Source organism: Struthio camelus, chromosome 3 (genome assembly GCF_040807025.1).
Source record: "Struthio camelus isolate bStrCam1 chromosome 3, bStrCam1.hap1, whole genome shotgun sequence".
NCBI classification, from domain to species: Eukaryota; Metazoa; Chordata; class Aves; order Struthioniformes; family Struthionidae; genus Struthio; species Struthio camelus.
Genome location: NC_090944.1, coordinates 39355920 through 39500098, shown reverse-complemented (window position 1 = coordinate 39500098; position 144179 = coordinate 39355920).

Sequence of the window (144179 nt, the reverse complement as noted above, 5' to 3'; positions counted from 1 at the left end):
TCCAGCCTCAGCTCCACCTCCAGCCCCAGCCCCAGCCCTAGGCCCAGCCCCAGCCCCAGCTCCAACTCCAGCCCCAGCCCTAGGCCCAGCCCCAGCCCCAGCTCCAACTCCAGCTCCAGCTCCAGCCCCAGCCCCAGCTCCAGCCCCAGCCCCAGCTCCAGCTCCAGCCCCAGCCCCAGCTCCAGCTCCAGCTCCAGCTCCAGCCCCAGCCCCAAGCCCCAACCCCAGCTCCAGCTCCAGCCCCAGCCCCAAGCCCCAGCCCCAGCTCCAGCTCCAGACCCAGCCCCAAGCCCCAGCCCCAGCTCCAGCTCCAGACCCAAGCCCCAGCCCCAGCTCCAGCTCCAGCTCTGGGCTGGGTCCCTCTGGGGAGGGAGTGACACCCCCAGCAGTCCCTGCCTGGTAAACAGTACCCCTTTGTCTGCACAGGGCAGTAGCGGGGTGGTTGCCGCACTGTCCGAGGGGGAGGCAGGCTTGGGTGGGGGAGATGTATAAAGAGAAACCCCAGTGCACCCCAAGACTGAGGAGGAAGAAATAGTCACCCCTGTGCTCCTCCTAGCAAGAAGCAGCCCCTGCCTGGCACATCCGCACATCGTGCTGTCCCTAGCAGGGACGTCAGGATGCTGACAGCTCACTGCAGCAGCCGTCCCTCCTTCATCCTGGGGGTCTGGGACACTGTCAGCCTCAGGGCCCAGGGGAGCACTGCGGGGTGTGAGCAGAACCCCAGAGAAAAGTGATAGATACCAGGATGGATTTCTTTTTTCTTTCTTTTTTTTCTTTCTGTATAACAGTTTTAACTGAATTATTGGAGCTTCTTTGAACTAATATGCATTATTAGTGAATATGACTGTAGCTGGACTAACACTTTGGGTTATTAGACCGTTGTAATAGAAATTGGACTAACAGTAAATTCTTAGCTCCGTATATACGGTTTGTGCCCTGTAACAGGACTATGAGTGTAACCCCATTCAGTTCTGAGAAATTGAGCCTGGCCATGTATCCAGCTGCTAAAGCAGCATAAATTTAATCTGTGTAAGTGTGGGTGAACGTAGGGATAGAGCGGTAGGGTATGACTGTCTTTACTCAATTTTGTGTCCTTTTGTTTGAAGTGACGTGCAATATCATTTTCAGACAGGATCAGAAGCTTAGCCGACCAAATAACTTGCTCAGGATTTCTGCCCTGTTTTTTTTGGTGTTATCCAGGTGCTTTTTTCCCTTGCTGCATGTGCATTCACATATTATATTATGCATGTAAGTCACAAACTGTATAACAGCAGCTATTTTTATCTATTATTTAACTTTCCTTTCTTTGTTGTATTACTCCATCCCAGGCCTTTAATGTTAAAAGTGCATGTTTTTTGCAGCAAACATAAAAGCATATTTTTCACACTTCAGTGCACTGAACAATAGTTAATGGCATTCTGATTTAGTCTTACATTTGAATAAGCTTAATTCTGTTCTTATTTTATTTAAGCTAGTTGCAGCATTAAGGAAACTCATTAAGGCTATACTTGCTTCTTCCTAAGGGAAGGCTCAGCCATATTTCTCCAATTACACTAATCAGCATGACAGCAATACTAAAGATCTACTTCACGTGGTGCCATTGTCTTCCCATAAAATGGGTCACAGAAACTACAATATGTAGGGAAGTTATTTTTTGGATACCTTTTACTTGCAGCAGTACTGGCTTTTTATTTTAATTAGAGAATGTAATGCTTGAGAGCTGTCAGTATGGCACCTCCTAAAGACTGAAGTCCTTTCTTTATGGATATTAAATATACAATGCTAGAAGTAGGTACTCACAATTTGATAGCTTGTGATGCTCAGCCATAGAGAAACTATCTCTAGCTCTCAGAGCTATATGTCAGATCTATATGTCTGTTCCAAGGGGAAAGCTTGAAAATGGTGAAAAACTAATTTCAGTTTGGAATAAAATAGCTCACTTTAAAACAGAATATATGTTTTTGGCATGTCCAAAGAGTCTAATATTTAGGCCCTTCAGCTCTCAACCTGACAAGGTCTCAGACCCTTGCTGAATCTGAAGTCTTTTCCCCATCTAAATGGGGAGCTGTAGTGCTCTTCAAGGATGAGCATTTAGGTTTTGTGTGAATTTTAATATTTCTCAACATAATAGAATTTAGTAACTTAAAGCCAGTCCTAAATTCCTCCCCTCCAGTAACCAGATAACTGTGTTGCATGACAAAATACACAGGAAATGTAAAAGCTGACAGCAACAGCATTGCTTATACAGATTGCTTATCCTACTGCACAAAGAGAAGTTTTTTTTCCCTCCGTTTTATGCTTTTACAGCAAACATTGGCTGTCAAAATGGACAAAGGAAAAGACTAAATTCATTTCTGTTCATGAACTGTTTTGAGATTCTTAGCTGAAAAAGTTTAGCACAAGTGAAAGTTCTTTCAAGGGAGCAGTATGACCCGCTCTGTTTTTGTGTGAATTACATACTTTATTACAAGAGTACTGCATCAGGTGAGAGTCTTATTCCTCTTCACAAAATGGGGGAGGCACCTGTAGGCATGTATTCTCCGTGCAAGTATATGAAACGTGCTTAATTTTGCTAGCCTTTTTTTTAATATATATTTGCCTAATAATAACAGGAGAAACAGGAAAGCCTTGTGAAAAGAATTGTTTTGTTTTAAGCTCAAATTGTTGTCAATTAGAGTTTTCGGCTCCTGAACATCTCTACTCACAGGACAACGCAAAAATTTTTAATTACTTTTTAACTCCAAAAACAATATTTCCTTGATATTTGATTATATGAGGACAATTAAATCCATAAAGAAGAAACCAAACAGATTGTTAGTTATGTCACAGGACTCCTTATTCATTCTATTGGTGGGATTATTTTCACTGAACATCTCTGAACAAGATAAAAATGTGTGGGGAAAGGTGTGTGGGAAAATAGGGGTAAGGCATAAAAGCTAGCCTAGCAGGGATGTTCTAAAATACATCTGAATGAAAAAGCTGGCAATATACAGCATCATTTAGTTAGTTCAACAGCTATAAGATTTAAAGGATCTTAATCTCAAAGATGATAAAATAAAACAGAAGCATAATTTATTTAAACTAGATAATAATTACAGTATTAGCAGAAGAATTGTTAAATTTGTGAGAGAAGGCTGCAATGTACTTCAAAATAGTCTGAAGGCTTTAGATAAATATAGACAAATGTGCATTAATAAGCTGTTATTATTTTCCTATTATTGGTTTGCTTCATTTTAGAAGCAGAGGTAAACTGGTTTTGCATTGCTCTGCTTCTAAAAAAAAAGATTAGTTTATTTTCTTCATGTTGGGTAGAAATTGCTGAAAGACAATAAACTATTCAGCAATATAGGGCTGCTTATTTGTCCTGATTTTGTATGCAAGAATTCAGTATTATAGTCACCTGAACTATAATGATCAATTTGAGTTCAACATATATACTTCTGTGCATGTTAGCTTCTTAAGGAAGCGTGCTGAGAAGAAGGCTGTAGAGCAGATTATGAAAAGCAAGCATTTTTTCAATATTTATCCCTTTGATTTTTCAATGAAGTTTTCAAGGTTATTTTTGAAATAATAGTGAAGCTAATAGCATTAACTGGTGATCCTGTGGTGGAGTTTAAGATGTCCGCATTAATTCATTTTAATCTTTTAAAGGCACTTATTACTTTCTCAGTGACACCGGCTTTTTCTATTAAAGACCTCCTCAAAACTTCAGGTCATAATGAAGGTAGCTACATACCTATCTATGCATGTTTTAGTTCTAGTCCAGAAATGCTATAACATTCAGTTGACTTCCTAATGAAATTTTAGGTGTTAGATTTGACTTAAATATCTTTCTTTTTCCCAGTCAGAACACCACCGAGTTTCTTTTTTTTCTCAGTGGCCTACAGTATTGGCATAGGCTTTATTCAAGCAATGAGATTGATTCCTCACTAAACCACCTGACTTTGTTCACATCTGTTTTCCCCATCTTCTTGATCTTCACTGAGGCGCTGGTCAGTCACACTACCTGACTGCATGACAGCTATGCCACAGGATTCACTCCTGTCTCTGTAAGCAAAGAAAATGGCATACCTGAGCAATGGCCTAGTTTATGACATACATGAACTCATTCTACAGCAAATGTTGGTTATGGAACAGGAGGGAGCAGAAGTAGTATGTAGTGTTTTTCTCTAGTGGGGAATGGTGGATCCAAACTACAACAAATAATTTTCTGTGTGTGCTGCTTCAACAGAGTTTAATTAGAATCCTCTTTTTAGAAGTAATCTACTGGTTATGTTTAATGTTAGCAAAATCACGATCCAGTTTTCCACGAGTGCTACAGTGGGCTCAATAACTCTAGTGAGTAAATAAATGCATACACCATAAAGGAGGCTCTGGATCACCAGCTAGGGCTGATTGCAGAATAACTCATCTATGATGATTTTTCTGTGATATACAATGTAAGGCATGTTTTGTGACCTTTTTACCATTATCTTCCTTAAATTCCTTTTTAACTTTCTTTATTATAAGAATATCAATGAACAGCATCTTAATTCATCTTATTTCATTTTTTAGCTTTGTGCTCTCCTTACAGAAATTGTAATGACTATGGAAGTATATTCTGATGAATATGCTTTTGTATTTTCTTTTGCAATCCTGCCTCCTGATCTTCTTTCCCTGTTGGCAGTTGAATCCTATTTGATTAGAATGGTAAATATTTAATACTTTTTTTCTGATAATAACTGAAACAGATTATACTAATATCCGACTCATTAGTAAAAGGTCTTGACTGTAGTTCATGGTTTTTCCTTCATTCTAGGACTCCTAGACTACAGCCACTGAAGCCATTTATGTCAAGTCAAGGAGAAACTAACTGTGCTTGTTAGGCATCTTATACATTATATATCTAAAATGTATACTTCGTTTCTACACATGGAGGTAAGTTAAGAAGGTAGGAAGGCCAATTTTTCCTTACTCAATACCTCTAAGACACTTCTGCACCATCAGGAATATCTTACTTAGCGGTTTGTTACCTTAAATTGCAGCTATCCTCAAGATAACATAGGACCTTTCATTTACGTGACTTAGAGAAAATGCTTTTAATTTCAACTGCCTTTGTCAGCATAACCATCTCTTCTTTCCTTATTTGTGAGAAAGGACTTGCATGGATTTCGTGTGTAGTATCTATCTCTGTCAGAAACAAAGGATGTAAGTTTAACCCTTCTGTTTATTTCCAGTGGTTTAGATTAGGCAGTTTAGGACTTTTGGAAGATCCTATTCTCTGACCTGATTTGTTTCCCATTTCATTAAGTACAGATTCTAAGTGCTTAAAACAGGAAAGAGTAAGAAAAGGTTGCAATGTCAAAATACTGTTGTAGTTCTGTGACTTCAAGACTGATTAGCAACTACAAAGAGTGGAAAGAAGGGAAGAGTTAGAGTATACCACACCCTTGGGCAAAAATTAGTGAAACTGTATACTTTTCCCCAACATTTGTTCTACATTGTAGATGACTCAGAATCCCTTTCTGCATCCTCTTCCTCTCTTTCTTTCCTTGGTCCTGCAAATGAGCAGACATCTTGCAAAAACTCTCCGTATAATAATGCATCAAATAGTCTCTAAACACTCCGCTTATTGAATCAAATAATTTGGCTCATTGAGTCTTTCAGCATCACAGAGATTTTCCAGCCATTAAATGCTCTTGTATTCTTCTCTGAGCTTTCTCTTCTTAACATGTTCTTGAACTTTGAACGCCAGAATAGAATATAGCATTCCAAAAATAGTTATTCCAGTGCCAAAAACAAAGACACTAACATATCTTACCAATATTTTACCTCTTTGGGTCTGTCATAGTTCATATTCATGTTATTGTTTGCAAATAGTGCCAAATATATTTCTCCTAAATAATTAACTCTTTATTTTTTTGTATTCCAGGTCATTAGCAGAATTAGGTAAAAGTACAGAGCCACAGCTTTAGCAGAATTAGGTAAAAGTACAGAGACACAGCTTCAGAAATATATAACAAGTAATACCTCCATTATGGATATTTCTTGTTTGTAGTGAACTTTGAAGCCAATGACTTCATGGGCTTTTTAGTCCATCTCTGTGTGTTTTGGTTTTTTTTTTGTTAATTTAAAAAATCATATGTTCCCTATTCAAAGATCTTGCAAAAATAATGGTATTCTGTCTATGTTATCAATCATACTTATTCAATCCACACCATACTTTATTACAGTTGTTGATGATGAATGAATAAGCCGTGTTAGTCAATATGTAGTTAATGGCACTGGTTCTCACCTTATACGGTTCAAAATACTTAAAAGGAAAGAAAAAACAAGGATGCGGAGAAGCTATCACCTGATTCAGTGTGCCTTTTGCACAAAGGCAAAAAAAATGTAAGTTTTAAAGTGTCCTAGAAATGGCATGTCTATTGCAAGGTGTGAAAGATGAAAGAGAACAATGTTATACTTCTGCAGTTCTCTCAAAAAATAGTTTTCTTTTCCAAATATAAGCCTGTAACCTAAAACCTGTGTAAAAAAAAAATTAAGAATAAAGGTTTTTTTTTCTCTTTTTCAAGAAGAATTGTTGATGCAGTTCTTATGAAGAGTTACAGAAAAATGACAGTGGAAAAAGGAACTTACAGAATCAGTTTCAGGGGATATATTTTAACTTTTCTAAAGAAAGTAGCTAGGTAACTTAGAGTACTCATGCTACAATGCAATATATGATATATACTGTTCAAACACTCTCCCTTTTAAATATTATAGTTCCATATAATTGAGCTAGGGTTTATTTTTGGCTTCAAATCAGCCTCGATTAGAAAATGAGAATCTGATCACATTCTATATTTTATGTTCCCATGATGGTTAGGGAAGGGTGGATCTTAATGATCTGTATACTTCCCTGTCAATCACTAGAATGAATTCGTTGACATTTATATCTTAAACAATATGCATGTATTTGCTGTCAAGTGTTATTTGTCTGCACAAATATTTATCTGCTGTAGCACTGACCGCATTAACATAATCTGACAAATAATCAATATTTGTCTCAAGCTCTAGAGCCCTGACAACTAATCCTAAATAGCATAATTGGAGGAGGAACCATGAAAAAGATTTACATGATATTTGACCTACTTCCAAAGTTCTGCATGTATTCTACAGAGTTTCCAAGACTAAGAATTTCAGGCTAACTGTTAGGATCCCAGAATTTCAATTGAACAGTAGTAGTTCAAGTGCAAATCAGTAAGTAAAGAGGAAGGGGTACTTAGTACTGAAGTAAATTTATAAAATCAAGGTTCTACATATCAAATTTAGTAAAAGAAACTCTTATTTTAAGAACTCCTTCAGGGTTTAGAAGGAAAATGCTAATTTTATGAAATGAAAATGTTTGAAAACATTTATCATTTTTAACAAGAACATGCTTAGGTCTGGAGAGAAATTGAGGAAAAGGCATAATGATGGGAGAAGAAGAACTGGGAGGGGGAAGTGAGAGATGGGAGAGGAAGGGAGGAGAGTTGATTAAAAATAAAGATGATATAAAATAACATTTAGCTAAATGATTAAGACAGTCACTTAAAATAAAGGAGAAAAAGATCTTTCTTTCTCCTTTTGATGAGAAATCCCTGATAAGGTTGTCTATAGATTAGTCAGATTTCTCATATTTTTGTATTTGTTTCATGAAAGAGCTTTATCATATTTTATTGAAATATACTGACCAATTTTATTTGGGATAATCAATTTCCCTTGGAATCAATCTATGAACATTTCTGAAATATTGTGGAGTGCAGTAGTTCACAATTCCATCACTATAGGAGCCAGAACCAAACCTTCACACCTGGATACCTCTTAACTGAAGCATTTTGAAATACTATTTGGGGACAAAGTTTTGAAATTCATATCTCAGGACCTTCCTTGCTGGGAATATATAATTTATTTTTATGGATTAAATATGACTCAGTGGCAATTTCCCTCTCTTTTGCACCTCCTAAAAATTTTTAATAATACCTCCCCACCAACTCTCACCCCAGAAAACAGTTGAAGTTAAGCCAGAATGAGTCTTTCTTATTGTGTATATATATGATATTGCTAGGTCCAAAGGCTGTTCCGTGAATTATTTTCAAAATATCTTGTAAAAATAAACATCACAGATTATAAACTGAATAACAAGCAGGTATGCACATGTGTATACTTCTAACTTTTTATCAGGTTTGATAGAGACACAGCTAGACCAAAATTTGTATAACCGTAATCTTAAATTCATTACCTCAGTATTGAACTAAATCCAGTTCTCATTAAGTAGAATTCTTAAATCAAGTATCTCATTATTTTAATCAAGAGGAAACAAAACAGTATCAAGATACTGTCAGATATATATATATATATATATATATATATATATATATATATATATTTAAATCCTTGCTTTATGAACCCAGCTGTTTTTATATAGTAGCAGCTTCAAACAGAGAAGCAAAACAAACTCTGTCAAACTATTGATTAAAAATATAGTATACTTCATCATCTCAGAAAAACTCTTGGTCAAACAAAAAAATTACGAAAATGTACTCTGAAAGGTGAGATTCCTGTTAGTTTTATTCCTGCTAGAGTGATGTTAATACAGTGTTTTAGCAGAGGTCGATTCAACCCAAATCTTTAGGTCGTGACACCTTCTATTCTGAAAACTATTGAGCACAGGTCAGTTTAGCTTTTTACGTCTGAGGTCTATCTCTAGTTTTCATAAGCTTTGAGGAAGAAAAAAATGACCTAAACAAAACTCACTGGAACCCATAGCAGACACTCAGAAGTACAAAGTGCAAACTTTATTTCCATCTTCTGTTTATCATCACTCTAATTACCCTGACTGACACAGTGCAGCTTCAAGGGCAGTAACTTAAGACGTAAATTTACCAAAACTGATCATTCTGGACAATATTATACTATGCCACACATCATATAGAACCCCAATAAATATAGTAAATAATAAATAATCCTAAACCAGGGAAGGATTTGGTGTTCCCTATGTATTCAGACATGTTTAACAGGTACTATATTTTACAAAGGATTTATTATTTTGGATAGAGTTATACATGTCATTAAACAGGATAAACATATCCTAAGTGTTACTTTTCAGCGTGGAAATCTTTCTTTTTCAAGATCTCTCAATAGCACAAGAGCAGGGCTCTATTATTATTTCTCCACTTAAGTAATATTTCTATATACTTGCTACCTCAGGAAAGTCCCTTCTTGTACCTTTTGAATTAGATGATCTAATAGTGGTTAACTTGCTGCTTTATGCTGTGCTGGTCTTGAGGAATTTAACATTGTATTTTGAGGCATATACTATGGTAGAGGAAATTAGCTAGGGGACTTTTTTTCAAAGACATGCCAAAAGAGCATCTAATGGAACTTTGTCAGAACTTTGTCTGATCTAGCTTCTACCTGCTACTCTTTCTCTTTGAGCAAAGTAAATACGAAGTTTATTTAAAAAATAAATAAATAAATTAGTATTTTGACAAATAGTAACCCTTTTTTTTTTTTACAAATGTTATAAATAATATATTATTTAGGTATTCTAGGTATATTTTTTCTTATTAAATATATGCATAAGGTATGAGTCATCTGCACAACAAAACTGTGTGTCTGTCAGTGTTTTTCTTACAAAATGGTAAAGGCATAGATCTGATGGAAGAATTTTTAGATTAAATAATCCTCCAAATAGTCTGTGGGGTTCTATAGCTAGACTATTCTGTAAAGCCAAGTACTTATGTACATAGCCAAGATTAGATATAAGAGCAGTTATTTTAACTTCCAATGGCCAGAAAATTATTCCACAGGATGCTGAAAAATTCTAGAAGCCACATATGCTTTCACCTAAGAAACAGCCTAATGGAGAAGAAAATTACCACAGTTTATAGTAGTTATGTTGCAGTTATTTTTTACTTTTTTTAAAGTTCTGTTTGAGATAACCTAAATTTTATGTTTCCCTATTATAAAAAGTAGAAAGATGATTAGTAATGTTCCATTTTGGTACAATGTGTTAGTAACACATTTCTAGTGAAAATGTGAGAAAATTAAGGTTTATATATGGTCATAGAAAAGCAAATAAGGCACTGCAGAGATCTGGCCCAATGAAAATGAAAATCTAAATGAGTTGCTCACATCCTATATGAGATAAGGATGACTGAAGTCCAGGAATAATCTACAAATGATAATGTGAAATATTGACAAGGTATCAAATATAATGTTCAAAATTTAATTCAGAATCCCCAAACAAATCAAGTTCCTTACTGTGATCGAAGGTATAATTCGTCAACATCAGGCAGTTGCTTGATAGAAACTCTGCATTTGCAGACTTCTAAAAATTCATCCAAAGTAGCATTAAATATGTCTTTCAGTTTTCAGTTATAAATTGTTACACATTTTCATTGAATAACCTTTCCTGCTTTTGCCTAACATGATTAAAGACTATTTGGGATATGGATTGTTACTCTAACCAATCATCTTTCTAAATCCTAAAAAAATACATTAAAAGAACTCTAGTCTTTCTTTGATGCAAAACAGATTCATTCATCAGACTGTGAGTATGTACCATTCTTATCATCATAGGATGTTAGCTATATAAGCTTATCCCTGAATATAAGCAGTAATTTATCTTCCTGAAGCCTTTGAAAGAGGCTGAAAACTGAAATTCAGTGTTATTTTTCAGCATGTCCTCTGCTAATTCATACAGTGGGTGGCAGGTCTTAAAACCAGAGAAAGCTATTATGCTAATCTTGCTTGACCACCTGAATAATACAGACCATAGAACTTTATGCAGTAATTTCAGTATCAGAATCTATCATTATCAGAATTTAGGTCTGAATTGTAGCATATCTTTTCAGAAGTATATAATGTTTGTCTAAAGTCTTTGAATGATTGTCTGTCTGTTCCCCTGTCCCGTCCCCACCTCCGACAAGATAATCCAGGGATTTATTCTACTGGCTGTTAAAAGTAGTAAATGTTCAATCTAGGATCACTTTTTGGTAAGCTGTAGCGTTCAGTCATTCAGTTGTATTATGGCCTTTTATTCTAAATCAAAAATCTGTCCAGTAGCAAAAAAATTATAGGCGTTTACAAGATCATAGCTGCTACTGTCCCTTGGAAAAACTAAAAGTAAACATCTCAATTTTTTTTTTAATTCATCTCAGATAGATTTCCAATCTGTTAGTTTCCATTATAACACAAAGGCACTAGAACAAAGCACAATATTCCAGTAATAGTCTCACTATGCCATAAAAAGAGATAATACCACTGTCTTATTCTCCCTAATATTTCTTATTTATCCATCCAAGTATCCTATTCAAATGGAAAATAGGTATAGTTGTCCCTTTCACAATTTTGTACCAACATACAATGATATTGTTGACAAAAAAGTTGTTTCATATTAAACTGAAAATTCACAAATCCTTTGACCCATTAAGTTTATTTTTGTTGCTCATTTATGTTATACGTTATCTCAGATGCTCATTGACCTTTGGGTGAGATTGGATGAATATTTTATGCATTATACAGTTGCAGTTTTGCTACACACTTTAGTTCACTCGAAGTATTTAAAATATATGACCAATGTTGAAATAACAACATTATGTTAGAAACTGTAAGGCCATATCAAATATCAAACTTCAAAATCGGAAGTTGCAACTCTAAAAATAACTTCTAGTCTTCCAGCCTCTCAGAAAAATCATCTATTTTTAAATGGGAGAAATTTACATTGTACACTAAATTATGAAATTTTGCTGACTGTTTGTGAATCACATATTTTATTCTTCATTAAAAACATTGTATGAAAGAGGTGCAGTTGAAAAAAGTGAGTATATAACAAGTATGAAGATGTTTGTAGTGGACAACTAGTTATTTTAATAAAACTATGTACAGTAATTATCTAAGGATTTATTCTTACTAGTTTTTACTTTTAGCTAGATTGAGATCAATGATCACATTAATCACTGTAGTTAAAAAGCATATTTTGAAGTTCAGTTTATATTTTATTTGGGGACATAGTACCATATTTAATTTAGTTTTCATGCATTATAATAACATTGCATATCAGCAGAAGAGTTGAAAAATATTTTTAATGTAAATACACTCTATTCCCAATTTTAGTGAAACTTTATTTGCTAGTTTAAAACAGCTTTTATTACGATTTCCTCTGTTAATTGTAATATTGAAGTGAGATCGTTCTGCTGGAGCTTAAATACCTGTGCAGGAGGATCTCTTGTTTTCTCTAGGAAGTTCTTTTTGACAGTATCAGTTATCTATTGCCTAACAAATAACTCCTGTTAGCCAACAAAGATCTGATACTGGCAAAAGCAATTTGCACCAAGATATTGAGTTTGATGCAGACGGGTGGTAAGAGGAAGTGTTCTGCCTATTTTAGATCATGAATTTAAAAAAAAAAAAAACTCATTTCTGATTGCAATTTACTGAGTCCTATTTCCTAGTTAGGTGACAGAATTTTTCAACACCTTCTGGTCTGCGCCTCTCAAATCTCCTGGTTCACTTGATTAAATCTGCAGTGTTCTGGGCTGTTTCTGAGAAGAAAATAATCATGATGGAATGCATTGTTTCTTTGTTTCAATTCCTCACAAGGCACAATACCAAAAGACCCCAGATTTGCTTCTCTGAATATGGAAAGAATTACATAATGGGAGACAATGTCTTTATATACTATGTCAGTCAAAGTTCAGTCTACACACATCCCTAGTTTTTTCTTAGGTCCACACATCCAGTGCTTATTCACTGTTAAATCTGTGTTTGCTTCTCTCCCCACTTCTCTGGACTTCTTTTGTCATTTTTTGCAAACACCCAGTCACAATAGAACAAAACAACTGTGAAAGGTTTCTGGGCAGTTGTGCTTTGCATGTGTTTTTCTTGGCAGTGATGTATATTTATGTCTTACACCAATTCCTGGGGCTATTGCAAGTGGTATATTATTTCACATGGAATCGGTCACTAGTCTCTTTCACTGAATTCTGAGCATTTATTTGGATCTTTCAAGTCTAACTATAAATGCTAAAAAAAAACATGCCTCAAGACGCAACAGTGACAAAACAGTGCTTCTGAGAGTAGGGTATGTTTGCCTGTGGGAAGACTGCTTTTCAATGTCATTTAAAATATGAACATGCCAGAAATTTTAATATTTCTGTATTTTGAAAAAAGAATATTTTTCACCTGAGGTTTTACCTAACCATAATTAAAATTTAACAGCTTTTCCAAGCCACTAATTTATAGATAATTAGTACTTTGTAATGTGAAATGGATACTTTATGTGCAGGCACTGAAAGAACCCAGAGCATTGTACCCATCCAATTTTTTCAATTTCTTGGGCTGGATGCCCAAGTTGTCTGGTAGAAATCTGAATGGAACTGTGTTTATTTAAACTGAGAATTTAATCCTTTTGTGCACACGGTTTTTTTTTTTTTTTAGTATTATTTTGTGAACAGCAGTGCGATTTCTGTAACAAGATGTCTGCCCCTCTCCCACCAACCGAAGAAAGGTGAAGATGATTCAGAGGCTGGGAGACTAGCTGGCCTTTCAAAACCAGCTCTGAATGTAAGGCACAGAAAGAATGTAAAACCATGATCATTAATTGCCAATTAATGGCAGGGAGGAACAGTATTTTTTCCCCTCATTCTACCCCCAAAGCAGAAAAGTTTTAAATCTGGGGTTTTCAAAAGTACAAACTATTCCTGTATTTATGTTTCCTTCTCCTGGATATTCTAATAGGTGGACAGAGTCAAATTTTCCTTCTTCAAAAAGTAAAAGTTCAATGACAGCTACTATTGATACATTAGATATAGTTTGAGTGGGAAGAGAGTAGCTTTTATTTATGATTTTCAGGAGATTTTCACAAGATTGTTCTGACCTGCACATCTAATAAGGAATATTATCATATCCATTATGAGGATGTAGGGTTTTTAATTTTTTTTTTTAAATAAACTGAGTTCAATCTCTTTTTAAATACAAATTAGGACTAGTAAAGGCTGCTTCTAGTCAATTTAAAGTTATATTCCTCATTCTCCCTTACTAATAGTGATGCCTTCTGCTTGTGGCTGAATAGCATGCTGCTGCTGACAGCTTTTAGCCAAGTATTAGAGGTCTCTGCCTGGAGCTTTGAGATATGAAATCTTGCAGTCGCAAATTGTGGCCAGAATTGGTGCTATGGTTGCAATCCTGAGTGTTTGAGCTCAGCCTCACAACCAGAGCCACGAGTAAACACATAAACAGTTTTCCTTGTTATAAAAGCCTGCTTTGCACTGAAATTCCTGCACTGAGCATGATTACATGGGTTCTGGGCAAAGTGATGTGAAAACTTTCCTCTTCTGATCCTTTGGGAGGATAGAGAACTGCTGCATCAAACCCCTCCTGAGGAATTGTTTTTCTCAGTGTAACTCGAATGGTCTGATTTGTCTTAAAGTATACTTATAATTGTAGGATTCTGTGTACCTAGTGATATACACTCATGAACTGAAATAAATTTACCATGGAATGAAGTAAAGATATCCTGAAGCTAGTGAACTGATTGGTTACCGGATTTGGCCAAACAGCCATCATATTTACCGATTTTTCTACCCTTTCCTCTGCAAAATTCCACTTTCAGGGACAGGGAGGGCTGGGAGGGCCCTTGGGGCCATGGCAGTCATCCCACATTTTGGAGGGGTAGCTTGTAAGTAAATGCCTTTGTAACAGTAAACTTTTCAGGACAGGAAGTAGGTGCCCCAAAAATGGTAGCTCACTGTGATGTTCTAAATTAAACTCTGTATCTCTGACAATCTCACTTAAAATCATTAGTACTTTACATCTGACCTAGTGCTAAGACTTGATTGAATGGATAGAGGTTATACTGCCCAGTTTATGTAGTTCAGAAAACACAGAGCAGGTCCTAAAATGCAGTTGTAAATAGGAAAACATCAATTACGTAAACAAAAAAATCAAACTTTAAAAGCAATGGTACTCCAGGGAAAGGTCTTCCTTAGCACAGTGAAATAACGTTATAATTAAAAATATAGGTGATTGCAGGAAATATTTGTGTTAAAGTTGACTATGGCACGCTAAACATTGAAAAGAATAGATTATTGTTGCAGTACGGTGAGTCATCTCGTTATTTGGTCACAGTCTAAATGATTTTACTGCAGCCGGGTACAAAGCAATCTATGTAAGACCTTGTATAGGAAGTCTCTTGAAAAGCAGTGACTCAGGGGTTTTAGTATTCCTTGGAGATAACTTCCTCAAACTGAGTGCTGAGTGAAATGCTGTGGCACCAAACACTAATGAAATCCTTAGAAAAAGAGAAAACAGGTAGCGGAAGGAGAAAGCAATCTTGCGTCTCCTTCTGCAGCACTTGAAAGGCAGCCCCTACAATGCTGTGCCTACTGCTGGTGCCAGCTCATCACAGTAAATGCAAAACTCTTGAAAAGCATTTATCCTAGGGCCACACGTACAGTCCAGTGTGTACAGCGGGAAAAGCTGCATGATGTGAGGTTTTGGGAGTGCGGCCTATTTGCTTTGGAAATTTCCCCTGATCACTCTGTATGGGTGTACGGACCTCTGAAAGATATGAAAGAACTACAGGCTTGAATTTGAAGTCAAAGAAATTTAGCTTTGAAACTGAAGTAATTACCTAAAAAGAAGGACATCAGAATAGATTACGTGGGAAGAGAATAAATTCATATTGGCTGTGCTTGAAAGTTCACAACCATCTGAGAAGTTTTGCATAACATGAAGAGGAGAGACCCCAGTGTTTTTGGTGTCACAAGCAATTTCAAATTCAGGGAATGACTGGAGATTCAGAAACTGATAGGTCAGTGTGCTGAGGTACTTTGTTGAAGATATTTTGCTCTATCATAGGTACCTAAATTTTAGCATATACATTCTGAGACATACTTTACAAAGCTTGACTAGATACTATATATTGTGAAAGATAATTTTTAAAAAATATTAACAAAAATTTAAAAAATATCAGCTCCTAACTGAAAGCAGATTCTCAGCTTGCATACCTGAGTTTAGCCCCACTAGGCCGCACATATCTGTGTAGGAATTGATTTTTTGTCTTTTCATCACAATGTTTACAGTGTTCGAAACAGCATATGAGTGCAAACAAATACCTTCACAGCTGTATGTATTTATATATGGTAAAACTACATGTTCTACAATGATACATCAGTTGTAGGACTTTGAACATTTTGAAAGTTATTCTCTACATATAAATATGCTTTTGGATTATACATGACTGTTGAATGTCTCTACATATCCTAAAACATCTGTTAGCCTCTTATAATATATTTCTCTTCATGAAAATTTCCCTGGGATCTGTTTTATACTCTCTACCAAATTGTCAATATTACTCCAGAACAAATAAACTAGGTTACAAAGAAGTTTATGCTATGGCAAATATCTGAAGCATTGACAAGAAAAATGTTTCAATACTACTATTTATTTCACAGATAGTATTTCAACATGTGAGTTCTGCACCGTGTAAATCAAAGGAGACTTTGATACAGATTCCAGTAGTTACAAATTAGGTCTGAAAGTATCAGCACAGTTAGTGTATGTTGTTCAGTTCAATCAAAAATGAGTCAGGGATTGTGATTAGCAGGTTCAGAGAATTCTTTCATAGCAAAAAATGTGAGTAATTCTATGTGTGTAAAGGTTCTTCTTTTAATTTTTAAATATATAGAGGAAAGAAGGTGTATCTTTTTGCGTCTCAGACTTTTTTAAAAATGCTCTGATTACTTAAAAGTCTAGAGTGCAGTTTGTGAATAAAATTCAGAAATAAATTTATTTTAACCAAATGTAGTTTTACTTGAAAAAAGAAAAAGCTGTTGCTTATGAAATGAGACACTTTTTCTAGGAAACGATTGATCTGTTTGATGTACACACAGTTATTCACAACAGCATCTGTAAGATGATTAAACTTTCTTATTGACATTATTTTTAAAATTTCTTTCTGTCAAAACAGATTTGTTAATGTTCGAATTCTACTATTTAGAAGGCAGCAGAAGCAAGTGACTTAAGGGATACAGTACTGAGTGCCAACCCAAAGACTTGGAAAGTTTTCTGTAGTAGTCTTTGGACTGTGTAATGTTTCTTACATTTTAAGAGGTTATTAAACAGCATTCTGGGTAGCCTTTCATAGTTACTACACTTTTTTTTTTTTTTTAACCTTAGTGACACTTTTAGTAGACACTTTTTGAAATATTTAAGAAAGAGTGATAGTATTCTCAGTAATATTTGACAGAATCTCAGTTAACCACTTTGAAAAATTCTAGGAAAAGCTATCATAAAAAAAAAAAAAATCCTTTCTCCCTTTTTCCCTTCCTCTATTCCTCCTTTTCTCCCTCTCTCAAAAACATAAAATGACCATTAAATTATTATAGGAAATCAAGGTTCTAAATTACTAAATATGAGTAAATGTTGATGTATTGTAATTTTAACATTCTAAAAATAAACTTTATTTGAATATGGGTTTCCGTCTTGTGGTCAATATCTAGTGTTTTATCTACAACAGAGACAGAACAAGTAAGTAGAAAATCTGTCTTTTCCTTTTAAAGTATGAAAAGTATTATGTGAACAGAAAGCTAGTCTTGATGACCAGTGAGTACATCTTCTACCAAGAAGTAGAACCTTGAGCTCAGCAGTGCTTCAGTTTCGGGTCCTCTTTCTAAATCACTTCCAGTTGTGTCTTTTGGCACCTGACAAGCAGTTGGAATTTTGCCAGTCAAAAAATCCCCTGGCTGCAGGCAATAACCTCATATATTTGCTACAGTACTTAAAACATTTTATAACATATCTAGTGGTTCTAGTTCTACTTTAAAATAGAAAAAAATGATTCTGTTTACACAATTTGTAATAGACTAGAACATCCCTGCACACTACTAGTTTACTAAAGTTACCATTCAGAAAATATTTGTCTCCTTGGCTTCTTTGTGTGTGTTTTTTTTTTTTTTTTTATTTCTTGCTAGGCTCTTAGGAAATTACAGTTCATTAAACACGTTAGTACATTTGGACTGAGATCTATCATCATTCATGGAACATTTAAATCAAGTGAAGAAGAGATAGCATAGCAATCTTGCCTCCAGACATGGAGCCATCTCTGGTTGTGTGTAAAGCTCCTTCTTCAAGCAGGCTTCAGGTCCTTGAGTGTGCCACTGTAGGAGTTTAGCTCCTTGTCCTCAAGGCCAGTTATAATATGGTGAGTACCTCCCACCTTTGCCTGTGAGCTATACTTGAACTCAGGCCTTTGCATTAATTCTTTGCCTGACGTGTTGCAGCTATGTCTGTGCTTGGCCACATACCCTGCTGGTAGAAACCATCACTCTGATCTTGCCTTACTGACTTAATTTCCTGGTCTGATCTTGGACTTTCCCAATCACTGTAGATTTATCTGGTGATTACTAGGTTGTTGGCTGAACCTGGAGACTCACTGGACCTGCTCTGCTCTCCTTATTTGGGTCTGTGGGACTGCACCACTTGTGGCCCCTGTCTGCCTTGTTGTCATGCTTAGCTCCCAGCTCGCCTGCCCCTACACAACAGCCATCTCTTGCTACTCCCTGACATCAGAGACAATGCTGAATTCAAACTAGGTTCACAGAATCACAGAATATTTGGGGTTGGTAGGGACTTCTAGAGATCATCCGGTCCAACCACCCCTCCTCAAGCAGGGTCAGCAAGGTTGCTCAGGGCTTTTTACAGTTGGGTCTTGAAAATCTTCAGTGAAAGACATTCAGCCTCTCCTGGAGAGCTATTAAACATTCGACTGTTGTCAATAATTTTTTTATTTTTCTCATGTCAAGTTGAAACATTCCCTGTTTCGATTTAGGACCATTGTCTCACATCCTCCAGCCATATATGTCTATAAATGGCCCCGCTCTAGCCTTCTAGCAGTCTGCTATTAGATCCACCTGAAGCCACCTCTTCTTCGAGCTGAACAAGCCCAGGTCCTTCAGCTTCTCCTCACAGGGCAAATTCTCCACCCCCCAACCATATTAGTGGTCCTCCACTGAACTTGCTCATTTTTATCAATATCTTTCTTGTATTGAGGGTCCCAAAATGGGATGTGATATTCCAGATACAGTGTAATGAGTAGTTAGTAAAACAGGACAATCATTTCTTTTGAAGTTGATACAAAATAGGATATTGTTACCCTTCAGTAACAGCCAGGGCACACTGCTGGGTCGTCTTTAGGCTACTGTCCAGCAGATCCACCAACCCCCCAGCTACTTTTCAGCAAGGCTACTCACCAGCCAGTCAGTCCCCATCCTGCTCTGTCACAAGATGTTAGGGCGTCTCAAAGGCAGGGCTTTGCATTTGTGCTTGCTGAGTCCTCCAGTCTGTCTGGTCCCTCTGAATGGCAGCCCTGCTATCAAGTGTTGACGGCACTCCCAGCTTAGTGTCATACTAAGGCTTGGCAACAGTGCCTTCTGTCTCCTCATCCAGTTCACTGATAAAGTTATTAGGACAGGTCCTAGGAGGAAGACCTAAGAGGTCCCTGAGGAAGTCCACTTGTAACCAGCCCACAACTAGAATATGAGCCACTAATAACCATTAAGCTTGATGATACAACCAATGATAACATCTGAGCTGGGATACCGGTAAGGATGCTATGGGAAACAGCTAATTATGATAGGTCCCCTAGGGCCATCTCATTTTTATTATCTACCCAAATGGTCTGGAAAGAACAATTCATGAAGCGTATTGATCTGCTAATAATGTAACTTATTTTATCTTACTCATAATTTATCTCTTCTACTTTCCATATTCCACCTGTCACTGCAATCATGGGACATATCAATGATTTCTGGATACTTTTCCCTCTATGCTGATGTTTTAGCAAATTGCTGTAGAGATGGGAGTTCTAGCCTTTGAGGAATATGATTAATAAGATTAATTTCTTACTTTAGTTGTACTCTTGGTAGCTTTTAAAATCAGAAGAGTGCTACTGGCCATTATAAAGTGATAGAAATTTTCTATTAGCACCTCTATAGAAAGAAGTTAATTATTTGAACTGATCCTGCAATTTTTCAGTCTCTTTGCAAATTCTATAATCTTAAAGAACCAATAGCTTGATAATAAAACTTAAACAGCTTTGGCGTTCAAACTCATTGGTATCTCTGCTGAACTCATGAAGGTCCTGATGACTCGCTCAAAAGAGTATATTTTGTTTCATGATATAAGATTTGCACAAAGAATATGAAAAAGGAGATTTTCTGAACAGAAAATGGAATGAAATTAAGTTAGATCCTGTACAGGCCATGGAAAAACTGAAACAAGGCAAAGCCAACTCCCCTCCTTCCCCCAAAAATACTCTCATATCGGTGCACTGGGCCAGAGATTAAAAAGTTTTTAGCGGTGGTACAGTTTCCTAGTGTAAACATGGCTTTGGCTAGTTTTTTTCTGCCATAGCAGAGTTTTTAAACTTAACCTGAGCCAAGTAATTATTATCTACCAATCACTGTGGATTAATCTGATAATCTGTCAGGTTATTGAATAGATGCAGATAATCAAAAGACTTTCCTTCTTATCAGAAGATTCATTTTGAATCTGATCTTTTCACTGATATTTGAGCATGATCATTACTCAGACATTTCAATAAATCCGTATGAAATGTATGAACAAACCCCACCACACTGGGTTATGAAAATTAGCCTTGCCTAAGACAGTAGACACTTTTGAATCAAATATTTTAAGACATGCCCTTGCCTGAATTCAAATTCTCCATAAGATTTAGCTCATCTACCTTTAGACGCTCACTGTGCACACGTTCCCATCTGAGCTAGTCATCTTTTATAGTCAGCAGAGAGGAACTTGTACTTTTAGGCTACGATGTGTCTAACCAATTTTAGACACTGCTTTCAGTGGAAATTGCTCTTATTTCAGAAGTCTTTTTTCTCTCCACTGACTAAAAAGTATGATGACTAGCTCAATCATAGATGTCTATACTGCTCTGCAGTAGCCTATCTCATGTTCTAACTGTTTGGATAGCAGTTTGCAGTGAAGCATAATCTAGAGCATATCAAAAGGAAAAAGTCTGGGCCTGTTCTTCCCCTGAGGGTGAATCCAAGCACACCTAAGAAATGCAGATGGAGTAGGCCTATGTCCAGCACCATGTATCTTATCTCCCCTTATTCAGACACTACCTTACTTAAAAGGACTCTGATGATATGTGCCTCCAGCAAAGGTAGGACATCATAGGCTACTTTTAAATCAGCAGTTCTCTCCACCACAATAAAAGTTTCCAAGAGTTCATGTATATATGAAGGTCACAATTGAGTTGCCTAAAAATACATTTTTAGTGCTATTTGAGATGTCCTAGGCTACCTAAGTCATTGCATAGACAGCTAGCGGATATGGTGCAGGACCTAAGAGAAACCTGTGCCGTTCTGGAGTAGCAGACTATAAAGCAGTTGGAAGAGTATGGAACTCCAACTGCTATGATTCTAGTTTAGATTTTAGGTTTATCCATTGATGGTCTAAGTTCTATAGATTAAAAGCACCACCAAATTTAGATTGTCAAGTTTAGTGTGTCTAGAAAGGTGATATCTAAACTTGAGCTGAGACTGATTCTGCTGCTAGCATAGGCACTTCTGTACAACTTTAGACATAACTGAGCTTTCTAGAAAAGAAGAATTGTGGGGTAGAATTTTAGAACATAAGGAATTTCTCCCCGTTAGTGAGAGCAGAATAGTCTAGTAGGAAAGTTCATACATTCATGGGAAAAGCTGAGTGATTTTTACTATTAAAATGTATGCACTATTAATTTTAAATAGATCTCCCCAATGCTACGAATACCGTTAGAGTTATAATGTAAGTCATCCATTTCTTCAACCTATGTGCACCCAGGACAAAGCAAAATGCATATATGATCAACTATTTATACCAAATGATATTTTAAATCTAACTGTAAAAATTATGAGTCTGTTTGATACCATAATTTTTTTTGATGTTTTCTTATTTGCAGTGAGCAAACTGAACTCATGACATATCTGACACAATGAAAGCACACTTGAACAGCTCTTTGAAGTTGCAAGTCATTAAACCTGTGCCTGGGTGGCATGAAAATATAGTTCTAGTAGGGCTAATGTGAAGATAAAAAAATCAACCTCTTAGAAAAGGAATAAGTACATTTTAATTAGAATGAATGTAAGAATAACAGATCAAATATATTGTGTCATGTCTGCTACACAGAAACTATTGAGGCCTTTAAAAAAGTTTCAGTTAATTAAGTTAATCAAGTCAGTGCTTGAACAGACATAGGAGGTATTAGCATGGAAAGAAAAGAAAAATGAGAGAATGACCTGCTATATCTATCTGTACAAGAAGGTTTCTGATAAATGCACACAATTTACCACTGCCTTAATTGTTCTAATGGTACACCACTCAATTCTGTGGTGAAAAAAGGGAAAAAAAGGGGAAAAAAGTTTAATGAGCTGTTCCAGCAGTACAAGTAATTGCTTTCATTCTCATTAAAACTAATACATTTTAAGTTTCGATGGATACAGAAGACTCAGGACTGTACTATATCAGCTATAAATGCATAGCTAAAGTAGAACTGCAGCAGAAGCTTTTTTAACGCCATTGACTGTGTTTGGACTTTTTTGTGATTGGGGAAAAAGGAGACATTATTATGGAATTTGTAAGAAAAAAATGTTCATTCAGCAACTTTGTAGTTGGCTATGTATTCTTTTGTTCCTTTTTCTAAGTGAAAGTAGATTAGAATAATTTTATTTTTTAAAAGCAATGCAAACTCAGTGATTTTTTTAATGTATTATATTTACATACTTTTTGTGGACTCTTTATCCCCTGTTAAAAGCCATAAGCCATTTTCTCAGCTCTTTAACTCATATGGAATTACTAGAGAAGCATTATTAAAAACTTCATTTTATAATTCAGCAAGTGTATGATTGTGGTAAACTAACACTTTTTGATATTTTAAAATTTTAAAACTTTTTATTTTCCTTCCTTACTTGAAAGCAATAAACAGCGTTCCTAGGATGTGGAATCAACCAGAAATGCTATGACTCGTCACAACTGAACTGAAACTGTATGGAAGTAGACCATTAGAATTCAAAATAATCTTCAGGGACTGATGAAATCTTTGTAAAGATAGGGTCAATTCAAGAAAAAAAAAAGTACTATAGTAAATTTCAGAATATTTACTTGCATAAAGACAAGGATAAGTGAAAACTAACTTGATAGCTTTCTTTAAAAAGGGATCGGGGTTTACCCTAAGTAACTGTGATCGTGCATCAATAATGTGATCCTGTTATGAAGTAGTGAAACAGTCAATATATGACCACAAGATACTTATTATAATTTTTCTATTTTAGTACTGGTATGACTTCATCCATGGTATCAAGTTCAATTTTCTGCACTGGAAATGTGACCAGCTTGAGAAATTGAGGGATAAGAAAAATGAATGTTTGAGATCTAAATCGCATTACCCATAAGGTCATGACTGAACCGATTGTAGGATTTTAGTCTAAAGATCTTCAGACTGAGAACATATGGTAGTCTCCAGGAAATAAATGGCTGCTCCAAAGAAGAACGTGATCTGTTTATCATGTCTACAGTATAGAGGAGAAGTGATGGAAATGAATTTTGGCAAGAAAGTTTCCAGTGAGACATTAAGAAAGCATTTGTAACAGTAAAGATAATGAAGTACTGGAAGAGATTGCCTGGGGAAAGAGTGTGGAATCCATCAGTGGGGGGTCTTTAAAAACATATTAAACAAAAATCAATCAAGAGTTATTCTTCCTTGGGTCACAAGAATAAGACAGAAGACTTCTTGAGGTCCTTTCTAGACCCATTTTTCTACATCAATATGAACCCTGATTGATCTCAACAAAAGAATTTACCAGATTACATAAAGAAAGTGAGAAATAGATGGGAAATATGATTCCATTTTGAGATGGAAACAGAATACATAGTTTATCTAGGTTTGATTTAAGAGATAAACCTTTACTGTGGTTTAATGAATATGTAAGTGTGAATTCTTGTGCTTTTTATGGTCACTCTTCTAATTCTATATATTGGGATGAGACTTTTTTTTAATCACGGTACATTAAGACAGTTTGTTAATCTCATGCCTACTATATATTCATTGCCTTTTTTAACTTAAATGATCTGATTTTCAATTTCCAGTCTACTAACTGATTGGTACTGTGAAAATATTAAAAGGTGTTTTTAGCTTACAGTCTGTCCTTGTAGGGAAACACCTGGATATACCCAAATATAACATATCCTCAGACTAACAGTATTAAGTAATGCAGGTCTGGTGACAACAAGCAGCCAAGAAAAAAGCCTATAGAAGTGGTCATAGGAATTTTCTACATGTCTTAGTTGGGGGAGCGGGCCTCCCCGCTCCCCGATGGCCCACCCTCGGCTAATGACCTAGATGACAACATTCATTAAAAGAAGAATATGAGCGTAAATAGTGGGCCTGGGTCTGATATACAAAACTGTCTGAAGGGTGTTTGCCCGAAAGCAATCACATTAGAGAGGAAAAGGACCCTCAGCCCCACTGGTGGTCGTGTTTAAAAGGAAGCTGACCATCAGCCACATTAAGTAGTAACCAGAGAATTGAAAAGAGACACAGAGAAAGAGTCAGCCTGAAAACGGGGTGATGCAGGGGGACACTCCTGGAACTTGGGGCTGCGGGGCCCTGCCTGGCCAGAGCCGGAGTCAGAGCAGGGTGTCGGCATGACGGGAGCATGCATGCAGCGGGAGCACCCACAGCACCACCTGCAGCCCCTCACCCCACCTCCAGAAGAGGGGTGAGTGGTGGTAACCTTCAATGCCTGTGAGGGGTTACGTGTGCACGCTCTCTGTGTGTGTATTAGTTGCAGGCAGTTGTTTAGAAATTTGTAGGTGTTTATTAACATTTTGTAAGTGTTTAATATTGTGGTTTATCTGTTGCGTTGCTGATATTGATCCTGAATATATAGTTCATTTTTTGCCAGTTAATTACTTGTCATTAATAAATTGATCCTGATTTGATTTAAGCTACATGAACTGAGCAGTTTTTCTCTTTGACAGCTTGCTGGGTCTTTTGTTTAAGCTTAGGTTCATATCCATAAAATGCTGAAGGTGCTGAATTCTATTCAGAGAAACTGCACTTAATTGTTAAGTGTTTTCCTCAAAGTTTCCTTAAAATTTAGGTAGGTATTAGTGAATATATCTATTAGGGTGCGATTTGATTGCCTAAAAATAAGTGTCTACTGACAGGCTTAGATGTCATCCAATTATAGCCAGTGGAATCTAATCAATATAGTCAACGGTGACTATATTTCTAAAAAGGAATTAATCTGACTAAGCCACGGAGGACTTGATTATATAGGCATACTAATAGTATTTGAAATGTTCTAGGGTCTCTCAGCTGTCTTCCAGATGTCATTCCATAAAGTCATGGTCTTACATCAGTTCTGCATCGTTTCTACCAGGTCTGTGTTGATGTCGTGACTACCCTACTGAGTCTTATTTGGGAATAGACGTCTATCTTTCAGCAAATAAATGAAGTCGTAGACGTCTGTTTTAGAGGGAACGGAATCTTTATGTTAACTAAGCATCTACTGACTCCAAACAAAATCTTGATACCTGGAGCACGTGTAGCATATATGTAGAGTCCTAAAAATATATATTTTAATTTGGAATTAAATCCCATCCTATGTGTCAGGCACTCAGCTCAATATCTATCTCAGCCTAAGTGTGGGACTTGTAGTCAGAGCTTTTCATGTAGGAATATTTAAAATCCGCAATTTCCACTTTGTAGGAGGAGCTCCTAGCCAACCTACCTTGACATCTAAACACAAAATCATCCTCACTGCTGCACTGTAGTATGAGACTATCTGCTATTATCCACTTGAAACTTATAAGGATTTTACATTCCTGGCTGCAGAGTGCTGTCGTTGAACTGAAAGGAAGGAGATAGGCTTAATCTTAGCTTTGTCTTGAGTTGCCTGGATCAGACTACACTGCTGGCTGTTGGTCCAAGTCTCTTCAGACTAAGATTTGCTCAGGTTTCCAGTTCTTAGCCAAGGTCTGTGGTCAAGAGGCTATTTTGCACAGAGGGGGAGCTGCTCCGTGTAGGCATGGGGTTTGGGCTGTCTGTTCATGCTGCTCCCATTTTCTGTGTTTTCTGTTCCATTTACGTTTCCTCACTTTTCATTCTACATCCTGTGACCATCACTCCAACTACTCCCGCAGGTTTCTGTTTCCAGAACTAGATGCATAGCTTTTAGATATTGTAGTTTTGCATGCTATAGCACCTACGCCCCTTTGACAGTCTGGCTCTTCATCTTTTCTGGCCAAATTCAGCTCTGTGTAAATTGCTGCAGTTTCAGCAAATTAGGCTACTTGACTCCAAGTTGTCTTTTCTGTATATCTGAAATGGAGAAATCAATTTCTAATTCCCAAGATTATGGAGAAGATTAATTAGCTATTGTTGTTGCAGTGCTCTGAAGATTCAAATGCTACATGAAGGAAAATATTATCATATAAATGTTCTTACTGAAAATGAAAGCTATGTTTTGTTTGCTTTTTTTTTACTTGTTTCAGTTTGTTGGTTTTTTTTTTTTTTCCCTGAGAACAGAAAATGTTTCACACCATAATTGAATTTTCCATCAGCTGGAACATGAAGTCTTCGAGGTAAATATAAACAAATGTTCTGGGTTTTTTTTTTGTTTTGTTTTGTTTAATTTTTTTTAAGTCATTTTGAATGCAGCATTGGGATTTATCTTATTATAATGGTTTCTATTGCAGGTAAGGTAAATCACTGTCTCTTGTCCACTACAGGTCAAACTAGTTTGAGATACCTTTCCTGAGAGATTCATTTGTATGCAGAAATTATGTTCTTGTCGCTTTGTTGAGTGCGATTTCAAACAAGCATGGTTCTCACCAGATAAATGACATTTTATGAAATCACAAAATGTGCCTTAAACTGCATAATGGCTTTAAAGCATTTTAATTAGCTATTTGGCAAATCAACAGATGCAGAGTATTATTGAACATGCATAATTTATCTACTAACAATAGTATCTGTACTTTTTAAGAGCTCATAACACTACCTTGTACTAGTGCTTTAATACATCATTGACCGTAATCTTAACACAATTTGTAAGAGCTTTAAACACAAACTCTCAAATCAATGAAATTCTAAATAAAATAATGTACCCAGTTTTTCCTCAATTTACTACCAGCTATATAATGTGATTTGTTATTACTAGCTACACTTAAGAAGTTTCACAAGAGCTATAATATTAATATCATATTTGTTGATTCTGCAGTATTTACAAATTGGCATAAACTGTTTTAATATCCTGATCACAGCATAACATTTCCTACTATCTGAAAGCAGGAAACAGAGTAGGAACTTCACAGATCCTTCAAACAAGAGCACTTCCTGGACCTGTTAGGATCTCTAACACAGTGGTGATCAAACCCTTACCACTTTACATCATTTTACTTGTAATATGCATATTTATTTGTTACCAGAATTTGCTTTAGACCAACCTATAGGTGATTTCCTTGAATTTGCTTTTTCTTCTTTTGCCAGAACAGGTGAAAAATACAGGGGTGTACTGGAATCTGTTTCCTAAACATCTAGTATCCTTAAAGGTGTCTGAGAGAGCCATGAGACACTGATAGATGTGACAAAGGACTTGATCAGATGGATTCCCCTCTGAAGTGGCAGCTGGAAGTCAAACAGGATACTAAAATGGCACTAGATGTCTGTGTTTAGGCAGCTGAATCACCTCCAGTACAGATTCAGTTCAAAATTAAAATATCCAAATATAGATTTCCATCTGTATGAAAATTCTGTATACACTAGATATCTAAACCCCATTATGATCAACACACATCTCAGTGCAGTCCACGGAACCTGGGAAGCAATTCGCTTCGTCCTAAAATAGACCCCTATGGCTTGAATCAGTTGCTGAGACGCTGGAATTTGATGTCACTTGAAATGCTGCAGCGTATCCTTCCTGGTCTCCCACTGCCACTGCATAACACCTAAGCCCCTTGCACATCTTATATTCTTGAAGGTGTCTCAGCTGGTACTGGATCTCTGTGTTTTAGGCAACCAAATCCTTCTACTGCAGTATTTCTGGCTGATTAGTGGAATACACTAACTGGATTGACTACATTTGCACTATCTGTAAAGGAAGCTTTGACACCTAGTTCATTCACAGATAGACACATTGAGAGATGTTGTTTTGTGTCCTAATTTGGGGTTGGAGCCCTCTTGTAGAGACTCTAGCTGTGTTAAAAGAGAGCTCTGGCTTACGGTTTATAATTACAATAGCTTATAGTTATAAGCTATAAGTATTATTTCTACAGAGAAGTAGTCATATTAGAAAGAAAAAAACTTCCTCAGGTTTAGAGAGATCTGTTTGTATGGTCAGCATTGGCTGACAGGAACCACTGTTACTGGTGTGACTTAAGCTGTTCCTGTCTATTAAAGTGTTAGTAACCCAATAAAATGTGGAGAGAGGAAATCACTGAAGTACTCTTGTAACTCGTTAATTCTTGTATGTAGTTTCTGCCTGGTGGAGCAATTTGGAGATTAGAATTGCTGCCACCACTGCTTACTACCTTTCCCATCATAACCCTGAAGCTGAATCCTTGTGCAAAACAGAATTTCAATCCTCTGATTCCCATTCCCTGATCTGTACCCTGTACAGGTCACATAGATCTGCACGGATGATTTACATCCTGTCAGTGTGCAAAGAATACTACCTGCTGGTAGAGATGTGAAGAACCAATGTTTAAAACTCCCTTGGGATATAAACCTAAAACAACCTCTCTGCTTGACATCCTGGTTTTAAAACTGATTTTGGATTAGTCTACAATTTTGCTGTTGTTTTAAACAGCAAGAAAAATTTTACATCTCTGCATATTCCACAGGCAAAGTTTCCTTCAGAATCAAAGCTTCAATAATTTGCATGTTATCTTCGTAGGCAAACTATGCAAAGCACATAGGCAAACCAAGGGCTTGAGCATGGTTTTTCACTCACTGCTTCAGCTTCTGATTATATGCCCTTATTAGGTGTTTTGATTTTCACGCGATCTGTTCACCTACAGGCACTAATCCTCTTCTCCTGCCTGGGCTCCATAGGCTTCACTGTAAGGGAAAAGGCAGCAACAGCAGAAACTGCAGTACTTGTGCACTCCCACTTGGTCCCACCCTTTAAAAGGGTGGCCAAAGACTTTTATTCTGGCTGTGGTTCTGATATTCAGCAGTGAGTGTGAGAAACTTGCCTAAAGGACCTTTTAGAAATTTGCAGCTCATTGTTGAATAATATCTTTCAACAAGTTGCAAATGGATTATATGACAAGCAAATATTGGGATGAAACCTCATTTGTGAAATATTGAGTTATATTTTGAGCCATCATTATGTTGTTTAATTATTTATTGAACATAGTAGGTTGTATAGGTAGTTGGCTAGCTTCCTGCATAATTATGCTGTGTATACATATGTTATATTTTGAAAAGCTCAAATTTTATGAATTTCAATTGTTATATCTTGTTTGTGAAATATTTAAGCACATATTCATATAGTCACCACCTCACTATTGGGAATGATATTGCATGTCTCTAAGTTAATCTGGAGTAAAACATAAATTATAATATAAACTAAAAATACATCATTTGCTCATAAGTACCTTTAATTGTGTATAGCTGAGGACATAATTTTTTTTTGCGAATTTTCTAAATGTAGATTGTAAAGTTTAGTGTAAGAAAATGAAATGGACCTCTTATAAGATAAGTTCCTTGCTATTTCATTGTCTGTCTTCAGCTCTCACCATCTTCTGATCTTGTGACTATGGAACTTTGAAAGGGTTTCATTCTTTAATGATGATACCCAAGTGATCACCCTGAATTTATAGATGATCTGCACGACATTAAATTATGATACTGTAAGGAGAACTTCATGCCTGGATAAGACTTTTTTTTAACTTTTTAAAACTCCCATGATGATCATCTTTGAAAAGAATTTAACTTCAAATTACTATTACAAAATAAAAAAAAAAAGTAGAAATTTTATTAAGGGAAATTAGATTAGCCTGGGAAATATGTGTATTTTGCATGTATGATGTTTTATTTTAATGGAGCATGATGGCACGGGGGATAGGTAAAAGGAGAAAGGAATGTTTTAAATTAGTTAGCATAGATAGAATGCTGCATTGGATTACTTTAAACAGATACTACGTGATACCAGCCATAGTTTGCTGGATACCAAACAGATTGGTAAAAAGCATCTCTATTCACCAAACAGCAGATCGTGTATCACCCACAAGAACTGTGCTGCAATTAGTTTTGCAACCAACTCAAATACTTCTCCCAACTGTAACCTGGATCTGACCCAGATGTTATATTCTCACTGACTGCACAAGATTTGCCCATGGTCTAGAATTTGTCAGGCACTTATCCTTCATCTTTTCGTGAATATTGATTTTGTTTCTCTAAATGGAACAAAAGCACAAGCAGAACAGAGAAATTCAGACCTTTCCAAGTAGTTCGTTCCTTCTGCTTTTTTCCCATCACGGGTATTTTTGTGAGTTATCTGTGGGATCTGTGGAGCTGCCTAATGGAAAGTCTCATTCCTGCTACATCTTTGTATGTGAGGAGCTCAGCATCGTTTTCTGGCTCACTGTCTGGTGCAACTGTGCTGCACAACTGGAAGTGGCTACACTGTCTTTTTAGCTCTCTCTCATATCTCATTCTTCAGGAAGGATTCAATAATAAGCACAATATAAAAAAGATATTTTAATATTATATTAAATGATGACCTTTGTGCATGTCATCACTTTTAGCAATACTGGTCCTGCAGCTGCCTATGAAATAGATGATTATTATACCCTGACACGAACTGCTTCTTTTGGTGTCCTTTCTCAAAAGGTCTCCTGTTTCCCTTTATTCATCAGAGTATGTATATTTCCTTTAGATTTTGTCCTAATCTTTAGAACAGTTATTTTCACTAGAAGAAACTGAAAGATCATTAAGTCTTTCAGCTTCTCTTATCTTGCAATTTTGACTGTTGTCTTCTTCATTTTTCCCTCTGATGCACCCCAATTTACAACTGAAAGAAGAGTTTTACCCCTTGTTTGACTGTTACTTAGGATTTGTAGGTACATAACTCAGCTCTGCAGCGTGATAGCATCAAATCATATTCACATTAAAACTCACTAAATTATGTCTGCATTGAGATGGAAATCTATGTACATTGCTCCATTTGTACAGAAAATTATGTAATAAATTGCATGGTTTATTAAGAATTATGTCTGCTTATAATTCGGATTAAACAAATAAAATGAAAAGTCAGGAAATCAAGACTATTTTTAACTAACTTCCTCAATTCAGCACCCAAATTCTGTATACTATCTTTGTACCTTCTGGCTATATTGCATACATTTTTATTTCTAAATTCATTTAGATATTAATGTTAATTATAAGGTGTTTAGGGCCAACTGGCATAGTTAATTGACAGATCAGACTGCGTGTAGTGTTTTTAATTTCCCAGATTAGAAACGACAAATAATTTTGCTCTCTGTCTTTTCAATTTCTGATATACAATTTTATACCCTCTGCATCTTCCATTTTGTTATAATTTAAGGATTCACAAAATTTAGCTATCACATTCTCAGTTCAAGGAAGAGCTCAGAATTTTGTCTCTTTGAAAACATATATATGGAAATGCTATTCTGTTGCATCTGCCTGGGTCTGCTATACTCCTCGGTGGGTAGCTACTACTCATTTTATAAAATGATCTTCTTACTGAAGTCTATAGCTTCCATTGGTCAGGATTTGGTATTTAAGGATGAAAAGGTAGGCTGAGAGTTTGATTTTGCAGTAAAGAATTATTTCTTTAGCAGATTGTAAAAGCTTAAAGTTGATAGCACCATTTGCTTATGGGAAAAGCCATCAAGAATAATATGAAGCTGGTGCGGAGATGAATTTTGTTGGTATGAACACTGACTGGTAACAAAAAAACAGTGACACAAGAGGAAAGACCAAAGGATCTCCATGGTAATGAATAGTTACAGAAAAATGTTTTACACTAAGAATAAGGGTTAACTGGGAAACTGGAGCCCTAATTCTTGCTAGCTGAACATGTTCCCTTGAGGTGATGTGATAACCTGTTTGCTCAGAAGCTTTAGAAGTCTTAGAAATTCTGAATATGCTGCTGAGTATGGGTATTTCATGATTGTCTTCAGTGGAACCAGGATTTCGTCCATAATGCATGATACACAAAATGATAGGACATTCCTTTAATATCTTTCCCCCATTCTTTCTATTCTGAGGATATTCCAAGGAAAGACTTTAAGGAGTAGCACGCCAAAAGAAGAAATCAAATATCCACACTTAAAAAAGCCCTTCATTACAGCCCTAGGATCTGTAGCAAGATCTTCGTTCACTCAGCTGTCAAGGAGAGTTGAACGTCTAAGATATTCTGCTTTTCTCCAGGAACTGAGGGAAAGAAAAAAAAAAAAAAAAACTTTACAAGGGAAGGCGAACATAAACTATAAAAAATATACATCTGTATGTGTATTACAGTCAGGAGGGAAGAAGAGTATGTGTTGGATACAGTTATAAACACACTTACACAGTAATGTTAAAATAGCATCCTCTGATGTATTATCAGGTTGCATCAGTATAAAACAAACGTGAATTGGAACCAGCAGGTTTACCGACATGGTATAACTTGAAAAATATTATAAATCGTGGGAGGAAAAAGTTACACTGGGATTACACAATTTGTTTGTACAGCTTCAGTCAGCAATGAATTGGCCTTCCAGCTGTTCCATACAAAGTACTGCTGATATAAACTGTATGCAGATGAGTATGTGTATGTTGGAAAAAAACATGCACATACAATATATATATGTGATTGTATATTATATATATAAGTTTTTAACCTAAGCTAATTCAACATTTTATGCTTGAGTCTTCACATCTCTGAATTTGGATGGAACTTCAGGGAAGTATACATCCCATGGTGATTAAACAACACTAGCAAGCATAAGCAGTGCTGATGCCAATATTCGTTATGTTTATTTAGGAAAAATAATTTAATAACATCAACAATTTACTGAGTCGATTGCAGGTAAGTTTTTAATTTCCCAGGCTACTGAAACTAAATGGTTCTGCTGTCAATCGTCATATGCACAATAAACAAGAATAAACAAGTCTTATCTTCCTCTCTAATTCTAATCCTGTGACACCACAATCCTGGTTTCTCTATTCAATTGAATCACTCTCTTTTTTTCTTTTTTTTTAATTTGTGAATATGTTTTTTGTACATTATTAGGTTTATGCGGGTTTATTTATCTCAAGTTTGGGGTAGCCACAAAACTTAGTTAATGTATTATATGTTTTTGATCTCCTCTCTTCATAGATGGGAGTATGATTACTCTAATTAAGACTCTTTCTATTACTATTGATGGAAATTACTTGCTATTCATTTGCATTAAAAAAAAAAAACTCTCAGAGGTTTACATTCTCATAAGTATTAAATATTTTTTGAATTAAAAAATAATAATAATAAAAAATTCTTGATCATAATTTTTGTAAATACAATCCAGGCTATGATTCAGCTAATCACTAAATATATTACTTGTTCCATAAATGGAAGGTTTTTTTGAGGGTTTTGCAGCATCAAAGCTTCTACAGAGGATATAGCAGTTCATCTATGAAAGCGGAAAAAGGGTCTATTTATACTACTAATGCTTCTCTGCACGTATATTTGTATTTCTGTGTATATCCATTCTTAGGCAAATGTAATTGTACTTACTCTAAAATTTACATGTTGTGAAGGATAATCCACAGAAATCTGCTGATAAAGGATCAAAGCTCATTGACTTTATTCAGGTGAATTAATTTCCTTCGGCCAAAGAATGTGGCCAAAAATGAAAGTGCTGGCAAAAATGAGAGAGACTCATGTAAAACAAGCATACCATTTAGCAGTTTTGTTTTGTATTATGGTCTAATTGAGCTGTTGCTGATACAAATAATGAATTTATATTCATTGAATCAGAACTGTCTGTAAATGTTCAGGGAAATCAGGCTTAGATACTCTTTGTATTTATTTATTGCACTTCCAATGATTTCTTTATCTTAATACACTCCTAAATATAAAACAATATGGAAAGGATTATATATAGGTATAATTGAAACGTAATAGAAATTCTTCACATTGAAACGTTAGACATTCGCTTCACATAGCTTTCAGAAAAGCTTTCTTTGACATACAGGTAAGCTGTTTAGGGATTCATGTCCTTTTTAAAAATAGAACAATGGTTCTCAGAAGCCTAAATCCTGGACTCCTTCTGTATTTAGGCTTAGATTGATTTTATATCTTTATTAAGGGAGCCATACTGAACATTTTATTAAAGCATCTGAACTGGGGGCTTAAGTAACCACAGACTTCATATACTGAGGTGGGGATTTGGCTCTCAAAATTAGTGTGACCCATCTTTTTAAATTTTCATATATGGAATCTAGGCCAGCTGCACTTCTAATTTGGGTACCACAATAACTTAGCTCACAGGAGTCTTTTTAAGTTTTTCCTGTCTCCTCCTCCCTGGCATGAATAATTATTTTCTTTGAAATAAATTTACACAAAGCACACATATGCTGTAGGTCTTGTCAAAAGCACCCTGAAAACCAACTAGTGTCTGGCTGTTCAGTCAGAAGTAGTACACTTTAGATCTTGGCTTGGGTAATCACAGCTTCCTATTACCTAGAAAAGAACTTCAGGGAGTGAATTTTCAACTTTGAAAACTTCCTTTGCTATAAAATATTCAAAGAATGGGACAACCAGACTGTGGAACACGCTCACCAGAAACAGAGAACAGCCTCCTACATGATTAAAAAAAGTCCTTTAAAGAATTACTTATCCCCATTTATGAAAAGGCAAGAGTTTTATGCTTTGAATGTCAAAAATTCTGCTGAAAATAAAATCAAGTCCAAAGATCTTCACTGAATTCAGAAAATCTGTGCTGACTGGCTCAAAATTAAATAGCTGTTTTTCAGATGTCCCAGTTAGGCATCTGGAATTATTAAATTAGCATTTATTTTATTCACACTGAAGTGCTACAACCAACAATCCCATGGCCTTGAGTGTTCTGGAAAAATGAACAAGATAATCCTATTGAAGTCGGATAAGTACTTCAGTGCTTTTAAAAGTATCAGTTGCAGTTCTATTTTGTAGAGTTTATGCTTCCAGATTCTCACCTGAAACTCTTCTTCGAATCAAAAAATACTCCCTGAAGTTTTGAAAATTAGAAGAAAAGAGAAGCAGGTTAACATGAATGAATGCATCAAATAGTAATTTGTAATCTTGATCTGTATTATCATCTCCTATATTTTATTACATCATGACATCTGTGTTAACTTTCCAGACGACAGAAGTGTTAGAAGTGTAATTTCCTGTACAGACTTTGTTTTCAGAAAATGAAAGTAGCTTTCATATTTGCCACAGTCTTTTCCCAGCTAGTGAAGTAGCAAGTGTACAGTGTTTTAACTGGCTTATTACAATCTATATCAGGTTTGAAGGCCGTCTGTGCTGTTCTAAGTGTCTAAATTGCTAATAAAAAAGACAACATATCTAAGCTGGCTTGCAGAACTACTGGTTAGCTCAAGGACAGCAAGCACAGAAAATAATAAAATGTGATAATCTTTCAAACTAAGGAATGGAAAATGTCCTGCATTCTTAAAAACAATTGGAAGACCCTTTTCCTTGTCAAGAACACAAAGACAGACTCCTGCAGACAACAGAAACGTATCTGTTTTGCAAAGAGATGAACTTTGGTAGGAATGATTTCTGCTATACTGTTGACATAAAAAGGAAGAGGTGTTTCCAGACTAAACATCAAGCTGTGAAACAAATATACTATAAGTGCAGACAGATGTTCTAGTTTACTGACTACTTTCTAAGTGCTGCTTCCAGAATCATTATGGAAAAACAACAACAAAACAAAGAAATAGGTATTCCAAAGAAAGCTAGGGGAAAGGCTGGCCCAGAAAATGTTGGTGAAAATGAATTCCTAACAGGTACAGTGCATTGTTATATCTGCCAAACAGCAGTAGACTCATGCTTTTATTTCAAGGAAAGTATGGACAATACAGCACAATTTCATTTTGGTAATTCCTATATACACTTACTGTCATTTGATGTAGATATATGCAGTAAAATATCAATAGCTAGTTTCCTTCCAGTTCTTTTTTTCTATCTTAGGACACTTTCCTGCTCTTATCTCTGTAGTACTGATTTGGATGAACTAAAAAGCTTTTCAAATTAGAAGCTAAAATTAGCTTAAGCTATAGGTGCCATCCACGTCTGCATGCTGCTGCAAGAGTTGAAGAATCTTATTATGACTATGTTATCAAATATTTGGCACAACAGGAGTGAATTGCAACAAAAGTTGATGAAGTCACCATACATTAAACTAGATTTAATATGGTTTCTTGAACGAAATATCTTAACTGTAACATATCGTTCAATTCTGATGGAAGGATCGGTGATTGTTATGGAGCTTTACGTCCTGTTATGTTTTCTGGAACATCCTTTTACTTCTGATGTGGCACTTCAAGTTTCATCTCCTCCTAAAGTGTGCCTTCATGAAAATTGGTTTGCAAACTGAACCAGCACACTGTAAGTGGGGATAGTTGGAGCACACACTTAAAAAAAATATACTATTTTAATAAAATACTAATATAAGCAAAATTATTTTTGTGTCTCACCGGACATGAGGTTTTGAATATGTAAAAACAGCTTATAAATTGAAACAAGAAGGATAAGAATTTTACTCTTCTTTGTCAACAGTCTGGTCCACTGCATTCATACAATATAGATGGATTTGTGTAGGCAAATTGATATATTTTAGCAGAAAAGTAAGCACCTTCACCAGAACAATGAGAAAATACGGAAAGAATTTGCTTCAGAAGGGTGAATGAGAAAAGTTTTCTAATATTACTCTTAGACTTCAGCTGCCAGTACACTCTTTGCTCAGTTCCATACCTAAAAGAACAATCCAGCCTGGGGCTAATACTCTCCCAATGATGTGGGATTGCACATAGTACCAATTTCAGTATAAATGCTAAAGTTCTTGTGTTTGGAGTGTCATGCAGAGGTTTTTCAAATGTTGAAATGAAGATAAAATCATATTGCATTTCCCAGTTTTTCATTATTTTGATGCTTAAATATTTGATAAAATTAATGTTCTTATTTCTCTAGTAACTTCCCAAAGAAATATAGTAGAAATATAGTTCCTAAAATATATTTTCAAAAAAAAAAAAAAGCATATTTCTGAAAGTTGAAAATACTTTATTCTTTTTTTCCTATCAAAGGCCTTATTTCTGATGGTGGAAAGTAGTTTTATCCTTAGACTGCCAAGCTGACAGCTTCTCAGTTGATTGCTAATACTTCTTTTTATTAATTGTAGACTACTTTTATTAATTTACCACTCTTCATAATTAAATGTAGAGATTAGAATATATTTTATATCACATTGCAGAGTTCTTTTAATATTCTTGAATTAGAAAGTAATAAAAAATCACAAAAGGAACCCTGTACACATTTTTTTCCCACAAAATACTCTGAAACTTCACCTTAATTGAAACCTGAAAGTTTTGTTACAGTTCGTTTGGGGCTGATCTTTTAAAATTGTACATATAAGTATAGCCCTTAGCCAAACAAGTTTTCCTATTTAATGTTATGAAAAAGAACTCAGGGAATAAGGACTGAGACCTTTTTTTCCTGTCTATTTTGGGTTGAGAGGATTTTATTTCCTCTGTGAAACTCCCAGGTCCCCTTTATCTTCTTTATCTTCACCTTTTTAAAGAGAATTAAGCTCCATTTTGCCAGAATACTGCTATAATATTGTGCCCTATAAAAACTCATTCCAGAAGAATATAGAGGCTTTTCCTTAATTTTGATAATCTGAGTAATGTGATTCACCTACTTGAAATACATATGGAATGTCTCAGATATTCTTTGAACTCATGAGAAGAGATGGCACTGACTTTAACAGAGGCATGATTACAATGTATATATACCTGAAATTATATAAACAGTTAAGAAGTTAGGCTAAGGTCATTGGTTATAGTATAACAGAGTGAAGACTTTACTGTCATTATTTTTAATAACTAACTCTGCACCATCGGGGTGATGGTAATGTCAACAGTGACCTATTGTCAATAAAGTAGATACAGTTCCACAAAGGAATCATATATACATGTTGGATTTTCAATTAAAAAAAAAAATCACTGCATTCTAAATTGAAACACTGCTATTTATAAGTGTGTCATAAATATGACACATAAAAGTTCTCCTCATGTGAGAAATTTTGGAACTAGGAGATAATTTAATAAAATTTTTTAATATTGTCATATTATTGGTGCCACTGATAAATCTCAGATTAGTCTGGTGTCCAATGTAAACAGTTTAAAATATAGAAATAAAGAAAAGGCACATGAAAAATATCATCCATATATATATATATATATATATATATATATATATATGTTTTTTTTTTTCCTTATCAGTGATATTTTGCTATAAAGTGTCACTTAAGATTGAAAATCTATGACTTTCGATTCAATAACCGTGGCAATTTTAAGGGTCATAATCCATCAAAGGAGAAACAAAGAAATTATTTTATCTTAAAAAATTGAGACTATAATTGAAATTTTCAATTATATATGCAAAGTATGCACATGCAACAGCAGCAACAACCAGCCAGCCAAATTCTTACTTTCAGTCACAAAACTTCACTTGATGTCTTTCCCAGAAAACAATAGATTACAATTTCTACTAAAATAGAATTGTACCAAGCAGATCCTAAATGGTTCATAGATTCAAACTGTGCATAAATAATTCAGATGATTCACTTCCACCTGCCAAATATTTGGATCCTATGTTGACTATCTATAGTCACAGAATGTACCCCAAATAAATTTCATGCAAAATGACTGACATTATGTTATTATAATATGTTATACTGAATTAGCTTGGCTATAACATGGGATGTCCTAGAATAATGGTTTTCAGATCAGACACCATCTATCAACTAGGTAATTAATATTCATTCTTAAATTCAAAGAGTGGACAGAAGTGAAAGGTAAACACCAGAGTCTGCCACACTTATGAGTTTTAATTGTGTGTTTGGCCAACAGTCTAAATTTGATATGGCTGGTTCAGTATGTCTTCTCTCTCTCTCTCTCTCTCTCTCTCTCTCTCTCTCTCTGTTAATGAATACAAATATATATTTTTAATTCTAGATGTAGTGAATTGGACTATGATGGCCGATGCTGTCGCTGACGTGCTGGGTATAGGCTCTGATGACTAGGGAATGACATTTAACAGAATAGCATATCTGGAACTGGATCGGCTTTGCTGAAAATTGAACATGATGGTCAGCTGAAGGCTCTTGTCATCTTTAAAAAGAAAGATGGCAGAAAGAGTGGTCAGAGGAGACCTGCTGATAGCTCTGCATAAGCTGGGGAAGTAGGCATGCCCTGCAGGTTTAATAAACCGCAAGCGGTTGTTGCATACAAGTCTCACTTACCTTGAATACAGTATCACTTTTGGCACTATAGCATCAACGATGGCAAACATTACTCTATTTGCTTTGTTTATTTTATAGTACAATACATAATTTAGGAGTTCAAACTCTGTAATACTTTTTATTGATATTATGATTGTTAGAAACCACAAAAGGTGTATGTAAATCACATCACCTTTGCTCACAGAAGAATTAAAGTTAATCTTCAATTCCAATCTCATTGCAATATCCTATTTTCCTAATACATCAGAGTGGAATCTGCAAAATCACATTTATAACTGTGGTCAAAGCTTTCAGCTATGATTCAAAAATCTTGAGTACCAAACAGTTATTACGGATTGATGTCATCTGACTTTTAACTTATGGGATAAACATATTTACTACTTTTTGCTTTTCTATTTACTGTCTATTTAACATCAACTCAACTGCTTGGACAGTAGCAGACAGTTGTACAGCTAAAGCAACAGCCAAGACTTAGGAAAACTGGAAATAATACCTTCACTACAGTTTATCTGCATGAGGTTATTGAAATCACTTAGTAACTTCAAAGACATAAAAAGGACTCAAAATACTGATATAGGCAGAATTTAAGCAACAAAGTCTGAAACTATTATGCAGAAAACAGATTTTTTTTTTTCCTAACCTCTAGAATAGTTCTATATTGGGCTGTTTCAGAGGTGCCTTATGTTCCTGTTCTGCTATCTTGGTACTGTGTCCTGGGATAGGCTTGAGCTAGATAAGCCAGTTTCACCCAAAATTTAGGCCTTTCCTTGCATCTGGTTCATCCTTTTTCTGAATTAGGTTTACCAATTATCCCTACTTTTTTGTGCCATTCTTGCCAGATTGACTTCTGCTACCCCTATGACCCTCTAGCGCTTCCTATAGAAGTAACCTGTACAAATTGATCTCCAGGAATAACAACTGTACTAGTGAACTAAACAATCCTAGAGCAAAGGCACAGTTACTGGAAATGTGTTTTCTATACTGCTAAATTGTTAACCAGTTTCTATCTCTCTTTTAACTCTAGGCGATTACTTCACTCCAAAACAGTTTACAGACCCAGTGTGAGAATAGGAAGAAACTAGAGACTATTGTTCTTCAAATACATCAATAGCAAAAGGAAGACTAGGGAAAACGTGGGCCTGCTGCTGAATGGGGCGGGTGCCCTGGTGACAAAGGATATAGAGAAGGCAGAGTTATTGAATGCTGCCTTTGTTTCAGTCTTCACTGCTAAGGCCAGCCCTCAGGAATTCCAGACCTTGGAGACAAGAGAGGAAGGCTGGAGAAAGGAAGACTCTCCCTTGGTGGAGGAGGATCAGGTCAGAGATCTTTTGTCCAAACTTGACATCCATAAATCCATGGGCCCCGATGGGATGCCCACGAGTGCTGAGGGAGCTGGCGGATGTTCTTGCTAGGCCACTCTCCATCATCTTGCAAAGGTCCTGGAGAACAGGAGAGGTGCCTGAGGACTGGAAGAAAGCCAATGTCACGCCAGTCTTCCAAAAGGGTAAGGAGGAGCCAGGGAACTACAGGCCTGTCAGCCTCCCCTCCAGCCCTGGAAAGGGGATGGAACAGCTCCTCCTGGAGGTCATCACTAAGCATCTGGAGGACAAGAAGGTGATCAAGAGTAGTCAGCATGGATTCACTAGAGGGAAACCATGCTTGACCAATCTGATAGCCTTCTCTGACGGAATGACTGGCTGGGTAGATGAGGGGAGAGCAGTGGAGGTTGTCTCCCTGGACTTGAGCAAGGCTTTTGACACTGTCTCCCGTCACATCCTCATAAGTAAACTCAGGAAGTGTGGGCTAGATGAGTGGACAGTGAGGTGGCTTGAGAACTGGCTGGATGGCCGAGCTCAGAGGGTTGTGGTGAATGGCGCAGAGTCTAGTTGGAGGCCTGTGGCTAGTGGTGTTGGCCAGGGGTCAGTCCTGGGCCCAGTCTTGTTCAATGTAGCCATCAATGACCTGGAGGAAGGGAGAGAGTGCACTCTGAGCAAGTTTGCTGATGATACTAAACTGGGGGGAGTGGCTGACACACCAGAAGACTGTGCTGCCATTCAGAGGGAGCTGGACAGGCTGGAGAGCTGGGCGGAGAGGAACCTCCTGAAGTTCCACCAAGGCAAGTGCAAGGTCCTGCACCTAGGCAGGAATAATCCCATGCAGCAGTACAGGCTGGGGGGTTGACCTGCTGGAAAGTAGCTCTGCAGAGAAGGACCTGGGAGTGCTGGTGGACAACAAGTCAACCATGAGCCAGCAGTGTGCCCTTGTGGCCAAGAAGGCCAATGGGATCCTGGGGTGCATTAGGCAGAGTGTTGCCAGCAGATCGAGGGAGGTGATCCTGCCCCTCTACTCAGCCCTGGTGAGGCCTCCCCTGGAGTACTGTGTCCAGTTCTGGGCTCCCCAGCCCAAGAGAGACATGGCACTCCTGGAGAGAGTCCAGCGGAGGGCTACCAAGATGATTAGAGGGCTGGAGCACCTCTCCTAGGAAGAAAGACTGCAAGAGCTGGGCCTGTTCAGCCTGGAGAAGAGAAGATTGAGAGGGGATCTCATCAACGTGTACAAGTATCTGAAGGGGGAGTGTCAAGAGGATGAGGCCAGCCTCTTCTCCGTGGTGCCCAGCAACAGGACAAGAGGCAATGGGCACAAACTGAACCACAGGAAGTTCCATCTGAACATGAGGAAAAACTTCTTCACTGTGAGGGTGACGGAGCATTGGAACAGGTTGCCCAGAGAGGTGGTGGAGTCTCCTTCCCTGGAGATATTCAAAAGCCGTCTGGATGTGATCCTGGGCAATATGCTCTAGGTGACCCTGCTTGAGCAGGGAGGTTGGACTAGATGATCTCCAGAGGTCCCTTCCAACCTAAACGATTCTGTGATTCTGTGATTCCCAAGAGACTGTTTGGATACAGCCAGCTTGATTGAGCAACTGGGAGAATCTAACACTATTTGATTGTTAGAATTAACAATTCTCACAAATCAGATCAGAATTAGCCAGACTATCCCAATTGGCCTGAGGACTGAGTATTGTTTAATCTTCCAGTACCAACACACTCAGTGTCCACATGGACCTCATGGTGTCAGAAGGTTGCACAGGCCTGTTGCTATCGATGAAATGCAATAGAGAGTAGCAGACAAGACTCAGATCTCTGTGCTCCCTTTGTCTTCAGACAGATGCAGCAGGCAGTGGTAGATGTAGCAGTTCCTCAGTCACTACATTGCAGGTATTAGTTTACCCTAAGAGACAGCAGCTGAAGGTCACTGTGGTTCCATTGTGTTCCTCCTCTGACCAACAGCTCTTCTGGAGAAAGAGCCAGACCTGAATCCTTGGGTGAGACCTGGTATTGTGTCCCTCATCCTGAACAGCCACAGAGGCTGGATACAGAATGAGGTTGTTGATGCTCTGTTTCAACATGCAGTGCCCATCCTATGATTCTGAAACCCAAGAGTTTTTGTGAAGGAAAGCTGAAGATAAGGCAATGAAGTGTGGAGTGAATTGGAAGGTCTTCAAAAACTGTAAAACTGTGTGGTCTGCAGGCATACATTTGGATACCTTTCTAACTTGGCCCTTTAAAATAGATATGGTCCATTTCCATGCTACCTTGTGGGGCGAATATCAACATGTAGAACTTCAGTGAAACCAGCCATTTTCCTTTCACTCCAGCATGACGCCCCCTAGACACTTTCTTAACATCTAAGTACTTTTCTTCCTAAATTCTATAAGCATACATTCTTAGAATATGAATGGGGAAAAAAAAAAGGCAACAAGACAACAAGAAAGATGGAAAGTTTCACAACATGCTATAAAAGCTTTAATTTCTTTTAAAACACAGATGAATAAAGAGATAATATCTTCTTACTACATCATAACCACATAATTAAAGCACTCTTCCAGATGTGGGAAATTGAGATTCAATGCCTTCCTCTGCCTAAGGACTTATAAACCAACTAGCAGGCTGGAGACTGACTGAACTGGAAAGTGGGGAAGAGTATACTGCATATCCTCAAATGAATAAAGTGATAACACTTTCTGTCTCTCTGGGAAAGATTTTATGATGGATAGAGAAAGCAGTAGGAAGAAGCTCCTTCTCCAAGTTATTGTGTAGGGCACCCATGCAGGAAACAGGATGATGGTCTGTACTTCAGACTGCTCCGAAGTACGAATCAGTACTTCAGTACATACAAACAGTATGGATCTAACATGAAACATAAGACAAAACACAGACCCAGGGTAAGGTCTTTGTATCCTCACATTTATTTTTAAAATTTCTCTTTCTAAACAGCACACTTGTGATTAACTTTGAAAGTCAAGCTGGCTTTTTTTATTTATCACCAGTGATGAAGGATCATCTGACAAAACAGGGTCTCTGGGATATCTATGTAACTCATGTCATGTTCTCAAAGATATCATTCTATATGTTTTGTAGACAATGATTTTGCACAATTGCTCTTGCAAATTAATGATACTTGCTCTGCAGCTATCACTCAACAGGTAATTTGTTGTTGATGGATAAGTCTTAAAATTCAGGCTACTATTAGCACTAGTAGCTTTGGAGATCTAACAGTAATAAAGAGAAGTGAAAAAGAAACTGAGCTGTATACCAACAGCCTTTCTTAAACAGTCATATTGGAAAAGGGAATCATATTGTAATAGCTAAAAATCTTACTATAAACTAATGTTACTGCTTTTATTTTTTATAAAGACTGCACAGTACCTCATCAGGAATGTGCAACATGATTCTGTGGTCTTTGACTGTACTGCTTTACAGTATGATAGACATATTATAAATAATAGCTACTGTACATTTTGGGAATTGCATTATTAAATAATCCAAGCAAATGCATTTTAAATTGGAAAAGAAGATAATGCCTATAATTAATTTTTGAATGTTGCATGTTGTTTTTCAATTTATTCTGAGTAAATAAAGAGTTCTTCTTCTGTTTGAAATTAATACTATCTTCATTTCCCTTAGCTAAGATTTTTATTTTAATATTAAATTTTATAAAATGCAGGAATTAGAAAAATAGACTACTTAAAAGGATCTTGGGGGTCAATTAGTCCAGCAACTTAATTTTTGAAGGATTGGTAGACCTAGATTACTCCTGATGGATGTTTTTCCGAACTGTTTTAATGAAGCTATGATTCAGCCACTATGTATATTCCTTTTGAGTGTATGGTTAACTTTATAGTTAGAACATATTTCCTACTGTCTAATCTGGATGTCCCTAGCTTCAATTTAAGACAGCTACTTCTTGTCCTATAGAGCAGAATGGATAACACTTCTTCAACATCCTTTTCATTACAATCATTTACTTGTTTGAAGACTGCTATATTACTCCTTCAGTCTTTTTTCTTATGAAATAAACACTTCATTGAAGCTTTCCTCATAGATTATGCTGCTTTGACCTCTGATCATACCTGTCGCTCTCCTAAATTTTCTATTAGAGTTCTAATTGGCCACTATGCCTCTTAAGTGGACATGCTCCAAATTGATGCAGAATTCCAGATGTGATCTCAAGAAAGCTGATGGATGAGAAAAATAATTATTTTAGTATCTTAGTACAAACCATTTCTATTAATATGAGAATTAGATTTTCTTTTTTTGCAATAGTCACATCACTGACATTCATATCATTTGTTGTCCACCACAACTCCATAGACTCTTTTCTTCACTACTTCTGCCTTGATAGTCATTATTCACTTTATACGTGGACATTTGACTTCTCCTGCTGAAACACAGTGCCCTGTATCTGTCTTTATTATTATAATTTTAGTTAGTTTATTAATACTGTTTCAAAACATAATGAGATTGTTTTGAATTCTAATTGTATCATCCGGAGTCTTTGTGACCCTTTCCAAGCTGGTGTGACCTGCAAAGTTTCTAAGTGTAGTCTGTATTTCGCAGTCCAAATTAACGAGTTTTGAATAGAGATGGGGTATCACACAAACTCTCGCTTATCCCATTTGAAATACCCTCAAAATGTGACAGAAAATGATTTTTTTTAAAATAACTTTCTGTCGATGGCTTTTCTGTTAGTTTTGTACCCACCACATAGCAATTTAATCTTGCTCATATTTCCCTCATTTGCTACAGGAATATTATGTGGATTACATCTTACTAGATGAAATCTATATCATATCCGCTGCTTCCTCCTTATTCACTAGTTAACCTGTCATAGAAGAATATTAGCTGTCTTTGACACAATTTGTTTTTGACATATCCATTTTGGCTATTTCTTAGCATCTTATTATCCTGTAGCTGATTACATAACCAATATAGTCAAGACATGAATAATTGTACCTGAGTAACTACTTCTTCCTAGCTCTGAGAACATAATCTTACTTAACGGTAAAAGTGGGGTTTAATATAGATATTTCTGTTAGAGATTCATCTTTTTATTTTCAAATTAGAAAATTGTAGATTTTTATTCATAAAGATTTCAAGAAATGCCATTTGGTGGCCTTAGCAGGTGTCTCTCAGACTGAAGTATTCTATGGCAAAGCAGATTTTTCCCCTACCTTGCGGAAATTAAGGAACTGATTATTCTATTTCCTACTGTGCTTGTGGTCTGTACCAATATTATTATTTGTATGAGTCTGTCAAATTTACATAGCAACATAATTGTCCAGTTGTTATTTAGGAGTTTGCTAATTCTGTCAGGGAAATGATAAATTAAATTTGCACTGTAAATAAGGGACTTCATCAAGTCCTTATTTTTATTCTATTTTACAGATGAAATTTTTGACTGAGACCTTGGTTTAGAAAAGTGCAATACAGATGTTGTCCACTGAATTAAAAAGTAGGAGATTCACATGCATATAAGTAGAGGGAAGGCTATTACATATTTATAACGATAACTAGAATATATACTAAATGAAACTCCTATCTCAGTCTGATGTATAGAAACAAATTCACAAGTTTTAAAGGGAACAATCCTGTTTCACATAGATTCTATTTTTTTTTTAGCATTTTTAAGTCAGGTAACATTTTCTGCTCATAATTAACTTTTTACTGAAAAGATTTTGAATGAGAGCCAAGTTTCCATCATCTCAAATGGAATTATTATTAATAGAAGAACTGCTATCAGAATTTTGTATAGGAACCAGAAATGCTTCAACAGTGTGAGGCCTTATAAGAAGAACTACTGATTACTACTGATTGGTTTGTGAATCAAGAAAGACCCTGCTGAGATTAAATTGCTATATATGAGGCCTGTAAGAGAAACTATTACTGTAAGATTATTATCTAGCTTGTATAAATGGAAGTACAGGATTTTGGTTCAGATAGCTAGACATGTCTCCTTTCTGATAAGGGATAATGTTTAAAGAAGAAAAAGGGTTATTGAAAGAAGCCTCTTTTAAGTAACTGCACCTATTATGATCCTAATCCCTCAGTTACCTATATATCAGAATAACAATGAGTATGAGTTCATTATGTATATGTTTTTGGCAGTTTTGTAGTACTTAAAAAAAAATCTGTTCCAAAAGCTGAGCTTGAAAGCTTTATGGATGTAAAGAGAAGAAGAAACTACATAGTAAGTTATATGTAACATGATAAAAAAAGGGATACTTTTACACTATTCAGTTTTAAGATTCAAGAAAGAATCACGGTTTGTGGGAAAGGTGTAATATCCGGTACCTGGAAGTAAAAAGGGGGATCAGGAGGAAGTTGAAGCATCATGGGAATGCAAGTGGACAAGAGCTGAAGACATGGATGACTTTTTCGCTATTGAAAAGATGGAGTAAAAGCTTGAGAAATTGTATAAAGCCATTAGAGAACTACGGGGCATATATTTGGGAATATCAGAGCATCAGAAAAAATTGCTAAGGGTAGAATAAAATGCCTTTTCAGTTGTAACAAAATAATATAAAATGTTAGACCTTCTTTGGCATTAAGTTTCAAATGTATTGTGATTCAGAGCAGAAAAAGAGATTTTCAGTGAAACAGGAGTTCCAGAATCAGGTGAACTCTAATTCAGATTTCAAAACAAAAAATTATACTTAGTGAAATATCTTTACTGTAAAATGCTGATGCATAAATATTGCATCATATATTTCTTATGAGATCTGTATATCAATCTGTATATAGCTATATCTAATGTATATATCTGTTTCTCTCTTCATCCATTCATCCACCTATCCATGCATTCATCCCTTTATTATTTCTATTCTGGTCAAGTATTTCGCTGGAATAATATTTTGTACTTTAGGTTTCTAATTCGACTGAAACTCTTGAGTGCAATGTAACAAACTAATTTAGTACGTTCTTATTTTAGGAGTATCTCTTACTATTAATATCTCATTCAGATGTATCTATTACATTTTTCAGAATTTAAAAAGAAATATTATTATTAATAAAAATTATTACTCTGTGGACTATAACTGTGCAGGCATGTTTCAAGAGTTTTATATAGATTGGGGGGGGGGGAGAGGGGGAGAGGGATTTAGAACTCCCTTCAAGTTAAAAGCCCAAATATTATTAAAAGAATTGTGGAGATGAGGAAAAACTAGTCTGGAGTTAAACTCAGCAAAATACTTGTAACTTCAAAGATTCCTTACCTTTGAAATAACAGCCATATATTGCAGTTAATGAAGTGAATCTATTTTTCTTTACACACATGTAAATTGTGCTAAGTTTTCTTCTTCAATATGATTTGATCCCGCAAGCCTTATTCCAGCAAAGCTCTCATTGAGCCAGCGGTGCTACAAGAAACATATGCCTAATAAATACACTTAAAAAAATCTCAGCCTTGGGTTGTATCCTTCACTGAACAATTTCCAAATGAAATCTTCAATATGTTTCACAATGCTAGGAAAATTCTTACTGAGAATACAGGTTTTTAACTTGTAATAAATCATAGTTCAGTCCTGAGATATAACTTTCCCTAAAGCTCTGAATGCAGTATTGCATGTGCTATGAACAAAAGAATAGATTAAATTGGTACTGTCTTCCTATGGGCAAAATTCCATGAACTTATGGCAAAAAAAATCATTCGATATTTCTGACATTTGCAATGAAAATAAAGGACAAGTTCTACACTGTGCTACCTCTATTCTTTCAAATTTGGCACTTGAAAAATACATTTCGTCAAACATTTTGAAGTTATGACTTTATAGATGACTTTATTTCTAGCCTTTGATTTAGAATTTACATAATTTTCTTTATCCAGTTTGCCAAGTACATAATTAAACATCCAACATAAAGATCATGAGCAGTATTAAAGAAGTTCAAGTCTTGTAACCAGTTGGGCTCTTACTATATTTTCTTCTATGCTGTTTCCAATACTTGAGTAAACTATCAAAGTTTATCTTCGTTTTTATTTGAAATTCTTCCTGAAGAATTACTTATCATGCGACAACTGCATATACACAAAAAAGATCTCCGTGTTGTCTAGTAATCTCAGAGTGTTCAGTTTTCTGAAAGAAGTATCAATAGTGAATTTAAGGTTGATGTTTGAACACTAAACTCACTTTTAAGTTGAGATTTATGTCAGCTAGTTATAGCTGACACACCTCAGTAGAAAACAGATGGTAGACAGGGAAAAATGTCAACCAACAGAAACAAAGAGGGCCTACTTTGAAACGTAAATGAGTGTTAAGAACAATTGATGAGGACTTTTATCCACAGAACCAATCAGGGTACAGAACAAATGTTATTAAAAACAATGATGTGGAAAATACAAATTGAATGTTAAACTACCACAGCCCCCTGATCTTATCATAAGGTCAAACAATGAATACTTGCAGGAAGAGTTTAGAAGGTTGTAAAGTGTGATAAAAAATAAATAATTGTTAAAAAAAGTGTTACACTGAAAAGAAATATAATAGATTTTTAGAAAAAAAAAAAAAAAGGCCTTTCCTGGGTTGGAGAAAATAATAGGTAAATCAGATGGGAAAATAGAGTGGTAGACAGCTTGTGACTGTAAAAGTCAGAATGAGGATTTTGGAACTGTTTAGCTCTTACAAAGTAAGAATTCTTTGGCAGAATATTCTTAGCGAACATTTTCCTTTAGCTGCATCGCTTTTTGGAGGGCTCTAGTATTTTAACTGTGGACTAGCCGCCTGGCCTCAGCCCCGCGGTGGTACTCTGTCCCCAGGAACCCCCTCCAACAGTGGCCCTGGCCACGGGAAGCCCTTGGGCCACATGGTGCTGTGGCACTTGCAGTCACACTATTTACATGTCTCCTATGAACTTTTGAACGACCATGAAGGCATATTTATTTTATAAGAAGCACTTATGATTTTTAGAAGAATTGTGTTTCCGCATATAAAATACAATTTTGGCTATAAAATAAAAAAAAAATGACAATTTTGGACCTTTATATAACTCCGTAACAGGAGAAGAGTTCAGAATTAGTTGGCATATCCTATGCTTCTATTTCTTTATGTAATTCTGCATAGATATTTATGGCTCTGATTATAACCTGTAGAAATAAATTTTTTTCAAGATGCTTACTTTTGAAGATGCTTACTGTAATAAGCTGCTTACTCTGTTATCAGAGCACTATGTAGTCCTTAAAGCTGTAAGTATGAGAAGAATAAAAAAGATGTAAAAAGTTGTTAAAGACATTTAAAAGCTAGTTAAAGTGTTCTGAAGGTCTATATTTAGTTTATATCGTTTAAACAGTGATCGACAACTGAATCCACAACAGAGATGATCCCACGTGGCACTATTTATAAAATAATAATTTGTTCTGGAGGCCAGGCATTGGAGCCTTGTCTTAACTTCGAAAGTTTATTTTCGAAGCAGTCTATAAGCCAAACTCTTCTTTTTTCTGGAAACGTTCATGCTGAGTAGTAGTCTAAATTTTCTCTGTGTAGTCCTTATCATACTGCCATCATGCTAACAATTTATCACTGCCTCAACCTTATATTTTCTTCCTCAAGCTTTAATGTTTCTGGAGAATCAAAACAAAAATAGCTAAGACATTATTTTTTTTTAAATAGGACTCTGAACTGCTTCTATACTCTCTATTTCAATGCTTTCATCACCTCTGTCAGGAAAAAGTCAAGCTCATTTCTGGGTTGAATTGGCAGAAATAATAACCGTTTTAGAAATTAATCTAAATGTTGTGACTTTTCTTTAAAATGCAATATAGCATAATATAATGTTTAAATCCAGGTAAATTTGAGAATACATATTAATAGTTACTATTTCTAACTAATATTTTATCTAGTTCAAATGGCACCCAAGCAAACAGTCAAAGGAGTCACTTGGGAGGATATTTTTAAGCCTTCTTTGTTTTAAGATTTTTCAGTATTACTTTGAGGTTCTTTTTAAGATTTTTGGTGTTTCACTTGTATTTAACAATATTTAAAAGTCTCCTTTTTCCCTAACTTTGTTTATTTGTTTATAACAATCTTCTATTCAGATCCTATTTGATGATCTAACCTTAGTTCAGTGTTTCAGTCATTTCTGATTTTGAAATATCAACTATATTTACATTTTTTTACCCCAAGTGGAATTCCCAGGCTAAAGGTTTCTAGAGTTTCTTTTGGAGTTAACCTGAATCAATAAGACAAATGAAGGATAATAAATAATTAGATGCTCTTTCATACTTAATATCGTATGTCTTTAAGAGATGTTTTCACTATGGCATCACTAAGATTTTATCTCCCCACTGAGAAACATCCAGGCTTTGTCACTGGTCCTGTTATATCTCTGCATCCACTTCAAATCCATCTGAACAGTGAGGAGAGTGAAGGCAATCCTCAATGTTTTATGAACTCTTTCTTTCTTTTAGTTCACTTGATGGAAGAATGTCAAAAGCAAAGAAGAAAACATATTATATTTATACTATAATACATCAAAAAATCTAAACACTACCGTCTTTAACACTGTTCTTTTATTCCCCCAGCTAGTCTTTTTTTTTTTTTTCATCTTTCTGAATTGGCTTCATCAAAATTTACTCTTGACTTTGCTGGCTGGAATCCATTCTTCCTCAATTATTTCGTTTCTATATTCGCTTTGCTCTGCAAAAAAAAAAAAAAAAAAAAAAAAAAAGCTCTGATAGCTGAAGCACAAGTACCAAACCGAATATAAACAACAAATGTTTTTTTCTAAAGGCCTTATTAGACTTTCTACTTTTCCAGATTTTGGTGAAGCTTTTAGTAAGGCACTCTTTTCTTCTCTTGCTTTTACTGATTGGCCTTGATCGCACAAAATATTTTTAATAGCAAACTATTGACATACTAAAAAAAGCTGTAGTGGAACAATCCTACCATTCTCCCCAAATCTGGAATGAAAAGAGTAAGCAAAAAGTTATATGGAGAGCTGGAAAGCTACACTATTCAGTCACTAACGGGTAGAGTGGCAGCACCAGTCGTAGTAAGTGTTGTTCCTCCACTTGGGAATGACAGAGCATTCAGGGGCTGTTCTTTGTAATGCTTGACGCCTGCAAAGTGTGAAAGAACATTATCAAGAGGGACTGCATCTACTCCTATCATTTGTTAGACTGCTAGGATGAAACAAAAGTTTTAGATCCAAGGGAAGTTGAGAAAAAATAGTCACGAGCTAATGGGTGGACAGCTGCAAGGATCATAATTTGTTTGTTCTTTATTGTTTAGCTTTAGTACATATTCAAGGTTGTATTTGTCACTGATGGCATCTGAAAAATGATGCCAGCAATTGAAAGAGCTGGGTTCAGCTACGTTTCTTCTTGATAAATCTAAAGCTAAGCTTTATTTCTAATCTAAGCTAAATTTCTTCGTGATTCTTCTTTTCCTGATAAAAATTTTTGAAGGTATATTTAGAAAAAAATGCTATTTACAATACTAGTCTTCTAGAGGCATAATTAGATTCATAGCTAGTACCACATTAAAAAAAAAATATCAGGGTCTTTTATGAATGAATGGGTAAGACGATGATATAAATTTTCCCTGGAAGATGACTGCATTCAGTGTGCAATGATGCCAAATGCACATATGATTTGTGTTGCTCAGAAAGTGGACAGCTCCATTTCTCGGTTGCTGGAATTTCTGAATGACCTTCAGGATTAGTTCCAGGTAGACTGTGTTGAAATAGCTTAGCTTAGATGCCTATAACTGTCCAAAAGCTTTAGAAGTGAGCATCAATCATCTTGTGAGAAAAGTTCATAATTAAAATGAATAAAGCAGTACAATTGTGATGGGTCACAAGACCCCTCACTAGAGAGAAAAAAATTTCTAACAGACAGCTGGAGAAGAGCACATGTGGCAATGAGACACCTGTTTGCGGAAGAGCCAATTAGACAACTGCACTCAACTTGTGTAAACTCTGGCTAATATTGCTAATATTAGAGAAGATAGTTATATCGCAGGGAGCATTCTCTTAGCTGTTCCACAGCCCTTTGGCTTCAGGATGTGTCTCAGTGATATACCTTCTGCCTTATGCTTGCAGCTTCAGCATAGGGACTAGGATGAGTATGTAGGTACATCTACTAACCAGCTGCTCTGGTGCAAGACTGCAAAAAGCATCTTCCCAATCGATCAGAACATCTGAGCCCTCTAAGCTAACTAACAGAATCACATTACGTTGCTGTAACACAATCAGGGTGAATATTAAAAATTTACTTGATTTCAGCGGGGAACTGTACAAGTTCAGTGAAGTTAAATCAATTGAGGACTGAAGAATACACAAAAAGCGTATCTAACTATGGGAATCCTTGAGCCACAAATCATTAGAATCTGGAAAAGCACTTGGGAGAAATAGTGTTTATACTTGTCTTGTTCTTACCTACCTCCCTCAGCATTTACTTTCTGTGCCTGCTGTAAACAAGATACTGCACTAGACAGAACTTTGTTTTGAGCCCATATGGCCATTCTTACATTCTTCTGTTGCTAATGGCAAAAAGCTTTACAGGAGTTCACAGGACTATGCACGAAGGAGAAATTGGTGATGGGGGTTGCTGCAAGAGGGCAATTATCATGGTCAAAAATGACCACGGTCATTTTTGACTTAGTGAGTGTTTACGTGACTGGAGTGCAGATATGAACAAGATACTGATATGGGTGTGGAAACCGTATTAAGGCAAGTCTCAAGTACAGCCTAATAATAATAGTATAACTCTCACCTACTGTGATTATTAATATCTCTGGATCACAGCATAATCCAAAAAATGACTGCTATTTGAAAGGGAAATTTCTTCATACAAGCATTCAGGGAAGTGTTTCCGAGTTAATTTAAACTGTGAATCTAAAGAAGGATTAGTTAACTCAGAATCATAGAAACATGGACTATTTCAGGTGGGAAGAGACCTCAAGAGGTCATCTGATAGAGCCTCCTGGTCAAAGCACAGTCAATACTGAATTTAGACGAGGTTACTTAAGTTTTATCCACCCAGGTCTTGAAAAACTCTAATAGCAGAGATTTTACAGTCTCTCTGGGCAACTTGTTCTGATGCTTAATTATCTGCCCAGTGAATTTTTGCCCCTAGATTCAGTTTGAACTTCCCTTGTTTCAGTTTATGACAGTTGTCCCTCATCTGCCTGCCACGCATATCTGTAAAGGGCCCAGCTCTGTCTTCTTGGTAGCCCCCTCACAGATATTGGAAGGTTGTTACTAGGTTCTCCCAAAGTGCTCCAGCCTCCTGACCATGTTAGGTGGTTGAACTCCCTCTAGTCTATTAACACCTTTCTCGTAGTGAGGTCTCAAAACCTGACAAAGTAGTCCAGATACAGTCAAGTATGGTCAAGCATGATTTATCTTCAGCAAATCCATGCTGGCTACTCACAACCATCTTTCATCTTTGAGGAGAGGAGAGAAGGGGAGGGGAGGAAAGGGAAAAGAGGGGAGAGAAGACAAATCACATTGTTTTAAAAAGAAAAAGATGCAAAAAAGGCATCTTACAAGCTCATTTTCTATATTCATATCTGATGGGAATAGGACCACTTTCTAGAAATCAGGTTTTGGGATTTCCCTTTACTTACAGAATAAAAGAAAGTGAGGAGGGAGACACTCAGGAATATTCCCATACTGGTGAAGCCAGTGAAACAGGTATTAACACTCCCTGTGTGTTCAAGTAGTTGTTCTTTGTGCAGCTTGAAGAAGCTGAATCAGACTTACTGACAGAACAGCCATATTCCTAAGTTGTCTGTTCTTCTGAAAGAAAACAAATCTGACTTGCTGTCACTGGCACTTTCCTGTGGTATTTAGATTTTACTAGTCTGTAACTATAAACATATTTACAAATGTCTATTTATACTGCATACTGCATTTGTAAATGTTTTGAGGGATGTTGGTACAATGGCCACAGATAGATGAAGTTATATTCTTCAGAGATTTCTTGATTTTCACATATTCACATATTCTCCTATGCTTTTTCTTTCAGAATCACAGAGATTCATATGCACAAGAATCTTATTGAGGACAAAATAGATTGTTTTCTTTCAGATGAAATAACTGTATCAGAAATTGCAATCAATCACTACTATTTATTTAAATCTTTAGACAATTCAAGGCATCGGTCACTCAGCAGCTAGATCTCATGATAGACCTACCTTTTTCTGGATGTATGATTTAAAAATTCTCTCCATCTGAAGCTAGAATGAAATATTGGGAAGGCATAAGAGCTTTTCCAGAAGAGTGTGAAGAAAAACAATCAAAGTACTTTTAATGATAGGTAATTTTTAAACTGTTTCATTTGAAATAGTCTCTATCTTTTGAGTTTTTAGCTTAAAATTATCCTGTTAATTGCTATTGTTTGCTTCAATTTTGTCCTTTATTAATACTTTTCACTGCAACTGTCAAGTTTTGTGACAGATAACTCTCTCTCATTCTGCATGTACAAAATAGCCTTTCCTCATCACAAACTCTGGACACTATTGAGTGCAACTTAAAAATAAGAATAACATAAATTATCATTCTTAAGAATTTCGTATATGTACAAGATATTAAGCAATAATAAATATCTTATGTCACTCTAATATGCATACTATGACTGTGATCATGTCTATAAATATTTATCAGATTTGGGGGATCTACATGGAGATGAACTAATTCTACTTTGTTTAGCTAGCTGACCAATCCAACCTTAGTTCAGCATACTGAAAAGCTGAGTAGATGTCTGAAATGAGAGAACTAGCAATAGAAACAGGAAGTCTCCTGGGGAATGCTCTGAAATGCTCTTTTTCTCTTAAAAAAACCTCATACTCTGCAATTCTAAATAAACCTTGAAGATCTGGATTTTAGAATTGCAGAATACAAGTAATCTCCTGAAAAGAGGAAAGACTCTAATGTTTAAGTGTTCAATGCAGAGAAATACTATGATACATTTGCAGCATGCAGGTTGCCTTTGGATGATTGGTTTTATCTTAGCAAGTATGATATAGCTCACTTGATGGTATATGACACCATCTGAGAAAACTTTCAATCTTCTGCTAGTGGCAAACTTTGGATTACCAAAATTAAGTTTTGCTCTGTGGATTCCAATAGATTTTTTTTTTTTTTGTAGGTGCTTTTCTATGGGCGTCAAGGTTGTGCTTCTGTGAAGGAAACATATCAACCGGTTTATGAGAATAGATCATTCGAGCACTCTTGATGATATGTCTTTTGGGATATTTAAACCATCGTTTAATTGTCTCAAAACTACTGCTACTTAATGAAGTAAGAATCTGAAGAGTATGCTGGTTGTGTGTACTCTGACAGTTTAGACCACTTTCTACTTCATTGCAGAATGAACCATCCATGATGTATGCCTGCTAGATCACTTCCAGGTCCCTTCAGGGACAGAACAAAAGCCTTTGAATAAATAATGTGTCAGCTGGTCTAAGAGTAAATCAGTCATGAGGTTTGACCAAGGCCTTTGCAATAGGTGGTATGCAGAGGACTACACCAAATCTCCTTCTCTTCTGCAGGCCCAGTCTCCCACCAGTAGCCCAACAGGTCTTGCATCCTCACAGATCCCTAGATCAGGTAGAAACATAGTATCTACATGGCCATGACCAATTAATTCCTACCTATCACAACAGCACCCATACTTATCTAAAGGATGTTGTTCAAGCAGGAACAAAAATTTATTTCAAAAAGCCTTCACTGGTTTTTTTTTTTTGTTTTTTTTTTTTTTAAGGGGATTTCCTAACTAATGCAAGAATGGAAGCTCTTTCTACTATTCTCTGTCCAGCATTCGTCTACAGTGTCTGCAGTTTTGCCTTTCTGAAGCAGCTCTATGTTATGTTTCTGTTTTACCCAAAGGTAAGTAAAAGTAAAAGATGGCAGACCACTTTGCATGCTGAGTCATAAATGTAACCATTAATCTTCTTTCAGCGTCTGTGGGGTGACTACATTTAAAGACAAGAAAAGTAATTTCACCACATGACAATTCGGTTTCATACTTTTCTGAATGCTTCTCTATAAAAAGAGCTTCTCAGAATTAGACATCAAGATTAATCCTGAATGCTAGGAGCTTTCTTGTCTAGTCAGAACTGGAGTATATTACCTTCCCCTTAGGAGTCAGATACGTTTAAGTGTATCTTAGGCAATTCAAACAAGATATAGATGAGCACAGAACTTAATTTGTAGGCAGATGTATTCAATTTATTGTAATAGACAACCCAAAGAGTTTGTAAATGGTAAAAATACAAGATGAGTTTATGAATAAAATTTATTAAGGTACTATCCCTAACAAAAGCTGTCATAAGACAGGTACTTCCATGAATAATTAGAGTATTGATTCACAGTATTTCCTCTTCTCTTGTTAAAAACAACTGTATTTTAACAGATGAAGTTGATGCTATATTTAATTTAAAATAACAATAATAACCAATTCCCTATTAGGGTCACTACAAGAAAGAACAGCATCTAGTGTTATAAGAAATGTTTTCACAAACATCTCAGCAACATTTATTGAAGTCTTCATGAGGTCCGAGTGCTGCAAAAGTGCTGCAGTGATGTTTATTTCTTTGTCCCTTACCTATTTCAACTGTTTTCTTCTCTGAAAAAAATAAGATGGAAAGGCTGAGATGAGAATTTTCAGATGCCACTTGAGAAACTGGAACCGTGTACTTGCAGAGTTGCTTGCTTGTTTCGTAGAGGTTTATACTCCCCTTCTTTCATATTTTCACTTTAAGAGGAAGAGATACCTCTTTTAGACTTGGACTGGATTGAAATTATAATAGCTATCAATCACTGCTATCACTGCTCAACACTCACTGCATAGTTTGGGCTACATTTTCAGCTCATAAATATGTAATCTCTTAACAGACATACAAGAGAATGATAATGGTTTTTGTCATTGTAAAAAGCAAATCTAATAGCATCTTTAAAGCATAGCGTTTAATTCTTTCTCTTTTTTTAGATATACTTCTAGTACACTGCATTTATTGAAAAGATATTAAATTCTATGTAAAATGAGTCCAAGCATTTTATGTTCTATATAAAAGTTTTTCAACTTAAAAGATCTTTTACATGATTCTCAAAGACACTATCCAAAGAATATAGTGTTTGTTCATAGTTTGTTTTCTTCTTAAAAAGTACTCTTATTTTTTTCTTTTTCATAAATAAATACTTTAGGAGTTCCAGATGCATAACTACTTATCCTAATAGTGTAAATAATCTATACTGGGATTATTTACTTATAGTAGCAATAGGAAGCAATCTTGTTATAATTACAAATAAACACTTACTAGGTACACATCAAAGATATAAGAAAATTACTATTTATCTGAAAACATTTCAGAGGAAGTTTTGTTGGATTACTTTTGGAGCATTTAAGGAATTAAAAAGGGAAAACTCCCACTTACTCCTTTTTTAAAACTTATTTAAAATTTTAAATATATTGAAGGGAGGAAAAAATATAGTTAAATATATCTGATATTGGAAATACTGCATGCACTTAATGGTAGCCTTTCTTTCTTATGCAAGGAAGGAAGACAGCAGAAAAGAAATGATGAAGTTCCTGGATATCTTCCTGAGTTGATACTTGAAGAATGAGAAAAAAATAGAGAACATTTAGATAACTTCTCTATAAATCATTTACTTGCCACTGCATGAGAATTATTTCATTCTTTTCTTTAGCTACCCTGAGTTCAGCAATACTAGCTTTCCCCCCTAAAGGATCTTATAAAGCCTAGCTTTGCATCCTTTTTCTTAATCTGTATATAATTTCTAGACTGTTCCTGCTAAAATCTCAACAGTGGTAAATTATTCCAAGTTATATTTTAAAAATAGTGAAGTACTGGTATCTGTAATAATTTATGAATGCTTATTTTGGTCTTCTTTTAGGGTGGATAAGCTTTATTTGCAAAGACATACCACTATGTATTTAAGAAAATTGTATTATATTCTTTTCATGACATTTATGGAAGATAAATCAGAGAAGAAAATCTATAGTGTTATGTTTTGGTATCAGTTGTTAAGTCCATCTTTTACTAAATTTTATTACAAGTCTGCATTTGGTTGTCACTAGATATCTTTTCCTGATAAGCTACAATCCACTCCCTAAGAGCATATATTTCAGTATTCTACATATAGATATGTTTTTCTATAATATTTTTACCCAGAATAGTTACCGTAAACTAGCCTTTAAGCTATCACAGAAAATAGTCAAAATCTCACCTATCCCATTTTATCTCAGTTTTCTTCTCTCAAAAGGGTTACTATTAGTAATGAGTGCAATGAAAATGTCTAATGCTTATAAACAATAAAAAGAAAGGCCTGTAGAAAAGATTGTATACTAACTGACATCTTGAATAACTAGCAAAGTATTAGTAGAATCTGAACAGAATTATTTGAAATCCTATCCTTCAATGCATAATGCAGATTATGGCTGTCACCTGGAAACTCCATTTCCCCATTCTAACATGAGTCAGTGAGAATTATACTAAAATATCTTCCCAGAGAGTTAACTCTGTGAAAGATAAAAATCAATAAAACGAAAATTATCGTAAAGCATTCATTACCTTCCTTAAAGAGTCAAATGAGGTGAAAGATGTAGGCTTGCAATATTCTTAAAACATAAAATTATTTTAGCAAGAAAAGTTTACATCTTCCTTATGAAATTTAGGATTACAGTCTACAGAATATGATTTGTTTACATAAGCAAATGAGTTGTGCTTGAAAGGAGATTTGTACAAGTCGATGTCTCAGTCTTCTGCTTAAAAAAAGTAATTTTGTTTAAATAAAAAATTTTTTAATTTGGTTATTTTCTTGATGAACTTACAAAAACAATTCAAGTCCTTCAAATGTCTAGTTTGCCCCAAAATAAGCTTTTAACCCACTTCTGATTTTATTTTTTGATAGGTTTCACATTTTACCTGAATTATAAAGTGAAATTCAAGCTGAACTAATTGTTTAGTGAATAATTTAATTATGAAGTTAATTTCACATAAATCAAGGTTAGAGACCCAGGCAAAATGATATTTCCATTCCCTTTGAACAACACAAGAACAGTATATTTCTAACATAAAACAAAAATGCTCAAAGAGAATGAAATATATTAATGGTCAGGAATACTGCTATTATGATATTCAGTAGAAATTCCAGAGTGTTAACAAACTACCTCTTTTTGACCCTTCAGAAGCTGTCACAATCATCTTGCAAAGTTTTGAGGTTGCTACTTAGTAAATGTTATTCTCTAGTTTATACATCTTAAAATTCATAGAAATAAAGAAATATGTGCCATAATGAACTTTTGTTTCATTTTTTTCTATGGAATTAAAGTATCTCCTCAAATACAAAGCCTATACATCATTTGAGTCTTCCCTAAGCCCTCAAAATAATATGTAATTGATAGCTAGAATTTGTGTTGACTCTTTTCATGCAGTGAATTTTTTTTGAGGGATATTGTACCTCGTGAGTGGTGGATACACTGCTATGTGAACAAAGAAGTTCATTTTTTGAGACTGTAATACACATATGCTATTAAAGTGAAAAAATAGCCCTAAGGCATTATGGAAAAAGACAAAAATACGAATTCACTTCTTTTTCTGCGGGGTAGTTTTATCGGTTTACTCTTACTCATATACTTCAAAATATACATACAAAACCTGTGTTTTTTTTTTTTTTTTCAGGTGTGGAGTGGCCTGTTACTTAATGTGCTGAGTCTGAAGCAAGTTCACAAGTTTGTGACGAATGACCTACTTGTTCAGATTGTTGGTCCATAAGGGTGGATGGGGAAGCTGAGTGGACAGGAGATTTCCTTGTCATGGCTGCTGCACGCTCCAGCAGCTGGGACTCACAGAAAGGAGGGAAAAATGCTCCTTCCCAGAGGAAATCTGTGCATGAACAGTAAGGAGAAGCTTTGGGAATGTGGGCTGGGCAAGTACATGAGAGGAGAGAGAGCAAACACCGGACGTGCTGAACGTGTGGAGCCTGGCAGGCTGCTGAGGGAAGCAGAGGTTCTGGCTGAGGCAGGGAGCAGAGCGAAACCAAAGCTGCAGAAGTGGCAGAGGCTTCTCTGAAGGTCCGAGAGGGAACAGTGCGCATAAAATACGAAACCCTGAAAATCACCAAATCTGACTGCAGGACTGAAGGAAAGGTCAGGGTGTAGGCTGAGAATGTTTATTTTTTAAGCCTTATATTTAATCCATTTTGTCCAGTGTGTCTGAGTTTTACCTTTTCAGGTTTGTATTTTATGTTCTAACAAAACCTAGCACTACAGTTTGAGAGCTTTTCATGCCTTTTGCTGCGTTCACCTAATGAAAGTGAAGGAGCAGTGCTAGCAAGGCTGATTTATGCTCTCATCACAGACCTATTTAAAACTGTTTTTCATTTTCATGTAGGGATGGAGGCCTAAAACATGTGTCTATATTTTGTTCCCATCAAATAATAATGGTCATAGTTATCTGTGACTTTAACTGCCTAATTAGGAATCTAGAAATGTGGGTTCTCATACTTCTACTTGCAGTTAAATAAAGCATGACTAGGGGATATAAAATAGAGAAATCTGTTTCTTACTGAATTAATCAGTCACATTTTTGAGGGCTGTAGGATTAGGGCAGCAGAAAAAGCAATTCTGAAAAAATCTTTCATGTACTAAAAATGGAACTCTACAGATGACTATATTTACTTGATTACTTCTCCCTGTGCTTCCTGAGAGTTATTTCCTCTGCTTTTTGTGTACCGAAAACATTTTCAGAAATCCAGATGAATAACAGACCATCTCTGCAGGCACTCCAAAATGGTTTAATTTTCATAGTTTTGAATATCCTTCCTAGTATGTCTTTACAAATTTATTTTTATTTATCTTTATCTCGTTAATAAGAAACTTATCCAGGTGGGATTGTTATGACTAAGATAAAGCCTATTCAGATGAAAAGGGAATCATTTTGGCCATAAAGTAATAATGATGGGAATCTGGGTGACTCACGGACGTGGTATAGTATGGAATTCAACCTTTTGGTTTCCTGTTCAAATCCAGCCCCATCTAGTGCTAGCCTCTCTTATTAGGATATATATTATTATGCTTGTATATACATATGTGTGTGTGTGTGTGTGTGTGTGTGTGTGTGTTTATAATACCCTATGAAACAGTCTAGGTGCTAATACTTAAAGAATATTTCAAATTTTACAGATAAAATAATAGTGAAATTTTGTCACTACAGAAAGAAGAACTACTGCTCTCTTTTCCTATACTGCTCCAAAGCAGCATCCTTGTTAAAATTCTTGTGAGATTTTTAGTCCTTAAAACTTTTATTGCACCAGTAAACTCAAGCTCCTTTATGCTGAGAGAAGACAAAAAGGTCTGTGTTAACTTTCCACCTTGAAAAATTATCATATGCTTTTTTGAGCTTTATTTACTTGGTTCCCTTCTCTGAATTAAACAACATGTTATTTAAAAAGGGGGATGAGAAGGAAGGAGGAAACAGGAGTAAACTTCACCATACTAGTTCAAAGTCTATCTTGATAGAGGCTCAAGTTCTCTGTGGCTGATGTCTGTAAGCGGGAGCCATCATTCTGTTCTCTCTAATGGCAACGTGACATTGTGGTCTGGATTTATCCACCTTGTTTATGATATATACACTGGAAACTTAGTAGTCATAACTTCCTTCTAGCGCCAGTGCAGAGAGTCAGGTGTATTTGTGAGAGTTCAGGTCTTCGTTCAAGTGCCTGAAGTGGAGGTAATGAATGTTCTACATAGTTTTTAAGGTGTATTACATAGACCAAGCCTCACTGTACCTGCATATACAATGTACCGATTGTAATTTTTTCCTTTTTTTTCAGAAAGGGAAGGTGATAAAGGCCCATATTTTCAATTTAAAACACCTCTGATTTTATGCAAGGCCATGGTTGTCCTATCTGCCCTAAAGACCCGAGAAAACAGGGTAGTGTGAGCATTGCATTGCTCCAAGGAGTTCAGTGAATAAAAGAAGCTGAGAGAGAATTTGGCCAAGAGTTTCTCTCTCTGCACAGAAGGGAAATTTCTTCCCTAGAGAGACATTAGAAAAGGTGATAGATGTAGAATATTTTCCCTTTCTGTAGATTTACAGTTATATTTTCAGCTTCCATTACCAGTTTCTTCCAAATGAGAGTAGAAATGGGCAAGATATTAATCACACTTCAAATATTTATAGCATAACAGCCAACTTAACTTCAAGCATAGCATTGCTACTATTATTCCTAAAGTAAGTCAATTATACCTATACATGACATACATCAGCCTAAGAACATAATGCCATAGGAAACAAAAAACTGAGAGAGAAACCTAAAGGAATTAATTAAAACAGGATTTACAAGAGACAGAGAGAGATTACACGAAAATTTTAGGTCCCAATCCAGCAAATTTTTCTACATATGCCTATCCCAGTAGGCGACATCACTAATTTTTGCAGTATCTCAAGATCTTTCAGTGTGAAATGAATGTACTGAATAAAGGCCAGAAATCTAAACTTTGATGAACACATTATCAGATTTATAAAATCAAAATCTAGTTGAAAAACTACAGAAAAAAAACAAGGGCAAGGATGCGTTAGAAGATGGTTCAACAAAGTCAAAATAGTAGAAAAATTGGATAGCTAAAAAGGGAGTTTAAAATCATAAGTATAACAATTTGTAGGAGGAAAGAAAGACAAATATGAAAGAATCATATTGCAATAAGATGCATACTACCAGTTAAGAAGTCAACATTACTTCTGTATGTAAGTTTCAAAAACTCATCCTTTCCATGCTTCATGTTCTGGGCCTGAGTTAAATCAAGGCATTTAGGAAATGTACCGGTGTTAGTACAGGTGCCACTACAGAAATCTGAGCACATTAAAATAGAATGTAATGTAAGACTTCTAATATTGCAGGAGGATCCCTAATCATAGAGATATCACGCATTTTGGTATTTTTTCTCATTTTCTTCTGAGACTTTTCGATTTTGTATAAATAATTAAACATTAGTTGGCATGTCTACTTCAGTTTAATGCTTCTGCATGACCTAAAACTATTAGACTAGAATGACAATCTAACATTTATTTCCCACGCTCCCAAAAATATGTGCACAATCCTGTGTAATCTAAGGCTAAAAATTAATAAATTAAATGAACTGGACTGTCTGCTGGAAGCAGCTCAGCCATGGTAGCAATAGGAGACTACCCAGGAAAAGAGATTTGAGTGAATTAAATTAACTTAGAGACATTAGCTAAGGTGTCTCTAAACTGAAAGAAAGCTAATCCTATGATATCCAGCAGACTAGGATCTATAATCAGAACACTTAGTAATAGAATAGCCCTGTTGATTGACATTCAGACTGTATTTTCCCATTCCAGATATACTGAATATAACTTCCTCGATGATTATATTCATTACCATGTCTACTCCTATTTTGTTACAGTGTCTTTCCTCTTCGGTTGCCTGGAAACAGAGAAATTCTCTGCCAGACAACACCAGAGACTAACCTAGTCCAATATACTTTTCCTGTCATTAACCAGGGTGACCAGAGAAGTTCTAGGCCTTGGACTGAGGCTTTATGAGACCTGAAAGGGAACTCTAGCTACCCAAAATGGAAATTTTTTCCATGTAGAAAATGTTTTGCTAAGGTTATTTTACATCTCAAATAAAGAAGTTTTACAGTCTTCTCATCTTTTGCTTTTGACATGCTTTCTGTGGATGATGTAAGTGTTTTCGTCGTTCAATACATATTCGATCCCTTCCTTTTCTTCTTTCAGGCACCTAGCATAAATTATATCTTGTTGCAATGTGTCCCATAGGTTAATTACATATTGTGTAAATAAGTGTTTCTATTTATCATTTTTGAATTTGCTGCCAAGCTATGTGTATTGTTAGCCAAGCTGTTCAGGTGTTTGTGACCTTTCTCCTTAAATAAATTTCTCAGGCAATCTAATCACGTTAGCCACTCTTCTCTGAACTCCATTCAATTTGTTTCTTTTCCCTCCCTTCCCTTTCCAATCAGATATCAAGATGCTGAGAAATGTATAACATTCTAGATGCAGTCTTAACAGATCTAATGATAGAGAGTGACTAATACTCGTGACTGATTAGTTGATGTTTCTGCATGGGATGCCAAAAATTGCATTGACCTTGCATTTTTTTCCCCTAAAATCTTACATTTAGAGCTGGAGAAGAAGTGCCAATACTATAATATTTTCAAGTGTTGAATGTTTTCTTTTTTAAGAAGTGAGGCAAATAGTTACAAAAAAAAAAAAAAACAAGATTATGAACCAACAGTCATCCCTAGCATTAATTCAAATCAGTTGAAACATTTAATTTTGACATTTTCTACATGTTGCAGTTTACACTTTTTAAATGACAAGGCACCTATAATTAGCTAACATTTTTACACAGAAAGTTAATCTTTTTTGTATGTAAAAGGTCAAAATAGGACATTTATAACAATTCTGGAGATTTAGGAAATATGTTGAGAATCACTTCTCCCTAGGAACATTCATAGAATCAACCATTTGGTACATCTAAGAAAAAAAATCAGTTCAATGGAAAATTTATGATCATCTTTAATCATACTGAAAATTCATTTTCAATTATTTCTCTTATTTTCAGCATTATTATTATCCAGATGCCACCTTCCTACAGAATATCTATTTTAGATTATTCCTTGACAATTAAACTTTGTGCTTTTTCAAGTTATTTTTTCTTAAAATATTTCTGTTCTTTATAGTTATATTTGTGTTTTTTCTCATGGATGCTCACTACACTTTCAATTGCAAATTTCATTAGTGCACTATTCACTGTTTCTTTCAGAAGGTTAATGAAGACGTTTAATAAGACAAAACTTGATTCTGACCCCCATGGCAACATACGACACATCATTTCATCTTGAAATATTGTTGTTCATGATTATTTTTTGCATTGCCTCAGCCAATTTTTATTCATAATTTTTGTAACTATTTTGATCTGAATTAACTATGCAAGATATCTTGACATACTGCATTAAATACTTATTAAAAATGTGTATTCAGTTCTCTTTATCTCTTGTTTATCTATTTATTCTAGGCTAGCATGAGCTTCAGAAGTATATGCTGCATGTTGGTCATAATTCCGCTGTTATTACTGTGCCACATATGCAAGTAATGTATTTCTATGCACTTTGCAAGATTATAGGAACTATGGGAAAGATATAATATAAAGACATAATCACCTAAACAAGATGCACGTAGAAGAGAAAAGCATATACCCGAAATTACAGTCACAGGACTCCTTGCTCAGAAGCTGCATAGTCACCTTAAATAAGTGTCTAGCTCTTTGACAGATATTTTTCCCAGTCCCTATTTTGAAATACGTACAGGCCCAGAACTTTTAGTCTCTGCGACTGCTATGTATTCTTGCTAGAGCTTGACCAGAATTAGAGAAAGCCTAAGAATTAGACAGTTATCAGGGATACCTAACTCCGCTGCAAAGCTCAGCTTGGCAGCTGTTCTTGGCGCACTCCTGGGCTGAGCTTTTTGAAAAGAATTTTTTTTATTATATTATATTTTAAGTTCAAGGTTGTGACCACCTTTTATCTAACACTTGAAGAATGAATATACTTGCTTAGGAATTAGGAAATTTGAGTTCAGTGGCATCTTTATCTAGACCTCTAATTCTTGAAGTTGACTGTATCAAGGAATAAACAGCAAAAGGGGATTTAGAAGAAGGATGACTTCATCATCACCTGAGGTCCTTAATAGTTAGCTGTAGAGTCTGTTACTCTCCTTCAGCATGGACAATGTTCCACATTAGCTATAGCTTCATAGTTAGGGAATCTTTGTAAAAAGTGATAGTTTGAAATCTCTCAGGTAGCAAAAGAAATTCAGCAGATGTCTCAGTGCCAATGCAAACCCACTGTGATATAGAAGAGCGCACATGCAGTCTTTTAACATAGGAGAGAAATTTGCTGAGCCCTTTAAAAGAATGAATATTAGGAATTATCTTGAGGAAGGGGGCCAATGTCTATAAATTTCAAGTAGATGGAGTTATAACAAGATATCTCTGCTTTACCACAGATTCAACCTTAAGTTCTTTTTTATATGCAGTATTGTTAAAACACCTGCTTTTGCATAGTTCTTCAGAATTTATCCATCAGATCCTCATGTATTGCAAATTAACATAGCTGATTTGATCCCAGCTGGCCTTGAATCTATAAGGAGTCTTACTGAGATCAACAAAACATCCCAAACAATCAGCTGATTTTTTTTTTTCTGTTTTTTTTTTTTTTTTTTCTGTAATTGATAGTTCTGCTCACCTTTGATAACAAGCCGGGAAGTAAGACTTTCCATTTCCATGGCCTCTTCAGCTAGAAGGGGACCAAGTAGTTTCTTCTTATAAATCTTACTCAAAACTTCCTTTGATTCTAGTTTGGCAGTTTTCCAAATTTCACAAATTAGATTCTTTTGCTTTTCCTCACTACTGCAATAAGCTTAAAAAAGAAAAAAAAAACAACTTTATACTTTTCTTCAGACTTAAAATTGTTCTGGAAACTTCTACTGTAAGATCTTTGGAATTATGACAATTGATAACTTTTTTTTTAGTATCTTTTCCCTCACAGTGATTTCCACCAAGCTTCTCCAAACTAAGCGGAAAGAAATTCTGAAATAATTATGGAATTCATTGGGCCTCAAGGAAGTTTCCTATGATAACAGATATCAGTTAATTGTTTGGTGGCTATGCATAAGCTTTATGCTCTTTCCCAACTTGTATATGCTTTTTCTGCTATATACAAGCATAACTACTGGGTATTCTTATTATCTGTATAAGTATGTAACACTTTTGAATAGCTATAGATTATTGCCTTTCACAGTAACTTGCAGCAACAGTTTGCAGAGGTTAACTGTGGACTGTTGGAAAAACTACTTTCTTTGAGATATTGGTGTTTGCTACATTTCAATTTTATTGATTCCTTGTAGACCATCTTTGCATGGGAGCACTCAGTAAAATGGCCTTAGTTCCCTGTAGCTTTATCTTCATTGTAGGAGTGGCATAAAGAGGGCTATTCTGAGTGACTAAGTATAGTCAATATGTGAATACATTATTTTCTGGATCAGGGTATTAGTCAGTTTATAGCATTTTATTAATAGCAAAAAAAATATTTTAAAAAAGGCAAAGGGATTAAAAAGATACTAAAATAAAACAATACTTAAGGAATCAAAAATTCTCTCTGGCATTCTGAATAACTATGCTAGAATGCACTTGGTAGTGTTGTCATGATATGATTGTAACTTGGAATTAGAATATTTTTGAGAATGCTTCCTTCGAAACCCTTCTCAAGACCTTTTTTGAGTGTCTACATGAAGAAAAAAAAAAAAGCAAAGGGCAGAAAGACAGAAAGGCAAACTAGAGTAACTAATGCTTACTTGCATATTACAGGAAAAAAAATATGCACACTGATATGTCAAACTTTTCATTTTTTGTATGTTGCATATCTTGCTGTTTTATCAGCATTCTGAAAAAGTGCTGTCCAAAATGTAGGAAAAGGGATTGAATTTTCCCTGCCTTGATTTAGTCAACCTTTCTGAACACCTAAAAAGGCCTAATAATAACACATTTAGAAGTATATTGAACTGCACAGCCAAGGTCTTTTTCTAGAACATATGATGTGTGCTTGAGTTATTGTATTCAATTACTTACAGATGACAGGATAATGACATAAATTGATAAGAAAGAAAAAGCAAATTCTGAACAAAAATCAAGAACTATTTCTTCAAGCAGAGAATCATAACTATGTTAGTGTTACATAATGGTGTTCAATCCAGTTAGGCTGGAAAAATAGAAATGGAAGTCTTTGAATAATCCATGGAGTAATCCATTAGAATGCTCCCTGTGGAGTAATAGAATTTAAAGAGGGAATGGACCAATGCTTCTACACTTCTTGGTGGGACGCTTTAATGTAAATGTCTAATTTACTACATTTTTCTGCGGTTTTGACCAACAGTTCTGTTTTTAAAGCACCTATTTTCAACTAAAAAACAGTACAATAAAATCTAATAATCCCTACATGGAAATTTATATGTAGAAGTGAGAAGCAGAGATGGTTTAAATACATGAAAACACATTTCTGCATTGGAAAAAAATTAGTGAATATCACACCTATATGTGCCATAGGAATATCATATTGATGTTATACTGTTTCATTGTACTTTTCTTTTACTCTGTGATTATTACTCCTTTCCAGCTCTTCTGAGGGAGATAGGAGATCTAGTAACTCTTTAAAGAGACAGACAGAATTGCCTAAAACCATTATTTTAATTGAGGACAATGTTAAATTATTGACTTTTTACCTTGTCATGGAAAAATTTCTGAATAAAACCCGCTTTATTTTTTTCCTTGATGCTCATTACTTTGTTATATCTTTCAAATGTAAACTCTTCATGACACAAATTTTTCATACGTGCAGTGTTCTGTAAACTATTGTGTTATAAACCAGATGTTCAGCTAGAGTAAATCAGCATTGTGTCATTAAAGTTCAGCTCTGGATTGCCAATTAACTGAAGGTAATTAAGATGTTTGAACACTAGTTCAGATCTTCCTTTGGATGAAACATTTTTGTAGTTTTTTCTACCGATTAACCACATAATATTTATTGGAATAGACTTATTTGAATTAGGAATACATGAGCACCCAGAAGAAATGCATCTATTGTGCCTAACCCTTGTTTATAGTTTGAAAGCAGCCTTTTCTTCTTGCCTCCAATGGAAGTCCTAGATCCATACTCTTTGCAACACTTAAATGACCAAATACAATGACTTTTTTTAGCCTGCCTGGATGGTTTTTGTATTATGATAGCTGAGATGTATGCTTAGAGATACGATGCTATTAAATCAAATCAACAATAATCAATGCAAAATCTGGTGTGAATATAACAATACAGAGGTAGAAATAGTTAATACCGGAATATATTATATTTCCACACGAGAATGAGCTGTATAATTGTGAACATAATGGACAGGTTATGCTATTTTAACTGTATCATTGCAAATGAAGGGATTGGTTTTTATGCTTAGTCAGAGTTTTTTACGTAGTGTTGCAAAACCGAAGTTATAAACACTATGCAAACTAAATCTGATTCTCAGTTCAGATTCAGAACTGTTAAGTCCTGGCTAGGTCAGACGCAATTTGATTCAGATTCAGAATCACGTCAGTATTGAGCAACAAATCTACAACACCAAAATCTATGCTGTATTCAGAAGTGCCTATGATGAGCCCTCATAGAAACTTTGCTTCCACGTCTGCTAAAGAGAAGTTATTAAACGTCTGCCTTAAACTTCTGAATAGCTCAAAGGTAATGAATGGAATTTAATGTTTGCTGTCAGTTCATTTTACCTTCTTGCTTTTAAAATGGGAATACAAATGAGAATATGCCTATCCTTGTCTGTGATGCTTAATTCCTGGCATCACTTCCTATATTAGCCACCTAATGTATAAACCATCCCCTTGTGATTATTTTATACACTCAAATTACCATTAAAAAATTAAATGTAAACATTTTTAGCTAATAGCACCTAAGAGCTTTTAAGAGTTATAAAATTAGTAAGATTGAACTTTTTAAAACTAGTTAAGGGATTTCTGCAAACTGCTCTAATTTAAAAAGTTGCTTTGTGACTAAATGTCCTTATTACCTTGAGAATCTTTTGTTATTGCTGCTATTATCTTAGAATAATCTCAGGAATTCAACAGATGCTATTATAGGCACTGTAAATTATCTTTGGATGAGGCCTTAACTTTCCACTTAGTTTTCTAAAAGCAATAGGGCTTAAAGGTTTCTTGATAAATAGATGTGTTAGACGCGTTCATTTGCAGCTTTGACTTGGTATCTTTTATACGTGCAGTCGAATTCATATTCCTTTCATTATTCTCAGTTCTTTGGAGCAGAAACTATGTAACACTCTTCCATATATAGTAAAAGCATTCCTGTGGAAGCATCTGGAAAGATTCTTGAGAATTCAAACTATCCTCAGGTTCACTAATGCTTTCCTGACCTCCCACAACTGTACAGCGCTATAGTACAAATATGATGTGCCGCAAATCCTGATGTGGCAGCTGCACTCTATAATTAGTCCTTTAGCCTCAAAATGCTTTGCCTTTCAGCAACTGATTAGACCCATCAAAACACTATCATCTCCAATGTCTGCCTAATCATTCCTCTAGTTGCAGTCTATCACCAATTTGACTTTTGTTTGGTTTTATCTGTGCGAGGTCACTTCATTTATCTTAATATTAATGGATTTTGCATGTTATTTAAAAACACGATAGATTTCCTTTCATAATATTAAAAAAAAAAAAAAATCGGGATAAAATCTGGCTTTAGTGGTGATGATCCCCTGAACAACATAGTAGACTGGTTAAGAAGTTGACAGCCTCAGTAAATAGCAATAGAGTAGCGCTTTCATCTTTGGAGAGCTAATACGATCACTGAGATGTGTGATTATGATCAAATTTTGTTGTACCCAAAGTGGGAGTTCTAAATATAAGTAGGTCACTGTAGGCGAGTCACACTTTCTTCCATTTCAAGCAAGTGGCTACTAAAGACACGTAGTGTCCCAAATTGATTTTATTATTCATGCATGAATAAAGTAAACCAAATCATCAAAGCAAAAAGAGGTTAATGTTCTCTTAAGTTTGTACAGAAGCACTCATCAGGTTCTTCAGGTCTAGAAAGAAACTTATGCTGCTTCAAGTTGGAATAATCCTTTAACTTTTTAGCAATCTTTCACCAGCTTTTCCCAATACCTACATGTTACTTTAAAATACAGCAAAGCCAGTTGCGTTTCTATGTTCTTAAAGTGTACACTTTGCTGGTCTCTTACTTAACTAGGAGCACAATAGGTCAACGAAATGCTGAAGCATGTGCGAATTAATTCAGACAAAGTATATCTACATATCTGGGGGTACTATCTTAATTATATTTGTCATTAGACTAGAGGAAACTTCTAAGTATTTAAATGCGAGAAAGCTCCTTTTTTTTTCTCCTTTAAGGTGAATATTTTTAAAAATTTATTCAATATTTCTGATCGCTAGGTGAATACACCCAAATTATTTATATTTTCATTAATCTATTTTGTCTTGTAATTATTTATACTTAGAATCCCTCCCTGTTTTAAAATATTTTACATTTAAAGAAACAACACATTTGAAAGAATATTTAGCTGAATTCATACTTCATTTTTCTGTATTTATGTAAGCAACTTTCACTTTCTGAAGGCTTTGTTTTGTTAAATTATCATTTTCCAATATTTATGCTGCAATTAATAATTGGAATCCAGTATCAACGATAAATGTGTCCTGGTGAAGATTTCAGGACACAGTATCCAGCACACAGAAAAATGTTTTCCATTTGCTCTATCCTTATTCACAGCCAATACTATTTATTTCACGGTAAGATTGTATATTAGTTCTGAGCACTCAGAGAGATCAGTCAGGCACTCACTGCCTCAGTCAGTGACTGGTGTTATTCTTTGCATGTTTGTACATCAAGGCATCTCTATCACTTTAAAGTTTTGGAAGATGTGGCCCAGTTTTTAGTATTAAAGAGGGATTTTCTCACAACTGTGAAGTAAGAAAGAAAGGATGGAAAGCACTGAGCTGGAATAAATCATACCCATCATTCATGGTAGTCGTGTAAAAGTACTGTTCGTATTAGAAAGGTAATTCTGGATTGGTGGATTAATTTCATCAATTGTCCAGTCATGGAAAAGAGACACAAAACAAAATGTGATAAGTGTAATAGTGAATTTCAAACAACGATTAGATTTTGTAGTTAGATTCAGTAACATCTATACTGCACTTTGGATTTCAAATATCAGATATAAGAGGAGACCTATGGAACTAAACATTGAAACTTGAATCATAAAACATAAAACATAAAATTAGGAATTCCATTCCTATAAATAGGCAAACTAAAATTCTATGATCCTATGGAGTTATAAATTCTGTTAAATTAAAATTTATATTGGATTCAAAGAACTGCTTGTAGATTATTGCAGCTTCTATACAGAGCTAATTTATATATGAGAAACCGTGCAATCGAAGATGTATTTCTTGCCATGAAAAGCTACTTCATTTGGTAAGTTATGAGAAAACATCCATTAGCACATTCACAACCATGACTTTTCAAGCTTAGCAGCTAAATTCACTGAATCCATTCAGGCAAGCGCTTCATTTATTCCATCTATAGTATGTTCATTGTCAATCGCCAAGACTGTTATTTCATAAGGTGCAGAATCTGACAATATGAGAGTCAGTATGATCTGCCAGTGCTCTTTCTCTCTTTTCATTAAACAAAAGAAAGGGAAGATAATTTTGAAGTGTACAGGGTAATAGTACAAAGTCTTAATATAAAGTATTAGGATCAGAAAGGTGGTAGGAGTGAACACTAAGATGAGGCGTTAGAATAGATGGTGGGATGAGTCTGTCTGGCCTGGCCCTTGAAGTGGAAGAGGCTACAGAAGACAAATTGTTTATGCTTGGGGATAATATACACTACTCAACAGTGTAGTTAATTAGGTACTGTTTCCTGTATAAATCTCATCTCTTTTTTTGAAAAGGCTAGAATGAGAATACTGAAAGAAACTGAAATTTGAAGAGGAGGAAAAAAATGATCTCATGTCTAATCACTTGAATCTCTTCTCTACACCCCTCCCTGAAAAACTGTATTGCAGCTTTAGCATCTCTGCTACAGTCATCTCAGGCAGAGCTTGGCAAGTCACTGAAATCAAGCTTTTCAGTATACATTTCTCATCATCTGTATGTACAGACAGAAGCATCATAATGGGTTTCACCTCACCCAGTTGTGGCCATCTCATAGGTAGACATCTTCATCTGAGCTTATCTACAAAGGATGTCTCTGTCTTCAGCAGGGACAAATACGCACTTGAAAGATTTAACTTGTCTCATCTGTTTGAAGATGAGATGAGCCAAATCGTAAAAGTCTTTCCAGTGACTCTAAAGGGAGTCAAGGCTAACTAATTCAGCTATCATCCCCTGCAATATAGACATCTATATTTGATCACTTGATTCCTAACCCTAGAACCTGTTTTTGTAGAAATATGCAACTCTTGCTGCAACTTAAATTAATGTGATTTATGCTTTGAGCAAATAAACTTCTACAAAAGTCTACATCCTATTAAAAAAACAGATCTTAGTAATCTCAAAATTATCATAAGCTTCAGTCATTGATATCTCTCTGCCTCAGGTCCCCACCTATTAAGAAAGGATAATACCCTCTCACTTCATAGGAGTGCTGTGAAGGTAAATTAATTACTGTTTGTGAAGCATTCAGATGCTATAATGATGACTGTCATCCAAAAAACCCATGAGAAAATTACTAATTCTGTCTCCCTAGCAGCATTTGAATAGTGGCCTAAGGCTGCATGGGGAATAATGAGAAGAAAACAAAATATTGAATAGCTGCTCATTTACTGAATACTATTAATCCTGTGCGCTGAATGATGCAAGGGTCTCATGGACGAAACAAGACATGAGCATCTAATTAAAAACTGTATTATACTGCTTATGCACAAGAGCACAAATTAAGATTCCACAGATTACTTAAATTCTAGACTTTTCTAACTTTTGAGTGTTTCTATTTGCAACTATAATGGCCTTTTACTGTAGTTTTCAAAATGTAACTATCATTAAGCTTGAATATAAAAGGCACTTAAAGATTTACTAGTATTTTTGATGTTGCTTCCACATGGCTGTAAATAAATTTCTATCCATCTATCCAGAAAGTACACTTGAAAGCACAGTAAAAAAGAGTAAGGTAACTACTATATATGGTTGAATTACCCTGTAACTGTAAATGCAAATAGGCTTGGGGTCTATTTGTATGGATTAGCTTGCAAGTTCAGTGACTCATCTACACAGAAAAATAGTGCAAAAACATAGAATAGCTGCAGATGTGACAAATACCAGAAGCAGTAGATGAAACACATGGTATTAACTGTCTAACTGGAGAAAAAATAAATGCATAATCAAGAGCAATTAACTGCTATATGAAGCTTGTCACCCAATTCTATGGAGCATCTCAGCCCTGATGGAAAATAATCAAAATATTTCAGTAAATTTTACTAAACTGTACTGCTATTTTACTAGATCTTGAGATACGAAATACATTTTTGACAAAATAATTCCAAGCAACAAACTAACTTCATTCTTGACTTTGAACAAAACTGATTCTTTTCCTCAAACTGCACAGTGCCCTTGTGCTCTTGTACAGTAGGTACCTTTTCCTAGTATATCTTTTCTACAAATCAGGAATAGTCATAGGTAAATAGTAACCTCAAAGCGTTCTTGAATCATCTGATTATTTAATAGTCCAAAAAAACCCTTCCTTTACTCCCATATATTGACTTTTTTAGCATTTTCTTTGCCTTACACAAGTGGAAACAATGCAGTAGTAAGAGGTTTTTATTTCCTCTCATATTTCAGGCAACCACTTTACCTCTAAGTAGATTGATCCATACTCAGAATACACTGTTGGATTTTGTTAATGGAAAGCTTTTTAATCACTCTGTAAGAAGTTTCCATATTTTTTCCTGTCTTTTATGCAGTCGCTGCCAAGTGTTGCTAAAGGGCACCCTTCAAATGAAATTATACTAGACATTATGTTGCATTTCAATTACACCATTTTGTTTAAAAAATGTAAACACGTGTTGACTGTGTGGCACACTGTGGTCTTTTACATTTTAACAAACATTTGTGTCAGCAAAGAATTATGATATCTGTAAATATTTGAATACATTTCTGTTATCAAAATGAAAATGCTTCATTCAATGTTCCTACTAAATTTCTCTCAAACCCTTCTTTTCTCTTTTGGGAGCAAATATAAATTAAAATAAAATACCAAAACATGAGTCATTGTCATTCTATGGATTTCTACTGTGTTCTACAATTTTTAACTTCCACAAAACATCACTGAGCAAAGCAGTCCTAAGCAGAATAAGCAAAAAGCACTAATTACAACCAGGATTTTTAGCTTTTCCTTGTTATCACAATATTTTATCTTCAATATTCATATTATAATATATTCTTTTTTATAATATATTCTTTTCTTCCCAGATTGCAGGCCAACAGAATATAGAAGGTGGTACGTTAAAGACCTAAGATTGTTACTACATTTTTAGTAATTGGAGTAATTCTACTAGATTTGAAAGAACTGCAAATAAAAAAAAAAAAAGAAGAAGAAAAACAATAACCACTGGTCAATAGCAGTGAAATAGTAGTTATAGTACTTTTAAAAGTGTTCTCTTTATGAATAAACTATAGGTGGATAAATAGATAATTATATGTAATACCAATAAATAATACTTAGTGTAAGTTCTAAAATAACTGTTAAAAGCCTAAGTGTGTGGTTTTGTTTAATCTAAAGGTTGTTTAATATAAAAAGGCAAAAATAATCACAGAGCAAAAGCTACACTGCTTACAGCTGAGTGTACTACTCAGTGGCTTTTGGAGTTGTGGTCTTTTCTCTCTCTTGTCCTATGAATATTGAAATAACACGGTGGGTCAGGTTTAATAGACAAAAAAAAAAAAAAAGATGCAGTGGTTTTCCTTGAAAGAGCTGTGGCTTCAAAACCACTTACTTTTAAAAAGAACAACTCACGCTTAGGTTTCCCCACTTACCATTCAGCTCTTTTATAGAAAATAGATCTTGCCACTTTTTCCTTTAGTGCCTAATTATAGGCTGGAGATATATGGCCAAACTTAGGTGAAAGTCACATTTTCAGGAACATTTCCCTTTTTACTTAGTATTCTGCCTGAAGTGAATCGCATGCTTAGTTACTTCTCCCTTTTCAGCTGAGAAGGCATATAAGCTTATGAATTCCATCCTTGAAGAGAAAAGCTTAGCTTTTAGACATTCCAGCTGAGAATCACAATGCTTAATGTATGTTTTTGGACCTTTCTCTTTGCACTTTGCATTTTCAGAAAACACTTAAAGGCACTGTGTAATATATTTCCAAAAGCATTTATATTGTCGTTGTAAATATGCAGTTTTTCTCCAGGTACAACCTTCCCTTTTTTCCAGGATGTTAATTCCTTTTACCTTTATGCTTCTCTCATCATTCTCCCGTTACACAAAAGGTCCTTCTACCTCCTATGAAAATGATCTCAAGCTTTCCCATTGCTATAGAGGCAACAAACAAGGGTGCATGTATCAGCCAGCATTAACCAAAAAAGACTTTTTACTTTCTCAGAGTCATAAGAATAGCAATCATTGCATTACTCTTTAGGGGAAACCTAAACCCATTCTTTAGGTTATTATTTTCTCCATAACTTTTATGATAGCATTTTCAAAATAGAACGTTTTCTATGTTCTCAAAACTATCTCTGGGATATGGACACGCAAAATAAACTTAGCATCTACAGATAATTTGAAATCTCAGCTGAGGTTCATCTTCTAGGTTTTAAGTATTAAAGCACTGAGGTTGAAGGAAAAAGTCTAACCTTGCTGTCACTGAGAACTCTGTTTATCCAAGAACAGGCTGAACTGAGGACCGGTGTGCTCAAGGTGACTATTTAGTGAAGTAATTCCTCATTTTTTTCTAGGAATGCCTCCCACAAAGCCACAACATAACTGAGGTGGGAGCTGTATAAAAGGTGCAAAAGGGTGTCATTGGTGCAACCAGTACAGCAACGTCAATTACAAGAGAGGCAAGACCAGAAGTGGCACAAACAGCATGTCACCTAACATCCTTGCCAGATACATGACTTTTAACGCTCCAGGTAAGTCATGTCATTGCACGTGAAATCAAGAGTCACAACAATGTGATATATTTAACTGACTAAAATCCAACTCCTTATTGGGCATTTAAGGAGGGTGAATACAACTATGTCAGCAGGGAAAGTGGCTGTCATTTGACAAACTGACTTTCCTTGCTGAAAAAGACATATAAAATTTATCAAAATGAATGTTTGCTTCAGACAACATGTAGCTCTCTAAGACAGATATAAAATGTAACTGTATTAAGTTGTAGCCTTTCTGCTTGTTACGTCTCCATCCCTTAGAGGGGAGGTCACCTACCTTTCTGACGGTATGCCAAACTGTATTTTTCCTTCCTCAATTAGAATTTAAGCACACCGGTAAAAGTATAAGAGGAGCTAGCAAAGGCTGAGTCTCTGAGCCAAACTCTTCCCGGTAGTTGATACAGAAGTATTTTATCGCTGTGCGAGGCAAGATTTCTTGGATCCCAATGAGTTAGGTATACAGGCAGATACTGTGTCCTAGAGATGTTAATCTCTTCTGTCATTCCCGTTCATTCAGCTTCAGCAAATGAGTGCAATGGCTTTGACATTATGTTATCTGTTTAACTGTAAAATAAGAAAGATTTTCAAAGAAAGAACTACATAGAATGGACGTATCAACTACAAATAATTGCTAATATTACTGAATAGTTTTCTATAATATATTAATTACCTCCTTCCATGAACTAGCCACTTCTACCCTAGGATATGCGGAGTGAGCCAGAAAAATTGTTTATAGTTTACAGAGAGACTGCTTTCTGCATAACAAACTAGTCTGAAAAATGATTTTGTAAAAAAAAAAAAAAACCACCACCGACAACATATATGCATATTTCTATGTATATCTTTGTATTTCACTTCCTAACAGTGACCTCAAATTATACAATCTTAAATGAAATATGGTTTACACCTTGTATACCCATATTTCAGTTAGCCTGAAATATAATTCTAATGTTCTGCTTGCAAACTGAGTAATGTCATTGTACAAAGCACCATAATTTCCCATAACACTGCTAATGCAATCACTTGAAAAAGAAGAACAGAGGTGAAGAATGACTTGTGCCAGTAAATTTCCTATCAGACACTTGAGGAATAGTAAAATCTAAAAGGGCTCAAGATGACTCCAAAGTAAATTTCTGGAAATTATTTTATTGTATGCAGACAATTAATTATGATTTTTCTCAGAACAGAAGATCCAGTGCATATGTTGCCATATCCCAGTCTCTCTGTTATCATTCTTCTGACCTGTTCTTTGTCTTTTGAGATTCAAGTATTTTTTTTTATCATACTTTCTTTTCCAGGGAGAATTCATTGTTTTTATAAAATGAATTGTAGTGAAACTCACTTTAACTCAGGCAAATGATAAACATATGTGAAGAATAAATAACCACTCCCTTGCTGAAATGGTTTTAGGTAATTTTATTAGACAGCTTTTAATTTTACAATAAGACATATTTCCAAGCTAGGGTCTGGTAAGGTCTACAGGTCTGCCTTCAAACTTCCTGGGTCCCTGGTCAGGTGTCAGAGTCTATCGAAAAGAATCATTACCCACAGCAGAGGAAAACTGATTTAGGGACAACTTAAAACAACTGGAAGTAAATGAGTCCATAAAGCGGGTGTATTTGACAGTGCTGAGGGAGCTGGCTGTTGTCACTGCAAGACCTCTTTTTATCGTCTTTGAAAGGTCATTGGGGAGGTTCCTGAAGACTGGAAAAGGGAAAATATCACCCTCATCTTCAAGAAGGGTGAAGGAGGATCTGGGGAAGTGCAAGATCTAACCTCAGTCTCTGAGAAGATTAGGCAGAAAAGTCCTCGTGGAAGTGATTTCTAAGCCAGGGAAGGACAAGCAGATGATTGGGATTAGCCAGCATGGGTTTACCGAGGCCAAATCAAGCCTAATCAGCCTGGCAGCTTTATATAAGGGAGATGTCTGGCTCAGTGGACAGAAGGGAGGGGTAGTAGTGGGTACTTTTTTTCTTGGTTTAAGCAAGGCTTTCAGTGTAGTCTCCCACAGTATCCTTGCAGCCAAAGTGGTGAGATATGGACTGTAAATTGTGTGGAAAATTGGCTGGAGCACTGGGCTCAAAGATTTGTTATCGTTACAATAGCTTATGGCAAGTTAGTAGAGACGTCCTTCAGGCTGTTAACATCTATATCAATGACCTCAATAATGAGAAAGAACATGCCACCACTGAGGCTGCTGATGACATCAAATTGGGGGAAATGGGTGATATAGCATGGCTGATACTTAAAGGCATCTCTGTAGGCTAGAGAAATGGGCAGAAAGAAACATCATAAAATTCAACAAAGGTGAATGTAAAACTTTGCACCTGAGACAGAATAAACACCACACCACAGGAAAGACTGGGCACTGACCAGATGATAGTAAGTAGCTTTCCAGAAAAGGACCCAGATTCCTGATACACAAGTTGAATGTGAGGCAGCAGTGCACCCTTGCAAAGGGCTATCAGATCATGTAGACAAAGAATACTTCTTGGGGCTGGGGGGGAGATGTATTAATACCAAATCTTTCAGAGAAGTACTTTTTAGGCTACCAAAATTGAAGACATAGGTTCTCATTTCTTTGTCAGAAACTAACCTGGATTAATGCCGTGAAATCAGTTTATACCTACTTGCTCGTATGTAGAAGCAAGGCAAAATATAACTCCATTGGAGAAATATATTTCTAAGTATTTTATCTAGAAGAAAGACAAAAAATTGTAAATTACAGGTCTAGCTGTGCAAAATATGCAAGGTATTTGGGATTTCCTAGAAAATATATATATATATGTTTCCCTAAATATGTAATTTAAGAATGAAATTGACAGTGATTGTGTTGTTATTCAGTGGAATGACATTTTCACCATTAATGAAGAAGAAGCAACAAGAAGTGAACTTTTGTTAATACAACTAGCCAAAGAGATGGTCCAAAGCAGGTAAGAGTGTATTGTTCTAGGATGCTACCACTTCAATATATGGGAAGAAATTTGCCTTAGAAAATGGCTATCGTGATCTGGTTTGGGGCTCATAGTTTCTGTCTTAATGTCAAAGTTATTGTCTTTTGGGAAGAGGTGAATACTCTGTCATGTCTGTGGAGTAATGACGCGATGATGTGCTCCATCCCACACTTGCAAACAAGGAATCATTTGGCTGCAAAGATATGTAAATGGAAATTATGTGCATTCACTTTTATGAGTTTTGGGAATTAAAATGTATATATACCTACGACTCCCTTCTCCCTTTAGTTTAGCCCTGCACTGGCTGTGCCATTAGTTGGCTGCATCAGTTAGCCTTTAGTGTAAATAAAGGCTACTTTAATTTACATTTGCAATTTTCTTGTGTTACATTACAGGGCAAATGACATGTTGCCATAGAAAATGTGGAGGAGCAAAAGAAGGCTGTAGGAAACATGATTTAGAAAGTATTTCAAGGCCTAATGTTGCATTATTGCAATCTAGAGGCCTTCAACCTGAATGTTCCAGTGATATTAAACAATGCCTACTGTTTCATCATACGACTTATGCATCTATTTCAGCAAATGGTACTTCTCATGTTTTCTCTTTTTTTGAAAATGTGAATTGCTAGATACTGTATCATTAAAAAAATCCTGCTGTATGAAACATCTATATGCCATACAAGATCTTTTTATTAATTTATTACAAAAAGCCCCCTTAAAGCCTATTTAACTGACTTGTGCCATACTGAACCTGGAACCTAGTAGAGAAATTAGGATAAATGTTCCATATGCCACATAACTGTGATTTCTTCACACCCCTTGTTTATTAGGGGCTTTTTCAAAAGCCATCATTTTCATTTCCAAAAATTTTACAGCCCTTTTTTTTTGTAGTGAAGACTGACTCAGGGCATCTTTCCTAGAAGGCAGCAGTAAAATTACTGAAATGATCTATGACTTGTATTACTGAGAGAAATATGAAGATTTTATTGAAAAGTGCCTATGCCTTGGTGAGTCCTGGAGAGTCTTTAAGATTTAAGGTTTTTGGTTTGTTTTTTTCTCTTCACCTATTTTCTATAAGTGATCATTTCCTGAAAGGTGGTAATTAATTACAAAAGGTTAGCCTGAAATTATATGTAAAAAAGAAAACTAATTTGCATGGCTAACATCATCATCTTTGATTTTTCTGCCTCAGGGATGCACAAGCCTCTTAGTAACTTCATGGTATTCATCTGAATTAAGATGATCTGCCTGGTATAAACAAGTTCACACCAGATGTTATTGTTGTTTCATTAAAGATATTCTTTTATGTGTGGAGTTGTATGAGAAAGAGAAAACCTGAGGTCACAGATTGTATATTTCCAAAATATTTCACAAGGGTGTTCCTAGATGCTTCACACTTTTAAAGTAGTCTTGGACACTTGAAGTATTTGTTTTTTTCAATTTGATCAATATTTTTCGGTATTCTGCCTTTAACGTAAGAATTCCCTTTTCTAAGACATGTATTCCTGCCTCCAGATGCTGGTCGTTTTCAGGAACGACTGATTCTTATTATCTCTGGATGACATTCTCAAATATCTGGTTGAAACATCTGTATTCAGACAAATCTGCTTCCTCTGAGAGTAAGACTTTGCGGACTCTGTTACAGGATTTCCTGGAGGTAGAAAGTATAGAGTCTGAATGACAAAGACCTACGAAAAAGAGATACCACAGGATAAATTCACAGATGGTGTGCTGTCCAAGACAGAACGCAAACAAAATTTCCTCTCAAGATTTATCATCTCACAGGTACCAGACACTCTCGTTGAGCTACTGATTCTAGTTATATATTATAAATACTTTATTTCAAGGATGAATATTTTTAAATGACATTTACTATGTGCATAAGCAAGCATGTAAAAAACATAATATTTAAACCATAAATTAACTTGCCTACTAACTTGCTTTAATCTGTAGAATGTGTATATGTCAATCTGATAGAATCAACAGAGAGTGTTCTCTAAGGCCACTGTTGCAAAAAATGTTAAAGATATATGGCAACTTGAAGCTTATTTCTGAAGTTTATTTTTTAGCGATACACTAAGCAAAGCATCGTGCTATAATAACTGCCCACTGCCTGAGCTACCCAGAATGAAAAGACTTTATGGAAGCTTGACTTCATGGCAAATGTGGAGTATTTAAAATGTATGTAGCCAATGGTGAAGAGCGTCACTTGACATGGATGTTATAGTCACTGTCTGTTGTAGAATCCATATGAATAGTGTGTAAAGGACTGAACTTTTTCTTAGAGCTAAAAAGAAAGCAAAAAAAGTCAGGACTGGCTGTGTTTTGGGAGACGTAAATTCATATACCTGTGAAGAAAAAGGCAGCTGCTGTGGATCCAAGATAGTTTACGGTTCATCAACTTAAAAAAGGACTGCCAGGATCTCATTGCAAAGCTATGCAGTACTACTACTTTCCAGAAGTAGTAGCAACTGAGATAGGTCAGTGCCATGGAGGTCAGAGGTCTGTGTCAATATAAGGCTATAGATTCAGGTTTAGACTATGCTTAGGCTGCAGGCTGGCAACAGAAGTTGTCATTGGTAGGTCATTAGTTCATGTACTGGAATCCTGAGATCTTTACAATAGATATTGTAAGGTATGAATAACCGCAGATATATCTATGCATACAATAATTTTGACTACTTAGAATTCTTACTGATAACTTCATGATACAATAATCAATTAAGCTCATTGAGAAAGATTAGCTTGCTAATGAAGAATAGCTTGCTAATGAAGAATATTTCATATGTCTGCCCTGTGCTCCTTGGAAAGAAACAGTTCCCAAGGCTCATAATCTTATGTCTCAGTATAAAGTGCACTTAAGACGTAAGTTTAATTTTTTTGTATTTTCGATATATATTTTATATTAAGTTCTTCCAACTCAAAGATTTAACTCTGATCTGGATTATTTTTAGCCTCTTGGGATGGAAAATAGAGCACTTTCACATCATCCTAAGTGTTGCTTATGATAGCAAATATTTTTAGTTCTAGATGCAAAACATACTCTTTTCATGGAAAGAGGTATATATCTTTAAAATCTCAAACTATCACTGAGGGATAGAATATTGGTTTCACATATTCAGAATCACTCATATAGACAAGAAAAATGGGTCTCCTAGCTGACTGACAGATTGTCTTTAAATAGAATGGTAATAAATAGAAGAGAAATAAGGAGTTATGAGTGTTCTTTATCTGTTTTGTTTAGTTTTGTTTCTAGAAAGACTATAAAAAGCATGTGAAATACACTTGAACTCATGTATTTTATTTTACTTCAAATTATCTTTTAATGAGTTTTTTTATATGCTGAGGAATACCAAGAGATACCAATTCACTGCATCCCTGGAATCCTTTTGAAATCAGTGCAGTAAAAGTAGAATTTGACTGGCCACTTGAACACCCTGACTGTGTACCACTTCAAAACAGGCACTTATAATTGTACCCTTATAGCATGTTCTAGTATAAATATTACTCAATGGATATGAACATTTATTTGGAAACAGTTAATGGAAAAAAAAGTAAAATGATGCATTACCATGCATTTTCTTTCCATCTTCAAATGTACACAGCGCTACACTGGCTGATAGCCTCTTGTTGGGAAGCTGCCTCAATTTAAAGACTGTCATTAATCTCTTTTTTATTGGAGCTGTATTAAAGAACATGATATCCATCATGCGCAGAATATTTCCTATGTTATTATTACACAGCAACTCCTCCATGCAGCGCATGCTGGAACAACTATTGATCTAAAACTGTATATATCTTCTTACATTTTTACAATATAAGGTTTCATTAGTGATAGAGTTAAGTGAAAAAAGGAATCAGTATAATGCAGTTTATACTTGGAAATCTTGCCTGATGAAATGCAGTTGCTATTTTGCTGTTTTAATTACTTAATACTTCAGTACGGAGAGATTATAGAGGAAACATCTCTTGTACGTTTTCTGTTATTCTTCTGCACATGAATATGCTAGGATCTGATCCAACTCCCACTAAAGTAGATAAACAGACAATCACTGATTTCAAAAGGAATTGAACTGATCCAGTATTTGCAATGTGAAATGGTGGATATAATCATTTCAAGCTAAAGTAAATAGAATTCTTTAATTTTCAAATCTGCATTATACAGCATTAGCATTGTTGTCTTTTTTATGTTAACTTAATAGAAAAGGTTTTAGATAACATATTGCTACTAAGAAATATATATGGAAAGAAAGATGAAATAAGGTAACTAAATGAAATTAGCTAGGAGTAGAGATGCCATATGATTTTAAGGAGACTGTTAGGATTTCCTCAGCATGAAGCTCGATGTCTGTCAGCAGGCTACATGCAAGCTGCATCAGAACAGCTTGTCAAATGTCTTTGGACCTTAGACCTGTCAGGGAGCCTGCTAATGTCAAAAGTATATGATTAAGTCCTACATGTCTCATGCAGCAGGATTTCAGGTCATTTTTTCTTTGCCACAAATTCTAATCTTTTCTTTGTTTTTAGATGTGCTTTCTTCCACCCCTATGCAGTTTCAGGAGATTTGAACATACATTAGAAAGAACTTATTCCCCAAATCTAAAACTTTATTTATAAAAAGAAGTACCTAAGTAATGTAGCTTCATAATTATTTTATCAATCAAGTTAATTCCTTCTAGTTTCACGCAGTCCACTAATAAAATACTGAGTTTAGACTCCAGCCATAAAAATTAATCTAAAGAAAAAAACACTGCAAATCTAGCCCATTTATATTCTACTATTAAGTCTGTGAATTGTAAAAGAGTTACTAGATAATTTATTGTAGAATGACAGAGACTGGAAGAGGCTATAAGCAGAATGAGTGATTCATTTGTGAGTTTATGATAAAGCAACTACATTTCAGCTGCTCTTCTGTACTGAACTGATACAGATTTAATGTATTATCAATACCAAATGCTGAGATATAGAGATCAGTCACTGGAAAAAGAACATAATCTATTGTGATCAAAGGGAATATCGCTGATTATTGTAAACAGAAGATACATTACACTTAATGGTGGGCCTCTCAAGATGAGAGATGTTCTGGTGCTCAGCCATATCTCATCACTAGAAAGCAGATTAGTTCAACAGAAAATATGTTAACTATTCTACTTTTACTCTCCTATTACTAAAGCAGTTAAAAGTCACCAAAAAATTGTTTTGTAGTTGCTAAATATTGCAATTTTAAATTTTTTTAGGGAAGATATACATACATACAGGCATATGTAAATAAATGCATGCATGCATACATACATACATATATTTACAACAGAACTTGGTGGTACCTATTTTTCAGCTGATAATTTATTCCTGAATGTACTTCAGTTTCTTAAAAATTAAATATAGTATGATTGACTAGTTAACAAAAAGTGGCAGTCTTCAAATAGCTTAAAGATCTCTTTAATGCAGTAATGCAGAGGGTGACTGACCACACGCTCTTCCCTCCTGTGCCCTTGCACTTTCTATAAATAATGTTATGCAGTTGTTCATGCAGCTAAAGTTGCCGTTGCAGTTGTTCTATCCAAACTAAAACATAGTCAAAGTTTGGTAAAGATATGATTGTCTACCTTGGGAATTTATAGAAATGCACTATCTGCCAGTATTAAACAGTACATTGCTCAGTTCCTCAAACCTAAATCCACAGAGCTTCTGGAATTAATCAGCCTGAAAGCGAAATGAATCCCTTGGTTTCATTCTTTCTGTGTTGAAGATCCTTGATTTGATTCATGTCAGATTCTCATTTAATGGTTTGAAGGAGTAAAAGAAAGAGATGCAGCAGACAATGGACATCATTCATTGCTCTGACAAATTTAATTCCTGAAATAAATGAATGGCTTTTACATTGAACCTTGAAGCACCTAGCTATATTTTGACTTTGTATTGCCCTCCTAATGTTTAGCAATAAAATCTTTCTCTGTCTTATACGGCTCACATATTTTAATAAAAATAGGATGGACAATGTTACAGTGTGGTCATTGTTTATTTTCTATTCTTTTTGTGTATTCTGATAGTTCCGTAAAGGCTGCTCTGGGAGTATTTTGTTTTTCATTTGTTAATCAAGCACTGGAATTCAATGCAAGTATCAACAAAAAAATTAATTAATGAGTACATTTTATCTCCTTTCAGGAGTGTTTTTGTTATGTAAAAGGCTCAATTACTTTTGCACTTTTTATTGAATGCTCAACTATTATTCAGCAATTCTTTGGTTGTTTGGTAATATAATTTCATAACAGCTTGTAAAGGATATACAGCAACTGAACCAGGCACTCAATTTAGATAGGAACATCCCAATTATTTGCACTTTTTTGACAGATAAACAGCTGTGCAGGCTCATTGCTACCTTCTGGCTTTGATAATATTTATTTAAAACGTGTGTTAGTCTCCCCCTCTCCTGGTAGTCCATTGTCTTTTTCTCTCCTCATTCATATACGATGATCTTTGCTGATGCACAGAAAGCTTGTTACAATCCAGGCTTAAATATGAAAAAAACCTACATTTCTTCTGTTCAGTCTGTCTAACTTACCAGTTTGTTATCCTAAACTGATTTCTGTTCAAATGCTATGGCTTATCTAAACATTTTATCCAAAAGGGTGAACCAGGCTACTTTTGCTTAGGTATTTGCTCTCATTTTTGCAATTTTATCTCTTTTTTTGCTAATAAGGAGGCTAACATATGTAATTCTGCGGACATGACAAACATTACAGATTTTTTTTAACTAAGCTTTTATTTTTCGGTCTATGTTTAAACTATATGCATCAAATGTTTTATTGTCTTGTCTTTTGACCAGTTCCAAAAGCAAGATTTTACATTCCTGTTGGTTTTGTTGCTGAAGGGAGAAAACGCGGACAATTTGGATGTCTGATCAGCTTTTTTTTTCACTTTTTATCACTCATTTCATTGTTTAATACTCATTTCTTTATTATTCCAGATGGATTACAAACACCAAAAGTGATGGGCAAGATTTTTATTATTTAAGAGTTGATTGACAGTATATGGTAGGTGCAAGGAAAAAAATACAGTTTCTTCAGATCTGCTTAAAGATTTGCTTCAACAATGCCTAATGCTATCTACTTTCAAAAATGCTAGTGATAGTGCTTAAAGTAGTGCTTATCATCAAAAAATTCAGTAAAGGTCTGAATTCATTCTGCCTTAACTTAGAAACCTTGCTGAGGTTCTGAAATTGGTATCTGGGTATCTTGTGTAGGGGAGAGAAATAGACATTTCTAGTAGACTTTCCACAACGAAAAGCTTTATTTGGTTAGATTTTAGGATTTTTTTTTCATAATACTACTCCACATTGAGAAATTAAATATTGACTGCTATTGTTCACTTTAGGATACAGTGTCATTAATTTAAGGGTTTTTTTTTCATTTCTGCTAAGTTCCTACTTCATATCATATGGTGGAACTCCATTGCAGAATTCATTTTAACACGGTACCTAAACAATGTGACCATTTTATATAATGCATTTTTTGTTTTGAGTAATTATCTTGAGGTGAGAAAATTATTTACACCAAGATAAGAATTAATCACTCCCTAGTGCGAAAGCAATTTAATGTAGTGGTAACTAATGCTTTCGAAAGAGAGGGGAAAGGAGACTCTTTCTTCTAGTATTTTGAATATCCTCAGCTCTTTTGTTATAAGGTAAGCATAAGTTAAATAAAAGGGAACCAAATGAAAAAAACATGAATTGTTACAATTTAAGTCACACCTGATAAATGTTTACCTTAATGTTTAGCTTAACTGCTGCTAGGAATTGAATCAGCTTTAGCAACTGGTGTACAATATACAACAGGCTAAATCCTGTCATAAACTGCTTGTCTTGAGTAGATTTACTTTGAATTTGGTCTTCAAGTGAGACAGAATCCAACAATACACTGTCACAACATTTGCCTTCTGTGCAAAGAAGTGCCAAAAGTATTTTGGAGCTTTATCTTCAATATTTTCATTTGACACATACAGCATCTGTAAGGCATCAACTTCATAAATATGTATGTTTATAATATTTCATATTCATGCATATGGATTGGCTCAAAAAGAAAGCAGAGATCTAGATTCACCTCTGACTGGGTTTTGTATAGACAATTCGGTGTTGCAAGAAGATGTGGAAGTCACCATTCTGACGTAGTACAGCTTCACATAACATGAGTGAATAATATTTTCCTCAGTATATACAGCAACTCAAAGCAGTATAGCAATCGGTAGCAAAACATCATAGAAAATTGCATCAGGTACACTCATCTGTATATATTTCTGTATAATTTTCAGTAACACGGCAAATAGTTTCTTTCTGAGTGCGGATTATGGCTCTGCTTCAGCACTGGACTTATGTAAATTGAGCTTTCACCACACTTAATTTAATCATGTGCTTAATATTTTTTAAAAATTACCCTTGATTGAAAATGACACTTCTCCTATCCCCAGAGGAAGACCTTTAATAAGGACAACTTTTACCTCCTATTTAAATCTCTATATTTTGTTATTAAAAATGAATTTCCAAAGTTGTTTTATAACTCCTTAGTAGTGCTTCTATTTTTTCTCTTTTATGAGCGTCAACTGATAGGAGCTATTTTTAAGAAATATGGAAGAAATACATGTATGATTAATTGTAACTTCCCTTAGTAACAGAAAGAATTGTTTTTTAAATAGATCTAGCTCTTCAGGTCCTTATAGAAATAAAGCAAAAGTATATAAAAGCCCAAATCCAAACAGCTCTTTAAAATTAACATTATTTGTAACTTTTTCAGAGCCTTTTCTTCTCAGTTGTGTTTTCTGGCTCCATTTGAGAACAAAGAAAAACAACAACAACAAAAAAACCCTAAAAAAATCAGTAGATTATAAAGCATATGGCAGCAGTGATTGAAAAGTGATGTCTGTATTCTCTCTGTGCACTGGGCAGCGAGCTTTTATTTCATGATTCATTCATAATTTGATTCAGTGACTCCACAAAGTCAGTACAAATCTTTTACACAAAGAAAACCAGATACATATATTTGTTCTGACTGTCAGAAACTCCAGATTATTTTTCATTTGAGAATTTTCATTAAAATTCCATGTTTTCAGATGAAAACCTTATAAAAATCTAAAATAAGTTAAATAGATTAACAGAGCATCTCTTGCTATGGCTTAAATATTTTCAGGATTAGCTATTGCCTTAAAATGTGAGTGAGTATTTAGTTTTTCAGGAAGGTGAGCAAAATCTACTTTCCTATCTTTGAGTTTAATGCCACATAGTGACATGTTATTTTCCATGATGAAAAAAGAGGGATGGGGGAATGATTTAAAATATTTTTTAATGTAGTTGCACATAAAGACAAGCTACTCTTTACTATTTTAAGACCCACTAGTCTACACTGCCACCTACACAGCAATCTAAGAAATCCTTTTATCTCCAAAAAGCCTTGAATCTTTCCATAAATTCACCATTTACTTGCATTTACTTTAAGTTTCTGTTCCAAGTTTTCAAGTTCTCTCCTGACTTGAACCTTGCTTAATGCTCTGGCTTATCCTGCCTCTCTTTATTCCAGCCTTAGCAGCCCCTAAGGAACACCAGCAATGGTCTGGTGTCATATTATGGTATCATAATATTTGATTCTCTTAGGCTGCACAATGGGATTCTTCTATCCAAGCTGCCCATTAAGAATGGTATCTGGCCCGTGTTATTCCTCAAGCTGCACCTGAGAATTGCCTGGGAGAGTACTAGCTGGCCCAGTTCAAAGTAAATGAGGGGCTATGCTAATAATATTATAGATTATCAATTTGCAGTAATGAGGCCCATCATCTGTTCAGTTGACAGACCACATTTTTTTTTCTATATATCCCAGAATGATATAATACTTTATATCCAGTTAGCCACTTTCCATCACTTTCTATAGTGGAGAGTGGCAAGATATGTACCATTTACGAGGGAGAGCTATTAGTCCCTAGCTTCTTCATAAAAACATTCAAGTGAGCCCAGTACCAACACAACTTTGGTAATGACTATTTGATGCAGCTTGAGCTTGGAAGCCACATTTGAGTTGTTAGAGAGCAGCACACATCTAAAAAGCCACAGCTTGGCTAGCCAAGATAGATCAGAAAAAGCAATTTGCTATCTTATAGAAACAAGATTGGTAAGTATAAGTGGGAAAAGCTTGCTAACAATCCAGAAGTTTATTAGAGGCCATCACAAGAAAAAGGAAATTGTCTGTTCTCCACGTCTCACCACCTCCTGCTGTGAAATTCCCTCTAGCCAGCAGTGACCGTCTTTAATATGTATACAGAAGAGTATTCCTACTAACATGTAGCATACTGTTGTTCTCTCTTTTGCAGTTTATTTCAAATCATTCCTCTAGTTTGTCAACAGCATTATGTATTTCTAGTCTTCTTTTCTAGACTTCTTGCAACTTCACCTAGCTCAGGAATATAACTACTTGTTTATTTCATCATTCAGGTCATATTTTTGTGTGACATTAGATTCAAGTATATGATTACTATGAGATCCAACAGATTTCTTTGCTAGGATGATGTGTCATGCACATACGTCGAAGATTACTATTCAAACATGGATTTCCAAAAAGTTACGCGCACTGTAGCCTAGGAATTATGACTTTTGCCGTTACCCGCTGGAGGCCGCAGGCTGGGCGCTGCCATGGCCGTGCAGGAGCTCAGGGCTGGCCGTGGCCTGAGCTGGGCTGCGCTGGGCTGAGCGCCTGCGCCGGGGCCCAGGGCCTGCTGCCTGCCCTGCTCCAGCTCCAGCCCCAGCCCCAGCCCCAGCCCCAGCTCCAGCCCCAGCCCCAGCCCCAGCTCCAGCCCCAGCTCCAGCCCCAGCCCCAGCCCCAGCCCCAGCTCCAGCCCCAGCTCCAGCTCCAGCTCCAGCCCCAACTCTGGGCCGGGCCCCTCTGGGGAGGGGGTGACACCCCCAGCAGTCCCTTCCTGGCAAACAGTACCCCTTTGTGTGTGCAGTGCAGGAGCGGGGTGGTTGCCACACTGTCCGAGGGGGAGGCAGGCTGGGGTGGGGGAGATGTATAAAGAGAAACCCCAGTGCACCCCAAGACTGAGGAGGTAGAAAGTATTGCTATCACTTTCCCTGGCAGACCTCAGGCTGCTGACGCCTCATTGCGAACCGTTTCCTGTTCCTCTTAAGGAAGGCTGAGAAATCAGCTTTAGGATGCTGAGGGCCACGGGAGGGGTGAGCATCACACCGGAGGAAAGAGGAAGATACTAGGAAGGCTTTTAATATAACAATTTTAACTGTATTATTAATGAGGCTTTTGGCGATAACATGACTTTATGTGCAGCAATGTGACTTAGAATAAGTTAATCTAGTACATATCTCCCCCCACTCATAAATATTTAAATTAAATCAAACAGGAATAACACTCGAAAACTGATAATCATTTTCTGGATCACTTCCAGTACTAACACTGTAAAGTTCTGTTATTTTTTACATGCTGTTCTTCAGGTTGTTGTTAGGTAAGTGATGAGTACAGAAAGAGGCAGATATTCTGGAGGATGTGTAGAATACCCACTGCCATCTTCATTAAGGAGTCCTGAACTCTGGAAATTTGTGACAACTGCTGGCCCTTTAACAAGAGATGAGGGTTTCAGGGCAATTCAGCCAATTGAAACATGTACCGTAAATTGAATATTTTGATTTCTTCTGCATATATGTTTAAAGCTAGATGGAAGTTAGATGTTTGGCTAGAGTCTGGATTGATATAATGCTCAGTACAGATCATATGGAAAGCTAAAAACACTTTCTGACTTATATTTATCCCATGTTTAGCTACGTGTTGCATGTTGTTTAAGTGTACCTGTTGTCCACATATATCACTTAGAAGTGTACACATCCCCATATGCATGCACAATAACACATAACTATATTTTAAGGAAGTGTGGATGTGTATATCTGGAAGAGTCTACCTAGCAAATATCAGTGCCTAATTGTTCTATCAAAGACTATTGGTCGTACCAAAACTTGATAGTCCATGTGCCATAGAATCATAGAATAATTTAAGTTAGAAGGGACCCCTGGAAGTCATCTGGGCCCAAACCTTTACTCGTAGCAAGGTCAGCTTAAAAGTTAACACCAATTTACTCAGGGTCAGTTGAGCTTTGGATATGTCCAGGGACAGAAATTCCACTAATTTTCTGTTCAAACTACTCCCGCATTTGACCACATACACTGTAGAATTTTTGTTTTGTTTTTTTTTCTCTCTCTGAAAATCTAATTAGAATTTCCTTTGCTGCAACTTCCATCCTTTGCCTCTCCTCATGTGGTGCATCTTTAAGAAAAGTCTTCATCTCTTTTTTCTATATCCTACAGTTAGGTAATCGAACATGAAAATTGATTTTCCCCAAGCCTCCTCTTTCAGCTGAACAAACCCATTTCTCTTTTGTGCTCCAGCCCCTTGTTCATCCTAGCAACCCTCCTCTGAATTTTTCCAGTCTGCCAGTGTCTTCCAGGTAATATAGAGCTCCAAAATGGACACCATATTTCAGATTCAGTCTCACATATGCTGGATAAAGGTGTATAATCCCTCAGACTGCTGACTACGCTGTTATTAATGCAGCCCCATATGTGATTTATCTTCACCTTTGCAAGGGTGCACTGCTGATTCCTATTGAAAGTGTTGTCCACTGGGAAGCTGGGTCCCTTCCTGCAAAGCTGCTTTTTATCTGGTCCATGCACAGCCTTTCATGCTGTCATGTTTCTGTCCCAGGTGCAAAACTGTGTTTGCTTTTGTTGAACTTCATGGTGTTTCTTTCTGCTCACCTCTCCAGCCTGATGAAATCTCTTTGAATAGTTTCCCTGCAGGATATTGACTGTCTTTTTTATGACTAAAGTACTTTGCTGCCTTTACAGGAAATAACAAAATAATATTTACAATTCAAGAGCAAATACATGGTGGATACAAATCAGTACATCAGTTGAGATTCTCATTCTAACTTTCATTAAAACTTTTTTTCATAATACTTGTTTAAATATAGTGGGCACTCTCTTGGTGCATCACACCCACCAGAATAAAAACATATATGTGGATCTAAAATAAAACTGTGTGCAAACTATGCTGCTCCTTTGGATCCATGAAATTATCTCTAATAAATCATCCCTAATATTTTAAGTTATGCATTTTTCTATTTACTTTCTATGATAGTGAAGAAGAATCCTTATCTATTCTTTTGAAAGTTTCTGTGGATATGTTGTGTATATTGTACACTTTGACTGGAGATAATAAATTAGCTCAGGAATAATTTAACAGTACAAACAAGTCCGTTTTAAATTTCTATGCACTTTTTGCATATTTTATATTTCACTGAAATTTTTATTCCTAGCCTAAGAATATTTGCCATAGGCTGATAGGCACTAGTGAATATCAGTCTCCTCATGTCAAACAACTAGAAAAGCAAAATAGTAAATGAGAAAGCTGATACTAGACATTCCTGTGGGTTCTACCTGTACAGAAACCATACATTTCTTAGGGTTTATAAAGTAAATTTGAGTTAGATAGATTTTATTTTTTGGTATTGTTGTGTCTTGTGTCACTGGAATATCATCCATCAAAAACATGTCTCATGAAAAAGAATGCTATCCATGTAGGCTGGATATCCATGTAACCTGAGAAAGTTATTCAAGGTATGACAGAGAATACCATGGAGAACCTACTGTTCATCACTTTTTTTTAATCTTCTGCTACTAAATAAAATGTAGGTGAAAATTTAAGATTTATTGTTGGAAAAGAAAAAAAAAAGACCAAACCTATATGAACTATTTTCATTCCCTTGCTACATAAACTGACCAGATAAGATCTCAAACACTAAGCAGTGCTGAGATGTTGAATAAATCAAAGCCTCTGAACAAAATTAGAATGATAAAAGGCTCCAGAGAAAAGCTGATATTCTGTGGGTGGAGAGCCATAGCTGTGGCAACTTTGAGTGGTGGTACAGAAATTGGACATTTTTTTCTCCACTGAAGTCACAAAAGATGAATTCTATGTTGAACTGACTTCATCAGTGCTAATTTTGTATTTATAAATATCAAGCATTTTAGCAACAGTGTTTATTTGTTCCCAGTTCTACTGAAGGAGCTGGATTCTTGTGTGCATCCTTTGTTACGAGTAGTCTTAAGAGGGAAATGTCTGTTAAACTTACAGGGCACTAGGTTACAGGTTATTGTATTGTATTGTATTGTATTGTTAGTAACCATGAATCACATCTGATATTAAATATCCTTTACAGCTTCTCTCTTAACAGCATTCTGTTATACACTACAGAATATTAAAATCAAATAAATAAAATTCTTCTGTATTAAATGTGTTTTGATTATTATTGTATAAACAGTGTCTTTGATAACCGGATATTTCCTAAAAGTCTTTCATTAGGTCATTACAGCTTCTAGTTGAAGGGGATGTTTCCAGTTTGCGAAAGTGCAGATCGTCATTGATAGTCACTATTGTTTTCTTCAAAAAGTCACTATTGTTTTCTGCATCCTAAACTACAAACCTCTGATATCTTTGACACCTGAAATAGCAGACAAATAAGCTCTTACATGTCTTTAAAACAAAGACCCTCATAACACTAGTTAGAATTGTTGATAGTTTTCTTTCTTTCTCTCTTTCTGCCTTTCTGTTGCCCTCTTTTTTTCCTCTTTTATTTGATAAGGATACAAAACCTATGGTAAGTGAATTTTCAAAAACTTTTAATATAGTAATAGGACATATATTTTTCAGGGTATAGCTCTGCTTTTGAAGCACTTTCTCTTTTTTTTCCCCTCCCCTATTTCTTATTCTCTATGCCTTACATTATACTCAAATATTAAATGGCCACAAAAACATTAACAGATTCCTCAATTCGAGACTGAACACATCTCAACACATTGAACAATGTGTTTTAAGAGAAAATCAAAATATTCATCATTTATGAATGAACAGATGGTAGCTTTTAGCGCTTCCTTTCACCTCCCTTTTATTCTCTGACAAAGATTAATAGAAATTACAGAGATGAGTTCAGATGTGGTTATAAAGCAAACATATGCATATGTTGGTAGAAGTGTGCTATTGGCTGCATTTTCCACCAAGAAAGCTAATCAAGAGATGGAGCATGCACTCATATGCATTGTAATTTCTGTGATCCTCACTAACATTAATGGATCAAAAGTCTAAAGACATCTAACTGACTTAATTTACTACTGTGCCAAGCCTCATTACTAATGACACACAACTAGAGATCATGCTGTTTGTACAGTTATTGCCTCTAGGCCAGACTTGTTAAGAGATACTTACTTGCTTAAATAGGCAGATAAGTGCCCAGTAGGATTTTCCAGATCTCTGGCTGCCTCACGGCCCCTGGTTTTAGCAGCAGGGAGGCACTGGGCCTGCTGAAAATCCCACGGGAAGTTTGCCTGCATTTTTAGGTACCTAGCTAGTTTTTGAAATCAAGTTCTTTCTTCTTTGCCTTTCCACACCTGTTTCCCATCAGTGTTATATGTCATGGTAGTTTTCTACCAACTCTTTCCATGCTGATTGACCAAAACTGCAGCCCCATGCATCCAGCTCACAACACAGACAATGTTCCCACTGAGGGGTTGCAGGCCAGATCCTCTGCTTGTCGCTTCTACGAGCGCACGCTTAACATTTGAAAGCATCAGACTCAGACCTCCTCATTGCTTGAGTGAGACAAGTAGCATGTCAGTCACAGCATCTCAAGAAATCATTCTTTCTGTCTTGCTATTTTAGTAGGAAACCCTTTCAGTTCTCCTTCTGTCAGAGGTTATATCATATAAAGCAGGAGGGTTTGAGCTCTCATCTTCAACATCTCTAGCAAGTGCTATAGTCACTGTCCGTTAGCCCAATTTTCATTTAATAATGTGATGTAGGATAGAATTGCTTCAAAAGATGAGACTAAAAAAGAGGGGCAAACCCTCTCTTGCCAACATATGTTATGGAAGAAGCGATTGCTGAAGCCACTGCAGAAATTTATGTTCACTGTGAAGTAAAGACCAGAGCGTGAGGGTTATTCAGCACAGAAAACCTTGGTGGCCAAGATAATATCTTGGGAATATAGGTCAATTTTTGATCTGAATCAGACAAAAACAGCTTTTTCAAAATTACTTTTTTCTTTCCCTAGAAAAGTAAATGCTTTACCAGAAAGTATTATACCAAAAAGTATAGGTTCGTGGGAAGGACTTCTCTCTGACAGAAAATTTCTGTAAACCCAAATATGGTGTTTGCCTGGCTAAGCCATTTCCCACCTACTTCTGTTTTCCCTAATAGAACGATTCAGGGAAACCTTGGATCAGGAAAGCACGTAACTCTCCTCCCCCTGCCCCCATTTGGATATTTAACTCAGGCCTGGTAGATGTTGATGACTATAAAAAGAAGTAAAAATGTTTCAAAGAGAACAGAGAGAAGATCTGAACCGTTATTGACTGGAAGATTTCAAAAGGAAGACGAAAGCAATGCTCCATTAACATCTCTAATGTAAAAACACATCTAACAACCTTTTTTTTCTGGTTAGTAAAAGGAGGCTTCTTATTGTGAAAGTAAGAAAATATTTATTGCAATAGTAGATGTATCTGAAGTAGAAATGGGATAATATGAATTGTAAATACTTATGCTCTACTTTTGCAATCCAGTTTAATGTGCACTGGTAATTTTTCCAATCATCTTTTATGGAAAATAGTGAAATGTCATGAAATGATGGTACAGTCCTAAAAGGAAAGAAAACTTGAAAATGGTAATGGATAGTTTAGCATCTTTTGTTCTTTTACTGATATCATTTAATGTTGTCATGCACTGAAATGTATAAACACATACACAGGCTAGTACTCAGCCTGAACAGTTATCTTCAGTTACTACATTCTGAAATTTTGCTAGTATTCTAGTGAAATCCTTTTTAACATAGAGACCTACATCTAGACCTTTATATGAAAGGTAACACAATCCAGTAATCCCATTCAGAAATTTATCAAGGTTCATAATCATTGTTTGGGTTTGTTTTGTTTGATCAAACTAACTCTATAACAAATCAGGCCCCAAATCTTATTCGCACTGTGGTTATATATAAATGAGTGAATCCCTTTAATATCATGACACACCTCTATTTCTGAGCTGCAGCTAATGGCTATCTCTGTACATGTTTCAAAATGTAAAGCATTATCATGAATTGCAGATCCTATGTCCTTAAAAGGGTGAAGTGCTGAGAATCGACTGTCTCATGTATCTGTTTCTCACTTGGCAAAATAGCCCAATGATAAGAGAACTTATCCTAGAAGCTAAGGAGTTAAATTCTAAGCCTTCCTCAGCCTGAAGTGATGTCAAATCTTGTCTTCCACAGCCAGATCAAACAAAGTAGTGTTTTTCATGAATATACCTTCTACCTTTCCTAATGAAAGCATGAAGGCCAGAAGCAGAAACTCACGAAGAACAGGCAAAAGATGGTTCATTTCTAGCCTCAGAGGTAGACACTCATTAAAGCAAACAAACAAACATACACTTTGTTGTTGTTTTAGTGGAAAATACAGGAATACAAGTTTTCCCCTATGATATTTCATCACTACCTCATTCATCATGAAATGTCCAACATGACTTAAGTGATTTTATTGAAGGATTGCTTGTTTTGCAGATCACCAAATAAAGTAAGCTGGAGGTAGAAGTTCAGAAAGGCAGTTCAACATGCACCCTGAAACAAAAGCTGATGTAATCAAGGAGCTTTTCTCTATGCCAGAACTTTGAATAAGACAGTTAGCCTTGTGGGGAGGATATGACCCATGACATATCTTCTCTGGCTTTCCAGGTTGTCTAACAAAAGCAGCTTCCTCATTAAGATGCTGGTTCTTGTCAATGCTCTTTGAGAAGCGTAACTTTCCTTTCCCAAGCACAGCGTTCAGGTGTCAGGAAATTGAGAAGCCCTATAACTTGTGGATCTAGTTTTGGATCTAGCATTAGCGGAATGTTTAGATCTGCTACCCAATATTCAACTTTCCTAATTTCCTAACAAGTAACATCAGACCAGCATGAACACCTTATTCATCACATATTATATTAAAAAAAACCATGAAGTTTATCATATTATTCAAATAGTATTCAATGCAGCTTATTTCAGCACGGATGTGAATAAGCATCTGACTGACGGGGATTTTATCAAACCAGACCTTCAGATTCATACACCATGTGCATTCTCTGTAAGTATATGGGGATAATTTGAAACAGCTCGTAGAACAAGCTGTACCTGAGCAATCTTCTCTGATTCATATATCTAAACTTTGGATTTGGAGGAAAAACAAGTGTGGAGAAACTTCTCTAAAAAGACAGATTTGAATATATGCAATCAATAAGACTGTTAGTAAATTAATTGGTTGTTTAGGGAAAAAATTTAATATTAATAATTTATAAAATACAACAATTCTAAACTAAATTCTGATGAAAATGTGTTTGATGAGGTTTAATACTTTCCTAAAAACATTTGAGGCAAATAAATACAATTTTTACTATTATCTGGTGTTATAAAAAGTATAACAATACCACAGAAGGACTTTGTTATGACTAGTACAGAAAACAAAAATAAGCAGGTAAGAAAATCAATATCTGAATGGAAACAGTGCTCAACTTCAGACCAAAATTTCTGCATTCTTTTGATCAGTATCATCATGTATGAATAATGAATTGTGTAATAGTTGTGTAGGAGAGTTGAATTTGGGAACTACAGTGGATTGAATATACCTGTTATCAAGATATTCATGTATTCATTTACTTTGTGTAATGGTAGGTTATAAAGAAGCATAAAGTATTGAAAAATGATTTCCTGTAGGCACTTGATGGTTATCCAACCTACAGGAACAAACTTAGTAAGACAGATATCTGTTGTGTAGCAAAGTTCTTGTGATTTATATTGCTAACTGAACAATGGAACTTCCTCATTAATTCTCACGGAAAGTTATAGTTTGTAATAAAGAGCCAATACACTATAATGTGTGTAGCTTAGTTTAGTGGTGGTGGTGGTGTTTTTAAATTTAGGCTTCTGAGAAGCTCTTAAATTCAGTGTTCTCCTCTCTATCTTACCGTATCCTACAGAGCTGCTTCAGTTATCCACGTTCACTGCAAAATACTCCCCCTTCTCCTTTACACTGTCTTATACTTTATATTGTAAGCTAGCTTGCACAACTTCTGTGGGAGTACATTATACTCTCATTATACTCTATAGATAAGTTCTCATATTGAAGAGACCCAGTTCTTCTGTTTACAAATTCCATATACCCATAGATGGGGAAAGTCTTATTGTCGGGTTGAAATAACCCTTAACTCAGTGCGAATAAGGAAAAATCCAAATAAAGGTTGTTATTTATGAAAAAGAAAAAAATGAAAGAAAATGTTTAATCTATGTATAACAAGATTCAGTAGGAAAGCATTTCTCTAACCAGCTGACTTACTGTAGATGTTTCCTTGACATGGCTTTTTCCAGAACTTTGTCTTTCTGCGTACCTTGCATCATTTCAAGTGCAATTAACTAAAGGTAACCCCTCCTCTGATGGAAAGGTCGTAGTTGCTCCTCTCTTTGGAGATCTCTACGGAACTTGGGCAAATTAAATCTTCCTTTTTCCTTCCTCTCTCCTCCCTCTCCCATGAAAATAAAAAGTACGTTTCTGTCAGTCAAATGAATTCAGTTGAGAAGCTTCTTGCTCCTATAAGCAAATTAAGCATTTCCTCACTACTTTGGAAAGGCAAATATCACAACTGTCAAATAAGGAATTGTGCCATGATATTGTCTAACTGATTAAAAACTCTTGGATTCAGTTTCTTCCCTTTTGTTGCCAGATCATCCACTGAATCGTATGTTTTCTATTGATCTATAGATTAATAAATGAACTTGATTGAAGTATTTAACCAGAAGTGTTTACAGCTCATTATTATCTAAGAGGTGACACAGAAGTAATCTGTCTTTTTGGAGTGACAATAGCTTTCAGGTGATTGACTTCTGAAAACTTCCACCCAACAATACCACAGCAAGTTTATTGTTTGACCTTTTTAGAAAGATATATTGTAAATATCAGGCTTAAAAATAATATCAGATAGTTGTTCCTTTGCTCCTGCAATTCACTGCAGTACATTCGAGTAACACAGGCTAACAAAGAGATGAGTGATATCGGAAGCTGATAATCTGACTGCAGGTTCATCCTTGTGTTGTTGCAACATGGAGAAGTTAATGAGTGAACTGGGAAATGCAATCGATATACAAGATATCTGTCATCCCGTCTTTAAATGATGGGTAGAACAATAGTGATCTGTTCTGCTAGGGGAAGTTTGGATCTGAAATTTCAGAAACATTAGGAGACATGGTACAGGTGAATTAATTTTGGTTTTATCTTTTAATACTACCTACATTGTGACTGCAGATTAATTTTCTTCCATTATTCTCCAAATATGAACAATTTGGCTGTGGTAGTGAGAGTTGCAGTAATGCCCCACCAACGTGTTTTCTCATTTATATCAAAGGATAATTCTCAAAATGAACTAGATGTTCAATGTCTGTGGTAGCTGCAATTGCCTGAATGAGATGTGACTGAATTGTCGGAAACTCTCAGGGTCAAAACTAATCTTGTAAAAGCATTTTAGCCCTTTTTGAATGTTCATTTATTTATACAAAAATGTTGATAAGGAATCAACCTCAAAAGATAGCAAAAAAACAAAATGCAAGATCTTTTTTCTGTTTCCTCAGCTTCTTGATTCTTTCTTCTCTGCCTAGATGACCATTAGAGTTATACAGAAGACAATAAACTTATTTTTTCAAGTATTTAAATAATCCCTCTGAATTTCTCTCATGATTGCTGTTTCTGATGACATAATCTGGTATGTTTTGATCTCTAATATAAAAAGGATGCCAGAAATAGAAATCTTCTAAAAATATGCAAGGTGGAAAAAAAAATATATTTTTAAACCTTTTTTTTATGCCTGCAGTTCTTATACGGGGAGGAGAAAAGTCTGCCATTTACCTACATACACCTATCACCTATGTAGATGGTGATTGCAAAGGATGCTGAAAGAACTTTGATCCTAACTCTTTCTTTTAAATGGGAATTTATGAAACGATTTTAGTATATTTAAACTCCAAGGATATGAGTAACGTGATTGATCTGCTCTCCTGCTTAAAACTGAGCACTTTTCAAACACTTTGCTGAATTTGGTCCTTATAGCACACTTAAATCACTAATATCACTACTGATGCTGTTTTATTCCAAAATAAAAGTAATTTGAAAGAAGAATCAGGCTGGTATTTATAATCAAAAGTATGTTGCTGATCATAGCTGAGTTTTCTTAGTAGATTCAGAAAACAGCGTGATAATGAGTTCTTATTTCTTGGGTCCTTTGAACATTAGGGAAAATTCAGACAGGAAAGATAACTTTTATTGGATTCAGTACTGTTGATTATGGGGCATAAATGCTCCTTTATATTTGGACAATTAAATTTCAAAAAATAATTTTTAATAGTTCCTCGCATACGTTTTTTTTTAAACAACAATTGCCTCATAACATTGTCCAAACATTGAAAAGCCATCATCGCAGATTTAAATAAACTGGTAATGTTTCTCTTTTGCTTCAGTAAAAAGTATGGGAAAAGGAAAAAAAAAGCAGGGCTAATTTTTATTACAGCCTGACAGAAGACAGGAGATCAAAAGGCTCTTTTATCGGTCCCCAAAACCAATAGCCTCTGGGTTACAGGACACAGCTGAAACTTATGCCCTAGGATTTTATTTTTTAAAGATGCTGTATACATGTCTCCACACAGAAGTGTTTAATCAACAGTTCTAGAATCACATGTTTTATCAATTAATAACACATACAGAATAGTTATATGAAAAATCTTCTTACATCCTGAGATCCAGCAGTAATACTTGTTTTGTTACGTGAACAATTTCTTCCAAAACAAAAGATCCTATTAGTGTGTGACCATTGTATATTCAGGGTGCATACTAGATATTCAAATTCTGATGGATTCCATATTTAGCCAGGAGAGTACTGTTTTCCTCCGTATGTTCAAAGAAGGAATGATACACAGCGCAAGAATATGTGAGGGAGTCCTTTGAGCAATATAAAAGTTTTCCATGGCAACAACATCTAAAAGATGAGACCAATCCTGTAGAGATGGTGCCTGAGGACACATCCATTTTAAGATGATAACATGCTTAGCACTCATTAGTAGATGGGAACATGGTTCCTTGTGCTGTCTAAAGCCAGCCAAATTTGGAAACTAGCCCAGAAGGTAGCTAGCTGGGCTGAATGGATGCATTCAGTTTAATAATTTGAGAAACTGTCTTCTTCATACTTTCCTCAGAAAGGGTACAATTGTGAAAGATGCATTTACCAATAATGAAAGACTGTCTTCCTTCTCACAGTTTTCTATGCATAAACAACAAATGTTTTTTTCATAATGTCTTTCAAGCAGGTTAGGATCATATAAACATATTGTGAATATAGGAGCTCTAGAATTTTGCAGATCTGTAGCATGAATGTACAAAATGAACGTATGTGGATAAAAAATGATTATTTTTAAAATCAGCAATAATCTTGAAGAGTGATAAATGCTATTTTCTGTTAGAATCTTTGTGTCTTGAATTTAAATGCTGTAGAGTAGACTTCAAAGCTAGTTCCTGTAGAAAGCTGTTAGTTTATCACATAAAGCAGAGAGGACATTATGCGGAAGCTGTAGTGAGTGTATTCACTGTGCTCATCCCAGTTACTTCAGATTCAGAAGAGAGATAAAGTCAGCTCTTCTGAAAGATGTAGAACATGTAAATAAAGGGCCCTTTTGGACAAGCTTTTCTCTGTCTTCCTATAAACTACATTGATTATAAAGAGTGATAAAGTTATAATTTCAGTAACTATACAATAGATACATTTTCTTTCCTTTACCTTTATTTTTAATAGATTAACATCATCACTAATTGGTCATTGCAGCTATGCTTACAAGTAAAGTATCTTAATGAAGCAGGAGCCAATCAAACTCATAAAACTGTCATTTTAATTCACAGATAAAGGCTACATAATTTACGGAGGGGGAAAGAACTTAATTCCTCCCTCTACTCTTCTGACTATAGTAGAAGTAGTATATCTGTATCAGTAGTAGACTACCAGTTCACCAGTCCAGTTACTCTTTGATATAATAGCCTGAATTGGCCTTGCAAAATACAGACTGCAGAAAGAAAGAATATGGAAAACGTGCCAGAAAGCTGATCCTATACACGTGGCCAGAATGCCAGGTATAAACCACTCCTTACATGAGAAATCCGTTTATTTTACCACAGGCTGAACTATCTCCATGTTATTACCCTACACGTGGTAAAGGAAGACACAGAGCAGTAACAAACTGTGGAAGCATGAAGCCGATGGTCACAGTCTTGGTCAACAACTACTTAGCAGCAAAGAGTATCAATGTGACACCTTCCACTAAGAGCAGGTATCAATTCATGACAGACCTTTGAAACAAACCTAGAATTACAGGTTGAACTGGTCATATCAGTCATTCTGTGAGCCTCAAGGAAATTCTTTTTGACTAAATTTATTGTTTAGCAATGTCTCACTTTTACGCCCTTCCCTTGCGTCAGCTGACTTCTTCCCAAGTTCTGCTCCCTATGTTAGTTTTCGATAAAGAAATTATGCTGTAAACCTTCTATTTCTTTCAAGTATATAAAATTTGAATAGTTTTGCTCCATGCTTGTGCTTTTCCAGTTTACCATTAGCATTGAAAGAACATTTACATGTGATTTCATCATTTCAGAGTGCATTGCACTCTAATACAGAATTATGAGATCTCCTTTTTGCCAGTTCTGTTATGTTCCCATCAGTCATTTAACCAAAATTTTTTTTTTTTATTAGTGTTTCCACCATTAATAAACCAGCTAACAAGTAATTTTATTTTTGCAAAGTTTAAGGTACTTAAAGGAATATTTGGTTAAAAAACAAGCAATATAGCTTGAATATCTAATAAATATTTCAAAGCAATCCTTTGTTACACTTTTTTTATGCTGAAATCTCTCCCCATTTTAAGCCTTCTTTATGGATTATTTCAGAAAAGGTCAGTAAACAATCATTTTTATTTTTTTAGAGGAAGGTGGAAGGGAAGAAATCCAACCCATGCTGCAAATAACCACTAGCATTATTAGCGCTCAAATACGTACGGGATCAATGTGTCAATCAATTTATTTTCGAGTATTGGGTGACTTCACAGCATTACTGTTCTGCTGACATTTAGACGCTCACTGTTTCATGCCAAATGCAAAGTCATCTCTATGACTTGCTCTTTTAAAAGATGACACACAGTTATAGGACGGACCTGCAAGACTGTATTACTGTAACAGCACATTGACTCAGCAGAGGTAGCTGAATCTGTCTAACCTTTCCATAGGACTGCTCTATACCTCAGCAGTGGAGCAGAGATACAATTATAGATATTGCGATCTGGGTACAAGGTTTAAAGGGGGATACGTCAGTAAAAAAGTCAATTTTTAAAAAAAATTAGTCAATTTAAAACAAAACAAAACCTGATAAGTAGACAATATTCCTTTAAGTGGAAACAGCAGCAGAATTCAACCACAAGTATTTCATTCTAAAAGTAATAAACGTGAGGAATAAGTTGTCAGGTAAGCCCACTGAAGCACATACTATAAATGAATTTAAGAGACAGCTAGAAGTTTTTATAGAGCTAGAGGGGGAATTAAAGACAGTGACAAAGCAGGAAGACTAGGCTGAACTAACACATATAAAAGACAGGTTTTCTAGCTCTTCTCCTCTCCAGCATTTCTTTATGTCCATTACAGAGTGCATCTGGTACTTGTTATTTATGTTTGAGAGGAGAAGAAAAAAAGAAGTTGTTTCAAGCACATTATCCCAGAGGTCCCAGCAACTTCACCTTTATTTCACTTACGGACAGGAAAAGTCCGAAAAATTGAAGTGCAAGTTGAGACTTTGACTTTACCTAATTTGACATGCTAGGAAGCTAACAGTGCACTGAGAGCCACTGGCAGGTCATCCGGGAGAAAACATAGAGGATATGGATGATCTGTTGAGCCATATTTTGTACGCTATTTTTGCTCTGCAGTATTGTCCTGGAAATGCATCAGTAGCTCTTCACAGTGGGTCTGATCCAGGACTCATTGAAGTCAATAGGAAGACTTTATTGACTTATCTTGAGTTGGATAATTTTAGCATATGGTCCATTATGTGAAGAGTAACAAAAGTAGTGTAGCTGGTTGAAATACTTTGAACAAAGGGAAGTTAGGATATTTTATGTGAAGACCGATGTTGTCAACATTTTTCATTTATCTTAGTAATTGATTTTTTTTTGTTTTTCCTAATTTTTAATGAAAACATACATCAATAATTATGTTTTTTTTATTTACTAGAAACAATTATGCAAAATTGAGTAAGAGCTTATTCAGTTTCAATTTAAATAGTGATTTGTTTAATAAAAATTCCTTTTCTTCATTAAAAAGATCTACAGATTTTCTAAAATGATAATTGTGTTTCCGTTGTGAAGTGAAATAAAAAAGGAACTTTGAAAGTTCAACTTTCTCAGTTGCTCATGTCTCAAGCAACTTTTATAAAAACAACTTTTCTTAACTGATAGTTTCAGGAATTAGAATATAATAATAATAATTCCGTCCTCTTCAGGTTTTGCTACTAAAACCTGACACCCATAATGATTTTTAATGTTTGGGATTTTTAATATTTGGGATTTATGCATCTACACATGTGGCAAAGTTATTTACCTATATATAGACATACAGTTGGCAAAACCTGAACACATTATTCTTAATATTTTTTGATGTGTGTGTCTCAAGCTTTCTACCTATAAAATATAGAAGTAAAGATCAGCATAAATACCTGTAGGTATTTGCAGTCCACTGAATATGGGAAAAATGAATTGAAATAATGGAATTTTGTATGTTAATAAACAGCAAAATGATGTCTTGGATTATGAATACCAAGAAAGCTAAAGAGATAGAAAAATGAAGTATTATTCTGAGTTCTTATTAGCCAAGTTCAATACACTTGCTTTTCCGCCTATTGTCAACAACACAAAATGGATATTACACACCTCCAACCCTCATGTTGCTACTTGGTAGTTGTCTAAAAGTATTTTGATAATGCTGCATGATGTTGAAACTTATGATAGCTTAAGATAGTAGTGAAAGGGTCTAAAATGTCAGTTGGAGATTGGCATAACTCTGGGCCCTCTAGGCGTTTTCGCAGGTAATAATTCCACAGTGACGAGAAATTGTGAGCGTGGCCTTTGGAGACTGTTTGGTTTTGTGTCACTGCAGAATTCTTCTATGGAGGCCAATTTTACAATTTGTAATTCAGTTAAGTGTGCAAAACCCCTTCATCATACTGCAGGATCAAATATGAAATCAGAACTACCAACTAATGTTTTAATAAGCAAAAAATAATATCCTGAGAGACTGCTCCAGATACTATTTACCTCAAAATTATAGCACGTTACAACATAGTTCTCGTTCAAAATTTAGCTTTCAGGGCATATTAACTCTTTTCAAGATTTTGATCATTCTGAGTCTAGCCAATTATGACCATTTGCTTTTGTGAGATCACAAATATTTATGGATATGACCAGGAAAAGTGACTGCAGAAGTATATTTCCCCACTCAAAATTATGAATGTTTATTATTTCTTTTTTTTCCCAGAAGTAACACATTCGTGTATTTATAGTATACCTATCTAATAGCATGCATATTTTAATCTGATTTTCAAAATGTATGCAAGACAAATACATATGCATGCATTTTGCAGATGCAGAGATATTTTTATAATTAACTTCTAAGCCCATTCTAAAATAATAATACGTTGTGTTGGATTTCAGTATGCAGAAATATTTGAAATTCAAATGTTTTCTATAATTAAGGATAGATCATTATTACAACTTTTATGAAGATTTAATACTTAAATGGTAAACCATACAAAAAAAAAAAAAAAAAAAGGTTTGCTCCTTAAGACTAAGCGATGATCAAAATGTGGCAAACTGAACATAACTTCTAAACAAGCCGTATCTGATTCTCCTTACTCTTACTGGTTGTTAGAGTCACAATAGAGTCACAGGTAGCTAGCGGCAAGGAACCAGGGAAAGGAGTAAGGGACACTGGAGACATGTTTGTAGGTTGCAAGTCTATGACTGATTCATCATATTTAATACTTGCCTAAGTTAGGAGCCTTGTCTCAGCAGAGTTCCTCTCAAATCTTCAAATGAGAGAAAGGGATGCAACTTCCAGTGCTGTGATGGTATTCATGAGAAGCTGACAAAGGACAAGCTGGGAGGAGATCAGAGCTAAGAATCAGAGCTGCGGGTACAAATACAGTGTATAGCCATATATAGTTCTTGTGCAGCTGTGACCCCCGAATCAGCTGTGACTATCTCCCTGAAGACTATTCCATCTCTGCAGGCCCACAGTTGTCCTCACATTCTGGTTTCCCGAGCATCCATAGGCACTATTCTGAAATCAAGCTTCTTTTTTAACCACTTGAGATATGATCTCCCCACTATGATTTTCTGTGATCTGAGTTGCAGGGTGAGCACCCAGGTTGCTGATAGGTTTTAAGCCCAGTAATCATTACATTAAGTTCTTACTTGGAAAAAATCATTCAGTTCTATGCCCAGCATTAAGAGACTCTGGTAACCTAACTATATGGATAACCAAGAACACTGATAAAATGGAAGTGTGGCTAGTCAGGGTCTGTTCGGAGATGTAGCTGATGTCTTTAATGGTTAATGCTACCACTGCTGCTGTCATACCTCCTGACTTCTCCCAGCTCATGGCTGTGGATCTTAGCTGGGAGGAGAAGCAGCCCTCTGGCTACCTGCCAACAAGCTTTACAGTGTTATCTTATGACCCCATTCAGGAGCTGCAAATCCCAAATACAGAGCTATACTAAGTTGAGAGGAAACACAACAAGCATGCCAAAAGCGTAAGCTTTGTGTAAAACACCACGTGTCACATTTAGAAATCCTGAATAACACAATCCTGGCATTATAATTTGTGGCTAAGAGGTCAAAATCGCTTACTGGTGTTGCTAACACAGGCAGCTACTGACAAAGCATCAGTTCCTAGGTATCTTACTACACTGTTACACCACACACTTGATCCCTTGTGCATTTTAGTTCTTCTTTATCATGCCTTGTTCCACATGTCCTCTGCTGAAGTACTTCAATGAGCTTGGTGGAGTTTTATAGTGTGAAATATAACTCCATGTGGTAAATTAAGCTCAAAATACGTAAATGAAACATTATAAAAAGAAAATATGTGGAAAAAAAAAAGAAAAGGAGGGGAGTTAAAGCTAACAGAGGGTGACAAGAGAAAAAAAGAATGCAATGTGTTAAGAAAGTTTTATCAGTGTAGGCGCTGAATAGGCGCAGTCCTCATTAATGGTGAGGTCAATCAAAGTGCATCATTTAAAATGAACATCAATGAAGCATTTATGCTACATCACACAAATATCAATGGAACTTTTTTTGAAATGATGATTCAGATCCTCATATCCTCCCCCAGATGTGGTAAACTACTGAGAAAACTGTAAGGTTTATTGATTCCCCCCCCCCCCCCTTTTTTTTTAATTTTTCAAATTTACATGAGAATGGAATCTTTTCTTCATTCTTAACATGCTTTATGCAACAGATACTATGAAGGTTTCTCTGACCACAGTGGACACTATGTACTGTAACTTCAAGGGAAAACCTATTTCCTCCGATAGATCTTTAAAGTAAAGGAAGTTTTTCCAACTGCCATTTTGTCCTTATTGTCTTAAGTCCATCATAGTTGAGAATGACAGTCCTCAATGGAAAATTGCACTGGGAATGAGTGGACCAAGCTCTGAAGTGTAAATGACTTTACATTTAACTTATAACATGTACTTTCATTTTGCCGGTCACTGTGGAACTGAACAGTGGCCAGTTCACTCTAATGGCCACATTCTCTGCTTGTCTACACCTTTCTTTAAACTCTGGAAGTAGTTCAGTTTTAACCTTACTTTTGCTTTTTGCCTACAACTACAAAATATAAGTAGAATTAACTATACAGAGTAACTTAAGCATGATTAATATATTGTTACATTTGCTAGCGTTTGTTTTCCTGTAAAGCCTAATTTCATAGTGTATTACAATTTCCAGGCTTGTGGTTGTTTGCAATCTATTTTCAAATCATTTAAAACACAGAGTGAAACAAAGGTGATAGTACTTCTGAATATTTGAAAATACACTGATGGCATTGAATTAAATTGGCATACAGGTGCTTAAACTTTAAATATCCATTATGGAGATAAATTACTGTCTCTTCTAAATAGGAGATATGTGTTATTAACTTTTTCAAGTGTTTTACTTTGAATTTTGTTTTATGTAATTCTGAGATAAAGGTAATAAGTCAAGCAAACAATAACATCACTAAAAAAAGAATTATATTTACATTCTAATATATCTAAATGAATATTTACTTTCCAATGGAATGTAAATGTTTACTTAAAACAATGTGATCAAAATCTTTTTAGCCTAATCGACTAGGTGGTAGTAGTAGATTGAAGTATAAGCTTTTGAAAATAAGGAGCACAGGTCAAGCTCTAATTATGTGCCAAAGTACTACCAAATTTAAACTTTTTCCTAGTCTTACTTGGGCAAATAGGAAGCATTTAAATGAAAAAGGATGAAATAATTGTCAAAATTCCAGTCTGAGGAACTTGCTTCCATTGGTCTACCCAATTTCCATACAAAGGAAAAGATTTTTATTAAAATGCTTTTAGTAATCCCAGAAATGAAATAGATTACATATTACTAAATTGCTATTTACTACTCAAAGGTAAGCAGATCTGTCATATAAGCAGATAGAGACAACTTCTTTCCTCAAAAAGGCCTACAATTGCAAGTGCTGCTTCAGAGCAAGGTCCATCTCGCTCAGTATTAAAAGGTCTCTGTCTGTGTGGCATGTGGAGTGGGGAGGAGTCTGCCTTATGTTGCTCGGGGCAGAAGCAAAGTCAAGAGATTTTGGAAACACAGTTTCATCTGGTTTCATTGGAGATTGCTCATCCCTTATTCTCGCCCCTGACAAACCAACACCAAAACTACAAGCAGATACTCCTCATCTGTAGTCTATATAGAAATCTTCAGAAACAAAGGAAATGTAATTAGCAACCTAAATCATTTCCTCATCTGAACTGGCATTTAAAATGTTCTCTGAACATCTAAAATGTTTTATTAAGAAAATGCTGAGTGAGGGCAGAGGGAAAAAGTCACATGAAAACTCTTAGTCTGTATGAGGTACAAAAGTCCTTGGCTTCGTGTTTCCCATTCTAACTGTCAGTTGGTAAATCTGTAATAGTGAAGCCCTCTGTGGTCCTGTCAGAGGGCACACAAACCGTGTCCAAATTGGAGGACATCTGCCTGAAGATTCTACAATATCTTCACAGAGAGGCGTTCCCTTTTCCAGTCTGGGAAAGATCACCTCAACAAAGAAACTATGAAGTGCGGGCAAAATAGGGAAGAGGATATCCTAAAAGCTCCCTTCCTTTGCTCTACCATCAGTTTCAATAATGGCAACACTCCAGCCCCATAGGGATTTTTAATAGGGAAGAGTATGTAGGTGAAAAAATAGCTTATCAGAACACTATTGATGTCCTTTGTCTCCAACACACCTGCATCTGGATTTTCATTTTGCATGCAGAAAAAAAAAAAACTGTACAAGAGTACTTCCCTCTGAAGAAAAATGATTTAGAAGTAATGTTATCAAACGGACCCGTCACGAGGGTGGAAATCATTTCACTTACCTCTTGCCATCTAAAGGTTAGACAGCTGGCCGCAGTTAGGCCTCCTGTTTCCTCCACAGTCTGTGAAGATAAACAGGCACCTGCAGTGATGATTCATTCTATCTGAAACCAGTGTCTGAGACAGGGAGAATAAATTTCTCTCTCTCTGTAGGTGCTTTTTTCTATCCATTTGTTTTAGAGAAATCCTCAAAGACTAGTCTCTAGGGTCTAGAGGACTAGTTAGTCCTGTAGTCCTAAGCGACTAAATCAGAATACATGTCTAATTTTACCAGGGTGAAATGGATTAGACATGTTTCACCCTAAACTGCTATTTCTTACTAAAGCAAAAAAGAAATCTCTTTGAAAAAGAAGGCTTAGTTTCCTCAATCCTGTCTATGCTTTTCAAAAAATTTATCCTAAATATTAATGTAAAAGTAGAGACGAGGTGCTGTAGTCATATCTTCCAGAATTTTTGAAGCAACACCAAAGTAATCTGCTGTATAAATATCTGTGCTTTTTTTCACATAGCTATAATTAAATAAATCATAATCCCTGTGCAAGTTGATTCTCAGCCCTTACTGAAAGTCACTCAAAACAGCTATAAGACCTATTGTTTTGAAATGTCACAAAGCAGCTTAATGTTATCACATAGAGGTATAATGATTTTCTCCATGAAATATGATTAAAAATGAATCTTGCTACTTACATGAGCCTTCTTTTCTGCTTTGTGTCTGTTCACAGTGGATTTAATGCATGTGTCAAACCAGTAATGTAATGAAGTAATAATAGCCTCACACATACTGACAGTTAACAGGAAGTTATATAAGGCAGTGAAAACAGGGATCTATATTATTGTTACACTATTTCTAGTTTCCCCAAAAGATAAAAGAAATGAAATTTTACTCTGTAAAAATCTGTAGTTTCAGATCTATCAAAAAAAGCTTTTTAAATGGATAATATTGTCTAAACATAACTTCTGTACTCATAATACCTTAGACTGTGATACCTTGTCAACTTCCTGTGTAACTTTACACGTGTTTTCCAGTTATATTTGGTGTTCAGAGGCAATTTTGTACTTTGGAAGTACCAGTCTGGATATCTTTATTTTTTATTTCAACTTCCCTCAAAGATCCTGTCCACAAATTCTTCATTATAGGGACTTTTTGTAGTCAGGTAGAACTCAGACAGATTTGATTTGCAGTGGATTACCATTTTGATAGTTTTCCTGCAATATTTCCATCTCTTACCAAGACTTCATAGTTTTGGAAGGTTCTTCATGTGATTTGATCTTTTGTTCATATAGTCAGCTAAGTTACATTCAGGTGCTTGTACAGAAATATAGGCAACCTGGGTTTTTAGGAATCTCAGGATCAGGCTAGAGCCCATATCTTGTTCAAAGAAAAGTCTGTAGGAAAGATTATGAGACATTTGGAACTCTTTTGTTATTCTTAGCTGATTGAACTATTCATCACAAGATATTTATTTGCTGAATGTAGCCCTTTATACTGTCTCTATGAACAGATGGAAATTTGTATACATTTGTTTCTCAGAACTGCTCCACTAGTTATTGCAAATATATTCAAGCTTTGGGATTTTTTATGAACTTTAGAAGAATATTCAGTTGCTAGTATAATATTTGCAATTCACTATTTAAGCTTTTGATTGGTCTCCAAACCAATATAATTCTTGCACTCCTAAATTTTAAGGCCAGAGGGACTGTCAGAATATTTAAGCTTACCTCCTGCTTACAGCTGGGATGCTCTTTACCCAGAATAGCCTTAGGATTGATCTCAGAATGTAGAGAATGGATACGAGCTATTATGAAACTCTAACTTGTATTTTTCTCTATTATTTTTTAGGTTGCTTCCCTTAAAAAGATATTTTATCTGTTCTTTATATTTTAGAAAACTAAATCAAAGGGTCAAGTGGCTTGGAATCCTGCTATACCTGCTTTTGAGGCTCTTGCTATAGCTGGCATCCGCAGCCACGCAGATCTGTCCATCCCATGCTTGCTCTACACATGTCACTGTAGAGGATCCACTAATTTGTATGCTGCAAGTGAGCGAAGCAACCCAGACTATTTACGGTCCAGTGTGCAGTTTAACCCAGACACTTGACTTTAAACGCAGGCTGTCTGACTCAAACTTGAACATTAGGCGAGTGTAAATGAAACTGAGTTTGGCAGGTTACTTTACGAGATTAGCCCTTCTCTAAGCCTGTGCAGAACTGTGACTGAATTTCCCATCATGTGAGCTAGCGTGCAGTATTCTTGACATTGATTTGACTTCTCTTTTGTTAATATTTTCTTTGGTTGTCACTTTTAGCAATATTATACGTAGCAACAACTGTATGGCTTTTACAAGGAATGTGAACAAAAGAGTGCATTTTTAATACCTTCTGCAGCTGATAGTTATTGGCATTTCTTCATTACTCTTAACAGTAATATTTCTTTTTAATGAAGGCTCCGATAACATTATCCACATTGATTATTCTCATTAATTTCAACAGGTCTGCCTACACAGTGAGGTAATTCTCAGATTTAATAAGGTTATTAGAACTGTGCACTTTTGATATGGTAATTAAAATACAAAATAAAAGTTATACTACAACCACAGAAGAATTTTTGCAAAGGAAAAAGAGAAAAGCCAAAGATTGCAGACTCTGGATAGCATATTAAAGACAATTTCTAAATCTAGAGTCAGATTTTTGTTGCTACAACAGTATCTAAATGATCCAGGCAATGTTATGGCTATTATTGTACTAAGTACTATATAAACGCAAGGAGAGGGAGTCTAGAGAAACTGACTACAAAATGCCTCACAAATAAAAAAGGTGTCCGAAAACGTATTCTTTCCTGATTCTAAAATTTATTTTAAAGCATAATGAGATATGTGAGGTTGTATGAGATATGAGGTCAGTTACCTGAGGATAAGAGCTGTCTAATGAAAAAACACTAAAAAAACACTAACTTGTTCTAACACGTTGTGTCTCTGTCAGTCTAATGTCTTGACTCTGAGCCCGTCCTTCCAATCTAACTTGAATAGTAGAATTTGTGTTAGAGTTAATAAAGTTATGAATAACAGTTCGTTTCTTCTGAATTAAGTGCTAGAGAAAAATGACCGTTTTTAAAATATATATAAGGTTGCTCTAACTACATTTGTACAGCTGTCATTTAAGACTTGGAGGGAAGAAAAGTGTTTTAGCAAACAGTGTTAGCCATTCACAGCCTTTTATCACAACTTTTACACCCCAGAAAATGAAAACTCTAACCTAACGTCCTTGAAAGTTTTTTCAGAAGCCTAAAATTTCTTGCTATACTCAATTACTGACAGGGACTGTTTCAGTGCATCTGTCTTTCTGAAATCAAGATTAGAGACCAAACAAGGAATGAGCAGGAAAGCTTCCATTCTGATGGTTACAGTGAAAAATTTTACAAGTACATAGCTCCATTTATCTCCGAGGTGCTGTCAAAACCGTTTAATTAACTACTAGCATTCTAGGTTAGACAGCTCTTTCTTACTATATTGAGTATCAGCTGTGTCTCATATGGGCACGCGAAAAGGAATAAACAACAGCATACTTTTCTAGCAAAATTTTCACAATTGAACATTAATTATAACTATTGTTTGTGTGCTTTCAAATGGCAACAAATGCTTACAATGATAACTGCTATTTTAGGCACTTCATTAATTCTGAAATGTTAAGTAAAATGTCTTTATTTGAAAGCCATTATCCTTGTACAGAATGATTAAACTAATTAAAAATATCTAACTTTTCACCTTTGCTTCCAAAAGTCATAGCTTTGTCATATATAGTTTTGAACTTCTGATGCATTTTTATAAATGATCCGAATGAATATCAATACTTTTTTTTTAAATGATCGTATCTGATATAGATTTTAACAATGGTAAAAACAAGTAACTGTAGAAGTACGTAGTGTTAACAAACAAAAGAAAATAGGAATATAAATATTTAAGAAGTATAGGCACAGGAATAGAGGATTCAATGTATTTCTTAAACACAGGAAACCCGAAGTTTGATTAATGAATGTGAACATTTTTCATTAACGAGACCTTAATTGTCTTCTCAATCCAAATTCATTAGAAATGTAAAGAAAGAGTAATTTTTCAGAGTATTTTTTCCATACTTCCTTCTTTCCTTGCAGGTCTCTCTCAAAATTTAAATGCAATTTTTTATGAAATACATTCAATGCTTTTAAAGTTAAATGAATGGAGCCCTGTCATTTCCTCAGTGTTGAACAGAAAACTTTCAATTAGTTATCAAGATATTAGATTCCATATTTGCCAATAACATTTTTTAACAGTAGAATTAAACCCAAAATGATTGCATATAATAAGTGTTTTTGAACGAATACAGCATGGGCAAATACAGTGTGTCTTGCTCTTATCATCAATAATCTTGCAAGTGCCTTGGCTTTTTGTTTTCCTCTCTTTTTCTGGAGAAGTCCTATCTAAGAGATGTTAGTACACTTTATGACCCGTTTAGTACCAGATCTGGCTGCTAAGACAGCCACAGGCATGAACATTGTAATGTGGACAACTTCACAGCAGGAATTGGAGTCCCAAGTAGTTCATGTCTGCTAATGATGAGGTCAATGGGTGGTGTTAATGTTTTGCAAGAAGGCCCTATAGACCATTAGCAATTGCTGAAACCAGTCATCCTAAAAGGTAGAGCTTTTGAAATTAGATCAAGATTTTGAATCTTCAGTCACTGACACACATTTTACTTCTAATACTTTCTTGCTTGTATTTTTTTTTCATTTGTATGATGATAACCTGGGTCTTTTCACTAGTAAACAGTGATTTCCAGATTGCATCGACTAAAAGGGAATGGAAAAATAAAAAAAAAAGTTGACCAAGTGCTTATATATGGATATTTAAATACAGTTTCTCTGATTTATGAGAGACCATATTCCAATGCTTTTGTGTTGTAAAAAGTTAACAAATTTACAATATGTATCAATTATTTTATGCAATACATCAGTTTTACGTGTTAATAAAGATTTAACTAATAACACTGTGAGTAACTTTTTTATAAGTACTTTTGATTAAAATTGTCCTTTTTCGTGCAGCTGGGCTGTGTTTCAAAAATGCTAAGCAATAGAATTTTACTACTATTCAAATTATTCCAGAATACAAAGATAGAAAATTCTCATCTCAAACATACTTCACATATTTTAATTGAATAGAGAGGAGGAATAGATATCATCTTTCATACAGAGATGCAATTTTTAATCCTAACTTAGTCTCCTAATCAATAAGATTTATTAGTATGAAAACTCTTTCCAGTATATTAGTGATCTCATATGTTTAGCATTCATAAGCATATGAGTAATATATGCAAAGCAAATAGCATTTACAGAGGTTGGAAATGTACTTAAAAGATTGATATTCAAAGAATTTAATGTAAACTTTATATGCTTTCTGAAATAAAGCATGCCACAGATACCGACTCAAGTGACGTGTATTCACTTCATGCAATAATTACATTTCTGCTTTTTAACTCAGGACTTAGTTCATTTAAATGCCCCAGACTTTCATTTATTTAGTTTTCCTATACAATCTGTCTCCATCCAGCCTTGGTCTTCATGACAGTCTGAAATTCTAACAGGGACATGAAGGATACAGAAACAGTTAGGAGAAGATAGGAACTGAACGGAAAGTGAATGCGCTGTAAGAAAAGCCAAAACTGGAAGAAACTTTTTAATATGAAACATCAGCCCAGGTATTAAAGCAGATTGACACTGTAATATTATTACACCTCAAGAAGTTCTTAGTGTTACTTTGCTGTCAATTATTCGGCAAACGGTCTCCTTTTCCTTTGGCAAATGAAAAACAGTTCTGAAACTGAAATTAAGCTTGAAATTTAAATTAAAATTTAAACTTTATTTAGTGTGATTATTCTGACTGATAATACGCGATTTCTATTTTTACTACTGTTTTATTTCTACACCTTCAATGACCAAAGATGCACTGGATCATTCTCAAAAACAAGTAAAGGTATGGTTCTCACTACAGAGACTTATAGCCTAAATTCAATATATATTCTCCATGTCATGAAAAGTATAGGAGAGGAGATAAGAAAGGCCAATGACCTGAATTACAAAATAGTAATTCAAACATGTTTCAAACATGTTTCATGTTTAAAATATTGATTTTATACTAATAAAAATTGACATTTTATCTATTTAGTCACTTGTTATTTCTATGGCACTGAGCAGAGATTGGTTTGTACTAAATTTTGGGTGTATCTTGAAACAGTTATAGAATGACATTGAAGCGGCCTTTTGAGTGGCTCCTTTGTGTTGTAAAAGACAATCATGCCAGAGTGCATTAAATATGTTTCTTTTTTTTCATGATTTTTTATAAATTTAGATTGGAGTGCAAAGGTTAATGGCTATGCTGGAGTCCTTTCCCTTAAAGCCACAACAGCCTTTTCTTCTATTATGAAGGATCAGTCTTCATCTTTGAGTAACAGGATAACAAGGACAGACTGAGACAAAAATCCACCTCTGAGTTAAATATCTGTCAGCTGCTAGACTGGCCTTTCTATTTACTGGTTATGAATGAAAGGAATCATTCTCTATCATCTGTGTAGTAGCAAACAAACCATGAGCTCTCGAGGAATCAATATTTGGCCTTTTCACAATTATGAAATTACGTTACCACTTACATACAGTCTTCCTCTTGGGGATATATTTTGTCCTTAATAACTAAGCTTTTCTTTCTATAGATGGAGAATGAGATGTTTGTTACATTTTTATGACATTTTTATCAGTTCTGTTGTTAATATTAACAGCACTTTTTAAAGGTATGAATATCCTGGCATCTTTCTCTAACAAGGCCTGTGAGAGAACGCATTTCTAAGTTGATAATTTTTCTGTCTCTAGTTTGAATAGACTTGATTATAGTTCACCCTTGGGAATGTAGATACTGCATGTGTGGTAGATAAGTAAAATGAATACTATATATATTGCCAAAATGATTTCTTGGGGAGTAAGAGCTTAAAAATAAAATCATCTCCTCCTGTTTGTTTACATATGTAAGAAATCACATGCTTTTCAGCAGCCACTCACAATGCCTTTTGAACATTGTATCTCGACCACCGTATTGCAGATATATTCTGTAGGTCATCATAGGAAACATTAAACAACACATTAAACACATTAAACACAACACATTAAAGCCATCTTCCTAAGTACACAAGCTGAAAAATTATCCCAAAGAATTGCCATGATAGCCATTCAAAGCAATAAGACTTTAGCAGATTAAGATTAATCATTCAAATACCAAGGCCTCAGAAAGGATCAGGAGCCTTATTTTTCCAGAAGATCTAGAAAAAGGCAGTAAAAGGAAATAAATCTTTCTTCTTGAATGTATCTGTAGTTACAGATCAGCTACAGAAACAAAGTATATTAATAAAGATCTTGAACTGTTTTTAATACAGTTATGTTGCTGCCAACTTGCCTAAATTCTTTCTTAGTTCTAGATCACTCTTGATAATACAGTTCTATTCCATGACGCCTGGAGAACAACATAATTCCTTTTTAAAGTTTCATACCTTATACATTAAATATATGTTTGAGATAACTAAAAGAATATCATATTATTTTAACTTTTAGTTACCTAAAAAAATAATCATCAGAGAAAAGAATACTCTCTGTTATATAATATCTCTATATGTTCTTCTGTGTGGTACATGACTTTCATGTAACAGCTTTTAAAGGACACAGTCCCTCTTCCTGGCTGTGTATTTACTGCTCGTTCTCCTCTTTCCCTGATTCCTATCACAAACAGCCTTCAGTTGTTTTAACTTTCAAAATTTCTTTCAACTTTCTGTAGCTCCAGTCCCAGCTGTAGCACATGGAGGAAAAAAGTATCTTCCCCTAAACTACAGTTATCTCATTGTTACGCCTGCATAGAGACCCTTTTAAGTGACAAATCTTAACTTATTCCTGTTGTATCTTGCTTATGAAATCTGTAAGATGCATGACACAGACACTCTTAGTTTGTGGAAGTTTCATAGTGAATGAAAACACACGGAGGTACAACTGTTTACGAAAATCAGCTAGACTTTATGCAATTTTACCCGTTCACATTTTCCAAAAATGCTAGTCATACATTCATCCTCAGAATTTTTCATGTGACATTCAGATGAAAGAACGACTGCAAAGTCTAAAGAAAAGCACAATGAGCTTGCTTCTTCATATTCTGCATTTATCCCTGTTAAAATAGTAACAAAGTTGAACCTGAGAAGCCCTAACCCTTTAACTGACTCTCTGCCATTATTTTTCCTGTGTTTGTCCCTTTGCCTGCTAGACCCTGCTAAAAGCAATGGAGTTCTCTGTGGGCACAAGCGATACCCTATGGAGACGAGACTGTAGTCTTTTTATCTTTAAGTGCCTAAAGGAAAAGTCTATCACACTGGGCTTGCTAAAAGGGTTATTGATGCTAAAGCACAGAAGGTACCTCTTTAAATGAAATATACACTAATTTAATTAAGTATCAGTGATGCCATGTTATTGCTTTGCTTTTTGATCTTTAAGCTGCAAATTACATTTCCATCCCATCAACTAATTCGCTTTTTGAAACGCAGTAAGTTCACCAACTGCATTATACAAATAATATGAACAGTCTTTACAAAGAATTTTACAATTTATCACTGTTTTACACTTCATTAAACAGAAAAATGAAACAAATTATATTTGAGACAGAATATGGTTTTTAATGCTGAAAATTTTACATAGTCATTTAAAATGTTCTCATACACATCTGCCAAAGATGTTAAGTAGCTAATTATAATTTTCCCCTTACAATATATGGTAATGTGGTGATAAAATGTGTCTTTAGAAACATTTGTAGGAAGTAGTCCACAATAAACCTAGAAGTTGAAAGATCTGGATTTGCCAGATGATGTTTTTGCGCTTCTTTCTTGATGGCACAGGAGAAGCATGAGGTAGTTAGGTTGTTTTTGTTTTCTGTTTGGGGTTTTAACCTTTTGTCAAGGTCATACAGCTTGCACTTAAAGTTGTCAATCGCTTTCTGGCACCTGGCTGAACATTTGAAAGCTTGCTGGATTTTATGTCACAGAGGTTTTAAGCAACACCTATCTCTTCCTCCCTTTTACCCTTTACAGATAATATTCACATATAATTAAAAGCCTCTTGAGAAATTTTGCTTCTCATTTTTTTCTGGCCTAGTAATTTCTGAGTTTTAATATGTTAGTAGCCAGTTCTGTCTAAACTTTTTTCATAGTAGATAAGAAGCATAGCCCTATGTAAATTTAATTTGGTGAATAAATAGAACTGAGTATTAATTTTCTGACACTAGTTCCAAATGGAAAGCTTGAAAACCATTTGGGAAGCTAAATAATAACTAGATCAAGAAAATATCTGAAAATAAAACTATATATCACCAATCATCATGAACAAGAATGTTGAATTAGCAGTAGGATTTTGGAATGTTAGACATACTCATATGCACACACACACACACACACACATATATATGTATATATATATATATTATATATACATATATATATATATATATGTGTGTGTGTGTATGTATGCACATATATGTCCTTAGCATGTGTTTCCACTAACACTTTGACAAGACTTGGGCAAGAAATTTAATAGCAGGTTTTCAAAATGACATTTTATATGATTCTACCATTCTACCTGGTATTATCATTAAAAACACTTTTATACATATTGATTATGTGGTTTATGTCAGCCTACCACACCATACTATCTGAATATGCCATTCAGATTCATGACACATTAGAAATAGCAACTCCACTCTTTCAGCATTGGCTGAAAGTACATATATTCACTTGACATATTTCTGTAAGGCAAGTGGATTGAACTAAGAAATACCTATATGTTTAAGTGTATCCTGTAGAGGTGTATTAATCATCTAGTAGAAAACTCTCACTAATAACTGAAATACCATTTTTCATTGTGCTTCTGATTTGTAATTTGCACAAAAAACAGTTTATGAAAAAGATGTTCCTAAGTAACTACCTTAATTTAGCTTTATATCAACATCTTCCATTCATTTTAAACTACTTAATCACCATTTCAGCCTGTGAAAATAGAGTAGCATAAACATTTATGTTATAGATCCTAATCACAGAAGGACTAAAAGAATTACATTCACAAAAAATCCAAAGAAATTACATTTCTGAGTGCCTTGTCTAGCAAGGCAATCCACAAAAAACAATAACCCAAGAAACTTGGAATATTCAGTAGGAATTGAAGTAGTTTGACCTTTGGCAATATGCACATTTTTCTTACAGAACTCAAAGAAGGAAAAGATCAGTATTACACATTACTCCAGCAGAAGCTTTACTATTTGACTATTACTTATTCTTGAGACTGGTTTCTCTCTCCTTCTGAAAAGTTTAAAGGATATCAAATGTGTTTATTAATTGAGAGAAAGCACAAGGACAATCCCATAGCATGATCCTAGAACATCCAGATTTCAAGTCACATTAATTAAGAGCAGAAAAGAAAAGGAAAAAAAAAAAACCCACTGTCATATGATTACAGGCTCATAGGATAAATTCAGGTTGGAATAGACCTCAGGAGGTTTCTAATCCAACCCCTTCCTTAAAGCAAGGTCAGCTATGGAGTCAGACCACGTTATTCAGACCCCAGTGGGGTCTTGAAAACCTCCATGAAGAGAGACTGTACAACCTCTCTGGGCAACCTGCTCCACTGCCAGACACTCCTCATGGGGAAAAAGTCTTTCCTTATATCCAGTCTGAACCTCTCCTGTTCCAGCTTATGTCTGTTGTCTCTCATCCTTCCAGCATGCACCAACGTGAAGATCCTGGCTCCATCAATTCGCTAACCCCCGTTAAATGCTCTGGAGGCTGCTGTTAGGTCCCCCAAAGCTATCCCTTCTCCAGGATGCCCCAGCGCAGCTCCCTCAGCCTCTCCTCAAAGGGCAAAGTCCCTGACCTTCTTGATGGCCCTGTGCTTGACTCCCTCCAGTTTATCAACGTCTTCGTGGTATTGCAGTGCCCAGAACTAGATGCAGCATTCAACGGAGACTGAAGGCAAGACTGTCTGTCCAGTGTGGCACAGGCAAAGGCACACGGTAACTCCGCTCGTTCTCTGAGATAGCTCCCATTTGGAAGGTGCTGAAAATCTTACCCAGATTTTTTGCATGGGCACTATCTTTGAGCTAACATAGTTACAGCAAAGAGGTAGCTTTACATATTAAAGTGTGGCAAAAGGTGGGTGTGTGAACATACCTCCTTCAGATTGCCTTACAGTTCAACAACATTTACTCATAACTCAGATTCATAGTCCAGGTTCAACATGACCAAAACGGGATAAAAGAGGAAGGAGCTAAATTCGACCTCTGCCATGCCTGGTGAGGCTGGTTATTCTTAAACAAATGACTTTGTTTAAGGCTAAGAACCATTACCACCAACTCCGCATTATGCCTAAACGGGAGAGGGTCTACATATCCTTTTCCGAGATAGAATAAGAAGCCAAATTTCCTCTGGAAATTGTCTAATGAGACACATCTCTCTGGCTGTAAAGAGATTTTGGTCATATACCAGTGTATTTGCTGCAACTAGCACATGTTAATAACAAGGAGTTACTAAATAATTATATATATTCTACAGATACATATGCATCTTATACTGCATTGGTATGTATGTAGAGTGAACTGCTCAGTGACCCTAAAGCAAAGACGTGTGAGCAGGCTCTGCTAAGCAGTTATGTTATTAAGGAAACACAGTTTGAAGGCTGTTGAAAAAAGAAAAAAAAAGGGATTGTAACAGGGTATCTCAAAAAGCACAAGCACAAAATGACAGCAGAGGCCTTGTAAGTGCAAACACAGGCTGATACCAGAGATGATACAAACTACAAATGGACAGTTACTGGTCAGGAAGGGAATGTCACCCTGGGAGCTGCAAAGAACAGGCCTTGGGGTAACAATGAAAGAACAGACATCCAATATGCATAAAACATACCACATACAGTATAGCTATCATAAAACAGGGAATTTGTGGACCAGTGAAGAAATGTAAAATGAGTGAACTTTATTATCAAGTATATAAAAATAGCACCAAATGGACCCAAGAATGAAGAGGAAGAAACACCCACTGTCAACATCATATTCCTCTCAGTGAAGAACCTGTTTGCTAACAACTTGCTGTAGCAACACATTGGAAGGATGAGCATAACACAGAGAAACATGTGGATAGTAGAAACTTTGTGTATATTAATTTTAACTGTGTCATCACTAGAAATGAGCTGCAATAATTTGATACTTTGGACTATAATGGTTGGTATCATTTTAACTGGATTAAAAATAACTCTTTGATTGGATTGCTAATACTTTAATTGGCTCTACATATAAGGTGTGCTTTTTTTAGTCTGCATAAATTACATAAGCTGTTTGGTCTGGTATTATATTCTTAAGGTTTCAGTGTAATTTGGGTATAATACCCTTTTCAACACTGGATGGTTTCTTAGCATAACAAATCTTCTGAGTTCATTCTGAAGTGCATAGTGGGGGATGTCTGGATGTCTTGCAATGAATTAAGAAATTCATGGAGTGGAAGGATATCTCAAGGCAAAAATAAAAAACTGAGCCTGATCCTGCAGGCAGATCTAGACCTTGAACAGATGATAGCCCTAAACCTCACCGGAAGGCTGCAGTGAAATAAAGGATCCAAAGGTGTGTTTATCAAGCCATACTAAACTTAATTAACAAGTGGGGCAGCTTTCTCATATTGTTCCGTAAAAACACTGAAAAACAAAAGTAAGAATCACTAGGCACTCTATTAAATTCAAGAGTTCTAAAAATCAATTGCTGTGTTGAATGCATGCCTAGCTGTTCTTTGAGTACTTTCTGCCGATGTCTTTTGGCTGTTGCAGATGAAATCGAAAGCTATTGCACTTGCAGATATTAAGAGCTTGAAGAATAACTCCAGTAAGAAAGCTTATGCAATTTTTGTCCTATGAGAAAAACACTTTAACAATTTGTATATGTGGTATTTTCTTCTAGGTAAAAGACATTTAGCTGGTGAACTTGGAAGTCAATGCTTTCACAAATTCGTAGCAGAGAAACAGGGTACGGGTAATTTATTATGGCTTGATTTTTTAATCCACTATCTAGTAATAAAATGGCCAATAGAATTGATATTGTTCTCACTCTTACCTATCTGATATTTATTTATAGGCACTGACTTGACTGCAGATACTTTGGACTCAATATATAACTTAAATCAGAATCAGTGGAGAAATACAGAAAAATGTGCTCTCATGTATTTGGCACTGAATATTATCCCTTGCCTGCACTTCTGGTGTACTTGAAGATATTGTAAAAAACATTCCAAAGTTGTGAGAGGAGAGTGAGAAGACATTGTGTAAAGTGGGAATGAAATGCAACCAAATCTGCAACCAAAAATGTTTTATAGATGTGCTCAAGCGAGTTCAAATTAAGCAGTGGAGGCAATGATGTCACTGAGAATCCAGTGAAGATCATTCATAATGAAATACAGAAGGTACAAGAAAAGACTAGGAAGCAAAAGGATGATTTAGGATCAGAATATTCAAATTCTCATTTACAATGTTGATGGATACTACTAAAATAATATATGTGGTATGCTTGAAAAAGGAAAATAATTCAGTGAAAGGAAACTACATTTTTAAACAAGTTTATAGATTCTTCTATAAACCTTAGATGGCCAAATAGGCTTTCTGTTTTGTTAACTATTTTTTCTGTCTGTTGGTTTGCTAAATCTGTTTCAACTAATTTTTAAGCTAATCTGTAATTCAATCATTTCTATGGACACAAGTATAAAAGTAACTTTTATATATATATGTATATATATTAACTTTAAACTCTCATAGAAAAGACCACCTAAAGCATGTGAAATGTATATTTGACACCATACTGCAGATTCAGCATTTCCCTGGAATTTGGGTATTTTATTTTATTTTATTTTTTTCCAAAAGAAATTCTGCTTTGGAAAATATATTATTTATATAAAATCAGCATGTTATTCCTTCTCTGGGCTGAGATACAGAATGGGCTGAGATACAGTTTATCTCAGAGAGATAAACTACCTGATTAATCTAAGCATATATTTTTGGCTTAGACAAACATAAATATTTTTGTCCAAATGACAAAACCTTATATATCTTTTTTAAGCATACACATGTATTTAGTGTACTTATTAAAGTTGATTAAAGGTTATTTGATTCATTGTCAAAGGGTTTGTCAACCGTTTGAATGGGTTTCAGAGATATTACCTACGCTGTCTTGATATAGATAGAGAAAACTAGTTTGAATGGAATAAACTGTTGGAAGGATTAAGGTTGTCATTCTTTGGAACTTTCTGGAGGATAATGAGAGAGAGACTTATTAGCAGACTAAATAAAATGAAAAAAAAAAAAAAACTTTAAAATGCATAGAAAAGTGTGGAGTTATTCAATAACCATGAATGAAATTGTTCATTTTGAGGGAAATTCTACTATTTAGAAGTTTTTCTTTATTCTAGATCAGAAAAAAATGTCAGAATTCAGAATTTCTCATGAGATTAGATATTCAAAACCATTTCTAAGGATAATCAAGGAATGTGTTTCAATTTGAGATTGATATTGCAACATCTTATAATTACATATGTACTTAAATGAAAACTAGTAATGGGTAAGTAACTGAAACAATGCAACTTGAACTGTGTTTTAACTGTACCAAAATGATTATTTTCAGATTTTTTTTCTAAAGGAATTGCCATAGTTTATGAACATTTCATTTCTTTTATTCAAATGTTTTCCATTAGAAAACCATGAGAAAAACAATGCTGCACTGCACTACAAACTCTATATTTTACACATGGTGTGACCAAATTTTCTCTGAAGGACTTCTTTCTAAAATGAGGGAATTAAACAACAACAGCAACAACAACAAAGAATCTGTAGAGGAAAAAACTTCTGGTTGTTTTCAAGAGATCTGTATTTTTCCAGCCAGTGTCTGGGCACAGCTGAACTGTTTGGTTTCCATCTATCTGAACAGGAACACGAAGGAAAGCACAGTTTAGGAATTACTTCACATAACATCATCCTTCTGCGAAATACTTCTCTAATCTAACAGTACCGTAGATTCCCTCTGTAATCAGTGAATAGAGATCGGAATCTCCAGGTGAATCACTGCATTTTAAAATGTGAATCTAAAACAGACAAGACTGATTGGTCTTCAGAGGTACCTATCCCTCCCAATCATAGACAAACCTTATAGCAAATGTGTCATTTTACATGATGAAAGTGGGTGAAATGCATTTCATCTATAAAGCGTTTATGTACAGCAAACAATTAGTCAATTATGACATACACAGAAGTACTTAAACTGTTAAAGTACAAAATTTTATAAATGTAACCCCCATCCAAAAAAAAAAAAAAAAAGAAAAGAAAGAATAAGAAATACTCTGGAATAGTCTAAGAAAAGATAAATTCTAAAGAATAAGAAATACTCTGGAATAGTCTAAGAAAAGATAAATTCTAAGTGGATTTGTGTGTGTTATTTAACTACTCTTCTGCATAAATGGACTTAAACACAGTTTAGTCATCTGTCTGGTGTGACAAATGGTGAACAGGCTCAAGGAATGCAACACAACACATGCCAACTGTAACTCTCAAGCAAGCAAAATGTTTAATAATGAACAGATTAAACAAAACCAATGCTCAAATCAACTTGTCTAAGGAGATTTAGATACTCTTACAGGAAAAAGAAGGTTAAATATTTCATTTTCTAAGAAAAATGGTGGTTTATCAGTATGCAAGCACTTGTCACTAATTCATAAGAATAATAGATCAAATGAAGAGATATAGCAATAATGTGTTATTCTCTTTTCATATCATAGTTAGAACAAAAGGAATAGGTATGAATAGCGGAGATTCACAGGAGCAATGAGCAATTTAGGAATGAGATCTCAAGAAACATATATAAACAGGACAGCCTGCAAACAATTACTTTTTTGCTTCATTCACCGAACCCCACAAATAATGTTATTTCCATTAGACACAGTTAGCTCTGTACACTTTAATGGGTTACAACACAATTATTCTTTTCTCTCCCCTGTCTTCTATCAACCTTTCACATTCTCTGAGGAAGATACCTGAGTTGCTCTTTTTGATCTCCATCACTAGGAGCACCCCTGCTTTAGGTTAGCGGGCACAATTGCAAGGCTAAGCTTTTTTTTTTTTTTTTTTTTTTTTTTAATGGAAAGGGACTATTATTCCACCTCGGGAGATGGAATGGGAGAGAAGAACCCCTCCTGGGTAAATGGATGAGCCAAGGAAGACTGAAAGAAGAAAAGTGAGCAGGGAGCTGGGATCCAGAGATCTTGGGAAACCTTGACCTTCCTTGACCTTCCTGCAGGTGGTGAATAGGATGGAAATTCAGAGAAGTATTTGGCTAACGGACGTGCAAGCTCTGGGCAGCAGAACACTGAAAATGGGAGCAAAATTCCTTTTTAGACTGTTTCCATTAAGTAGTAGACATCAGGGCATTCTTGCATGACAGGCCCTGGACAATGTAGGAGATGACTTGGCAAAGCTGTTTTTCTGACTACTTAGCATGAGTAAAATAAGTAATAAGTACAAATAAGAGTGACTGGGGAAATAAAATTAGTCATCTAAAGTAAAACAAGCCCTAAACTGGCTGAAGTAAGAAATTAAAGGATATTTATAGCACAGAGTAAGGACTGTGTCAATGCACACTATTTTTCTTATCTACTCATAAAGTATTATACAATTTTATGTGTAATGTGACAGGGTGTGACTTTATCTGTGGTTTTGATATACTTTTTCCATTGATTAATATATTTTAGGGTAACTGAAAGAATAAATTAGGACTTTTTAAATGTAAGTGTGTGTGTCAGTCTGCAAGCAGTATGTTTCAATCTGCAATAAAGATAATAGGAGAATTAATAGTGATTTGGAAAATAAATTCTTAAATAAATTTATTTATCAAAGGAGAATAAGAAATATATTCGATGGAATACTATGGTCACTATTTCATCTCATCTTATCTATTTCTTGAAATCTCAGATAGATGTTTTATTAAGATGCAGAAATAGACATGAACCAAGTTCCTTTATTATACAAAGTTCCTCATGCAATTTATACTAATCCCAGCTGAATTATTCATTTCAAAATAGCTGATTGTTGAAAACAAGTAAGCAAACAAAAAGTAGACTATTCCATTATAACCATTTTAGCTCTTCTATGAGTAACTAAAGCTTGAAGATAATCTATGACAGCAGCATAGCATCACTATATTTCCATTTATACTCTCTACTTAATATTTGTGAATGTCAGTTAGAACCTTAAACTAATCATTGCTTTTGGAAAGGAAAAAACTTAATTCAGTATTTGATAAGAATTTTGATTTTATAAATAGTATTAACAATTTTTGTTTTCAGCCTAGCATATAATAACACTAAGTTAGCCTACATTCTCCTTTTTACTCCTACTAGTAGTAGTTCTGCAAAGAATCAAAGTAGAAAAGCTAATGGTAAGATCTAATTCCTACAACTACTGATACATCCACAGTATTACACCATGAATAAGCTTGGGTGACAATGTGAAATATAGGACAGGGAACTTGGAATACATGTCATGTGACTTAGAATTACTTTTTCAAAATTGACTTTTCCCTTACTGAGATGCTACTTCAGCATATAATAATGTATGAACAAAAAAAATAAAAACTGATTTGCAAAAAGTATTAGCATTATAATGGTTTAACCTTATTACTTTAATAAATAAGGATTGAATTTGATATTCTAAAATATGAAAGATGAAAGAAGATATATAGACATCTCTGATTAATCTCATTTTAATGTGTGCTCAGATGAAGTACAGAATATCCTACAAGAGCCTCATAAATCTTAATAGATTACTGATTATGCAGGTGGTAATCATTAGATGCACCTATTTGACCCATTTCATTATGCCTGCCATTTGCTGTTAGAAGATGGGCCTCTGTTCCATTAATGTCAATGGCTAAAACTCCTGCACCTTTGGTGCTGCCATATCAGATCCTCAATTAATTGGCGTGAGGTTTCAGTATCTCATCTGCTCATAAGCATATAGGGTTGCAATTTTCAGAACTGTAAGCCAAGTCTTTCAAAATAGTTGCTTACAATCAGTCTGAAATTTGATTCTAGAGGAAGCATTCAAGGTTCTCAGATTTTCAAAAAGTTAAGCTACTGATTTCAGTGCCCATGTGTGTCTTTTTAAGGGAAGCTTAAGGAATCCAGTTCTGAAAATCTCAGACTTCTGCTCCTTGCGGTAACCGCGGTAACATTAACAGCCATCAACAAGATAGAAAGGCTAATTCAAGACCTGTCCCAAGGTAGCCAAATTTGAATTTGTTGCCTGAAACTCTTTATCTTCATAGCTTTTGTGGCTAAATGCTGTTCTCCCCAAGTACCATCCTCCCTAAGCAGCTCAGGGAACTGAGACCAGGTGAACTCCCCTGCCCTGAAAATGAACTGCCTTGCTGCGCTGGGTGCTTTCTTCCCCTTGCGAGGGCAAAATGCTACACTTAGTCCTGTGGTGGCTACAAGGAAGAAATATCAAGGAGAGCATTGCTCCCTTTCAGCCCTTTCCCTTCCTTCCTTTTCAACGGCTAAGGGGAGCATAGTCGCACACTCTTTTGGCGTTACAGAAGTCAGTGTAAAATAAATCCAGGCAGTGAGGCATGCATATCCTTTGTCAAGCTAAAAAGGTTGTTTTGTCCTGACTCATTCAGCAAGGATTACACTCAGAGAGACTATTTTGCCATTGCTAATGGCTGGAATAGAACCATGAATAGAGCCTCACTGTCTCAGAGATTTGTAATTTTGCTACCTCTCTATTAATTGCCCCTATAGGCATCAGCCCCTTTTTTCTACATTTATCAAAAGGTTACCCTGCTCTGCAACTTTAGATGAGACCCTCAGGTCAAGTATTTACATCAGATGTCTGTAGCTAGCCAATTAATTATATTTTTTGATATTCAATGGAACTTCCTTTCCTTTTAAAATCCCACTTAAAGGGAACTGAATGGTGTCGGGCACGTCTGAGATCAGGGTGCTTTTGTATTCCTAATTTCAGAGGCTGTGCAACTGCATTGCTTCAGTCACACCACATGATGTGAGAAAACATGTGGCTCTGGACAGTGTTTTGAAAAGAAAAAGCATCACAATAATCTCCCATTTTTTGAATCACTTCACATCAGCAATTTTCATACACAAGTCTATAGTTGACATCTGAATGTGAACCTTATTCCAAAAATCTGTATTGATGAATCCTATAAGATGCATAAAATAAAGGAGCTTTGAAGGATGGAAGCAAGAAGATCTATTGATATAGATTATTGGCACTATAAGTAAAGTAGTCATAGATCTGCTACTTTATAGGCTATTTTGGCAGAACACAAAAGATATGAAAAGTGAAACCAAACAAACCTGCCCTCATTACATGCTCACATGAAATAAATCATCTCAATGCATTCCTGAGAACAATGCAGTAACCTTTTCTAAACTCATTATTGACTCCATGCCGGGAGTCAGGAATCAGCCATGCTTGCAGTGGGTGGTCTGTATCAGTGAACCGTGAAGTTATCTGCCAAATGATGCAAAAGACTGTATATTTTCCCTTAATAAAATATATCTCCCAATATCTGTCATGTGGTTCTTGGGCACAGATGCATTCTTTCACTTTGTTAAAGACGTAACAATATTTTTGCAAACAAACAGTGAAATTCCAAAATAGATTTTTGAAATTAATTTCCAATCCTAGATCTAATATTCAAAGTGTTCTGCCAAATTGCCATTGACACTTAGGGGACAGAAAAAACTTGTAAAATAGTTTATCATTTGATAATAAACTCAGAAGCTCTGAGAGTAAATATTTATTTGTTTTCTTGCTGATACTTATTGCCACAATAATACCAGTTTTACGTTAATGCTTTCTAACTAAGATGTTCAAGACAATATGGTTGCTAATATTAAAAAAAATTGAAAACTTGCTGATGAAGGGAGGGAATATTTATATACCAAATCTGTAGCAGAGAAGTGATGACTCAAATACTATTAAATGATCTTACATTTTTAACCAAAAATTGCTGACAACTTCATTAAACATGAAACATTAGATTAATAGATTCAGAATCTTAAAAGCCTTCTATAACAATTATCCTTAATCTATAATCTAAATCGGACAATTATAGGCTATGCTCAAGGATAGATCTATTTTCTGATAAAGATGAACCTATATTCAACTCATTTTTTATAGTGCTAATACCTAGAAAGACCATATACTGCTATGTATTAATTTATATGAGTTTTTTAAACAATGACCAAAACTGTGTTGGCATTTTTACTACATACAAAACCACACATTCTGCTGAGGCATTTTCAGTCTAAAATTAGACATAGAATTCACTAATGATAGCAGATGGAGGAATGGTAGGGGAAAGGATAACATGGTTTACAGCTGAGATCATGGGATGAATTTCATGTTTCCTCTCTCCATGCTGCTGTTATCTTTTCTTTCTTTCCTCTTTTGATTTTTTTTTTTCTTTTTCCTTTCTGACATTCTCATAAGCAAGGGAGGAAATAAAATAAGTTATTATAAACGATTGCCTTTAAAAATGGAATGGTGCCTCTCATGATGGTGCTATGGTGAACATAGCCATAATGTAAGTCAATAAGCTATGTATTGATACAACCATAAGTCCTGTGATACCAGAGTATATATGCAGAAGGGAGAAGAGAGGGAGTAAAAGTGACCTTTGCCTGCTTTCTCCCAGGAAATCTCCTAAAGTACGACATGGGTCTGTTCTAATTATGAAACTACTGAATATTTCATATGCTGGCTTGGATGATGACCTAAAGAATAATCTTATTAAATATATCAATAAAGAACAAGATTAAAAATCAAAATAGTCTCCAGAAATGTAGAATAGTCTGAAAAAATATGATTCAATATAGTAAAGAGAAGTTCAAAAGTTCTTTACTTCCACAGGAATAACCAAAGGCCTGTATAAAAATAGGAAACAAGTATCTAGGTAAGAGTTCTGTCAAGAAGAATCTTAAGTCATTATTTAAGATCCTAAGCTGAACTTGCGTTAGCAATAACGTCACATTGAGAAAAAGCCAATCATAGTAGCAGTGTGTATAAACAAGAGCATATTCTCAATATCAGGTGAATTCCCATTTCCACTGTTCTTAGTATCAGCAAGATCTCAACTGGATCTTATTTTCAGACTTGGGCACTGCATAGTATGAAAGGTACAAATCAGCCAGCTAGAGTCTAAATAACAGCATAAAGAATAACAAAATGTTTAGAAACAAAGACCCACAGGGAAAGGTTAGACCTGGAGCTGTTAGTTTATGAACAAGGAGGTGGTAGAAGATACAATAACAGTGTTCAAATATGCAAAAGGTACATAAGAAAAGCGATGTTTATGATAAGTAGGATAAGGATTAACGTGCTTAATTTGTATCAGAACTGAACTAGGTTAGATTAAAAAACCCTTAATTAAAACATTCTACTAATTTTTATGAGGATAGCTGTATTGAGACACTGAAATGGTTTAGAGAAGTAGTGATGTATTCATCACTGACTGTCATGCAGTATGTTACGGAATATCTCTCAGGAATGGCATATATTATTTTTAGCCACGGAATAAGTGACATTTCAACCTTCTTATATTTCTATATTTTTTCTGAGTATTTAGGAATCACATGTAAAGCTGCATTGAATAAACATTCAAATATTCTTGAAAAAGTGTTTCTAATTACAGCAGAGTAAGAGTCAGAAACGGAATGAAGTATGAAAAGACATAATAAAAAGTGTTCAGAAACTTATAATTCTAAGATAATCAAAGATGCACAAGATATCAAAACACTTACACTGCTATTCTCTTTTAACCTTTCAGCAGATCCTGGGAGTATCCAGTGAATTATCTCTACTGATCCTTTCCAGAGTTTGTTTTGCATAAAATAGAATGGTAGAAAAGTATAAAAGTATTATCACTAGACATTAGTCACAATTCAGTATTCAGAAGTTTCATGTGAAATTTGCAAATCATCTCAAGTCCATTTTAGAGTGTTTGAAGTTATTTCCCTATGCATCATTAACCATTAATTGAATACTGGGTTGCTCATTTAATAGGATTACTATTTATAACTCATTTAGTAGTTCAAAAAGTTTAGAGGTGAAATTTTCATCCTATAGTCATCAATAGTAATTGAGTATTGGTGTAATCACTGTTGGAAGGTCACTTAGAAGTTCCTGTAGCATTATTAATAGCAGTATACTCGATACATGCTAAATTCTTCTTTTTTAATGACCGATATTTGAACAGTGAGTTAGTTATTTAATTCTTTCAATAACCCGGGCTTATCTCATTTTGGATCGATTACGTTTACTTGCCTATAGGTATTCAGTTTTTCCAAGTAATCTCTTTCTCGTTTATCTACAGCAATATAGTTTTGTTACAGTATATATTAAAATTATCTTATTTCAGCCTAACAAGGGTTTTAAATAATTAATGAACACATCTCCCCATTCTTATACAGGAGAAATAGTTTCACAGTCAAAACAACCATTTCTATTTATTCTTTTTCATCTATAATAGCAATTATGAAAATTGTAATGGATTTTTTTTTCACAATTTCTTAAGGGAACATATTCCTTAAAAAAATGAGATAAGAACAATGAAAAAAACTATTTATTTGATTCATACACCTCTACTGTATTTTCTGTCTAATACACAAAATTAATTAATATTACACATAATAGAACTTTCTCTGATAAACTGAACAAAAATAAAACATTAAAATATTCTGTAGTCACCTAACAAATTATTTCATTTGTTAATATTATAAAAATGCATACCTTAGTTTAAATTTATGCAGTTTAAAGCAGTGTGTATGATGGAGGAGGAAGTAAAGAAGATGGAGTCAGACTCTTCTCAGTGATGCTTGGTGGGAGGGTGAGAGGCAAGGGGCACAAACAGAAGAAAACAAGGGAAATTCCATTTAAACATAAGAATTTTTTTTTTTTTACTGTAAGGGTGATCAGCCCTGGAGATATTCAAAACCTGGCTGGATACAGCCCTGAGCAATCTGCTCAAGGTGACCCCGCTTTGAGCAGGGAGGCTGGACATCTCCAAAGGTCCCTTTCAGCCTCAACTTTTCTGTGATTCTGAGAAAAATATATAAAGAAGTCTGAAGCACAAATTTTATTAACTTCCAACAATATTTGAATTGACAAAATTTGTACTCCACCTAAAACCTAACGCTTTATTTTCTGTTCTGCTCTGGGAATGCTAGACTCCTTACTTTACTCCTAAAAATGCTTTTATGAAGTACTCAAACTTTGTTTTGTACATTTAAACGGTAAGAAAACTTTTGATAGTGAAATATTATCTTGATGAATAACTTCAGAGTGAAAAGAAGTGTTTGACGCCATAAAGTCGCATTTTGAACTGAGGCCTAGTGGTTGAACAACGTACCCTTTCACATTTGAAACTATGATTTGTGTCTAATCTGCAGTCCTCTAGGAAATTAATTTGGTTACTAGTTCACACCAGGGAACCGTTTCACAGTCTTAGAGGATATTAACTGTAAAATATCCTTTGCCATTGAGATAGATTTTTTTATACAGAATTCAGTATGTTGATATCTTTTCTCTAGACTAGGAATGACAGTTACAGCATTATTGGTGAAATGTTTGGAGGGTAAAAGATATTAGAGGCATCGGACCTCACTGATAATGTGCTAAGCTTAGGTAACTAAATCACTCCTTGGCCAGTCACTAAGTAGGTCACTAGACAACAGAGGATGAAGCAGAACCTTTGTAGCTAGTTCAGGGACTTCTGACCCACCAGCACGGCATCTTCTGTTCCACAGTGCTCTCACTGGACCCTGAAGGATAGAAAGGGAAAATTAGTGCCTTCCTCAATTCACTTGAAAAATAACTATATGCAGATATAGTTCCTGAGAACTACGGAAAAATTCTAGCCTCCACTGGCTCCTGAACAAGCTTTAGCTGAATGTGCAAAAGGTTAGTGAAGGCCTCTTAGGCCAATTCCTACCAGTGCTTATTAGTTAATTAGCACTCAATAACTAACTTATTAGGCCAGTGGCTACCCTTTTCACTTGATTTTAGGGAAGAAAGCACTGACAAAGACAATCCCTTAAGTTCACATGTAACCTTAATCGTAGTGAATAGAGCATCACGAATAGAGACTTTTTTTAATTGATGGAGAAAGGCTAAATTCAGACAACTACCCACCTCCTTTAAAAAAATCCAATTCTAAGATTGGGAGATTAGGATAGAGAGATGAGTCAAACTTTGGACATGTAGGTTTCTTTCTATTAATTTTATAGATAGTTTACACTGACTAATTCAAGCTTAAATGACAAACTTTCAGACATCTAAATTTCTCTCAAGGGAGAGAAATTTTACCACTAATGTTAAAGAACATCATTGAGAAGTTGGATGGCCATAACTTCATGTCTCTTTCCAGGATAATTTAGCAGATTTTAATTTTAACTGAATAACTGTGTCTAGAAAATAAATAGCCATTCTCAAAGAGTCCCAGATCTGTTCTCAGAGTCTCAGTCTCTGATCTCTTCTCTCTCAGAAACTCCAAAGTCAAAGATGTTTAGTCAACAGTAAAGAATAAAAGTTACAAATCTTAAGAATAAAAATTTTTGCATATGAACCACATCTAATTTAACTGAACTAAAAACTTGCTTATTTCTACTAGAAAAAAACTATTTTACAAAACAAGGAAAAATAATATCTGTTATTATTTTAATAAGTACAAATTTATTTTGTAATGCCATTTAAAAATGTTACCCTCTGTGTGAAAAAAGCATAAATAAGAAACTGCTCTGAGTAATGAACCTCCTTAGATGTGAATGATACTCAGCTTTGATATGCCATCTATTAGCTAAACACTCTGATTCAGAGAAATTATGCATATTGCTGTCAGTTTAGAAATTATAAAAAAAACAAACAAACCCATTTCACATTGAGTGATTATCTGGGGTTATTTCTGAATGTCACCTCTTTCCTATTCTCTCCAAAGGACATTGTACCTAGTCTTAGCTTTACATGCCTGTATTTAGAAAGTAAAAAGGAAAATATCAAAAAGGGAAATACTTCTGTGAATCATCAGAGCTAGAAAGATCATACTGAACCTTTTGACGGAGCCCTGGAACAGATGTCTCACTTGTATGACTCACCACTTCTTCCTTAACCCAAAATATAATATTTTCTCTGAAAAAAGGACTGAAAGGAGAAGGGGGGGGGGGGGGAGATCACATAAAGATTAAGCCTTGCTTCTGGAATTCTAAATTTTATCAATCATTACTGTTTCCCACCATACTGCAAAGACAATATTCTCTAATCCTGGGATTAGAGGCTAAATAATTTAGTTACAGTACATTTGTAATTTGATTAGCTAATAGTTACCATGTCTTTCTGTCTGATTTGATATCATCCAGAATAATATGGTGCAATAATACCTGAACTTTATACATAACTCCATAATACTACCCCCCCCCCAAAAAAAAAAAAAAAAACAAGGAAAAAAGAAAGAGAAAATGTCCATGGTCATGGTCAGACCTTCTGTGGATGTAAATGTCATGATATCTGTAAAATTTGTGCATCTCCTGCCATTGATGCAGTAGTATGATATATATCTGGGTCTTCTGTGATCAGGCTAAGAATTACTTTAGTCTTTTGTGCTGCTCACAGCACTACAGCTCTTTTATTTAAAGCATACCATTACACATCCTGGATATGGCAACCTTATAGTAGATTCCTGCTTGGGAAGCTTTGCTTCATTTCTCTGCTAATATCTGCCAGTCTTTAGTATCATTCACTGATGGTATTCCAGTCACTTCTGAGCATGGCTGGAATTGCATAGACAATGGGATCTATAGTAGAAAACAGGCTTTACCATACACAAATAAGAAAGAAAACACAGCTTACCCCACACCTACACTAGCATCAGTTCCTCTACATCTTCAGATTCTTACAGGAATTCTAGAAGAGGAAGTGGATGCCATTCATAGTATTGAAAAGGAGAAAAAATATCCAAGTATGACTGTTTTCTCCAGAGAAAAAATATCCATTTCAGCATTACTGGACAATATTTGCAATGTAGACATAAAGCTTCACAGTAGCTATTGATCCCCTGAAAGAATTCGCTGTAAGTGAAATTCTGACTCCTAGGAAGTCATGAGACGTGGCAGATTTGCTGAAATCAGCGTCACCTAGCCTAAATGATTGTGCTTAAATAAATCCAGAGTAGACTCATACAAAATCTCTCATTTGAACTTCACCAATTGTTTGACTTAATCTTGTGAAAACAATACGATCTATTTGCATGTGTAATTGTATCTCATTGTACTCAATGTTCATTCTCTTTTCAAAAACTATAGGCTTCCATGTTTTACTCTACAACATTCCAATAGCTTACATGATTTCATTTAACTTTTTCTATCTGCATTACATGTTGTAAGGAAGCTATAGATGAATATAAAATTGACTAAGGACTTTGATTAGGTAGAACTTTTAGATTGAGTAAAGTATTTTCCTCTATAGATAAATGTCTCTTCTCCTAAAAACACCCTTTCAAGAAAAAACGCTCATTACTGCTTGTAAGCATATTCCCAGTTGAATGTGTTTTCTCTCTAAATTGTTCACAGGCAGAGGAATAAAAGACAATCTGAATGGAATACTAGAAAACATTCTTTCTTGTGATAATGGTAATACAGCTTAAATTCTGTTCACTAAAAAGGATGGCACTGTACCACTGCAGAAGCAGGGCTCTATATTTTTTGATAGGCACTATAAAAACTTAAATTACTCTCTTCCAAACTGAACCGTTTAGGGAACCTGCTACTGCTAGATCACACCATTTTTCAGTAAAAAATTAAGCCTTGAATATCCCTGGATACTATTACTGAAGGCGATAAAATGTACTATTGCAAGATCAACGAGGGCTGAGATGACTATATTCTCATAAGCTAAAGAAGACAATCAGTATGATAATTAGAGCATGTTAATTACTCTCCACCAGCAACAAAAAATGCAAATGATATACAGCAGGAAATTAACAGCAGTTACTGCTCAATATTGCATGACTTTTCCATTAAGTGTAATATGAGAAGTTGTTAAATTATAGAAAATGAGAATAATGTAGCCGGAATATTAAAGAACCTTAGGTTTCTGGTCTGGCTATGGAAGGAATCATTAGGAAAGGTCCTGAAATGGGATTCTGTCTATACAGGTTAGATACACTTGCACAGTGCTGCAGGGAAATCCTTACGCACTCTTTTATTTTCGCTAGGTAAAACGAGACCGGGTATTCTGGCTCAGCTGGAAGCAGTACAGCAACCTTTCCTGAATAATGCATCTGCTGCAAAGCAGCTGACATAATTTCATCCCTTTCTTTGAAAAATAAAGATTGAAGTTGAGTTTTTGTTTTTTAAAGAACAAAATAAACTAATGAAAAAGAGCTAATAATGTTTTGAGCCTTGAAATAGTTTAAAACGAAAAGCTGAAGTCTCTTATAGCCTGGAAGACTAAAACTAGCCCAAGAAAAAAAGCAGTAGCAGAAGCTGTATGACCTAATTTTAAAGGATATCTGAAGAGTATAGACATTCATATCAAAATAGTGACACACATTCTACTATCAGCCACCTTTGAACAGTAGAGAAAGAAATACAGACTTTTTAATTAGCTAAGTCAGATATTCTTTTAAAAACATGAGAAAACTTCCTGCATATTACAGGCATGTTTAAAAACCCATTGAATCAGTTCATAATTTTCCAATGTCTTCAGCAAGCCTCTGATTAGGATCTTTGACATATTACCTTGGGCTTCTTCAGTCTGATATAAAATATAGCTGTGACTGACACAGTGTAAGCCAAACTGTTATTATGCAAAGAGCTTAAAATACAAATACTTAAACACAATTCTTGATGAATACTTTTAAAGTGCTTTTTAATGGGAAAACCCTACAGTTTGAGTTTTCATTGCACTGTATTACACTTTTTTAAAAACTGAATTTGCTACTGCCTCAATATTCTCAGGTAGCTACTCATATTTAATTAAGTTATGAGATGTAAAACAGCTACAGTATTGCTAGTGTGAATTGTTTTTACTGCTTTATGTATGCTATAGGTGTACTTAAAATCCCATAATCCCAGAAGTTATGGAATTGAAATTTTAACAAAGCTTTTGCTTGCTTTTAAATTACAGTAAAGCCAGTGCTTGGTTTTTTCCCTGTATCATGAACAACATTTTCATGAGTTAGGTAAGGGAGAGAGCATATGTGACTTCAGTTCTGCAGAACATAGTCTCAACTTCTACAGAAACAGAGGCTGTACACTTTAGATAAACTCTTACTGAGAAGTAGAACCAGCCTGCATGGTAGATAAGCTGACTAATCAAGATCTCAAAATTAATTAAGGTATCCATTAAAGAATAAACTATTCAATTACTTATAGGTTTAGGGTATTAAGCAAGAGTAAATAAGCAAGAACTTATTTATGAGTAACAGTTCAGCCTAGTTATGTTGAAATTGAAATGAATATGAGGGGAACAGTTAAGGAATTCATATATCAAACCTGGATCTGTACCAACAAATAAAAAATTAGGTATATGATAGAATAATGTAATATACAATTAACATAAACAAAAAATTATAAATTCTATAAAACAGTGGAACAAAAAGGAAAAATTTTAGCAAACTAAATCAGGACAACAAAAGGAGACATGAACATATCAAGAAGAAGAACAATATTATGATTCTCTTTGCACTATTAATAGAGAGAAATGATAGAGCTGTAAACACCAATGATGACTGTATCTGTTCTCAAGGAAGGCAGTATGGATTTCAAAATTTCTGTTTAAGGAAAATTTGGGGTCATTTTCATTGATTTTCACTATGTCTGGAAACATAGGTGAATTTATAGGGAATGAGGAAAGCTGATGAGGAAAATAGGAAAATAAACAAAAACCTGGACAGTAAGCACTCTCAGCAGGTTTGCAGATGACACCATACTGGGGGGAGCAGTCAATATGCTAGAGGGCTGCAATGCAGAGGGACCTGAACAGGCTGGAGAAATGGGATGACAGGAAGCTCGTGAACTTCAACAAAAGCAAATGCAAAATCTTGCCCCGGCGTGTCACCAGCATGCACTGGGGGCTGACTGGACAAGAAGCAGCTTGGTAGGAAAGGGCCTGGGGGTCCTGGTGAGTAACAAGTTGACCATGAGCCAGCAGTGTGCACTGGCAGAAAAGACGCCCAGCTGCATCTTGAGCTTTACAAGTAGATTAAAGCCAGCAGGTTAAGGGAAGGGATCCTTCACTCTATTCAGCACTCGTGAGCCCCCATCTGTAGCGCTGTGTTTTGGGCTCACAGCCAATGTGAGCCAATGTGCTCATAGCACAGCAATGTCTGCACTAGCAGATATTGACATGCTGGTGCTAGTCTAGCACAGGCCACCAAGACTGTTGGGGGCTGGAGCACGTGACACACAAAGAGATGCGGAGAGACCTGGGCTGGTTCAGCCAGGAAATAAGAAGGTGGAGGAGAGATCTCATTGCAGTCTGCTACTACCCAATTGAAGGAAACAAGAGAACATAGAGCTAGACTCTTCCTGGAGGTGCCGAGCAACAGGACAAGAGGCAACAGACACAAGTTGGAACATGGGAAATTCTAATTAGATATTAGGACATTTCTTTTATCATGAAGGTAGTCAAACCCTGAAGCAGGTTGTTCAGAGAGGCTGTCGAGTCTCTGTCCTTAGAGGAGTTCAAGACGCGACTAGACACCTGCTTTGAGTAGGGGACCCTATCCAACTTGAATTCTTCTTTGACTCTTTAATTCTATAATATCATCTATTCGTGGAATTGTTAATTTTGCAAATAACTGTAATGTGAAAGAATATAGTGAAATTAGATTTCTGTAAGTTTTAAATCACAAATTGTGCTTACCTATCTAGGTATAGCTTCTTTGAAATAAATTTTAACTAGATGGCAATAAAACATTTTTGAGCAGTAATATCTTAGAGACAATCTCAGAGAAAATATAAAAATATGTATAAGAAAGCTTGCATAATCTTGGAAGAGTGGTAAATTATGGAAAGAGGAGGTTACTGATAGAGAATTAACTGAATTACCTGAGGCAGAAACAACTTATACTTTTAGATGGCATAGCTACCAAACACACACACACTCAAAAGAAAAAAAGAAAAAAAAAGCCTAAACTTACAGGATAATACAATTTTCCTGGGAAGAGGAACTCTGTGAACTGGGGTTATGGTGAGTTTAATTGTTCTGATGGATAAAGGTGGATTATTATTGTAATTGAATCTAATCAATTACTATAATATGTAGTCAAAAGAACTAAAGGCAACCCTTGTCTAGATCAATAGGGGAATAAAGCTGTATCTGTGGTAATGGTGCAATACCTGAAGGATGTGTTGGGATGTTCTGTGCTCTCTGTGATGCAAGCAGTTATGAGGGAAAGATTCCTCTTGTCTTCCAGTCTATGATTTAATCATATTCTTCCCGAGGACTTTCTAGCAGCATAATAAGCCAAGGAATTGCTCTGGTATAGATAAGCTTCTTCTGGAAATCAGTAACCAACAAGCCATCCTTTTCTTCTTCCTTTTTTCCTTGGGGTATCATTCAGAATCTAAAAAAAGCATTGCATTTATATTTGAATCTTGTTCAATACTCCATTACTAAAATTATTCCACCACAGAATTATTGGAACAAATCAAAACATTTTCAGCTAAATAGAAGCTGTTGCTGACTACACAAAAGAAATCATGGTTGTCTACTTTACAGCATCATCACATTCCAGGTAGGCAATTCCTTCCTTAGAAAAATTCCCAGCTACCTACTCAAAGAGATTATTGTCTACTAAATATATGTTTTAATTATTTGTGCTATAGATTCTTTGGCATTGTATCCACTGGTATTCCACTTGTTCATATTAAAACCATACAGACTGAGCTTTAGACAAAAGTTAACCATCCATGCTTATCACACTTTGCTGGTAGTTAACTGCCAAGCTACAAATGGGCACATGGATTTTGGCGTTTCCAATACGCCCCATACAAAACACTCTACTTTAAATAAGTGCACTTATTTGCTTCAAATACACTTCAAAAATATGAATATGAATGACATTTCAGATGCCTTAAGCATATATGCATTTTATAATTTAAAATTCTATTTAGTAAGATAAAAATAAAATTCTGTGAGATCTTGTAACACATCCACATTACTCAGGGCTGTTGATCTTCAAATTATAGACTAGGATTATTGTAAAATAAAAAGAAAAATTGTTGAAAAGAAAAGCATATATGGAAATGTTTTGTTACTTTGTAGAACAAAAAGAAAATGCTAATAAGAGATATGACAGGGAATTACAAGCATTTTGAAATTGCTTTCACCAAATAGAATTGAAATAGTGGTGTCCATTTAGGTTACTCATGAAACATATACTCTTTTGTTGTAAATACACAATCTCTCCATACCTATCAAAGCTATGCAATTCAAAAATGATGAGTAAAAGAATAAGGACAATAATCAGTTTTACTCTAAAAATGAAAACAACTAAAACATTTAAAGAGAACTGCTGTTTTGATCTCAGTGAGACATGATTATTCTATATTGTGGGTTTTTTTTTCCCCCTTCAGTTATATTGAACGCTAACGTTTCATCTTTAATGGAATTCTCTAAAAGCTCAGATCTGACTTGAAATCTTAGTTATCTATTTGAAAAGTCCATTTAACTCAAGTTCTCTACTTTCACTTTCTCTTTCCACAAAGGCATAGTTAAGCACAGATTTAATGAACTATCGTAACATATTACATTGGCAGGAATGACGGTATCAATGACTAAAAGGAAGAACTGTTTTGTGTGTGTCTACGTAGAAACCATGTTATAAGATTTTAAAAGATATGAAATAACTCAGTATCATACTAGCTATATACAAAGCAAGTGCAATGACTTCAGAGTTGTCAATAAAAAGGTACTCTTCATTCTTTAAGTAAAATATACTATCTATTAACCATTTTCAACCTGAACTAGTACAGTATTCTGGTCAACCTATGATTCCTATGACTGATTTTCAGCTGCCTATCTAGCTAGTGTTCTGCTGTCTCCTCATCTAAAAGAAAGTCTTAAATTAATCATCACTGCGTTCCTTATTGTGCATGCCCTCTTACTAAGAAGTCATACAACTTCCCTTTCAAATGAGAAAACATATATTTTACTATTTGTGTATATATATATATATATATTATATTTTTATTTACTATTTTTAATCATCATTGAAACTGTTTTGTGTTAGTTTTCTTTGTATTTTATTAATGATTTTTAATTTCTAAAAATTAATAATTGATTATTGACATGTTATATGACTGTTATGACATATAACTATAAACCCAGGCTACGTCCACACTCGCAGAACTGGGAGCACTTTGTAGGTCTAAGAGAACATTCTGCCCATAGGATCACCAGATAATCCTTCAGGTGAGAAGGTATCTCAGGAGGTCTCTAGTTCAGTCTCCTTCACAAAATGGAGTCAGCTATGAGGTCAGACCAGGTTCCTCAGGGCCCACTCTCATGTGGAAAAGGTTTTTCCTTATATCCAG